The following is a 111877-nucleotide window of genomic DNA, read 5'->3' on the forward strand; positions in this document are numbered from 1 at the left end:
TGACCCAGGGACACACGGACACACACACACCAGCCTGACCCAGGGACGGACACACACACACACGCACACGCACACACTCCATCCTGACCCAGGGACACACACACACACACACCAGCCTGACCCAGGGACACGGACACACACACACACACACACAGCAGCCTGACCCAGGGACACACACACACACAGAGCAGCCTGACCCAGGGACACACACGCAAACACACCAGCCTGACCCAGGGACACACGGACACACACACACACACACTCCATCCTGACCCAGGGACACACACACACACACACAGCAGCCTGTCCCAGGGACGGACACACACACACACACACACACACACACACACACACACACCCCAGCCTGACCCAGGGACGGACGGACGGACACACACACAGCAGCCTGACCCAGGGACACACACACACACAGAGCAGCCTGACCCAGGGACACACACGCAAACACACCAGCCTGACCCAGGGACACGGACACGGACACACACACACACACACACACACACACACACACACACACCAGCCTGACCCAGGGTCACGGACACACACACACACACACACACACACACCAGCCTGACCCAGGGACACACACGCGCACACATATCAGCCTGACCCAGGGACACACGGACACACACACACACACACACACACACACCAGCCTGACCCAGGGACGGACATGCACACACACCAGCCTGACCCAGGGACACACGGACACACACACACACACACCAGCCTGACCCAGGGACGGACACACACACACACGCACACGCACACACTCCATCCTGACCCAGGGACACACACACACACACACCAGCCTGACCCAGGGACACGGACACACACACACACACACACACACCAGCCTGACCCAGGGACACGGACACACACGCAAACACACACACCAGCCTGACTCAGGAACAGACATACACACACACACACACACACACACACACACACACACACACACACACACAGCAGCCTGACCCAGGGACAGACAGACACACACACACCAGCCTGACTCAGGAACAGACACACACACACACACACACACACACACACACACACACACACACACACACACACCAGCCTGACTCAGGAACAGACACACACACACACACACACACACACACACACACACAGCAGCCTGACCCAGGGACAGACAGACACACACACACCAGCCTGACTCAGGAACAGACACACACACACACACACACACACACACACACACACACACCAGCCTGACTCAGGAACAGACACACACACACACACACACACACACACACAGCAGCCTGACCCAGGGACAGACAGACACACACACACCAGCCTGACTCAGGAACAGACACACACACACACACACACACACCAGCCTGACTCAGGAACAGACACACACACACACACACACACACACACCAGCCTGACCCAGGGACGGACACACACACACACACACACATACACAGCCTGACACACAGAAGGGGGGAAGTTTCCTCCTGACTCTCAGATCTCTCTCTGCTCCTTCATTAAGACACTTCTTAAAGCATTTCCTGACTCCACCCGGTCTCAGCTCATCCACTGCTGAAAACCTCACCCCTTTGTTTACTTCTAGATTTGACTATTCCAATATCTTTGCATAGTCTCCCTCCAGCCACCCATTAACTCATCCAAACTCTGCTGCCTTTATCCTAACCCACACAAAGACCCAGTTAACCCCCCCTACCCCCGCCGTCCCCCAATCCTTCCATAGCCCTTCCTTCCCAATCTGTGTACACTCCTACAGCCTCTTGGGTGTTTGTGCTCCTCCAGTCCTCGCACATCCCTAATTTTAATCAGTTGGTTGGCCACACTTTCAGCTACCTGGTCTCTGAAATTCTTTCCCTTCCCCTTTGAGTTCACTCCTCGAAACCTTAGCTGGTAAATCGGATACAAGATGCAAAACTGGCTTGGGCATAGAAGATGATGTGGAGATGCCGGCGTTGGACTGGGGTGGGCACAGTAAGAAGTCTCTCAACACCAGGTTCAAGTCCAACAGGTTTATTTGGTAGCATAAGCTCATGCTACCAAGTAAACCTATTGGACTTTAACCTGGTATTGTGAGATTTCTTACTGGGCATTGAAAGCAGAGAGTAGCAATGGAAGGATACTTTTTTATCTGGAGGTCTGTGACAAGCGGTGTTACACAAGGATCAGTGCTGGGCCTCTGTTGTTTGTAATATATATAAATATATGATTTGGAGAAAAATATAAGTAGTCTGATTAGTAAATTTGCAGGTGATACAAAAATTGGGAGAATAGCGAATAGTGAGGAGGATTGTCAGAGGATACAGCAGGATATAAATCAGCTGGAGACCTGGGCCGAAAGATGGCAGATGGAGTTTAACCCAGACAAATGAAAGATCATGTGATTTGGAAGGTCTGCAGCAGAAGGAAAGTATACAGTAAATGGTAAAGCCCTTAGAAATATTACAGAGGGATCTGAGGGTGCAGATCCACAGTTCCCTGAAGGTGGCAACTCAGGTGGACAAGGTGGTGAAGAAGGTGTAAGGCATGCTGGCCTTCATCGGTCAGGGCATTGAGTATAGGAATTGGAAAATCATGTTGCAGCTGTATAAGAACATAAGAACATAAGAACATAAGAAATAGGAGCAGGAGTAGGCCATCTGGCCCTTCGAGCCTGCCCCGCCATTCAATAAGATCATGGCTGATCTGTCGTGGCTCAGTTCCACTTTCCCGCCCTCTCCCCATAACCCTTAATCCCCTCTCTTATCAAAAACCCATCAACCCGCTTCTTAAAAATATTTAGCGAGGCAGCCTCCACCACTTCAACGGGCAGAGAATTCCAGAGATTCACCACCCTTTGAGTGAAGAAGTTCCTCCTCAACTCCGTTCTGAACTGCCCCCCCTTTATCTTGAGGCTGTGCCCCCTAGTCCTACTGTCTTTTTTGAGCGGGAAGAGTCTTTCCACCTCTATCCTATCCATCCCATTCATCATCTTATACGTCTCAATGAGATCTCCCCTCATTCTTCTAAACTCTAACGAGTACAAGCCTAGTTTATTCAGCCTCTCCTCATAGCTCAACCCCCTCAACTCCGGTATCAGCCTAGTAAACCTCCTCTGCACTCCCTCCAAGGCCAAAATATCCTTGCGCAGGTGCGGCGCCCAAAACTGCACACAGTACTCCAGCTGCGGCCTCACCAATGCCCTATACAGCTGCAGCAAGACCTCCCTACTTTTATATTCAATCCCCCTCGCTATGAAGGCCAGCATCCCATTCGCCTTCCTGACCACCTGCTGCACCTGCAGGCTGGGTTTTTGCGACTCATGCACAAGGACCCCGAGGTCCCTCTGCACCGTCGCCTGCTGCAGTTTTTCGCCACGTAAGTAATAGTCCTTCCTACCATTCTTCCTACCAAAGTGGACCACCTCACACTTGCCAACATTAAATTCCATTTGCCATTTCCTGGCCCATTCACCCAGCCTATCTAGATCCTTCTGCAGACTCTCCACACCCTCCGCACAATTTGCCTTTCCCCCAAGCTTGGTGTCATCAGCAAATTTCGACACCCTACACTCGGTTCCCTCCTCCAGATCATCTATATAAATGGTAAATAGCTGAGGCCCCAGCACCGACCCCTGGGGCACCCCACTAGTCACCAACCGCCAATCCGAATAGCACCCATTGACCCCCACTCTCTGCCTCCTATTTGACAACCAATCCTCTATCCACGCTAACACCCTACCCCCAACTCCATGTCCTCTGACCTTCTGCAGTAACCTCTTGTGAGGTACCTTATCAAACGCCTTCTGAAAATCCAGAAAGACCACATCCACCGGCTCTCCTCTATCCACCGCCCTAGACACATCCTCATAGAACTCCAGTAAATTTGTCAGACACGACTTCCCTTTAATGAAACCGTGTTGCGTCTGCCCTATCAAGCAATTCCCTTCAAGATGCCTCGCAATTTCCTCCTTAATGACGGATTCTAACATTTTACCTACCACAGACGTTAAACTAACCGGCCTGTAATTCCCCGCCTTTTGCCTGGCACCCTTCTTAAACAACGGCGTAACATTAGCCGTTTTCCAATCCTCCGGCACTTCCCCGGAATCCAGCGACGTCTGGAAAATAACCACCAAGGCATCCACTATCACCTCCGCCATTTCTTTCAGAACCCTCGGATGCATTCCATCCGGTCCTGGGGACTTGTCCACAATCAGCCCCTCCAGTCTGTCGCGCACCACCTCTCTAGTAACAGTAATGTCATTAAGACCCTCCAGTCCTACCACCTTTCCATCGCTAACACCCGGCAAATTATTCACGTCCTCCTCCGTGAAGACAGAAACAAAAAAGTTATTCAAGACCTTAGCCATATCCCCATCCCCTACCACTAGGTCCCCTTTCTCATCCGCTAAGGGACCAACGTTCACCCTAGCCAGCCTCTTCCTTTTTATATATTTATAAAAACTCTTGCTATCCTTTTTTATATTAAGTGCTAGCCCAGCTTCATAGCTTCTTCTACCCTCCTTTATCAACTTTTTTGTCAATCTTTGTTGACATTTAAACCTTTCCCAATCCTCTTCTCGCCCACTGCTCTTAGCTACTCTAAATTCCTCCGCTTTTAATTTAACACTTTCCTTCACCTCCTTCGTTATCCACGGCTTATTACCTCTCTTCCTACTGTCCTTTTTAACCATCGGAATAAATTTCTGCTGAGCACCAAGAAAGATCTCCTTAAAGATCCTCCACTGCTCCTCAGCAGACCTACCTTCCAACGCGCTCCCCCAGTCCACATTCGCCAATTCTTCTCTCATCCTACCATACTCCCCTCTATTCAAACAAAGGACACGTGTCCGGGAACCCACTTTCTCCTCCTCCATCTGCAACAGAAACTCCACCATACAATGATCACTCTCTCCAAGAGGATCCTTCACCTCAAGGTCCCTAATTCTACCCGCCTCATTACATAGCACCAGATCCAAGATAGCTCGCTCCCTCGTCGGCTCCAACACACACTGTTCCAGGAAACTATCCCGGCAGCATTCCAAGAACTCCTCCTCGAGCCCACCTCGTCCAACATGGGTCGACCAATCAATATGCAGATTGAAATCCCCCATAACTACTGCCGTCCCATTCCTGCACGCCGCACTTATTTGCGCGTTAACAGCCCGCCCCACCTCCAGATCATTATTCGGGGGCCTATAGACGACACCCACCAGCGTCTTCCTCCCTTTGCTGTTCCTAATCTCCACCCACAACGATTCCACTTTCTGCTCTTTGGCTCCGATATCATCCCTTGCTACCACCTTGATGCTGTCCTTAATCAGCAGAGCTACGCCACCCCCTCTTTCCTCCTGCCTATCCTTCCTAAACACTTGATAGCCCTGTACATTCATCTCCCAGTCCCTGTCACCTTGCAGCCACGTCTCTGTAATGGCCACCAGATCGTATCCATTTGTGTCGATCTGCGCCACCAGCTCATCCACTTTATTCCGAATGCTTCGTGCATTCAGATAAAGCGCTTTCATCCCAGCCTTCTTCTGGACCCTATTTGCCGTAACGCCACCACTTGGGACATCCTCAGCCTCTTCCCTTACCTGTACCCTATCCTTAACTGTAGACCTCCTAACATCACCTACCCTCGCACCCTCCCCCCCCCTAATTAGTTTAAAGCCCTGTCTACAGTTCTCTTTACTCGATTCGCCAGCACTCTGGTCCCAGCACGATTCAGACCAACCCCATCCCGCCCGAACAAGTCCCACCTACCCCAATACTGGTGCCAATGCCCCATAAATTCGATCCCATTCCTCCCACACCAATCTCTGAGCCACCCATTCACTTCCTTTATCCTGTCAACCCTACGCCCGTCTGCACTCAGTTCAGGCAGTAGCCCAGAGAAGACCACCTTGTCGGTTCTACTTTTTAATTCCATTCCCAGCTTCTCATACTCCCTCCCCAGATCCTCAGTCCGCACTTTGCCTACGTCGCTGGCACCCACATGTACCACCACAACTGGGTTCTCACCCTCCCACTCCAGATTCCTCTGCAGCCCAGCTGCGACATCCTGTACCCGAGCACCAGGCAGACAACACACCCTTCTGTGCACTTTGTCATTGTGACAAAGGACAGTGTCAATATAAGACTTTGATTAGACTGCATTTGGAGTATTGTGTACAATTCTGGTCACCACACTACCGGAAAGATGGTGATGCATTGGAAAGGGTGCAGAAGAGATTTACCAGGATGTTGCCTGGTTTGGAGGATATGGATTATAGGAAAGGTTGAACAAACTTGGATTGTTTTCATTAGAGTGTCGGAGGATGAGGGGGGACTTGATAGAGGTTTATAAGATTATGACAGGCTTGGATAGAGTGGATAGACAGAGTCTTTTTCCCAGGGTCAAAGGGTCAGTTAATCAGGGGTGTAGGTTGAGAGTGAGAGGGGGAAAGTTTAAAAGAGATGTAAGGGGCGAGTTTTTCACAGAGGGTGGTGAATGCCTGGAACGCGCTGCCGGAGGAGGTGGTGGAAGCAGATTCTATAACGATGTTCAAGAGGCATCTGGATAGATACATGAGCAGGGAATAGAGGGATATGGACCACATAGAAGCAAGAAAATATTAGAGAGGCATCTGTGTCAGCACAGACTTGGTGGGACAAAGGACCTGTTCCTGTGCTGTATTCTTTGTTCACCTAACATTTCCTGATGTACCCAGTGTTGAATCTTGTTTGATGATATTTCTATGAAGTGGTTTACTCTGTTAAAGATGTTATATAAATACAGGTTGTTGTTGTCTCTGGGTTAAACTGCTCCCTGGGTCAGGGGAGTGCAGTGTTTCTTAATCAGTTAGTGGAGAATCTGGCTCATTGCTGCCATCTTCTGACAACCTGCAGTTACTGTCTGTTGCTCATCCAACCCAGTGCTCTTACTCCATTCATTCCAAGCATTTCAAAATCATCCTCACAAATCCTGCTCTGATTCCTACCCTGTTGTTAATGTATAAATTTCTGCTTTGGGATGCCGTGTTTGAGTTATGAGCCCTGTTCTCAATGTTACTCTGATGGGTAACGAGGTTGAGCTGTATTGGTTCATATTTGCAGGCTTGTTGTGTGTATGTAATTATCTGTAATTCTTCCTGGGCCTCTCAGCTTAGATTCAGTGGGTTTGCCTCAATTACTAACTTAAGTGCAGATCCTTAGTTAAAAATGACTCACAGCAGTGATTATTTTGAGCCTTGCCTTGTATTCTGTCTCTCAACAGGGATCTTGGGTTCATGTCGCACTATCTGTAACCCCCGTGACTTGCCTGGGTTTGCAAAACCTCACTTACTGTACTGTCTGGAGACAATACACATCTCTTTAACCTGTGATCAGTGCTCCTTCCACTCATATTATCAGCCACTTCAGGTCTTGAACAGCAGGTTAGGTGTAAGGATTCGCATTCTAATCAGTAATCTCTAAACTGCCTGTGCTTTATATGCTCTGTCTGAGGCCAGAACTCTCCATTCACCTGACGAAGGGGCTAACCCCAAAAGCTTGTGAGTATATTATCAAATAAATAGGTTGGACTAAAACCTGGTGTTGTCAGACTTGTCATTCTGTCTCACACACAGAGCCCATCAGGAGTTTCACACCAGTCAATTACAGCTGCAGCAGAGAGTCCAGCCCCAAACCCCATGGATTTGGCCCTACAACAGGAGTCTGCAGAGAAGACACTGTGCATTGGCCAGTAAATGCACGAGAGTTCAGCAATCCATTGTCTTTGAGTGAGAGGCTGCATCATCGCAATGAGTGAGCAGAAACAGTTATTTGTAGTTGTGTTTCTCATCACACAAGTCCCCACTTTGTTTTTTTGTCCAGAATCTTAAAACCATAGAACTCCTTAATCCCTCACCTTCCCCGTATCCATGTGTTTTTAAAACCAAGCTTGGTCTTGCCACTATGTCCTGATTACCATCTCATTCTGGGCATGGTGTTCCCGTGGAAGCCTACCCTGGGTCCTGTCCCCTGCCCTCAATCTGTCATGATGTGGAGGTGCCGGCATTGGACTGGGGTGGGCACAGTAAGAAGTCTCAACACCAGGTTAAAGTCCAACAGGTTTATTTGGTAGCACAAACCACTTGTGGCTTTTGCTAGCAAATAAACCTGTTGGACTTTAACCTGGTGTTGTGAGACTTCTTACTGTGCTCAATCCATCACAGTGTCTTGAAATCAATATGTGTTTCTCTCACTCTGAGGTGTTGTGAGTATTGTGTTAGCTGGTGTGTGTTAACACTCCCAGTATGCACTCTGAGTGTTTGTTCTTGTCACATTTTCTCCAAATCTGGTTACACCGATCACAGTAACTGGCATCAATTGCCATGACAACACCCACGCCACAACCCACACTCTGAATAAATTGAGTTTTCAGCTTCTCGGGTGTTGCTCTATGTGGGTGGTTTGAGGTTTTTTTCTCATTTGTCATTTCTAGTTCCAGGCATAGCTAAAAATGAGGTGTCAACTTGATGAAACTACAACACAGGATCACTTGTGTGTCAACCAGCGGAAGCAGTATGCAATACACAGAGCCAAGCGATCCCACAACCAATGGATCAGATCCAAACCTCTGCAATCCAACAAGAATCAGTCATGAATGATGGTGGCCAGTTAAACAGCTAACTGGAAGAGGAGGAGGCTCCACAATTATCCAATCCTCAATGATGGAAAGACGAGGCTGAAACATTCACAATAAGTTCAGCCAGAAGTTTATAACTTTATAAACCTTTATAAAACCACAACTTTATAGGATCCTTGTCAGACCCCACTTGGAGTACTATGCGCAGTTCTGGTCACCTCACTACAGGAAGGATGTGGAAGCTATTGAGAGGGTGCAGAGGAGATTTACGAGGATGTTGCCTGCATTGGGAGGCATGCCTTATGAGGATAGATTGAGGGAGTTGGGACTCTTCTCCCTGGAGAGACGAAGGTTGAGAGGCGACCTGATGGAGGTTTATAAAATGTTGAGAGGAATAGATAGGGTGGATTCTCAGAGGCTATTTCCCAGGGCTGAAGTGGTCGCTACAAGAGGACACAGGTTTAAGGTGCTGGGAAGCAAGTACAGAGGAGATGTCAGGGGAAAATTTTTCACTCAGAGGGTGGTGAGTGGAATCGGCTGCCATCGGTGATGGTAGAGGCGAACTCGCTGGGGTCTTTTAAAAGACTTCTGGATGACTACATGGGATTTAATGGGATTGGGAGTTACAGATAGTCCTATGGCCTGGTAGGTATGGATATGATCGGTGCAACTTGTGGGCCAAAGGGCCTGTTTGTGCTGTAGTGTTCGATGTTCTTAAGTACTGAGTGGATGATTCACCTCCATCTCTCCCTGAAGTTCCCCTCTCTCACAGAATCCCTACAGTGGGGTGACACGATGGTTAGCACTGCTGCCTCTCAGTGCCAGGGACCCGGGTTCGATTCCTGGCTTGGGTCACTCTGTGTGGAGTTTGCACGTTCTCCCCGTGTCTGCATGGGTTCCCTCTGGGTGCTCCAATTTCCTCCCACAGTCTGAAAGATGCGCTGGTTAGGTGCAGTGACCCAAACAGGCATCAGAGTGTGGCGACCAGGGGAATTTTACAGTAACTTTATTGCAGTGTTAATGTAAGCCTTACTTGTGACTAATAAATAAACTTTAAAAATGGAAACCATTCAGCCCATTGAGTCTGCACTAACAATAATCCCACCCTATCCCTGTAACCACACAAATTTACCCCTCTAATCTACGCATCATGGGACAAAGCATCTAACCCACAAATCTTTGGACTGTGGGAGGAAACTGGAGCATCCCAAGGAAACCCACACAGACATGGGGAAGAATGTGCAAATTCCACACACACAGTGACCCAAGCTGGGAATTGAACCCAGGTCCTCAGAGCTGTAAGGCAGCGGTGCTAACCACTCTGACACCATGCCACCCGGAAGCCAGTCTCCAACCTATTCAGTTTAGTCCATGTAATAATTAGGGGGAAGGTAGTATTGAGAGGGGGATGTTGATATAGTGGTAATGTCTCTAAACTGATAATCTAGAGGGTCAAATTAATGCTCGGGGACATGTGTTCAAATCTGAAATTGAAAGCTGGTCACAGTAATGGTGAGCACGGAACCATTGTAATTGTTGTAAAAACTAACCTGGTTCATTAATATCCTGAGGGAAGGAAATGTGCCGTCCTTACCCACTCTGGCCTACACGTGTCTCTAGACCCACAGCAATGTGGTGACAATGAGCAAACACTCAGTTCAGGGACAACAAATGATGGCCTTTCCAGCAACATGCACGTTATGTGAAAGGATGCATAAACATCAAGAAACAGCTGAAGGGCCTTGGATGCTGCAAAGTCTATGGGCCTGATAACCTGCTGTGCCCCGAGTTAAAATGTTTCAGTACCTCTACAAGCCTCTATCCGATAATATGGAAAATTGGCCAGTTGTAGCCTGTCCACAAAAGCACAAACAATCCAGACTGGCCAATCATTGCCCCATGGGTTTATTCTTGGCCATCAGTAAAGTGATGGAATGTGCCATTGATAGTGCCACCCTGCAGCACCTACACAGCAATGAGGCAGCTCTCGGATGCGGCCTCGTGGAGCACCGGTGTTGAGGATGATCATGGTTGTTGCCTATCCTCAGTGACTGCGGTCTGTGGGTTAGGAAGTTGAGGATCTGGTTGCAGAGGGAGGAGCTGAGCCCTAGGCCATGGAGTTTGGGGATGAATTTAGTAGGAATAATGGTGTTGAATATTAGTATTGTCAATAAATAGGAGTCTGACATAGATGTCTTTGTTATCTGGGTGTTCCAGGGCAGAGTGCAGGGCCAGGGAGATGTGTCTCCTGTGGACCTGTTGCAGCGATAGGTGAACTGTAGTGGATGCAGGCAGTCGGGGAGGCAGGAATTGATTCGTGCCATGACTAACTTTTCGAAGCACTTCATAATGATGGATGTCAGAGCCTCCGCCCGATAGTCATTAAGGCATTCTATCTGGGCTTTTCTTTGGTACTGGATGTGGATTGCGCATTGAGACGTACACTGATAATTGCATAATACCATTTGTAATTGCTCAGACAATGAAGCAGTCCATATCTATATGCAGCAAAACTTAAACAACATTCAGACTTGGGCTAATAAGTGATAGGAAACATTTGTGTCACCTAGAGACCACCATGACTAACCCTAATGGCCATCTCCAACAAGAGAGAATCAAACCATTTCCCCATGACATTCAATGACATTACATTGCTGAATCCCCCATTATCAACATCCTAGGGGTTACCATTGACCAGAAACTGAACTGGATGAGCTGTATAAATACTGGGGCTACCAGAGCAGATCAGAGGCTGTGGAAATCTGCAGCAAATAACTCCCAGAAACTAGAAGCTTGAGTAGGCCATTCGGCCCTTTGAGCCTGCTCTGCCATTCATTGTGATCACGGCTGATCATTGAATTTCCTGTTTCCCCAAAGTCCATCCACTACCTTATCAGGTACAAGTCACATGGGCAATGTAATACTCTTCACTTACTTGTTTGAGAACAGCTCCAACAGCACTCGAAGCTCGAGATCCAAGACACAGCAGTCCGCTGGATCGCAGTTGGAGATTATCGAACTAAACTTTGTGCAGAGGAACTCCTTGTAACTCCTAGTAAAACTCAACAACAGTATCCATGACCTACACATCTTTGTTGCAATCTCTCCAAGCTCCCTCCAATCACTGACCTTTTACTTTACTCCAGCCATTAAACTCCCTTTTATACAATATATAATCCATCACTCCTCTCTTTAGCTCTGAGGAAGTCAACTCTCTCAAAATATTAACTCTAATTTCTCTCTCCGTACATGCTACCAGTCCTGCCGAGTTTTTCCAGCACTTTTTGTTCTTGTGTCAACAATGGTCAATTCAGCTGTTTATTTAACCCATTAATACCCTCTGCCAAATTGATTAATCTTTTAACTCTACCCTTCCTGGCTTTCTCTTCTTCAAACCTGAATAAAATCTCTATTCACCTTTCAGCTTCAGTTTTGAAGGGTCCACATTCAAAATGTAATCTGCCTTTTATCTTTTCAAATACTGAGACTGGCTTGCTGATTTTGTGAACATCGAATGAGCAGATGATTGAGCTAGTTATGGAGGCTGCCTCTGACACTCAATAGGACAAGAGCAGCAGATACATGGGAAGACCACCCCTCCAAGCCACGCAAGTTCCTGACTTGGGAATACCTTTGCAGTCGCTGGGTCAAAATTCTGGAATTCCCTCCCTAATGGTATTGTGGGTCAACCCACAGCACGTGGACTGCAGCGATTCAAGAAGGCAGCTCACCACCACCTTCTCGGGGGGGGCAACTAGGGATGGGCAATAAATGCTGGCCAGCCAGTGACGCCCATGCCCCGTGACTGAATAATAAAAAGAAATTAGGTTCAGATTTGAGGAGTGGTAGTGAGTTTGTGGTATGAATGTGAATCCACCGACTGGGAATCCAAAGCTCAGCAAATCAGCCTTCCTGGGAGATGAGGTGGGAAAATGTCAAGAGAGCAGGAGATGAGGTAAAACAGGGAGAAAGAAGATGGTTATATTTTAACTGTTCTGTTTATAATGAAGAGAGTAAGAAGCCTCATAACACTTGGTTAAAGTCTAACTGGTTTATTTGATAGTAAACCGACAAGCTTTCGGGGGGGGGCAAACCCCGAAAGCTCGTGCTACCAAATAAACCTGTTGGACTTGAACCTGTTGTTGAGAGACTTCTTACTGTGCCCACCCCAGTCCAACGCCGGCATCTCCACGTTATAATGAAGAGGACAGACTAGTTTTGGTGTCCACTTGTTCTGTTCAGCCCCAGGACAGAGCTTGCAGTTGTAAAGCTGCAATCTGACCAGAGATTAGATGAAGAAGAATTTTCCCTCAGCTCTGATCATGTCGTCCTGTCTATCATTCACAGCTGTTATCTTAAGGATTTAAAGTTATTTCAAGTAAGTGGAGGTGGGATCTGCGATTCACAGGCACCAGGGCTGCGATTCTGTAATTTGTTGTGACGAGAATATCACAGGGACAAGTGTTAAAAATACAGACTTCTCCTAAAGACTAGAGTTCATTAACCCCACACATCAAGGTTTGGAGCTGGGGCCTTTGTTGTCTTGCTGCATCGGACAAGGTAAGATCCTTGCTGGTAATCTCTGAATAGACTAATGAGAGATTTAAATAGAATCTAAATTATAGGGAAGGCTGAAAAGTACACAGGATGTTTTGCAAGGGACTGTCTGGAAACACGTGCTGTTTGGGAAGGGTTGTGTTGGCAGCTTGAACAGATTTATTAACTTGCATGTATAATGCTCCTTTCACAATTCATGTTTCTTCAGTCCCCAACCTCCCAGCAGCTCAGTGAGTGAGTGAGAAACAGACCACAAGGACCTTGGGTTATAGTTTTGTTCAGTGCTGAAGAAGCACTCACACCTCTGGTGATGGTGGATACAGGTAACTTGCATCCCTCTGAGGCTAGAAATCAGGAAATGCAATCAGCCGGGATTCCTGCTTCTCTTTCTTTTCTCATGGCTCAGGGAGGTAGGAATCTCACATAAATCTCAGTGGGTAGCAGTCTCACAGATAAAATGAAAGATTCTGGATTCAACTGCTGAGACTCCCAAAATGTAAACTGAAACTCCTGTCTAGTACTAAGGGCACTGTCAGAGGGTCAGTGCTGAGGGAGTGCCGCACTGTCAGAGGGTCAGTGCTGAAGGAGTGCCGCACTGTCAGGGGGTCGGTGCTGAGGGTGTGCCGTGCTGTCAGAGAGTCAGTGCTGAGGGAGTACCGCGCTGTCAGAGGGTCAGTGCTGAGGGAGTGCCGCACTGTCAGGGGGTCAGTGCTGAAGGAGTGCAGCACTGTCAGGGGGTCGGTGCTGAGGGTGTGCCGCACTGTCAGAGGGTCAGTGCTAAGGGAGTGCCACACTGTCAGGGGGTCAGTGCTGAGGGAGTGCCACACTGTCAGGGGGTCAGTGCTGAGGGAGCGCCGCACTGTCAGGGGGTCAGTGCTGAGGGAGTGCCGCACTGTCAGAGGGTCAGTGCTGAGGGAGCGCCGCTCTGTCAGGGGGTCAGTGCTGAGGGAGCGCTGCACTGTCAGAGGGTCAGTGCTGAGGGAGTGCCGCACTGTCAGAGGGTCAGTGCTGAGGGAGTGCCACACTGTCAGAGGGTCAGTGCTGAGGGAGTGCTGCGCTGTAGGAGGGTCAGTGCTGAGGGAGTGCTGCACTGTAGGAGGGACGGTGCTGAGGGAGTGCCGCACTGTCAGAGGGTCAGTACTGAGGGAGTGCCGCACTGTCAGAGGGTCAGTACTGAGGGAGTGCTGCGCTGTAGGAGGGACGGTGCTGAGGGAGTACTGCATTGGTAAAAGGTCTACCTTTTGGATAAGTTGTTAAACTGAGATCTATCTTCCCTCTTGCGTGGATGTAAAAGTTTGTACATTGCTAATTTGAAGCAGAACTGGGGGCTATCCCTGGTGCCCTGGCCAATGTTTATTATTCAACAACATCCCAAAAGCAGATTATTTGATCATTATTGCATGTCTGCATGTGGCATCTGGCTGTGCTTAAACTGGCAGCCAAGTTTCCTATCTTACAATAGTGACTTCATTTCAAAAGTACTTCATTGGGTGTAAAGTCCTTTGGGAATGTGCTGTGATTATGCATGGTGCTATACAAATGCAAATCCTCCTTTCTTTGTTACCCAGTGACTCCAGATGTAGGGTTGATGCTGGTGAGGGCAGGTTGTGGATCAGCTGGAGTGTCGAGCCCAGATCAGTAATTGGTCAGCACCCACTGGGGGAGGTGATGGGGAGTGGTACATGGGACTCCGAGATGGGGGTAAGGGTGGGTGGGGGGAGTTGTCAGGAATCAAATTATTCATCTACTCAGAACAGATATCTTCATCAAAGTAACACCAGTCTGGATTGTGTGTGGCTCCAGGCATTGTGGTTTTCACATTCTGTTCCTTTCCAGTTGTGTCTGAGTTACTGGAGCGCAGCACACACACAGCAGCTGTCCTATGCCATTAGATTTTGGGGCTTAAAACAAATTTATCCCAATCCTCTTATCTACAAGGTCAAGCAGGATTCCACACGTGAAAATGTTCAGGATCTGTTCTGTTATTGGTCATGCAGTGAGCAGGGGGTAGGAATCTGACAGTGAGGAGGCTTTGGCCAGGAATATGGAGCAGAGATTCTCACTGACCAATCCACATGTCTTCTCATTTGGACAATTTACTGGTTAAAAATCCGATAAAACCTTTTTGATTCCTTCTAATAGACTTCCACTCGCTGGGTTTGGTGAGGTGTAGGTGGAGCTAGTGCAGTGTCAGTGATTTTTCGAGGATTGATGGAATGAAAGGATTGTAATTGCAAATAAAACAGCTTGGATTTTGTAATCTCCAATTAACTCCTAGAACAGCTGGAGGCATAGCGTCAAATTTCAACTTTAATTATTTCATATTTGCGTCTGTTCTGTGTCTACATTTAACCAAAAAAACCCCACACCCTGACTTTACTTTCAGAATGAACTTGGGGTCAATTATCCTCTTCCATATTAAATTTTCTTCCCCCCTCCTTTTCCCCCATTCTCTGGTGATAGAGTCTCACTGGAATGGGGTTGTACAATTCCTGATGCCACGCCATTCGAGACAATTCTTCCTGTATGAACCTGGACAGTCAGCATCAGCACAATATTAGACCACAGGAGACATGGACTATTCACTTTGTCTCACCTGATGCCCCCAACACATGCACTTTCTGTTCGGGGTCACTGGATATAGACCAGGAGCAGGAACCAAGGTTGACTGTTTTCCCTCTCAGCAGTTACGGAGGATTGAGGTCAATCTTTGCAACCTTTCAATCCTCCCTGGTCACAGCTATGCACATGCCCCTCACCCCCACATCATCTGTTTAATTCTTTCCTTTCTGTAACAGTGAACATATGAATTAATAGCAGGAATAGGCCATTCAGGCCCTTCGGCCTGCTTCACCATTCAATACGATACCGTGGTCTCAACTCTACATTCTGCTTAATGTTAAAAAGCTTTGACACTCTTTTTAGTCCAGAATCTATTTACCTCTACCTTGAAAGTTGTTTAGTGACCTTGCCACATGGTGGCACAGTGGTTAGCACTGCTGCCTCATAGCACCAGGGACCTGGGTTCGATTCCTGGCTTGGGTCGTTGTCTGTGTGGAGTTTGCACATTCTCCCTGTGTCTGCATGGGTTTTCTCCGAGTGCTCTGGTTTCCTCCCAGAGTCGGAAAGACGTGCTGGTTGGGTGCATTGGCCATGCTAAATTCATCTTCAGTGTACCTGAACAGGTGCCAGAATGTGGCAGCTAGGGGATTTTCACAGTAACTTCATTGCAGTGTTAATGTAAGCCTACTTGTGACACTAATAAATAAACTTAAACTCTAGGGAAGAGAGTTCCAAAGATTCGCAACCCTTTGAGAGAAAAATTTTGTCCTAATCTCCGTCTTTAATGGGAGACCCCTTTATTTTCAAACGATCTGCCTTAGTTCTAATCTCTCCCCCAAAAGGCAATCATCCTTTCAACATTCACTTTGTCAAACCCCTCAGGATTTTCTATGTTTTAATAAGGTCACCTCTCAATCTTCTAAACTCCAATGACTACAGGCCCAATCTGTTCAGCCTCTCTTCAAAAGATTACCCCTCTCATCCCAGGTATCAGTCAAATAAACCTCTAAATTACTTCTAAAGTATTTATATCCTTTCTTAAATACTGAGACCAATACTGGATGCAGTACTCTAGATGTGGTCTCATCAACCTCCTGTATAAGAACAACTGTAACAAAACATTCCTGATTTAATATTCCATTCTGCATGTAATAAATAATGACATTAATTTGCCTTCTGAATCGCTTGCTGCACTTACGTACTAACATGTCTCAGGACACTCAGATCCCTCTGTACCTCTGAGTTTTGCAATCTTTCTCCATTTAAATAGTATGCTATTTGTCTATTCTTCTTGCCAAAGTGGATAAGTTGACATTTTTTTACTCCATCTGCCAATGTTTGGTCCACTCACTTGAACTACGTGTGTTCTTTTGGAGACTCCTTATGTCCTCTTCACAACTTACTTTTCTATCTATCTTTATGTCATCAGCAAAGTTAGCAACCAGACATTTGATCCTTTCCTCTAAGTGATTCATATAAATTTGTAAACAGTAGAGGCTCTAGCACTGATCCCTGTTGGTACACCACTTGTTACATCTTCTCAATCCAAAAAAAGACCCATTTATCCATACTCTTTATCCCTGTTAGCAAAATCATCCATGGGAATATATTACCCCAATACCATGAGCTCTTATTTTACTCTCCCCCTATTTAGATAATATACTCCAGTATGAAAATCAATCATTCGGAACAACCAGTTGTCCAGACCCAAGTATTCCCTCAATATCTTGCCATCATTTTCTAATCCTACTTTGGGAGTGATGGATGGTATCATGAAACATGGATGGTACAGTATTTGGATAAGTAAAAAACATTTTTATTACTTCTTTATATTGTTTTATTGATATTTTATGCTTCAGGAAAATATTTATATCCAAGGTGTTTTTGGGTTCACATACTTGCAATTAAAGAAACTAACATTCTATAACCCAGAAAATTCCAAAATCCATAAGTGGTTTGGTCCAAAACGTTCTGGACTGGAGAAATTTCTAAAATCTGACCAGAAAATGCATAAAGTAATGATGCAGCTTTACTCTTCAGGGTTGCTGCTGAATCTGTGTTGTATTGTCAGATACAGAGTGCAGCTCCGCAGCACTGAGACAACGAACCCGGCGTGTCCCCCCGGCACTGGGACAACGAACCCAGCACCCCCCGGCACTGAGACAACTAACCCGGCACCCCCCGGCACTGAGACAACTAACCCAGCGTGTCCCCCCGGCACTGAGACAACTAACCCGGAACCCCCCCCCGGCACTGAGACAACGAACCCGGCACCCCCCGGCACTGAGACAACTAACCCGGCACCCCCCCCGGCACTGAGACAACTAACCCGGCACCCCCCCCCGGCACTGAGACAACTAACCCGGCACCCCCCGGCACTGAGACAACTAACCCGGCACCCCCCCCGGCACTGAGACAACTAACCCGGCACCCCCCCCGGCACTGAGACAACTAACCCGGCACCCCCCCCGGCACTGAGACAACTAACCCGGCACCCACCGGCACTGAGACAACAAACCCGGCACCCCCCGGCACTGAGACAACGAACCCGGCACCCCCCGGCACTGAGACAACGAAGCCGGCACCCCCCGGCACTGAGACAACTAACCCGCCCCCCCCCCCCGGCACTGAGACAACGAACCCGGCACCCCCCGGCACTGAGACAACGAACCCGGCACCCCCCGGCACTGAGACAACGAACCCGGCACCCCCCGGCACTGAGACAACGAACCCGGCACCCCCCCCCGGCACTGAGACAACGAACCCAGCGTGTCCCCCCGGCACTGAGACAACGAACCCAGCACCCCCCGGCACTGAGACAACGAACCCGGCACCCCCCGGCACTGAGACAACGAACCCAGCGCGTCCCCCCGGCACTGAGACAACTAACCCGGCACCCCCCCCGGCACTGAGACAACTAACCCGGCAGCCCCCCCGGCACTGAGACAACTAACCCGGCACCCCCCGGCACTGAGACAACAAACCCGGCACCCCCCGGCACTGAGACAACGAACCCGGCACCCCCCGGCACTGAGACAACGAACCCGGCACCCCCCGGCACTGAGACAACTAACCCGCCCCCCCCCCCCGGCACTGAGACAACGAACCCGGCACCCCCCGGCACTGAGACAACTAACCCGCCCCCCCCCCCCCGGCACTGAGACAACGAACCCGGCACCCCCCGGCACTGAGACAACGAACCCGGCACCCCCCGGCACTGAGACAACGAACCCGGCACCCCCCCCCGGCACTGAGACAACGAACCCAGCGTGTCCCCCCGGCACTGAGACAACGAACCCGGCACCCCCCGGCACTGAGACAACGAACCCGGCACCCCCCGGCACTGAGACAACGAACCCAGCGCGTCCCCCCGGCACTGAGACAACTAACCCAGCGTGTCCCCCCCGGCACTGAGACAACTAACCCAGCGTGTCCCCCCGGCACTGAGACAACTAACCCAGCGTGTCCCCCCCGGCACTGAGACAACTAACCCAGCACCCCCCCGGCACTGAGACAACTAACCCAGCACCCCCCGGCACTGAGACAACAAACCTGGTGCCCCCCCCCGGCACTGAGACAACGAACCCGGCGTGTCCCCCCGGCACTGAGACAACTAACCCAGCACCCCCCCGGCACTGAGACAACGAACCCGGCGCCCCCCGGCACTGAGACAACGAACCCGGCACCCCCCGGCACTGAGACAACGAACCCGCCCCCCCCGGCACTGAGACAACTAACCCGGTGCCCCCCCCCCCGGCACTGAGACAACGAACCCGGTGCCCCCCCCCCGGCACTGAGACAACGAACCCGCCCCTCCCGGCACTGAGACAACGAACCCGCCCCCCCCCGGCACTGAGACAACTAACCCGGTGCCCCCCCCCCGGCACTGAGACAACTAACCCGGTGCCCCCCCCCCGGCACTGAGACAACTAACCCGGTGCCCCCCCCCCGGCACTGAGACAACTAACCCGGTGCCCCCCCCGGCACTGAGACAACGAACCCGGTGCCCCCCCCCCGGCACTGAGACAACGAACCCGCCCCCCCCGGCACTGAGACAACTAACCCGGTGCCCCCCCGGCACTGAGACAACGAACCCGGCACCCCCCCCGGCGCTGAGACAACGAACCCAGCGCCCCCCCGGCACTGAGACAACGAACCCGGTGCCCCCCCCCCCGGCACTGAGACAACGAACCCGCCCCCCCCGGCACTGAGACAACGAACCCGGCACCCCCCCGGCACTGAGACAACTAACCCGGCACCCCCCCCGGCGCTGAGACAACGAACCCAGCGCCCCCCCGGCACTGAGACAACGAACCCGGTGCCCCCCCCCCGGCACTGAGACAACGAACCCAGCGCCCCCTCCCGGCACTGAGACAACGAACCCGGCACCCCCCCGGCGCTGAGACAATGAACCCGGTGCCCCCCCCGGCACTGAGACAACGAACCCGCCCCCCCCCGGCGCTGAGACAACGAACCCGGTGCCCCCCCCGGCGCTGAGACAACGAACCCGCCCCCCCGGCACTGAGACAATGAACCCGGTGCCCCCCCCCGGCACTGAGACAACGAACCCAGCGCCCCCCCCGGCACTGAGACAACGAACCCGGCACCCCCCCGGCGCTGAGACAACGAACCCGCCCCCCCGGCACTGAGACAACGAACCCGGTGCCCCCCCCCCCGGCACTGAGACAACGAACCCGGTGCCCCCCCCCCGGCACTGAGACAACTAACCCGCCCCCCCTGGCACTGAGACAACTAACCCGGCACCCCCCGGCACTGAGACAACTAACCCGGTGCCCCCCCCGGCACTGAGACAACGAACCCGGCACCCCCCCGGCACTGAGACAACGAACCCAGCGCCCCCCCCGGCACTGAGACAACGAACCCGGTGCCCCCCCCCGGCACTGAGACAACGAACCCAGCGCCCCCTCCCGGCACTGAGACAACGAACCCGGCACCCCCCCGGCGCTGAGACAATGAACCCGGTGCCCCCCCCGGCACTGAGACAACGAACCCGCCCCCCCCCGGCGCTGAGACAACGAACCCGGTGCCCCCCCCCGGCGCTGAGACAACGAACCCGCCCCCCCGGCACTGAGACAACGAACCTGGTGCCCCCCCCCGGCACTGAGACAACGAACCCGGTGCCCCCCCCCCGGCACTGAGACAACGAACCCAGCGCTCCCCGGCACTGAGACAACGAACCCGGTGCCCCCCCCCGGCACTGAGACAACGAACCCGGTGCCCCCCCCCGGCACTGAGACAACGAACCCGGTGCCCCCCCCCGGCACTGAGACAACGAACCCAGCGCCCCCTCCCGCCACTGATACAACGAACCCGCCCCCCCCCGGCGCTGAGACAATGAACCCGGTGCCCCCCCCGGCACTGAGACAACGAACCCGCCCCCCCCCGGCGCTGAGACAACGAACCCGGTGCCCCCCCCGGCGCTGAGACAACGAACCCGCCCCCCCGGCACTGAGACAACGAACCCGGTGCCCCCCCCCGGCACTGAGACAACGAACCCGGTGCCCCCCCCGGCACTGAGACAACGAACCCGGTGCCCCCCCCGGCACTGAGACAACGAACCCAGCGCCCCCCCCGGCACTGAGACAACGAACCCGGCACCCCCCCGGCGCTGAGACAACGAACCCGCCCCCCCGGCACTGAGACAACGAACCCGGTGCCCCCCCCCCGGCACTGAGACAACGAACCCGGTGCCCCCCCCCCGGCACTGAGACAACTAACCCGCCCCCCCTGGCACTGAGACAACTAACCCGGCACCCCCCGGCACTGAGACAACTAACCCGGTGCCCCCCCCGGCACTGAGACAACGAACCCGGCACCCCCCCGGCACTGAGACAACGAACCCAGCGCCCCCCCCGGCACTGAGACAACGAACCCGGTGCCCCCCCCCGGCACTGAGACAACGAACCCAGCGCCCCCTCCCGGCACTGAGACAACGAACCCGGCACCCCCCCGGCGCTGAGACAATGAACCCGGTGCCCCCCCCGGCACTGAGACAACTAACCTGGCACCCCCCGGCACTGAGACAACTAACCCAGCGTGTCCCCCCGGCACTGAGACAACGAACCCGGCACCCCCCCCGGCGCTGAGACAACGAACCCGCCCCCCCCCCGGCACTGAGACAACGAACCCGGTGCCCCCCCCCGGCGCTGAGACAACGAACCCGGTGCCCCCCCCGGCGCTGAGACAACGAACCCGCCCCCCCCCCGGCACTGAGACAACGAACCCGGTGCCCCCCCCCCGGCACTGAGACAACAAACCCGGTGCCCCCCCCCGGCGCTGAGACAACGAACCCCCCCCCCCCGGCACTGAGACAACGAACCCGGTGCCCCCCCCGGCACTGAGACAACGAACCCAGCGCCCCCCCGGCACTGAGACAACTAACCCGGTGCCCCCCCCGGCACTGAGACAACGAACCCAGCGCCCCCCCCGGCACTGAGACAACTAACCCGGTGCCCCCCCCGGTGCTGAGACAACGAACCCGGTGTCCCCCCCGGCACTGAGACAACGAACCCGCCCCCCCCGGCGCTGAGACAACGAACCCGGTGCCCCCCCCGGCGCTGAGACAACGAACCCGGTGCCCCCCCCGGCGCTGAGACAACGAACCCAGCGTGTCCCCCCCGGCACTGAGACAACGAACCCAGCGTGTCCCCCCCGGCACTGAGACAACGAACCCAGCGTGTCCCCCCCGGCACTGAGACAACGAACCCGGCGTGCCCCCCCGGCACTGAGACAACGAACCCGGCGTGTCCCCCCCGGCACTGAGACAACGAACCCAGCGTGTCCCCCCCGGCACTGAGACAACTAACCCAGCGTGCCCCCCCCGGCGCTGAGACAACGAACCCGGCGTGCCCCCCCGGCACTGAGACAACGAACCCAGCGTGTCCCCCCCGGCACTGAGACAACTAACCCAGCGTGTCTCCCCCGGCACTGAGACAACTAACCCAGCGTGTCCCCCCGGCGCTGAGACAACGAACCCGGTGCCCCCCCCCCGGCACTGAGACAACGAACCCAGCGTGTCCCCCCCGGCGCTGAGACAACGAACCCGCCCCCCCCGGCACTGAGACAACGAACCCGCCCCCCCCCGGCACTGAGACAACAAACCCGGTGCCCCCCCCCGGCGCTGAGACAACGAACCCGCCCCCCCCGGCACTGAGACAACGAACCCGGTGCCCCCCCCGGCGCTGAGACAACGAACCCGGTGCCCCCCCCGGCGCTGAGACAACGAACCCGGTGCCCCCCCCCGGCGCTGAGACAACGAACCCGGTGCCCCCCCCGGCGCTGAGACAACAAACCCAGCGCCCCCCCACGGCGCTGAGACAACGAACCCGGTGCCCCCCCCGGCGCTGAGACAACGAACCCGGTGCCCCCCCCGGCGCTGAGACAACGAACCCGCCCCCTCCGGCGCTGAGACAACAAACCCGGTGCCCCCCCCCGGCGCTGAGACAACGAACCCGGTGCCCCCCCCCCGGCACTGAGACAACGAACCCGGTGCCCCCCCCCGGCACTGAGACAACGAACCCGGTGCCCCCCCCCGGCACTGAGACAACGAACCCGGTGCCCCCCCCCCGGCACTGAGACAACGAACCCAGCGCTCCCCGGCACTGAGACAACGAACCCGGTGCCCCCCCCCGGCACTGAGACAACGAACCCGGTGCCCCCCCCCGGCACTGAGACAACGAACCCGGTGCCCCCCCCCGGCACTGAGACAACGAACCCGGTGCCCCCCCCCCGGCACTGAGACAACGAACCCGGTGCCCCCCCCCGGCACTGAGACAACGAACCCGGTGCCCCCCCGGCGCTGAGACAACGAACCCGGTGCCCCCCCCCCGGCACTGAGACAACGAACCCGGTGCCCCCCCGGCACTGAGACAACGAACCCGGTGCCCCCCCCGGCGCTGAGACAACTGAGGGTGTTGGGAAATAATCAAATCAAATATCTGGCTTTCATTCTCAAATATTCATCAGCACAATGACCTCATTTTCGAGGGATTAATTTAATCGATTAAATGTTATTTTTATAATAATGAAACAAGTTAAATCCATTTGTGTCAAGTGCACATCCTATGCAGTATAGTTATGTGCGTGGTCACACTTGGGGCTTGTTTTCAGACACTACATCAGATCTAGTCCTCAACCAACTTCATGTCAATCAATTTTGCGAAACAATGTTAGATAGTGGGAAGGGTGGGTAGCCCACACGACCCTTTGAATCTGCTCGTTGTTGAATACAATCATGGCTAGACTTGGCTCTAACTCCACTTTCCTTCCATTCTTAATTCCCTGAGAGATTGAAGATCTGTCCAGCTGTAAATGTGTCCAATAATGCAGCATTAACAATCCTCCAATTGTAAACTCAAGCACTTAAAGAAATTGATTGGAGGGCTTCTTCATGTTAATGTGAACAGATATAAATACTGAATGATATTAGGAAGCTTGTTTCATTGCCATGTAGTATTGCTCTGTCTGTTATTGAGGGGTGTTATTATTTATTTCAGATAAGACCCTGAATTAAAAATAATGAGCTGAGGAAAGTAATGGTTTGGTTGAATGGCCAGAGAAGTAACAAGTGAAGAAACAATACTTTTCACTGTGTGCTAATACATGTGACAATAATAAAACAAATCAGATCAAAAATCTGAGGTAATGCATTTGGGAAGGGCCAACAAAGCTAAGGGAATGCTGAATAAATGGGAAGGTATAGACAGAGATTGAGGACGTGTGGAATCTTGGAGTGCATGTCCACAGGTCCCTGAAGGTGGCAGCACAAAGTGGACAAGGTGATCAAGAAAGCGAGTTCCTTGATTGAATAGAAAATCAGGAATGTAATGATGGAAGTGTATAAAATGCTGGTTAGACTGCAGTCGGAATATTGTGTACAGTTTTGGTCACCACATTACAGGAAGGACATAATTGCTGTGGAGAGAGTGCAGAGGAGGTTTACAAGAATGTTGACAGACCTCGAAAATTGTTGCAATGAGGAGAGGTTGGACAGGCTAGGATTGTTTCCCTTGGAATAGAAAAGGCCAAGGAGTGACCTAATTGAGGAGTACAAAATTATGAGAGGCCTAGGTAGAGTGAACAGGACAGAACTGTTTCCCTTAGCTGCCAGGAGACATGGAGTGAAGGTGATTGGTAGAAGGATTAGAGGAGACAGGAGGAAAGGTTTTTTTTACCCAGGGGGTGGTGGGAACTCGCAGTCTAAGCTGGTGATTGAGGCTGAAATGCTTGATTGATTTAAGAGTAACTCTTTCTACATCTGAAATGCTGTACCTGCAAGGTTCCAGATCAGGTGCTGAAAAATGGAATTAAAATGAGTGGCTGGTTTCTTTCTTCTCTTTCATGGCTGGCAACAACATGATGGGCTGAATGGCCTCTTTTTGTATTGTTACTTTCTCTGGCTCACTCCAGCACCAATATGTAATGATGCACTTTCAGAAACTTGTTACTGAACAAAAAGGGCTGCACGATGGCACAGTGGTTAGCACTACTGCCTCACAGTGCCAGGGACATGGCTCTTGGCTCACTGTCTGTGTGGAGTCTGCATGTTCTCTCTGTGTCTGTGTGGGTTTCTTCTGGGTGCTCCGGTTTCCTCCCACACTCCAAAGATGTGTGGGTTAGGTTGATTAGCCATGGTAAATTGCCCCTTCATGTCAAGGGGATTAGCAGGGTGAATAAGTGGGGTTAGGGGAATAGGGCCTGGGTGGGATTGTGGTCAGGCAGGCTCGATGGGCCGAATGGCCTCCTTCTGCACTGTAGGGATTCTATGATCCTATGAAAAAGGCACAATCACCACAAACATTAAATTAGATCACAGCTGAATTGCCTTTCCATTTTTGTTCCATATCCCTAAAACTAACAAAATGCCACATATCTAAGCCTTGACAGCTCTAATTGACACCAGCAGCCATAACGGTTTGGGAGAGAGAATATCAGATTTCTCCAATAATTTTGTGAAAAGGTTTTCATAACCTCAGTCCTGAAAATCCCAGTTTGAAATTTAAGGTGATGCTCCCTTGTTCTCGGTTCCCAGCTCCGCCAGACGAAATAAATTTCTCTGTAACTGCCCCAGTGAACCACTTTATCATTTTAAACATCTCCATGCAATCTCCCTCAATCTTTTAAACTTAAGATAATAAAAACCAAGTTTGTTCAAACTGACCTCGTTATTTAATCGTTTCAGGTCTGGAATCCTTGCTATATTGGTTTTGAGGTGCAGTACCCAGATCTGAAAGCAATACTCAAGATGGGGTCTAATCAGAACTTAGCACAACTAAAATTTAACTTCCTCTCTCTATATTCCATTGTGTTGGAATAAAGACCAATATCTATGGTGTTTGTTTACATTTTGTACCTGCACTATCTTATTCATATTCACCGACATTAGTTCCCCTCTGATTCCTCGTCATTTGCCTTTTTAAGAAAATATTATGATTTGTCTTTCTTAAATCTAAACTTGCAGTTCCCTACATTAAGCTCCATTTGGCCCACTACTTTTCTCTGTTTATGTCCTGTTGTGACATCCTGTTCTCACTTCTGCAACTTACTGTTCCTCCTAATTATTCTTCAAACTTGGATATAAACGTCCTTTTCTTTCATTTGGTTTATTGATAAGCATGGTGGGAAAGTTGAGGTGCCTGAACTGATCCCTATCACCCTGATCCCCCTCATCTCTGGCTCTGACATTCATCATTATGAAGTGCTTTGAAAGGCTGGCATGAATTAATTCCAGCCTCCCGGACTACCTAGATCCACTACAGTTTGTCTATCACTCCACAACAGGTCAGCAGCACACGCCATCTCCCTGGCCCTGCACTTAACTCTGGAACACCTAGATAACAAGGACACCTATGTCAGACTTCTATTTATTGACTACAGTTCAGCCTTCAATACTATTACTCCCACAAAACTCATCTCCAAACTCCGTGGCCTGGGCCTCGGCACCTCCCTCTGCAACTGGACCTTAGACTTCCTAACCCTCAGGCCACAATCAGTAAGGATTGGCAACAACACCTCCTCCACGATCATCCTCAACACCGGTGCCCCACAAGGCTGTGTTCTCAGCCTCCTACTATACTTATACACCTCTGACTGTGTGGCCAAATTCCCCTCCAACTCGATTTTCAAGTTTGCCGACAACACCACTGTAGTGAGTCGGATCTCAAACAATGATGAGACAGAGTACAGGAATGAGATAGAGAATCTGGTGAACTAGTGCAACAACAATAATCTCTCTCTCAATGTCAGCAAAATGAAGGAAATCGTATTGATGTCAGGAAGCGTAAAGGAGAACATGCCTGCATCAATAGGGACGAAGTAGAAAGGGTCGTGAGCTTCAAGTTTTTAGATGTCCAGATTAACCACAACTTGTCCTGGTATCCCCCCATGCTGACACTATAGTTAAGAAAGCCCACCAACGCCTCTACTTTCTCAGAAGACTAAGGAAATTTGCTGCCCAAGACTGCAAGGAACTACAAATTGTAGCCCAATCCGTCACGCAAACCAGCCTCCCATCCGTTGACTCGGTCTACGCTTCCCCACTGCCTCGGCAAAGCAGCCAGGATAATTAAGGACCCCACAGACCCCGGACATTCTCTCTTCCACCTTCTTCCATTGGGAAAAAGATACAAAAGTCTGAGGTCATGTACCAACCAACTCAAGAACGACTTCTTCCCTGCTGCTGTCAGACTTTTGAATGGACTTACCTTGCATTAAGTTGATCTTTCTCTACACCATAGCTATGACTGTAACACTACATTCTGCACTCTTGTTTTCTTCTCTATGAACGGTATGCTTTGTATAGTGCAGAAGAAACAATACTTTTCACTGTATGTTAATACATGTGACAAAAATAAATCAAATCAAATCAAATTGAAGAGTAGACAGAGTGGAACCAATTCTTTAACACAAGGTGTGAGCATGGAATTCTGAGCCACAAACTCCTATACCAACAGAATCCACAAACCTTTGGAAAGCTCATTGTACTATTGGTTTTAAACTGGAATTTTAAAGGGGAATGAGAATGGGAAGAGTGGGTTTGTACAGCCTGTCATGGACTTAGTGGGCCGAATGGCCTCCTTTTATGCTGTAATGAACCTATCACTGAGGAACCAGTTAGTTGAAGCCTGATGGGCTGAATGGCCTATTTCTGTGCTGGGACAATCAAGCTGCAGCAGAGACTATGAGATGGGGATGCTGCTACTGATCTTTCAAAACACTCAATCAAGAGTTGAACTCTCTGCCACAGATGGTTGTGGAGGCCAGGTGATCGCGTGTCTTTAAGACAGAGATAGATAGGTTCTTTATTGATAAAGGGATCAAGGGTTATGAGGAAAAGTCAGGAGAATGGGGATGAGAAAAATATCAGCCATGATTGAATGGCAGAGCAGATTTGATGGGCTGAGTAGCCTCTTTCTGCTCCTACTTCTTATGGTCTAAGGCAGTGAGAGATTACAATATGACTATTATTGTACAGATACAAGGGTGCAATGTCAATGGGAAACATTTTTCCTGTAATACCACATGCTGCATTTTTAAAATTAATGTTCAGTAAATTGTAATTCTTCATTGAAGCCCATCTCTGTTGTGGACTGTGCAATAGTCTGGAGTGTGCTGGTCAGCTCCCAACACTTGCTCCATCATTATACTAACTCTACATTCCAACAAATGGTGACCATCTGCTTCGTTCAGTCACTCTTATCTCGATAATATAAATTATTTCCATCTGACTCCTGCGTGTGTGTAAAATCTCCGCCCTGCAACCTAGATTTATCTCCAATCGCTATTTGCTAAATCTCCATGCTTTCAGAGGCTGTTCTCTAAGCCTGATTATAGAGGGGGCAGAGTGGACCTGATGTTATTGTCCTCTGCTCCCTTGATCCATTCATTCTCTGTATTACTCTAGCACAGCTGTCTGTCAGTCTGCTGCCATCTCTTTTTATTTTCCTCCCTTTATACTGTGTGTCTGCACCCACTGGTTCAGTACAGGTGTAATCTGAACCCACTTTGGGGACATGTGTTCAGCGTGAGCCAGTCGAGGAGGCCACTGAAGAATCAGAATGTTGACGAGTTCCTTGAAGCAAATGAGTGGCTCCATGAAGCGTGCCTCCATTAAACGTACAATATCTGGATCACAAAAGGTGAGTAACAACAATCAAAACTGTAATTTCATCCTCATTGTCCACTGTATAAATGTTGTTGACCCATGTGTCAAGTGTAAACAATGTAAAATCTCCACAGGACACCACAGCAGGAGGTGATGATAAATCCACGCTCCATTCTTTTATAATTCCAGAACAGGTTTTAATTTAAAGAATTAAATGCTCCCTAGTTGGTGTCTGATTGAGGTCTTGCTGTTGTAACTCTTGTCATACTTTCACATTTATTTATCACGTGTAAAAGTGAAAAGTATACTGAGTATAGGTTTATTTTCCAATCTCCTGACCCTCACTGGGGTCAGAGTTCCAGATTACCCAATATGTCACGCAAGTGACATATTTGACAAAAAATGTTACTCCTTTCTTAAAGTTACAAAGTCAGTGCGCAGAATGAACGGGCAAACCCTGAATCCATTTCCTCGCTTGTTCCAAAAAAAAACTCAAATTCGAATTGAATTCAACTCATGATCCCACAAGGAGACAAACTAGATCCAAGTTGACAAGATAAGACATTGCACCCCACCTTGGGCTCGATCTGATGTTTGATCTTAGCTAAAAGGCCAAAAAATGACCTATGTTCTAAGAAAGTGAATGGCAACAGGCCATTTGACTGTGTCACTGACTATCTGATCCTCTCCACACCCAAACTTCAAAACTTTCCACTTTCTATGAGGAAGAGGGGATCAGGATATTCGATGATCAGCCGTGATCAAAGTCAGTGACTGGGCAGGCTCGAAGGGCTGAATGGCCTATGCCTACTTCTAGTCTCTATGTTTCTGAAAGCGTTCCTGATGAGATTGAGAGTATGGATTTCCAGCTGATTGGTTTTGCAGTGGCCTGTTGTTGCTACCTTGGCTCAAATCAACAGAATCTGCTGATGGAACCTGGCTCTTTTATAGATATCACAGCAGCGGTGGTAGAGTGATAATGTTACTGGACTAGTAATTCAGAGATCTAGACTGATTACATTTGAGATATGAGTTCCACCATGGCAGCTAGGGGAATTTAAATTCAATAAATAATCTGTAATTAAAAATCTAGACTTGTCAGTGACCACTAAAGCATTGTGTTGTCATAAAAATTCATCCGGTTCACTCATGCCTTGTAGGGAAGGAAATCTGCCATCCTTACCTGGTCTGGCTGACATGTAACTCCAGAACCACAGCAATCTGGTTGATTCTTAACAGCTCTCTGATAATAGCCAAGCGAGCCAAACAATTCACGGGCAATTGTGAATGGGCAATAAATGCCTGTGACACCCGGATCCTAAAAGTGAATTAAAAAATAAAAATTGAGGGTGAGAGTGGTGGTGCTGGATGAGGGAGATGGTGTTGGTTGGAGGGAGTCCTGTGAAGTTGAAGATTGTTGTGGTTTATAGCCGATGATCGCAAACTCCAACCTTGTGCTATTAGATTTCAATTTCCAGTCTCAACATTGTCTTCTCATGGATACAGTAACAATGAGGGGAATTCCTGGCATTTTAACTTCAAATTCAGGAAGGCTAAGAAATGCTTCAAAAGCTAGATATGAAAAACACTAAGGATGAAAAGAGAGAAATGCTAAAATGAAATATATTTAACACTTACTGTCACCCTTCACAATGGAGGTGATGTGCTGTGACTAGCCATTTTTTTTGATTTTGGTGTGAGTTAATGCGTCAGGTTTAACATTCTCTCTGTCCGGTGATGGCTAATCATAGAATCCCTACAGTGCAGAAGGAGGCCATTCGGCCCATCGAGCCTGCACCAACCACAATCCCACCCAAGCCCTATCCCTGAAATTCCACATATTTAACCTAGCTAAGTCACCCTGACACTGGGGGGCAATTTAGCACGGCCAATGCACTTAACCTGCACATCTTTGGACTGTGGGAGGAAACTGGAGTACCCAGATGAAACCCACACAGACACGGGGAGAACATGCAAACTCCACACAGACAGTGACCCATGTCGGGAATCGAACCTGGGTCCTTGGCGCTGTGAGACAGCAGTGCTAACCACTGTGCCACCGTGCCAGACAATTGTGTGTCTTGATCTGAATACAAGGTTATTTATTGGAACACATTCCTCTCAATGTATTACTAGTACGGTGATTAGAGACGTTAATTAATGTTTGAGCAATTTAATGATTTCCAATCTGAAAGGAGTTGGATTCTGGAAATGGTTTCTGGTATCCATCAGGGAATATTTAACTCTGAGTATGATGAATGGTGATAATGCGAGAATGTGTGGAATGACAGGAATCTGACCCTGTGTTACAGATGTGGGTAATTTTTTACTGATCAGTGCGACATTTAGGGTAGAATATTAAAACCACTTGCAACCTCAAAGTTTTAGAAAGTTCTTGTTCTGCAGTAGTTAAGCTGCATGAGAACTTTACTCTGGGATACTGAGGGTTGGGATCTAACCTGTGCTCACCCACCTGCTGAACTGTTGCTCTTAGTGCTGCTGCTTTGTGAGGCACGGAGACATTTCCACTAGGACAGGGCTTGAAAGGTTCAGTCACCACTCAGTAATTTTGGCAGTAGGTGAGAACAGACTAGCAATCAATTGAAAATAGTCATTGATGTAGCATTCTGTGTGTAGTTAATGTGTGACTTGGAGATTGGTGAGGGGGGAGAATGTCTTGACACATATATTCCAGAATTGGAACTCATATATTTATAGCAAGTAAAATTTAAGAGTGATTAATTGATCAGGTGGACATTTGATATGAATTTATTCAAAATTCCTTCCTGAGCTAAGATTGATCCATATAGCCTTACAGAATGATGTAGGATTGATAGAGATAATTGACTCGTTCATATCCATGCTGGCTCTTAGAGTTATTTAATTAGTCTCAGTTTCCTGCTTTCTTCCCGTAGTCCTGCAAATTTTTGCCTTTTAAAGTTGTTATTGAATTACCTGGTGATTCATAATCTGCTTTAGCATCTTTTCTGATTAATTCCTGAACAGAAACACATATTGTGTAAATATTTTATCCTCATCTTCCCTGTAGTTCTTATATCAAATATGTTAAATCTGTATCCACAACACCTTCAGGAACTGTCCCCCAGTGAGAGTCAGCACCTTCAGGAACTGTATCCCAGTGAGAGTCAGCACCTTCAGGAACTGTCCCCCAGTGAGAGTCAGCACCTTCAGGAACTGGATCCCAGTGAGAGTCAGCACCTTCAGGAACTGGATCCCAGCGAGAGTCAGCACCTTCAGGAACTGGATCCCAGTGAGAGTCATCACCTTCAGGAACTGGATCCCAGTGAGAGTCAGCACCTTCAGGAACTGGATCCCAGTGAGAGTCAGCACCTTCAGGAACTGGATCCCAGTGAGAGTCAGCACCTTCAGGAACTGGATCCCAGTGAGAGTCAGCACCTTCAGGAAATGTACCCCAGTGAGAGTCAGCACCTTCAGGAACTGGATCCCAGTGAGAGTCAGCACCTTCAGGAACTGGATCCCAGTGAGAGTCAGCACCTTCAGGAACTGGATCCCAGTGAGAGTCAGCACCTTCAGGAACTGGATCCCAGTGAGAGTCAGCACCTTCAGGAACTGGATCCCAGTGAGAGTCAGCACCTTCAGGAACTGGATCCCAGTGAGAGTCAGCACCTTCAGGAACTGGATCCCAGTGAGAGTCAGCACCTTCAGGAACTGGATCCCAGTGAGAGTCAGCACCTTCAGGAACTGGATCCCAGTGAGAGTCAGCACCTTCAGGAACTGTATCCCAGTGAGAGTCAGCACCTTCAGGAACTGGATCCCAGTGAGAGTCAGCACCTTCAGGAACTGTATCCCAGTGAGAGTCAGCACCTTCAGGAACTGGATCCCAGTGAGAGTCAGCACCTTCAGGAACTGTATCCCAGTGAGAGTCAGCACCTTCAGGAACTGGATCCCAGTGAGAGTCAGCACCTTCAGGAACTGTATCCCAGTGAGAGTCAGCACCTTCAGGAACTGTATCCCAGTGAGAGTCAGCACCTTCAGGAACTGGATCCCAGTGAGAGTCAGCACCTTCAGGAACTGTATCCCAGTGAGAGTCAGCACCTTCAGGAACTGGATCCCAGTGAGAGTCAGCACCTTCAGGAACTGGATCCCAGTGAGAGTCAGCACCTTCAGGAACTGGATCCCAGTGAGAGTCAGCACCTTCAGGAACTGGATCCCAGTGAGAGTCAGCACCTTCAGGAACTGGATCCCAGTGAGAGTCAGCACCTTCAGGAACTGTCTCCCCGTGAGAGTCAGCACCTTCAGGAACTGGATCCCAGTGAGAGTCAGCACCTTCAGGAACTGGATCCCAGTGAGAGTCAGCACCTTCAGGAACTGGATCCCAGCGAGAGTCAGCACCTTCAGGAACTGGATCCCAGTGAGAGTCAGCACCTTCAGGAACTGGATCCCAGTGAGAGTCAGCACCTTCAGGAACTGGATCCCAGTGAGAGTCAGCACCTTCAGGAACTGGATCCCAGTGAGAGTCAGCACCTTCAGGAACTGGATCCCAGTGAGAGTCAGCACCTTCAGGAACTGGATCCCAGTGAGAGTCAGCACCTTCAGGAACTGGATCCCAGTGAGAGTCAGCACCTTCAGGAACTGGATCCCAGTGATAGTCAGCACCTTCAGGAACTGGATCCCAGTGAGAGTCAGCACCTTTAAGAGAGAGGACTAAAGAGGCAAAATCCAAATGAAATATTTACCTATAAATCTTTGGTGTTGACTGTACATTAATGAAAAGTGACATTTATTCCATGCACAATTTGGTAAATCTTATGTGAATTAAGTCATTTGACTAGAATCACGGTCTATTAATAGAGTAGTATTATTTGTAGATTTCCAGTTGTTTGCACTGTGTAAATTAATAATGAGTCTTACTTTTCAAAATTCCTTACTGTGTTTATGCGAGTGAACCTTTTAATCCTGGATTTGATTAGTGGGCATTGGGCAGATTAACTCTGATTACTGTTGTGTGAACTCTCTTTGGCAGCCTGTTAATCTTTCCCCATCTCGAGAATGTAGAACTCTAACTTTAATGTGGGATTTTTGAGTACTTGCAGCTCCCAGTTCCAGCTTTGGAAAAGCAGCTGAATGTGGGTCCTGAGGGTTGAAGCAGAGAGTTTGGGTTCAGGGTTTATCTGCCTCGGCTGCTCAGTTATTGACACGGATCAAGGAGGAGATGGGGTGGGAGTGGGTGAATGGATCATTTAGCAATAGGCTGTGGGTTCTGATCAACACAGACTTAATGTGCCTTCTCTCATGTGTGAAGTAAAATCCTCAGGCTGGTACGAAGAATCATGCAACCACAGGAGGATTTACCTTGCAGCTCAAGTGATGAGCCAAAGAAATCAGCCCCCTTCATTCCTGGCCACGTGAGCTGTTCCTTAAGTGGCCGCACTTGGCTCATAATATCCAAAAGTCTTCCTCGCAGGCACTGGGAATCTCAGAAAAGCAACAGATCATGAGAGTGGATTGACAAAAGGAACAAGGTATTTCATTGCATTATTAGTGAGCTGAAGAAACCTCCAGCAATAAAAAGGTGAGAGAGCACAAGAAAGGGAGCACTTGGTTCAGTTAATAACAGAGAGAGTTTCCCTATTTGGTATAATTGTAAATTCAGCAACATTTCGTTATCAAGGTCGAATTAAGACATGCGTTGAAATCTTACTTTCTGATTTTGAGTGTCTGTTCTTGGAATATGTATTGCTTATATTTTTCTGCATTATATTCTTTGTTTTTTGAATTTAAATGAATTGAACATGGCTAGAAGCTAATTGCATTTCAGGGCCAGACTCCTTTTTGAGTTCTAAAGTTTATGATTAAGTTCCTTTGAATATAAAACACTACAGTCCCGAGGAGTGTTTCTAGTAGTATTGAGTCTGCTGGGTGTAGGGGCAGGGGGACCTTGTTGCAAAGGAAACATTTTCAGTTTCAAAAAAACTCAGACCCTGGTGTGAGTTTAGGGAGAGATTGTGGCTGGAATGGTCAGTGGCAGAACAGAGAAGCTAAGCTTGACAAGGGGCCCAGTTTTGAGTGATTTCCTTGCAGTCTGGAAAGTAGGAAATGTCTCTCCTTCTGATCCTCACAAAAACCTTGGACATCCCCTGCCTCATCTGCAATTGTGATGTGGATGTGCCGGCGTTGGACTGGGGTAAACACAGTTAAAAAGTCTGACAACACCAGGTTTAAGTCCAACCGATTTATTTGATAGTAAACTCACAAGCTTTCGGGGTTCGGGACTAACCCCAAAAGCTAGTGAGTTTACTATCAAATAAATCGGTTGGACTTAAACCTGGTGTTGTCAGACTTTTTACCATCTGCAATTCCCATCAGATTCTCTGTCTCCCTTACTGCTGAGATATTTGCTCTGGGGTCAAGTGGGGAGAGAACAGCAGAGTAAAATTCTATTTTCAATTTAAATAAAAGTTACCGTTTGAATTTAATTGGAACATTTTTATTTATAAATGAACGTGTTATAAGTTGGTATCTATTTATCTGTGTGTCTCATGCCCTGAGCTAAAGGATTCAAATTAAAGGAATGGCTAGATGCAGCACCAGAGAAGTAAAATTCTCCCAAATTTCACCTTCTGTAAACTTCAGCTGCACAAAACTTTACTGCTCATTTCTCCACTTACCCAAAGCCCCATTTCTGTACCATCCCTGTGGCCGCTCCAGCAATGAAACCATTTAAAAATTCTCATGTTCAAATCCCTCAATAGCCTTGCTCCATTCTCGACCTCTCCTCCAGCCCCTTGACCGTTGCAAGATCTTTCTTCTCTGTGGGTTCAGGCCTCTTGTTTATCTTGAATTTTAATTCTTCCACCATTGGTGAATGTGCTTTCAGCTTCCTGGGCTGAAATTCCCTCCCTAAATTCCCTCTTAACATAAGAACATAAGAAATAGGAGCAGGAGTAGGCCATCTAGCCCTTCGAGCCTGCCCCGCCATTCAATAAGATCATGGCTGATCTGTCGTGTCTCAGTTCCACATTCCCACCCTCTCCCCATAACCCTTAATCCCCTCGCTTCTCAAAAACCCATCAACCCGCGTCTTAAAAATATTTAGCGAGGCAGCCTCCACCACTTCAACGGGCAGAGAATTCCAGAGATTCACCACCCTTTGAGTGAAGAAGTTCCTCCTCAACTCCGTTCTAAACCGCCTCCGCTTTATCTTGAGGCTGTGCCCCCTAGTCCTACTGTCTTTTTTGAGCGGGAAGAGTCTCTCCACCTCTATCCTATCCATCCCATTCATCATCTTATACATCTCAATGAGATCTCCCCTCTTTCTTCTAAACTCTAACGAGTACAAGCCTAGTTTATTCAGCCTCTCCTCATAGCTCAACCCCCTCAACTCCGGTATCAGCCTAGTAAACCTCCTCTGCACTCCCTCCAGGGCCAAAATATCTTTGCGTAGGTGCGGCGCCCAAAACTGCACACAGTACTCCAGCTGCGGCCTCACCAATGCCCTATACAGCTGCAGCAAGACCTCCCTACTTTTATATTCAATCCCCCTCGCTATGAAGGCCAGCATCCCATTCGCCTTCCTGACCACCTGCTGCACCTGCAAGCTGGGTTTTTGTGACTCATGCACAAGGACCCCGAGGTCCCTCTGCACCGTCGCCTGCTGCAGTTTTTCGCCACGTAAGTAATAGTCCTTCCTACCATTATTCCATCAAAGTGGACCACCTCACACTTGCCAACATTAAATTCCATTTGCCATTTCCTGGCCCATTCGCCCAGCCTGTCTAGATCCTTCTGCAGACTTTTCCTCTCTCTTGTCCTTTAAGAAGCTCCTTAAAGCGCGTGCCTTTGATTAAGCTATTGGCCACCTCTCCTCCTGCAGCTGAGTGTCAGTTGGTCTGATAATGATATTCACCGGAGCAATGGAGGTTGAGGGGCTGATAGAAGTCTGCAAGATTATGAGAGGCATGGACAGAGTGGATAGTCAGAAGCTTTTTCCCAGGATGGAAGAGTCAATTACTAGGAGGCACAGGTGCGAGGGGCAAGGTTTAAAGGAGATGTATGAGGCAAGTTTTTTACACAGAGGCTGATGGGTGACTGGAACTCGTAGGTGGGGGAGGTAGTGGAAGCAGATATGGTAGTGACTTTTAAGGGTTGACTTGACAAATACATGAATAAGACGGGAATAGAGGGATATGGTCCCCGGAAGGGGAGGGTTTTTTTGTTTAGTCAGGCAGCAAGGTCGGTGCAGGAATGGAGGGCTGGAGGGCCTGTTCCTGTGCTGTAATTTTCTTTGTTATTCACCTTGAGATGTTTAATAACATTGCCATATAAATGAAAGGTGTTGTCAATGAGTGTTCAAGTCAACACAGATACCATTTTCAGTCAATAGCAGAGCTATGCTGATGATGGTGGAACATAAGGGCAGATGTTCCTTCACCACTTTTTTCAGTATTCACACATTTGCTTTTGACCTCTCTATTATGTCCATGCCATTTGAATTTTTTAAAATGTTTCTTTCTAACCCCAGGGTCACAAAGCTTGGATTGAGAAACACTTTCAGAAACGCGATTGTATTTATATTATCCCAAACTCAAAAGACCCACAAAGGTAATGAGAGTTTTGAAGAAGCTATTCAGTTTGTTGATGTTTCATATTAAATTACTATTGGACTGGTAACTTTGTGTTCTCTTGTGTTACTGTCCCTGCTTTTCCAAGGTGCTGCTGTGGTCAGCTCATTGGTCAGCATGTTTCCATTAGTCCCACTGCCTCGTCCAGTGAAGGAGGAGAAGATGACAGGCAACTGGTTCAGCCTGAGAAGTGGACGCCCAGTAAGCACACTCAGACCAGTCCTACTGATGCTTTTGGAACTATGGAATTTCAAGGTGGAGGCCACGCCAGCAAAGCCATGGTGAGGACAGATACTGAATCGTGCGTTATACACTGTGTGTGATATTTGGCCAAATCAACATCAAAGCCTTTCTCATCATGTTTTCTTGGAGAAGTTTTACCTTCTCCAATTCTTCTGTCCAAATGTTAGAACCGGAACACTGTAAATGAAAATTCCCCAACCTAATTACCTGTATAACTCTGACCACAAGCATTCCAGACCCATGATTAAATGAATGGCTATAAATGATTGAGGAAATAGCTTTGGGTATTGAGTGAGCGGAACTGATGGCTTGATCGTGAGTTGGTCTGATGATACAGGGGAGGGGGTAGAGGTGGGGCCTGAGGTGATGGAGTGGGTTTGGGTGAGGTGGATTGATGTTAGGAGTGGTGTTGGGGAATGAGGAATTCTATTGCCTGCACCAAGTGAGATTTTCATCTTTCTAAACATGAGTTGTTTTATATTATCAACTTAAATTGTGAGCAAACGGACTGGGTTTGTGCTGCATCCTCCTCTTGCTGTGGGAACATTTCCTCTTCATTGCTCTGAATGTTTATTACTGGAATTCTGCAATGAGAAAGTGATTTCATCAGCTAATCCCATTTCGACCTAGATTCGATGTTTCACTCAATTAGAGTGCAGTTAAATAAAAACCCGGGCTGTATAAAATCAGCTTTCTATGTAATTTGTGTGGTGTTGATCAGTGCCCATCTGGCCAGCTGCTGCACTACCCAACACATACAGAGACAGAACAATTTTACTCTTTAAATGGAAAGGAAATGGAGAGGGGAAAAGAGGGGGAAGAGACAGAGAACAAAATGTTATTTTCTAATGAACCCCAGTGAGAGTCAGCACCTTCAGGAACTGGATCCCAGTGAGAGTCAGCACCTTCAGGAACTGGATCCCAGTGAGAGTCAGCACCTTCAGGAACTGTCCCCCAGTGAGAGTCAGCACCTTCAGGAACTGGATCCCAGTGAGAGTCAGCACCTTCAGGAACTGTATCCCAGTGAGAGTCAGCACCTTCAGGAACTGGATCCCAGTGAGAGTCAGCACCTTCAGGAACTGGATCCCAGTGAGAGTCAGCACCTTCAGGAACTGGATCCCAGTGAGAGTCAGCACCTTCAGGAACTGGATCCCAGTGAGAGTCAGCACCTTCAGGAACTGTATCCCAGTGAGAGTCAGCACCTTCAGGAACTGTATCCCAGTGAGAGTCAGCACCTTCAGGAACTGTATCCCAGTGAGAGTCAGCACCTTCAGGAACTGGATCCCAGCAAGAGTCAGTACCTTCAGGAACTGTATCCCGGTGAGAGTCAGCACCTTCAGGAACTGGATCCCAGTGAGAGTCAGCACCTTCAGGAACTGGATCCCAGTGAGAGTCAGCACCTTCAGGAACTGGATCCCAGTGAGAGTCAGCACCTTCAGGAACTGTATCCCAGTGAGAGTCAGCACCTTCAGGAACTGTATCCCAGTGAGAGTCAGCACCTTCAGGAACTGTATCCCAGTGAGAGTCAGCACCTTCAGGAACTGGATCCCAGTGAGAGTCAGCACCTTCAGGAACTGTATCCCAGTGAGAGACAGCACCTTCAGGAACTGGATCCCAGTGAGAGTCAGCACCTTCAGGAACTGGATCCCAGTGAGAGTCAGCACCTTCAGGAACTGGATCCCAGTGAGAGTCAGCACCTTCAGGAACTGGATCCCAGTGAGAGTCAGCACCTTCAGGAACTGGATCCCAGTGAGAGTCAGCACCTTCAGGAACTGGATCCCAGTGAGAGTCAGCACCTTCAGGAACTGGATCCCAGTGAGAGTCAGCACCTTCAGGAACTGGATCCCAGTGAGAGTCAGCACCTTCAGGAACTGGATCCCAGTGAGAGTCAGCACCTTCAGGAACTGTATCCCAGTGAGAGTCAGCACCTTCAGGAACCGTATCCCAGTGAGAGTCAGCACCTTCAGGAACCGTATCCCAGTGAGAGTCAGCACCTTCAGGAACTGGATCCCAGTGAGAGTCAGCACCTTCAGGAACTGGATCCCAGTGAGAGTCAGCACCTTCAGGAACTGGATCCCAGTGAGAGTCAGCACCTTCAGGAACTGTATCCCAGTGAGAGTCAGCACCTTCAGGAACTGGATCCCAGTGAGAGTCAGCACCTTCAGGAACTGTATCCCAGTGAGAGTCAGCACCTTCAGGAACTGGATCCCAGTGAGAGTCAGCACCTTCAGGGACTGGATCCCAGTGAGAGTCAGCACCTTCAGGAACTGTATCCCAGTGAGAGTCAGCACCTTCAGGGACTGGATCCCAGTGAGAGTCAGCACCTTCAGGAACTGTATCCCAGTGAGAGTCAGCACCTTCAGGAACTGGATCCCAGTGAGAGTCAGCACCTTCAGGGACTGGATCCCAGTGAGAGTCAGCACCTTCAGGAACTGTATCCCAGTGAGAGTCAGCACCTTCAGGAACTGGATCCCAGTGAGAGTCAGCACCTTCAGGAACTGGATCCCAGTGAGAGTCAGCACCTTCAGGAACTGTCCCCCATTGAGAGTCAGCACCTTCAGGAACTGGATCCCAGTGAGAGTCAGCACCTTCAGGAACTGGATCCCAGTGAGAGTCAGCACCTTCAGGAACTGGATCCCAGTGAGAGTCAGCACCTTCAGGAACTGGATCCCAGTGGGAGTCAGCACCTTCAGGAACTGGATCCCACTGAGAGTCAGCCCCTTCAGGAACTGGATCCCACTGAGAGTCAGCCCCTTCAGGAACTGGATCCCAGTGAGAGTCAGCACCTTCAGGATCTGTATCCCAGTGAGAGTCAGCACCTTCAGGATCTGTATCCCAGTGAGAGTCAGCACCTTCAGGATCTGTATCCCAGTAAGAGTCAGCACCTTCAGGAACTGGATCCCAGTGAGAGTCAGCACCTTCACGAACTGGATCCCAGTGAGAGTCAGCACCACGAACTGGATCCCAGTGAGAGTCAGCACCTTCACGAACTGGATCCCAGTGAGAGTCAGCACCTTCAGGAACTGGATCCCAGTGAGAGTCAGCACCTTCACGAACTGGATCCCAGTGAGAGTCAGCACCTTCAGGAACTGGATCCCAGTGAGAGTCAGCACCTTCACGAACTGGATCCCAGTGAGAGTCAGCACCTTCAGGAACTGTATCCCAGTGAGAGTCAGCACCTTCAGGAACTGGATCCCAGTGAGAGTCAGCACCTTCAGGAACTGGATCCCAGTGAGAGTCAGCGCCTTCACGAACTGGATCCCAGTGAGAGTCAGCACCTTCAGGAACTGGATCCCAGTGAGAGTCAGCACCTTCAGGAACCGTATCCCAGTGAGAGTCAGCACCTTCAGGAACTGGATCCCAGTGAGAGTCAGCACCTTCAGGAACTGGATCCCAGTGAGAGTCAGCACCTTCAGGAACTGGATCCCAGTGGGAGTCAGCACCTTCAGGAACTGTCCCCCAGTGAGAGTCAGCACCTTCAGGAACTGGATCCCAGTGAGAGTCAGCACCTTCAGGAACTGGATCCCAGTGAGAGTCAGCACCTTCAGGAACTGGATCCCAGTGAGAGTCAGCACCTTCAGGAACTGGATCCCAGTGAGAGTCAGCCCCTTCAGGAACTGTATCCCAGTGAGAGTCAGCACCTTCAGGAACTGGATCCCAGTGAGAGTCAGCACCTTCAGGAACTGGATCCCAGTGAGAGTCAGCACCTTCAGGAACTGGATCCCAGTGAGAGTCAGCACCTTCACGAACTGGATCCCAGTGAGAGTCAGCACCTTCAGGAACTGGATCCCAGTGAGAGTCAGCACCTTCACGAACTGGATCCCAGTGAGAGTCAGCACCGTCAGGAACTGGATCCCAGTGAGAGTCAGCACCTTCACAAACTGGATCCCAGTGAGAGTCAGCACTGTCAGGAACTGGATCCCAGTGAGAGTCAGCACCTTCAGGAACTGGATCCCAGTGAGAGTCAGCACCTTCAGGAATTGGATCCCAGTGAGAGTCAGCACATTCAGGAACTGGATCCCAGTGAGAGTCAGCACCTTCAGGAACCGGATCCCAGTGAGAGTCAGCACCTTCAGGAACTGGATCCCAGTGAGAGTCAGCACCTTCAGGAACTGGATCCCAGTGAGAGTCAGCACCTTCAGGAACTGGATCCCAGTGAGAGTCAGCACCTTCAGGAACTGGATCCCAGTGAGAGTCAGCACCTTCAGGAACTGGATCCCAGTGAGAGTCAGCACCTTCAGGAACTGGATCCCAGTGAGAGTCAGCACCTTCAGGAACTGGATCCCAGTGAGAGTCAGCACCTTCAGGAACTGGATCCCAGTGAGAGTCAGCACCTTCAGGAACTGGATCCCAGTGAGAGTCAGCACCGTCAGGAACTGGATCCCAGTGAGAGTCAGCACCTTCACGAACTGGATCCCAGTGAGAGTCAGCACCTTCACGAACTGGATCCCAGTGAGAGTCAGCACCTTCGGGAACTGGATCCCAGTGAGAGTCAGCACCTTCAGGGACTGGATCCCAGTGAGAGTCAGCACCTTCAGGGACTGGATCCCAGTGAGAGTCAGCACCTTCAGGGACTGGATCCCAGTGAGAGTCAGCACCTTCAGGGACTGGATCCCAGTGAGAGTCAGCACCTTCAGGAACTGGATCCCAGTGAGAGTCAGCACCTTCAGGAACTGGATCCCAGTGAGAGTCACACCTTCAGGAACTGGATCCCAGTGAGAGTCAGCACCTTCAGGAACTGGATCCCAGTGAGAGTCAGCACCTTCAGGGACTGGATCCCAGTGAGAGTCAGCACCTTCAGGTTCCTGGTCAAATTCAAGCAGAGCAGGAGAACCCGTTTCAGGAGGAATAAGACATTGAGTGGTGAGGCAGGTATTGGGATGATTTGTGATAAAGGGTTTATTTGTCCAGATTTCTACCTCAGTCTGCCCTTCTGATTTTGCAGTATATCCGAGTGTCTTACGACACCAAGCCAGAACTCCTCCTCCAGCTCATGACCACGGAGTGGGAACTGGAGCTTCCTAAGCTCCTCGTCTCCGTTCATGGTGGACTTCAGAATTTTGAACTTCAGCCTAAACTGAAGCAGGTGTTTGGTAAAGGTCTGATCAAAGCAGCGATGACAACCGGAGCCTGGATATTCACAGCAGGAGTCGACACAGGTGAGGAACCAAAGCAAGAACAGAGGAAGAGTTTAATAATGATAGCCAATCAACAACTCTGACCCACGAAAATAATAGCTTGAAACTAAAGTGCAAGGGAGTTGAGTTCAGCGCACAAACATTTACAGTGAGCTAGATGAGCTAACAGCACAAATTGAGAGAAATTGTGTCGTGATGGTAATATCGCTGTAATGCAGAGGCCTAGACTAATGCTGTATAGGACGTTTGCTCAAATCCCATGTTAGCTGGTGGAATTTGAATTTCCCTAATAAAATCTGGAATAAAAAGTTGGCCGCAGTAATGGTAACCATTGAAACTATCATTTATTGTTATTCAAATCTCATCTAATTCACTCATGTCCTTTAGGGAAGGAAATCTGCCATCCTGACCCCGTCTGGCCTACATGTGATTCCAGATCCACAGCAGTGTGGTTGTCTCCTAACTGCCCTCTGAAATGGCCGAGTGAGAGGCTCAGTTCAAGGGCAATCATGGTGGGTAATAAACGCTGGTCCAACCAGCGATACCTACACTCCCTGAAAGAGTAAAAGGAAAAAACAAATGGTTTAGATTGACTAGCCAATGTACAGACATGATTAAAAAGTAATCAAGCCTGAGAAATAAATATTTCAGAGTAAACAATATTTAGAAAAGATGGACAGAATAGAACAGATGGAAGAATCATTCTGCTAGGAAAGGATGACATAAGGACAGCGGTGAGAAAGAATCTTGGCTCAGAAGATCAGTAAATCAAAACAGTGCGAGTGAAGATTGGGAATAGCAAGGGTCAGGAAATTTGTCAGCATAATTGAAAGGTCCTCTAACTGTCATTATGCAAGAAATAATTGGTACTTTTAAAAAAGACAATGTATTATGGAGCTTTAATTTTAAATAGCCTGGAAATATTAAATTGATAAAGATGTTCTGGGAATGAGTTTGTAAATGCTTTTGTGATTACTTCCTGGAGTAATACTTTGTAGGACCAACCAGTGATAAATCTGTCGCACATCTAGCATGGCCAGCACCAGTGCTTAGCACCAGGGACCCAGGTTCGATTCCTGGCTTGGGTGACTATTTGTGTGGAGTTTGCACGTTCTCTCTGTGTCGGCGTGGGTTTCCTCCAGGTGCTCCGGTTTCCTCCCACAGTCTGAAAGGTATGCTGTTTAGGGTGTATTGGCCGTGCTAAATTCTCCCTCAATGTACTTGAACAGGTGCCGGAGTGTGACGACTAGGGGATTTTCACAGTTAACTTCATTGCAGTGTTAATGTAAGCCTAATTGTGACACTGATAAACTTTAAAGTATTGTACGATGAGGCAGGTTTAATTAGCAATCTCATAGTAAAGATCTCTCTAGGGAAAATGTAATCAGAATACATTTGAATTCTAGGTTAAGTTTGAAAGTGACAAACTCTAGACAAGATCCATAAATTTAAAACCAAAATTCATCAACTTAAACAAATTGAATTCCAGAGGAGAGCTCATTAAAGTGGGTAAATATATTAACAGTACGATGGTAGATAAACTGTGGGGAACATTTTAAATAAATGATTCAACAAAAAATTCCATTGAGAAATGAAAACTGAAAGAAAGGTCTGGATGTGATTTACTGAGGAAGATGAGGATGGCATTGGATCAAAAGAAGAAGCTGTAATGTCACAAAGAATAGTGGGCCTGAGAAATGGGAGTGTTTCAGAAAACAGCAAAGAGCAACCAAACATTTGATAAAAATGGGAAAAAAAGAGTAAACTAACCAGTAATGTAAAAGCCGATTGTTAGAACTTTTGCTCGTATATAAAAAGAGGAGCTAAAGTAAATAGAATCATAGGGGTTTACAGCACGGAAATAGGCCCTTCAGCCCAACTTGTCCATGCTGCCCTTTTTTTAAACCCCTACACCAATCCCAATTGCCAATATCGGTCCCTTAGATACAGAAACAGGAGACGTTATCATTGGGTTTAGCAGATAGCAGGGGCATTAAACAAACATATTGTATCAATTGCCACATTAGAAGATACACATTACACACCAGAAATAGAGGGTAACCAAGAGGCTAATAAAAATGAGAAACTTACAATAATTAATATCTGTAGAGAAAAAGGTTTGGGGAGTTGAGGAACTAAAAGCTGACAGATCTCCAGAACCTTCTGGCCAACATCAAAGCATTCTTAAGGGATTGGCTGCAGAGACAATGGCCAGAATTCTACTGCCTCACCCACCCCAGAATCAGTGAGGCTCGAGAACAGCATTCCCCATCAGCCGCGGGCAGGATCTTACAAGCCTTGGTTGGGTGAGGTTGTAAAATACTGGCCTATGGATGCATTGTTATTATTTTTCAACTTGCAGGGACTGTTCTAGAAGCTAGGGAATTTTGGAACTTAGCAAATGTAACTACTATTCAAGAAAGAAGGAAGAGAGAGAACAGGGAATTCTCAAAGAGTTAACCTGACATCAGTCATTTGAAAAATGTTGGAATCTTTTTTAAAGAAGTTTTAACAATGGACCTAGAAAACAGTATGACTAAACAGAGTCTTATAGTTTTATAAAAGGGAAATCATGCTTGACAAACTTATTAGCATTTTTTTGAGCATGTGATTGTACAATAGATAAAGGGGAACCATTAGATGTAGTTAATATATCAGAATTTCCATTTCAGCGGAGTGTGGCGACTAGGGGATTCTCACAGTAATTTCATTGCAGTGTTAATATAAGCCCACTTGTGACACTAATAAAGAAAGTTTAAACTTACCGTTATATGTTCATATAGACTTGTATAAGGAAAGCAAATATTTCCAGCAAGTAAATAGGAAGACAAATGACATATTGATTTTTATTGCGAAGAGATTGTAATACAAGAATAAGGAAGTCTTACTACAATTGTATAGGGTTTTGGTGAGACTATACCTGGAGTGCTCTGTGCAGATTTGGACTCCATATAGGAAGGGTATACCTGACTTGGAGGCGGTTCGGTGAAGATTCACTAGCTTCATTTCTGGGATGAGAGGGTTGTCCGATGAGTAAATTGGACTTCTGTCTCTGAAATTTAGAAGAATGAGAGTTGATTGCCTTGAAACATCCGAGACTGTGATCATGTTTGACAGAGTAACACTGAAAAGCTGTGTCCTTTGGTCAGGGAATCTCGAACTTGGGGGCAAAGACAGGAAGTGTTGGAAAATCTCAACAGGGCTGATAATATCTGTAGAGACAGAACAGAGCTAACATTTCAAGTCTGGATAATTCTGACAAACAGGTGGCTGGGAGGATGGTACAGGGGAACTGGGAGAATCTGACACCATCCGGAGATTTCCCATCCCCATTCTCCTAGCCTCCTTATTTCCCTGCTCCCATTCTCCCCACCGTCCCTCTTCCCCTCCCCCGCCCTTGTTTCCCCCCGTGCATCACTAACATCTTTTGTAGCTGACAGTTCCTTCTTGTTGATTTGAAGGAGTAATACGTCATGTAGGAGATGCCTTGAAAGATCATTCCTCCAAGTCCTGTGGAAGGATCTGTGCAATTGGATTTGCTCCCTGGGGAATTGTCGAAAACAAGATGGATTTAATTGGGAAAGATGTAAGTATGAAAATTTCAAATTGGTGTCAGAAAAATGTGATTGGGATTAGATACTTCTCAAACTTTACAAATTCTCAAAATGTAACTGAGATGTGAAGCAGAGGGCCGGGAACCCCAGTCAGGGAATGAGTTGTTTCCATGTTTTGTGAAATTATTCTTCAGAGACAGCTCTTCATTCCAAGTGTTACCCAGTGAGTTAGTGGTTAGTGGGGTGTAAGCAGATCACTAACAGGCAGGGGTATAACACTAATAAGGGGGGGGTGGTTTAAATTGCCGTCAGAGGGACAGGGTTAGTTGGTAGTGGGGGGCATGAGGAACTATTAGCTGGTGGAGGAGAACAGGACACTAATAGTCAGTGGGAGGGCAGATCATAGAATCAGGTCACTGAGGGGTCAGGTGACAGGTCAGTGAGGGTTGGAGAGAAGCGTAGGTTACTGAGGGGTTGTGGGGGGGGGGCAGGTCAGTGAGAGTCCTGAAGAGGGACAGGTCACTGAGAGTCAAGGAGAGGTGAAGGTCACTGAGGGGTCGGGGGCAGGTCAGTGAGTCCTGAAGAGGGACAAGTCACTGAGTCAAGGAGAGGTGAAGGTCACTGAGGGGTCAGGTGACAGGTCAGTGAGGGCTGGAGAGAGGGATAGGTCACTGAGGGGTTGGGGGGGCAGGTCAGTGAGTCCTGAAGAGGGACAAGTCACTGAGAGTCAAGGAGAGGTGAAGGTCACTGAGGGGTCGGGGGCAGGTCACTGAGGCTCGGGGAGAGGGTGAAGGTCACTGAGGCTCGGGGAGAGGGTGAAGGTCACTGAGGCTCAGGGAGAGGGTGAAGGTCACTGAGGGGTCGGGGGGCAGGTCACTGAGACTCGGGGAGAGGGTGAAGGTCACTGAGGCTCGGGGAGAGGGTGAAGGTCACTGAGGGGTCGGGGGGCAGGTCACTGAGGCTCGGGGAGAGGGTGAAGGTCACTGAGGCTCAGGGAGAGGGTGAAGGTCACTGAGGGGTCGGGGGGCAGGTCACTGAGGCTCGGGGAGAGGGTGAAGGTCACTGAGGCTCAGGGAGAGGGTGAAGGTCACTGAGGGGTCGGGGGGCAGGTCACTGAGGCTCGGGGAGAGGGTGAAGGTCACTGAGGGGTCGGGGGGCAGGTCACTGAGGCTCGGGGAGAGGGTGAAGGTCACTGAGGCTCGGGGAGAGGGTGAAGGTCACTGAGGCTCGGGGAGAGGGTGAAGGTCACTGAGGGGTCAGGGGGCAGGTCACTGAGGCTCGGGGAGAGGGTGAAGGTCACTGAGGGGTCGGGGGCAGGTCACTGAGGCTCGGGGAGAGGGTGAAGGTCACTGAGGGGTCGGGGGCAGGTCACTGAGGCTCGGGGAGAGGGTGAAGGTCACTGAGGGGTCGGGGAGAGGGTGAAGGTCACTGAGGCTCGGGGAGAGGGTGAAGGTCACTGAGGCTCGGGGAGAGGGTGAAGGTCACTGAGGCTCGGGGAGAGGGTGAAGGTCACTGAGGCTCGGGGAGAGGGTGAAGGTCACTGAGGCTCGGGGAGAGGGTGAAGGTCACTGAGGCTCGGGGAGAGGGTGAAGGTCACTGAGGCTCGGGGAGAGGGTGAAGGTCACTGAGGCTCGGGGAGAGGGTGAAGGTCACTGAGGCTCGGGGAGAGGGTGAAGGTCACTGAGGCTCGGGGAGAGGGTGAAGGTCACTGAGGCTCGGGGAGAGGGTGAAGGTCACTGAGGGGTCAGGGGGCAGGTCACTGAGGCTCGGGGAGAGGGTGAAGGTCACTGAGGCTCGGGGAGAGGTGAAGGTCACTGAGGGGTCGGGGGCAGGTCACTGAGGCTCGGGGAGAGGGTGAAGGTCACTGAGGGGTCGGGGGCAGGTCACTGAGGCTCGGGGAGAGGGTGAAGGTCACTGAGGGGTCGGGGGGGCAGGTCACTGAGGCTCGGGGAGAGGGTGAAGGTCACTGAGGGGTCGGGGGGCAGGTCACTGAGGCTCGGGGAGAGGGTGAAGGTCACTGAGGGGTCGGGGGGCAGGTCACTGAGGCTCGGGGAGAGGGTGAAGGTCACTGAGGGGTCGGGGGGCAGGTCACTGAGGCTCGGGGAGAGGGTGAAGGTCACTGAGGCTCGGGGAGAGGGTGAAGGTCACTGAGGGGTCAGGGGGCAGGTCACTGAGGCTCGGGGAGAGGGTGAAGGTCACTGAGGCTCGGGGAGAGGGTGAAGGTCACTGAGGCTCGGGGAGAGGGTGAAGGTCACTGAGGCTCGGGGAGAGGGTGAAGGTCACTGAGGCTCGGGGAGAGGTGAAGGTCACTGAGGGGTCAGGGGGCAGGTCACTGAGGCTCGGGGAGAGGGTGAAGGTCACTGAGGCTCGGGGAGAGGGTGAAGGTCACTGAGGGGTCGGGGGGCAGGTCACTGAGGCTCGGGGAGAGGGTGAAGGTCACTGAGGGGTCGGGGGGCAGGTCACTGAGGCTCGGGGAGAGGGTGAAGGTCACTGAGGGGTCGGGGGGCAGGTCACTGAGGCTCGGGGAGAGGGTGAAGGTCACTGAGGGGTCAGGGGGCAGGTCACTGAGGCTCGGGGAGAGGGTGAAGGTCACTGAGGCTTGGGGAGCGGTGAAGGTCACTGAGGGGTCGGGGGCAGGTCACAGGCTCGGGGAGAGGGTGAAGGTCACTGAGGGGTCAGGGGGCAGGTCACTGAGGCTCGGGGAGAGGGTGAAGGTCACTGAGGGGTCGGGGGCAGGTCACTGAGGCTCGGGGAGAGGGTGAAGGTCACTGAGGGGTTGGGGGGCAGGTCACTGAGGCTCGGGGAGAGGGTGAAGGTCACTGAGGGGTCGGGGGGCAGGTCACTGAGGCTCGGGGAGAGGGTGAAGGTCACTGAGGGGTCGGGGGGCAGGTCACTGAGGCTCGGGGAGAGGGTGAAGGTCACTGAGGGGTCGGGGGGCAGGTCACTGAGGCTCGGGGAGAGGGTGAAGGTCACTGAGGGGTCAGGGGGCAGGTCACTGAGGCTTGGGGAGCGGTGAAGGTCACTGAGGGGTCGGGGGCAGGTCACAGGCTCGGGGAGAGGGTGAAGGTCACTGAGGGGTCAGGGGGCAGGTCACTGAGGCTCGGGGAGAGGGTGAAGGTCACTGAGGGGTCGGGGGGCAGGTCACTGAGGCTTGGGGAGAGGGTGAAGGTCACTGAGGCTCGGGGAGAGGGTGAAGGTCACTGAGGGGTCGGGGGGCAGGTCACAGGCTCGGGGAGAGGGTGAAGGTCACTGAGGCTCGGGGAGAGGGTGAAGGTCACTGAGGGGTCGGGGGGCAGGTCACTGAGGCTCGGGGAGAGGGTGAAGGTCACTGAGGGGTCGGGGGGCAGGTCACTGAGGCTCGGGGAGAGGGTGAAGGTCACTGAGGGGTCGGGGAGAGGGTGAAGGTCACTGAGGCTCGGGGAGAGGGTGAAGGTCACTGAGGCTCGGGGAGAGGGTGAAGGTCACTGAGGGGTCGGGGGGCAGGTCACTGAGGCTCGGGGAGGGGGTGAAGGTCACTGAGGGGTTGGGGGCAGGTCACTGAGGCTCAGGGAGAGGGTGAAGGTCACTGAGGGGTCGGGGGGCAGGTCACTGAGGCTCGGGGAGAGGGTGAAGGTCACTGAGGGGTCGGGGGGCAGGTCACTGAGGCTCGGGGAGAGGGTGAAGGTCACTGAGGGGTCGGGGGCAGGTCACTGAGGCTCGGGGAGAGGGTGAAGGTCACTGAGGGGTCAGGGGCAGGTCACTGAGACTCGGGGAGAGGTGAAGGTCACTGAGGGGTCGGGGGCAGGTCACAGGCTCGGGGAGAGGGTGAAGGTCTGAGGGGTCAGGGGCAAGGTCACAGGCTCGGGGAGAGGGTGAAGGTCACTGAGGGGTCAGGGGGCAGGTCACTGAGGCTCCGGGAGAGGGTGAAGGTCACTGAGGGGTCAGGGGACAGGTCACTGAGGCTCGGGGAGAGGGTGAAGGTCACTGAGGGATCGGGGGCAGGTCACTGAGGGGTCAGGGGGCAGGTCACAGGCTCAGGGAGAGGGTGAAGGTCACTGAGGCTCGGGGAGAGGTGAAGGTCACTGAGGGGTCGGGGGCAGGTCACTGAGGCTCGGGGAGAGGGTGAAGGTCACTGAGGGGTCAGGGGGCAGGTCACTGAGGCTCGGGGAGAGGGTGAAGGTCACTGAGGGGTCGGGGGGCAGGTCACTGAGGCTCGGGGAGAGGGTGAAGGTCACTGAGGGGTCGGGGAGAGGTGAAGGTCACTGAGGGGTCAGGGGCAGGTCACTGAGGCTCGGGAGAGGGTGAAGGTCACTGAGGCTTGGGGAGAGGGTGAAGGTCACTGAGGGGTCGGGGAGAGGGTGAAGGTCACTGAGACTCGGGGGCAGGTCACTGAGGCTAAGGGAGAGGGATAGGGATAGGTCACTCGGACAGTTGTGGGATGACAGTCACTGATTTCCTTTTGGTTACAGGTCACCAAACCTTATCAAACAATGTCCAATCCTCTGAGCAAACTGACTGTGCTCAGCAGCACACACTCGCACTTCATCCTGTCTGATAACGGCAGCCTGGGAAAGTATGGAGCTGAGGTTAGACTCCGGCGACAGCTCGAGAGACACATTTCCCTGCAGAAAATCAACACACGTAAGGAAACTTTCAGCACAAAGTGTAAGCGAGTTGTGCAGCTCCAATGTGTCCTCCTGTGACACTGACATCAGAAGGCAATTCACAATGATCAGTGACGAGTGGGTTTCCCTTTCTCATCCTATGCCTGGGAATATTGATGAGGCAGGGGGGAGAAAGGATCACTCAACTGTCTCCAGTTCACACTCTCACCTTTCAGTCCTGTTCTCTATCATAGAGTCGCTGTGACATTCAGCAGAAGATAAAGACAAGCAATTTATTTGAAGTTTAGAATTTAGTCTGACACTCATGATGTTGCTTCTTTAGAGACTTTAGATCCACTAAGTTCAGTTTCAAAATGGCAATGTATATGATCCTTGTAGCAGTTAATGATGAAATTGTCTGAATTCTGCACTTTGAAAAGATGTCATCCTTTCCTTACATACAAAGTAAAACTCTCTCTTAACTGTCCCCATCAAACACTCCCAAGACAGGTACAGCATGGGGTTCGATACAGAGTAAAGCTCCCTCTACACTGTCCCCCCATCAAACACTCCCAGGACAGGTACAGCACGGGGTTAGATACAGAGTAAAGCTCCCTCTACACTGTCCCCCCATCAAACACTCCCAGGACAGGTACAGCACAGGGTTAGATACAGAGTAAAGCTCCCTCTACACTGTCCCCATCAAACACTCCCAGGACAGGTACAGCACGGGGTTAGATACAGAGTAAAGCTCCCTCTACACTGTCCCCATCAAACACTCCCAGGACAGGGACAGCACGGGGTTAGATACAGAGTAAAGCTCCCTCTACACTGTCCCCCCATCAAACACTCCCAGGACAGGTACAGCACGGGGTTAGATACAGAGTAAAGCTCCCTCTACACTGTCCCCATCAAACACTCCCAGGACAGGTACAGCACGGGGTTAGATACAGAGTAAAGCTCCCTCTACCCTGTCCCCCCATCAAACACTCCCAGGACAGGTACAGCACGGGGTTAGATACAGAGTAAAGCTCCCTCTACACTGTCCCCATCAAACACTCCCAGGACAGGTACAGCACGGGGTTAGATACAGAGTAAAGCTCCCTCTACACTGTCCCCCCATCAAACACTCCCAGGACAGGTACAGCACAGGGTTAGATACAGAGTAAAGCTCCCTCTACACTGTCCCCATCAAACACTCCCAGGACAGGTACAGCACGGGGTTAGATACAGAGTAAAGCTCCCTCTACACTGTCCCCCCATCAAACACTCCCAGGACAGGTACAGCACAGGGTTAGATACAGAGTAAAGCTCCCTCTACACTGTCCCCATCAAACACTCCCAGGACAGGTACAGCACGGGGTTAGATACAGAGTAAAGCTCCCTCTACACTGTCCCCATCAAACACTCCCAGGACAGGTACAGCACGGGGTTAGATACAGAGTAAAGCTCCCTCTACACTGTCCCCATCAAACACTCCCAGGACAGGTACAGCACGGGGTTAGATACAGAGTAAAGCTCCCTCTACACTGTCCCCCCATCAAACACTCCCAGGACAGGTACAGCACGGGGTTAGATACAGAGTAAAGCTCCCTCTACACTGTCCCCATCAAACACTCCCAGGACAGGTACAGCACAGGGTTAGAATCCCAACAGTGCAGAACAAGGCCACTCTGCCATCGAGTCCCCTCCAACAGAGCATCTTATCCAGGGTCCATCCATCCCCATTGTAATTTGATGTAACCCCTCAAATTTACTGCTAATCTCCCTAACCTACACACCTTAGAACACTAAGGGGCAATTTAGCGTGGTCAATCCACCTAACCCAGACATCTTTGGACTGTGGGAGGAAACCTGAGGAAACCCACACAGACACGGGGAGAATGTGCAAACTCCGCACAGGCAGTGACCTAAGGCAGGAATCAAACCTGGGTCCCTGGCACTGAGAGGCAGCAGTGTTAACCACTGTGCCACTGGTACAGAGTAAATCTCCCTTTGTCCAATGAATGTGCCTCAACTCCAACTTCAGAAGCTTTCTTTTGACCACACACAAGTGTTGCTTGGGGTTAACTTTGAGACTGGACAAACTTGCCCTGTAAACCCAGTCCTGCAGGAACAGGAGGAGTCTCGAGCTGCAGTCCCCTTACAGCCAGCAGATGGCAGAGGTTTTCATGGTATTGGTCTAGGCTGTTTGAAACCTTGTTGAAGGGTGTGGCAGTCATTGTGTGACCTTTCTCATTGTCAGGCTGTATGTTGTTATTCTAAATTTACTATTAATTACTATTTGAATACAGGAGTTGGGACGTCTTGTTGAAGTTGTATGAGACATTGGTAAGGCCACATTTGGAATACTGTGTGCAATTCTGGTCACCCTATTTTAGAAAGGATATTATTAAACTAGAAAGAGTGCAGAAAAGATTTACTAGGATGTTACCGGGACTTGATGGATTGAGTTATAAGGAGAGGCTGGATAGACTGCAACTTTTTTCCCTAGAGTGTAGGAGGCTGAGGGGTGATCTTATAGAGGTCTATAAAATAATGAGGGGCACAGATCAGCTAAATAGTCAATATCTTTTCCCAAAGGTAGGGGAGTCTAAAACTAGAGGGCAGAGGTTTAAGGTGAGAGGGGAGAGATACAAAAGTGTCGTGAGAGGGGAGAGATACAAAAGTGTCCAGAGGGGCAATTTTTTCACCCAGAGGGTGGTGAGTGTCTGGAACAAGCTGCCAGAGGAGTAGAGACTGGTACAATTTTGTCTTTTAAAAAGCATTTAGAAAGTTACATGGATAAAATGGGTATAGAGGGATATGGGCCAAATGCGGGCAATTGGGATTAGCTTTGGGGTTTTAAAAAAGAAAGGTTGGCATGGACAGGTTGGGCCTCAGGGCCTGTTTCCATGCTGTAAACCTCTGTGACTTTATGACTATATTTTGGAAAAGGCAGTGTGTTTTTTTGTTTGTGATTTCCAGGCTTTCTGTATGGTTGTTTTGTGTCTAGGACTTGGCCAGGGCGTGCCAGTCGTTTGTTTGATCGTTGAAGGTGGTCCCAATGTAATATCGATCGTGCTGGAGAGTCTCCGTGAAGATCCGCCTGTGCCCGTGGTGGTCTGTGACGGCAGCGGAAGAGCTTCTGACATTCTGGCATTCGCACATAAGTACTCGGCAGAAGGAGGGTACGGCTTTAATTCACTCACTGCCTCAAAATGTGCCAGAGCGTCCCAGTATCATCTGACCCAGAGATCGTGTGTCAGCCTAACAGCATTGAGGGGCATTTCTAACTCACAAATTCCCCAATTTCTTCACAACTAATTTGACCCAGGCTTTGATCTGAATTTTGGAGAAATATGATTTGTTAAATCAGCTACAGCGAGCCCCTCATCTCTCAAACTCATGGCAAAACTCAAACTCATCCAAGCTTTTCTTGTCCTTTCCTAACTCACTCCAAACCATGTCCACTGATCACCCTGTTTCTTCTGAGCTGCACTGGATCCCTAACTCCTTTTAAAATCCTTATCTGGATGTGTCTGGGGGTGGCACGGTGGCACAGTGGTTAGCATTGCTGTCTCACAGCGCCAGGGACCTGATTCCTGACTTGAGTCGCTGTCAGTGTGGAGTTTGCATGTTCTCCTTATGTCTACGTGGGTTTCCTCCAAATGCTCGGGTTTTCTCCCACAGTTTGAAAGACGTGCTGATTAGGTGAATTGGCTGTGCTAAATTCTCCCTCAGTGTACCCGAACAGGTACTGGAGTGTGGTGACTAGGGGATTTTCACAGTAGCTTCATTGCAGTGTTAATGTAAGCCTACTTGTGACTAATAAATAATCTTCCTATTTAGCCGCCTCTCTGGTCTCAACCCCTATCTCTGGAATCTCTTAGAGATCTCCAACTTTCCAAGGTCTCTGGATTTCTCTCAGATCCACCAGTCGTGACTGTGACTTCAGCTGCCTGGAGCCTGATCCATAAAATTCCCTCCTTTAATCACCTCCCTATTTTCAGTTGGTTGACTTGCCTCATTGACCAAGATTTTTGTTACCTGTTCCCATATTTCTCCATGAGGCTCCGTATCGCATTTTGTTTGAGAATTTGACCGGGAAGAGCCTTGGTATGTTAAAGGAGCTATATAAATGCAAGTTGTTGTAGATTTTCCAGGGGACTGACACACAGGCCCATCGTTTTCACTTGTTTGGTGCAGGATCATCAGTGAATCGGTGAGAGATCAACTCATGGTCACAGTACAGAAAACCTTCAATTACAGTCGACACCAGGCACAACAACTGTTTGTCAGCATCATGGAGTGTATGAAGAAGAAAGCTTTAGTGAGTCTCGTGTGTTTCCAGCACATTTATGATATTGAATATTTGCAATATACTGTTTAATATTTATTTTACATTTAGTTTACATTCTTTCTAATTTGAACAAAAGAGAGTTTGACTGATCAGTGTGTGTGTAAACACTGGGCTGTTTTGTGTGTGTGTGTGTGTAAACACTGGGCTGTTTTGTGTGTGTGTGTGTGTAAACACTGGGCTGTTTTGTGTGTGTGTGTGTGTAAACACTGGGCTGTTTTGTGTGTGTGTGTGTGTGTGTAAACACTGGGCTGTTTTGTGTGTGTGTGTGTGTGTGTAAACACTGGGCTGTTTTGTGTGTGTGTGTGTAAACACTGGGCTGTTTTGTGTGTGTGTGTGTGTGTGTAAACACTGGGCTGTTTTGTGTGTGTGTGTGTAAACACTGGGCTGTTTTGTGTGTGTGTGTGTGTGTGTAAACACTGGGCTGTTTTGTGTGTGTGTGTAAACACTGGGCTGTTTTGTGTGTGTGTGTGTGTAAACACTGGGCTGTTTTGTGTGTGTGTGTGTGTGTGTGTAAACACTGGGCTGTTTTGTGTGTGTGTGTGTGTAAACACTGGGCTGTTTTGTGTGTGTGTGTGTAAACACTGGGCTGTTTTGTGTGTGTGTAAACACTGGGCTGTTTTGTGTGTGTGTAAACACTGGGCTGTTTTGTGTGTGTGTAAACACTGGGCTGTTTTGTGTGTGTGTAAACACTGGGCTGTTTTGTGTGTGTGTGTGTAAACACTGGGCTGTTTTGTGTGTGTGTGTGTAAACACTGGGCTGTTTTGTGTGTGTGTAAACACTGGGCTGTTTTGTGTGTGTGTAAACACTGGGCTGTTTTGTGTGTGTGTAAACACTGGGCTGTTTTGTGTGTGTGTAAACACTGGGCTGTTTTGTGTGTGTGTAAACACTGGGCTGTTTTGTGTGTGTGTGTGTAAACACTGGGCTGTTTTGTGTGTGTGTAAACACTGGGCTGTTTTGTGTGTGTGTAAACACTGGGCTGTTTTGTGTGTGTGTAAACACTGGGCTGTTTTGTGTGTGTGTAAACACTGGGCTGTTTTGTGTGTGTGTGTGTAAACACTGGGCTGTTTTGTGTGTGTGTGTGTAAACACTGGGCTGTTTTGTGTGTGTGTAAACACTGGGCTGTTTTGTGTGTGTGTAAACACTGGGCTGTTTTGTGTGTGTGTAAACACTGGGCTGTTTTGTGTGTGTGTAAACACTGGGCTGTTTTGTGTGTGTGTGTGTAAACACTGGGCTGTTTTGTGTGTGTGTAAACACTGGGCTGTTTTGTGTGTGTGTAAACACTGGGCTGTTTTGTGTGTGTGTAAACACTGGGCTGTTTTGTGTGTGTGTAAACACTGGGCTGTTTTGTGTGTGTGTAAACACTGGGCTGTTTTGTGTGTGTGTAAACACTGGGCTGTTTTGTGTGTGTGTGTGTGTGTGTAAACACTGGGCTGTTTTGTGTGTGTGTGTGTGTAAACACTGGGCTGTTTTGTGTGTGTGTGTGTGTGTAAACACTGGGCTGTTTTGTGTGTGTGTGTGTAAACACTGGGCTGTTTTCTGTGTGTGTAAACACTGGGCTGTTTTGTGTGTGTGTGTGTGTAAACACTGGGCTGTTTTGTGTGTGTGTGTGTGTAAACACTGGGCTGTTTTCTGTGTGTGTAAACACTGGGCTGTTTTGTGTGTGTGTGTGTGTGTGTAAACACTGGGCTGTTTTGTGTGTGTGTGTGTGTAAACACTGGGCTGTTTTGTGTGTGTGTGTGTGTGTAAACACTGGGCTGTTTTGTGTGTGTGTGTGTAAACACTGGGCTGTTTTCTGTGTGTGTAAACACTGGGCTGTTTTGTGTGTGTGTGTGTGTAAACACTGGGCTGTTTTGTGTGTGTGTGTGTGTAAACACTGGGCTGTTTTCTGTGTGTGTAAACACTGGGCTGTTTTGTGTGTGTGTGTGTAAACACTGGGCTGTTTTGTGTGTGTGTGTGTGTAAACACTGGGCTGTTTTGTGTGTGTGTGTGTAAACACTGGGCTGTTTTGTGTGTGTGTGTAAACACTGGGCTGTTTTGTGTGTGTGTAAACACTGGGCTGTTTTGTGTGTGTGTGTGTAAACACTGGGCTGTTTTGTGTGTGTGTGTGTGTAAACACTGGGCTGTTTTGTGTGTGTGTGTGTGTGTAAACACTGGGCTGTTTTGTGTGTGTGTGTGTAAACACTGGGCTGTTTTGTGTGTGTGTGTGTGTAAACACTGGGCTGTTTTGTGTGTGTGTGTGTGTGTGTAAACACTGGGCTGTTTTGTGTGTGTGTGTGTGTAAACACTGGGCTGTTTTGTGTGTGTGTGTGTAAACACTGGGCTGTTTTGTGTGTGTGTGTGTGTGTAAACACTGGGCTGTTTTGTGTGTGTGTGTGTGTAAACACTGGGCTGTTTTGTGTGTGTGTGTGTGTAAACACTGGGCTGTTTTGTGTGTGTGTGTGTGTAAACACTGGGCTGTTTTGTGTGTGTGTGTGTGTAAACACTGGGCTGTTTTCTGTGTGTGTAAACACTGGGCTGTTTTGTGTGTGTGTGTGTAAACACTGGGCTGTTTTGTGTGTGTGTGTGTAAACACTGGGCTGTTTTGTGTGTGTGTGTGTGTAAACACTGGGCTGTTTTGTGTGTGTGTGTGTGTAAACACTGGGCTGTTTTGTGTGTGTGTGTGTAAACACTGGGCTGTTTTGTGTGTGTGTGTGTAAACACTGGGCTGTTTTGTGTGTGTGTGTAAACACTGGGCTGTTTTGTGTGTGTGTGTGTGTAAACACTGGGCTGTTTTGTGTGTGTGTGTGTGTAAACACTGGGCTGTTTTGTGTGTGTGTGTGTGTAAACACTGGGCTGTTTTGTGTGTGTGTAAACACTGGGCTGTTTTGTGTGTGTGTGTGTGTAAACACTGGGCTGTTTTGTGTGTGTGTAAACACTGGGCTGTTTTGTGTGTGTGTAAACACTGGGCTGTTTTGTGTGTGTGTGTGTAAACACTGGGCTGTTTTGTGTGTGTGTGTGTAAACACTGGGCTGTTTTGTGTGTGTGTGTGTGTAAACACTGGGCTGTTTTGTGTGTGTGTGTGTAAACACTGGGCTGTTTTGTGTGTGTGTGTGTGTGTAAACACTGGGCTGTTTTGTGTGTGTGTGTAAACACTGGGCTGTTTTGTTTGTGTGTGTGTGTGTGTGTGTAAACACTGGGCTGTTTTGTGTGTGTGTGTGTAAACACTGGGCTGTTTTGTGTGTGTGTGTGTGTAAACACTGGGCTGTTTTGTGTGTGTGTGTGTGTAAACACTGGGCTGTTTTGTGTGTGTGTAAACACTGGGCTGTTTTGTGTGTGTGTGTGTGTAAACACTGGGCTGTTTTGTGTGTGTGTAAACACTGGGCTGTTTTGTGTGTGTGTGTGTGTAAACACTGGGCTGTTTTGTGTGTGTGTGTGTAAACACTGGGCTGTTTTGTGTGTGTGTGTGTGTAAACACTGGGCTGTTTTGTGTGTGTGTGTAAACACTGGGCTGTTTTCTGTGTGTGTAAACACTGGGCTGTTTTGTGTGTGTGTGTGTAAACACTGGGCTGTTTTGTGTGTGTGTGTGTGTAAACACTGGGCTGTTTTGTGTGTGTGTGTGTGTAAACACTGGGCTGTTTTGTGTGTGTGTGTGTGTAAACACTGGGCTGTTTTGTGTGTGTGTGTGTGTAAACACTGGGCTGTTTTCTGTGTGTGTAAACACTGGGCTGTTTTGTGTGTGTGTGTGTAAACACTGGGCTGTTTTGTGTGTGTGTGTGTGTAAACACTGGGCTGTTTTGTGTGTGTGTGTGTGTAAACACTGGGCTGTTTTGTGTGTGTGTGTGTAAACACTGGGCTGTTTTGTGTGTGTGTGTGTGTAAACACTGGGCTGTTTTGTGTGTGTGTGTGTGTAAACACTGGGCTGTTTTGTGTGTGTGTGTGTAAACACTGGGCTGTTTTCTGTGTGTGTAAACACTGGGCTGTTTTGTGTGTGTGTGTGTGTAAACACTGGGCTGTTTTGTGTGTGTGTGTGTGTAAACACTGGGCTGTTTTCTGTGTGTGTAAACACTGGGCTGTTTTCTGTGTGTGTAAACACTGGGCTGTTTTGTGTGTGTGTGTGTGTAAACACTGGGCTGTTTTGTGTGTGTGTGTGTGTAAACACTGGGCTGTTTTCTGTGTGTGTAAACACTGGGCTGTTTTGTGTGTGTGTGTGTAAACACTGGGCTGTTTTGTGTGTGTGTGTGTAAACACTGGGCTGTTTTGTGTGTGTGTGTGTGTAAACACTGGGCTGTTTTGTGTGTGTGTGTGTGTAAACACTGGGCTGTTTTGTGTGTGTGTGTGTGTAAACACTGGGCTGTTTTGTGTGTGTGTAAACACTGGGCTGTTTTGTGTGTGTGTAAACACTGGGCTGTTTTGTGTGTGTGTGTAAACACTGGGCTGTTTTGTGTGTGTGTGTGTGTGTGTGTGTGTGTGTGTGTGTAAACACTGGGCTGTTTTGTGTGTGTGTGTAAACACTGGGCTGTTTTGTTTGTGTGTGTGTGTGTGTGTGTAAACACTGGGCTGTTTTGTTTGTGTGTGTGTGTGTGTGTAAACACTGGGCTGTTTTGTGTGTGTGTGTGTGTGTGTAAACACTGGGCTGTTTTGTGTGTGTGTGTGTGTAAACACTGGGCTGTTTTGTGTGTGTGTAAACACTGGGCTGTTTTGTGTGTGTGTAAACACTGGGCTGTTTTGTGTGTGTGTGTAAACACTGGGCTGTTTTGTGTGTGTGTAAACACTGGGCTGTTTTGTGTGTGTGTGTAAACACTGGGCTGTTTTGTGTGTGTGTAAACACTGGGCTGTTTTGTGTGTGTGTGTAAACACTGGGCTGTTTTGTGTGTGTGTGTAAACACTGGGCTGTTTTGTGTGTGTGTGTAAACACTGGGCTGTTTTGTGTGTGTGTGTGTAAACACTGGGCTGTTTTGTGTGTGTGTGTGTGTAAACACTGGGCTGTTTTGTGTGTGTGTGTGTGTAAACACTGGGCTGTTTTGTGTGTGTGTGTGTAAACACTGGGCTGTTTTGTGTGTGTGTGTGTAAACACTGGGCTGTTTTGTGTGTGTGTAAACACTGGGCTGTTTTGTGTGTGTGTGTGTAAACACTGGGCTGTTTTGTGTGTGTGTGTAAACACTGGGCTGTTTTGTGTGTGTGTGTGTGTAAACACTGGGCTGTTTTGTGTGTGTGTGTGTAAACACTGGGCTGTTTTGTGTGTGTGTAAACACTGGGCTGTTTTGTGTGTGTGTAAACACTGGGCTGTTTTGTGTGTGTGTGTGTGTGTGTGTGTAAACACTGGGCTGTTTTGTGTGTGTGTAAACACTGGGCTGTTTTGTGTGTGTGTAAACACTGGGCTGTTTTGTGTGTGTGTAAACACTGGGCTGTTTTGTGTGTGTGTAAACACTGGGCTGTTTTGTGTGTGTGTAAACACTGGGCTGTTTTGTGTGTGTGTGTGTGTAAACACTGGGCTGTTTTGTGTGTGTGTGTGTGTAAACACTGGGCTGTTTTGTGTGTGTGTAAACACTGGGCTGTTTTGTGTGTGTGTAAACACTGGGCTGTTTTGTGTGTGTGTGTGTGTAAACACTGGGCTGTTTTGTGTGTGTGTGTGTGTAAACACTGGGCTGTTTTGTGTGTGTGTGTAAACACTGGGCTGTTTTGTGTGTGTGTGTAAACACTGGGCTGTTTTGTGTGTGTGTGTGTGTAAACACTGGGCTGTTTTGTGTGTGTGTGTGTGTAAACACTGGGCTGTTTTGTGTGTGTGTAAACACTGGGCTGTTTTGTGTGTGTGTGTGTAAACACTGGGCTGTTTTGTGTGTGTGTGTAAACACTGGGCTGTTTTGTGTGTGTGTGTAAACACTGGGCTGTTTTGTGTGTGTGTGTGTAAACACTGGGCTGTTTTGTGTGTGTGTGTGTGTAAACACTGGGCTGTTTTGTGTGTGTGTGTGTGTAAACACTGGGCTGTTTTGTGTGTGTGTGTGTGTAAACACTGGGCTGTTTTGTGTGTGTGTGTGTGTAAACACTGGGCTGTTTTGTGTGTGTGTAAACACTGGGCTGTTTTGTGTGTGTGTGTGTAAACACTGGGCTGTTTTGTGTGTGTGTGTGTGTAAACACTGGGCTGTTTTGTGTGTGTGTGTGTGTAAACACTGGGCTGTTTTGTGTGTGTGTGTGTAAACACTGGGCTGTTTTGTGTGTGTGTAAACACTGGGCTGTTTTGTGTGTGTGTAAACACTGGGCTGTTTTGTGTGTGTGTGTGTGTAAACACTGGGCTGTTTTGTGTGTGTGTGTGTGTAAACACTGGGCTGTTTTGTGTGTGTGTAAACACTGGGCTGTTTTGTGTGTGTGTAAACACTGGGCTGTTTTGTTTGTGTGTGTGTAAACACTGGGCTGTTTTGTGTGTGTGTGTGTGTAAACACTGGGCTGTTTTGTGTGTGTGTAAACACTGGGCTGTTTTGTGTGTGTGTAAACACTGGGCTGTTTTGTTTGTGTGTGTGTAAACACTGGGCTGTTTTGTTTGTGTGTGTGTAAACACTGGGCTGTTTTGTGTGTGTGTGTGTAAACACTGGGCTGTTTTGTGTGTGTGTAAACACTGGGCTGTTTTGTGTGTGTGTGTGTGTAAACACTGGGCTGTTTTGTGTGTGTGTGTGTGTAAACACTGGGCTGTTTTGTGTGTGTGTGTGTGTAAACACTGGGCTGTTTTGTGTGTGTGTGTGTGTAAACACTGGGCTGTTTTGTGTGTGTGTGTGTGTAAACACTGGGCTGTTTTGTGTGTGTGTGTGTAAACACTGGGCTGTTTTGTGTGTGTGTGTGTGTAAACACTGGGCTGTTTTGTGTGTGTGTAAACACTGGGCTGTTTTGTGTGTGTGTGTGTGTAAACACTGGGCTGTTTTGTGTGTGTGTGTGTGTAAACACTGGGCTGTTTTGTGTGTGTGTAAACACTGGGCTGTTTTGTGTGTGTGTAAACACTGGGCTGTTTTGTGTGTGTGTGTGTGTAAACACTGGGCTGTTTTGTGTGTGTGTGTGTGTAAACACTGGGCTGTTTTGTGTGTGTGTGTGTAAACACTGGGCTGTTTTGTGTGTGTGTGTGTGTAAACACTGGGCTGTTTTGTGTGTGTGTGTGTGTGTGTAAACACTGGGCTGTTTGTGTGTGTGTGTAAACACTGGGCTGTTTTGTGTGTGTGTGTGTGTAAACACTGGGCTGTTTTGTGTGTGTGTGTGTGTAAACACTGGGCTGTTTTGTGTGTGTGTGTGTGTAAACACTGGGCTGTTTTGTGTGTGTGTGTGTGTAAACACTGGGCTGTTTTGTGTGTGTGTGTGTAAACACTGGGCTGTTTTGTGTGTGTGTGTGTGTAAACACTGGGCTGTTTTGTGTGTGTGTAAACACTGGGCTGTTTTGTGTGTGTGTGTGTGTAAACACTGGGCTGTTTTGTGTGTGTGTAAACACTGGGCTGTTTTGTGTGTGTGTAAACACTGGGCTGTTTTGTGTGTGTGTAAACACTGGGCTGTTTTGTGTGTGTGTAAACACTGGGCTGTTTTGTGTGTGTGTGTGTAAACACTGGGCTGTTTTGTGTGTGTGTGTGTGTAAACACTGGGCTGTTTTGTGTGTGTGTAAACACTGGGCTGTTTTGTGTGTGTGTGTGTGTAAACACTGGGCTGTTTTGTGTGTGTGTAAACACTGGGCTGTTTTGTGTGTGTGTAAACACTGGGCTGTTTTGTGTGTGTGTAAACACTGGGCTGTTTTGTGTGTGTGTAAACACTGGGCTGTTTTGTGTGTGTGTGTGTGTGTGTGTGTGTGTGTAAACACTGGGCTGTTTTGTGTGTGTGTGTGTGTAAACACTGGGCTGTTTTGTGTGTGTGTGTGTGTAAACACTGGGCTGTTTTGTGTGTGTGTGTGTAAACACTGGGCTGTTTTGTGTGTGTGTGTGTGTAAACACTGGGCTGTTTTGTGTGTGTGTAAACACTGGGCTGTTTTGTGTGTGTGTGTGTGTGTAAACACTGGGCTGTTTTGTGTGTGTGTGTAAACACTGGGCTGTTTTGTGTGTGTGTGTGTGTAAACACTGGGCTGTTTTGTGTGTGTGTAAACACTGGGCTGTTTTGTGTGTGTGTAAACACTGGGCTGTTTTGTGTGTGTGTGTGTGTATAAACACTGGGCTGTTTTGTGTGTGTGTGTAAACACTGGGCTGTTTTGTGTGTGTGTGTGTGTAAACACTGGGCTGTTTGTGTGTGTGTGTAAACACTGGGCTGTTTTGTGTGTGTGTGTGTAAACACTGGGCTGTTTTGTGTGTGTGTGTAAACACTGGGCTGTTTTGTGTGTGTGTAAACACTGGGCTGTTTGTGTGTGTGTGTGTGTAAACACTGGGCTGTTTTGTGTGTGTGTGTGTGTGTGTGTAAACACTGGGCTGTTTTGTGTGTGTGTAAACACTGGGCTGTTTTGTGTGTGTGTGTGTGTAAACACTGGGCTGTTTTGTGTGTGTGTGTGTGTAAACACTGGGCTGTTTTGTGTGTGTGTGTGTAAACACTGGGCTGTTTTGTGTGTGTGTGTGTGTAAACACTGGGCTGTTTTGTGTGTGTGTGTGTGTAAACACTGGGCTGTTTTGTGTGTGTGTGTGTGTGTGTGTAAACACTGGGCTGTTTTGTGTGTGTGTAAACACTGGGCTGTTTTGTGTGTGTGTAAACACTGGGCTGTTTTGTGTGTGTGTAAACACTGGGCTGTTTTGTGTGTGTGTAAACACTGGGCTGTTTTGTGTGTGTGTAAACACTGGGCTGTTTTGTGTGTGTGTAAACACTGGGCTGTTTTGTGTGTGTGTGTGTGTGTGTGTGTGTAAACACTGGGCTGTTTTGTGTGTGTGTGTGTGTAAACACTGGGCTGTTTTGTGTGTGTGTGTGTGTAAACACTGGGCTGTTTTGTGTGTGTGTGTGTAAACACTGGGCTGTTTTGTGTGTGTGTGTAAACACTGGGCTGTTTTGTGTGTGTGTGTGTGTAAACACTGGGCTGTTTTGTGTGTGTGTAAACACTGGGCTGTTTTGTGTGTGTGTGTGTGTGTATAAACACTGGGCTGTTTTGTGTGTGTGTGTAAACACTGGGCTGTTTTGTGTGTGTGTGTGTAAACACTGGGCTGTTTTGTGTGTGTGTAAACACTGGGCTGTTTTGTGTGTGTGTAAACACTGGGCTGTTTTGTGTGTGTGTGTGTGTATAAACACTGGGCTGTTTTGTGTGTGTGTGTAAACACTGGGCTGTTTTGTGTGTGTGTGTGTGTAAACACTGGGCTGTTTGTGTGTGTGTGTAAACACTGGGCTGTTTTGTGTGTGTGTGTGTAAACACTGGGCTGTTTTGTGTGTGTGTGTAAACACTGGGCTGTTTTGTGTGTGTGTAAACACTGGGCTGTTTGTGTGTGTGTGTGTGTAAACACTGGGCTGTTTTGTGTGTGTGTGTAAACACTGGGCTGTTTTGTGTGTGTGTGTGTGTGTGTGTGTGTGTGTATGTGTAAACACTGGGCTGTTTGTGTGTGTGTGTAAACACTGGGCTGTTTTGTGTGTGTGTGTGTGTAAACACTGGGCTGTTTTGTGTGTGTGTGTGTGTAAACACTGGGCTGTTTTGTGTGTGTGTGTGTGTAAACACTGGGCTGTTTTGTGTGTGTGTGTGTGTAAACACTGGGCTGTTTTGTGTGTGTGTGTGTGTAAACACTGGGCTGTTTTGTGTGTGTGTAAACACTGGGCTGTTTTGTGTGTGTGTGTAAACACTGGGCTGTTTTGTGTGTGTGTGTAAACACTGGGCTGTTTTGTGTGTGTGTGTAAACACTGGGCTGTTTTGTGTGTGTGTGTAAACACTGGGCTGTTTTGTGTGTGTGTGTAAACACTGGGCTGTTTTGTGTGTGTGTGTAAACACTGGGCTGTTTTGTGTGTGTGTGTAAACACTGGGCTGTTTTGTGTGTGTGTGTGTGTGTGTGTGTAAACACTGGGCTGTTTGTGTGTGTGTGTAAACACTGGGCTGTTTTGTGTGTGTGTGTGTGTGTGTGTGTAAACACTGGGCTGTTTGTGTGTGTGTGTGTGTAAACACTGGGCTGGTGTTTGTGAGTGTGTGTGTGTGTAAACACTGGGCTGTTTTGTGTGTGTGTGTGTGTAAACACTGGGCTGTTTTGTGTGTGTGTGTGTGTAAACACTGGGCTGGTGTTTGTGAGTGTGTGTGTGTGTAAACACTGGGCTGTTTTGTGTGTGTGTGTGTGTAAACACTGGGCTGTTTTGTGTGTGTGTGTGTGTAAACACTGGGCTGTTTTGTGTGTGTGTAAACACTGGGTTGTTTTGTGTGTGTGTGTGTAAACACTGGGCTGTTTTGTGTGTGTGTGTAAACACTGGGCTGGTGTTTGTGTTTGTGTGTGTGTGTGTGTGTGTAAACACTGGGCTGGTGTTTGTGTTTGTGTGTGTGTGTGTGTGTGTAAACACTGGGCTGTTTTGTGTGTGTGTGTAAACACTGGGCTGGTGTTTGTGTTTGTGTGTGTGAGTGTGTGTGTGTGTGTAAACACTGGGCTGGTGTTTGTGTTTGTGTGTGTGTGTGTGTGTGTGTGTGTGTGTGTGTAAACACTGGGCTGTTTTGTGTGTGTGTGTAAACACTGGGCTGTTTTGTGTGTGAGTGTGTGTGTGTGTAAACACTGGGCTGGTGTTTGTGAGTGTGTGTGTGTGTGTGTGTGTGTGTGTGTGTGTAAACACTGGGCTGTTTTGTGTGTGTGTGTGTGTAAACACTGGGCTGGTGTTTGTGAGTGTGTGTGTGTGAGTGTGTGTGTGTGTAAACACTGGGCTGTTTTGTGTGTGAGTGTGTGTGTGTGTAAACACTGGGCTGTTTTGTGTGTGAGTGTGTGTGTGTGTAAACACTGGGCTGGTGTTTGTGAGTGTGTGTGTGTGTGTGTGTGTGTGTGTGTGTGTGTGTGTAAACACTGGGCTGTTTTGTGTGTGTGTGTGTGTGTGTGTAAACACTGGGCTGGTGTTTGTGAGTGTGTGTGTGTGTGTGTGTGTGTGTGTGTGTGTGTGTGTGTGTGTGTAAACACTGGGCTGGTGTTTGTGAGTGTGTGTGTGTGAGTGTGTGTGTGTGTAAACACTGGGCTGTTTTGTGTGTGAGTGTGTGTGTGTGTAAACACTGGGCTGTTTTGTGTGTGTGTGTGTGTGTGTGTAAACACTGGGCTGGTGTTTGTGAGTGTGTGTGTGTGTGTGTGTGTGTGTGTGTGTGTGTGTGTGTAAACACTGGGCTGGTGTTTGTGAGTGTGTGTGTGTGAGTGTGTGTGTGTGTAAACACTGGGCTGTTTTGTGTGTGAGTGTGTGTGTGTGTAAACACTGGGCTGTTTTGTGTGTGAGTGTGTGTGTGTGTAAACACTGGGCTGGTGTTTGTGAGTGTGTGTGTGTGTGTGTGTGTGTGTGTGTGTGTGTGTGTGTAAACACTGGGCTGTTTTGTGTGTGTGTGTGTGTGTGTGTAAACACTGGGCTGGTGTTTGTGAGTGTGTGTGTGTGTGTGTGTGTGTGTGTGTGTGTGTGTGTGTGTGTGTAAACACTGGGCTGGTGTTTGTGAGTGTGTGTGTGTGAGTGTGTGTGTGTGTAAACACTGGGCTGTTTTGTGTGTGAGTGTGTGAGTGTGTAAACACTGGGTTGTTGAGTCTATGTGAATGCTGGGCTGATTATGCAGAAGACTGCAGTGTTATGGAGAAAGACACAAGGTGAATTGCTTATTTGGAGTGCCAGATCAGACAAAATAGGCCGAATGGCCTTCTCTGCGCTGTAACCATTCTGTGATTCATTTATATTGTGCCATAAACCGTTGTGCCTTTACTGCTGCAAATTCTCTCTATATTTGTCTCCAAGTTGGTTTGGCCTCAGCAGGGCAATTCTATAACCAAACTCCCCTTCAGCACGGGTAATCAGCTTAGCTGTGAGGCCATCTGTGACCAAACAGCCGGTTGTTAATGTGTCGGGTGACAGATGGATGACTTGTGGGAAGCTGGGTGAGGAAAATGGAAAGATATTTAATGGCCTCATATCCTTATGGGTTGGTGCAATTATACCAGCTGATCCTTCTACTGATTAATTAATGTTTAGGCTAACCCATTAACTCTTCCCTGGGCTCAGGCTAACCCATTAACTCTTCCCTGGGCTCAGGCTAACCCACTAACTCTTCCCTGGGCTCAGGTTAACCCCCTAACTCTTCCCTGGGCTCAGGCTAACCCACTAACTCTTCCCTGGGCTCAGGCTAACCCACTAACTCTTCCCTGGGCTGAGGTTAACCCACTGACTCTTCCCTGGGCTCAGGTTAACCCCCTAACTCTTCCCTGGGCTCAGGTTAACCCCCTAACTCTTCCCTGGGCTCAGGTTAACCCACTAACTCTTCCCTGGGCTCAGGTTAACCCACTAACTCTTCCCTGGGCTCAGGTTAACCCCCTAACTCTTCCCTGGGCTCAGGTTAACCCCCTAACTCTTCCCTGGGCTCAGGTTAACCCCCTAACTCTTCCCTGGGCTCAGGTTAACCCACTAACTCTTCCCTGGGCTCAGGCTAACCCACTAACTCTTCCCTGGGCTCAGGCTAACCCACTAACTCTTCCCTGGGCTCAGGCTAACCCATTAACTCTTCCCTGGGCTGAGGTTAACCCACTAACTCTTCCCTGGGCTCAGGTTAACCCATTAGCTTGTCGCTGCAGTTACATAAGAACATAAGAAATAGGAGCAGGAGTAGGCCATCTAGCCCTTCGAGCCTGCCCCGCCATTCAATAAGATCATGGCTGATCTGTCGTGGCTCAGTTCCACTTTCCCACTTTCTCCCCATAACCCTTAATCCCCTTGCCTACCAAAAACCTATCTACCCGCGTCTTAAATATATTTAGCGAGGCAGCCTCCACCACTTCAACGGGCAGAGAATTCCAGAGATTCACCACCCTTTGAGTGAAGAAGTTCCTCCCCAACTCTGTTCTAAACCGCCCCCCCCCCTTATCTTGAGGCTGTGCCCTCTAGTCCTGCTGTCCTTTCTGAGCGGGAAGAGTCTCTCCACCTCTATCCTATCCATCCCATTCATCATCTTATACGTCTCAATGAGATCTCCCCTCATTCTTCTAAACTCTAACGAGTACAAGCCTAGTTTATTCAGCCTCTCCTCATAGCTCAACCCCCTCAACTCCGGTATCAGCCTAGTAAACCTCCTCTGCACTCCCTCCAAGGCCAAAATATCCTTGCGCAAGTGCAGCGACCAAAACTACACACAGTACTCCAGCTGCGGCCTCACCAGTGCCCTATACAGCTGCAGCAAGACCTCCCTACTTTTATATTCAATCCCCCTCGCTATGAAGGCCAGCATCCCATTTGCCTTCCTGACCACCTGCTGCACCTGCAAGCTGGGTTTTTGCGATTCGTGCACAAGGACCCCGAGGTCCCTCTGCACCGTCACCTGCTGCAGTTTTTCGCCACGTAAGTAATAGTCCTTCCTACCATTATTCCTACCAAAGTGGATAACCTCACACTTGCCAACATTGTATTCCATCTGCCAGTTGTGGTGACAGTGGTCAAATCTTGAGGTTGTTTTCTCTCTCACAGATCACAGTTTTTCGAATGGGTTCAGAAGGACAACAAGACATTGATCTTGCCATTTTAACGGCATTGCTGAAAGGTAAGATGTCTCCTCCGTTTCTCTATTTACATTCCTCATCCTCAATCCTCCCATTGTTTCCCTCAACGGGGTTAAAATATCTTTCATCAGAATCTCCCCAAGCGAAATGCTTAATATTGTGAAATAATCCCCAAGAGCATTGGCTCAGTTCCCTTCCATCTTCCACCTGGGCTTCAGGAGTTACTCCCAGTTTCTCCTTGATTAATTATTTAAGTAATTAGACACACTCTCTCCCTCTCTCTCTCTCTCTCTCTCTCTCTCTCTCTCGGTCTCTGTTTCTTGGGGTTTGGTGCACTGGGAGCAAAGGGCGAGTGTGGGTGAATGTTTAAAATGCTTTGGAAAGTTGGATTGGTTAAAAATCAGCTGGTACCATCACAATAGAGACCATCAACCCTTTAAAGAAAGAAATTAACATCCAGTTAATTACTGAAAGGTGTATGACAAAAATTTAATGTTTTAAGACTTTTACTGTAATAAATTAATAGAAGCACTGTGGCTAACTGCTGCTTTTTAGGCAGTTTATACTTTTGAACCAAATTCTCCCTTTTACTTTTAACACAACCAAAGATGCTCTTTTGCAGAGTTGATGCAGAGTTAATAGGCTGAATGGCCTCCTTCTGCACTGTTGGGATTCTATAATTCTATGATATATTTTACACTGCCCTTTAATTTTGAAATTAAATTTTTCTAGACTCAGTCCCAAGCGATTATCAGCTTCTTTTGAGTTTACTTGCATTATTTTCCTTTCCACTCTTGGTAACTTATAACCCCAGAACTGTGCTTCACAATGAAGGTTTTCCCTGCAGATTCCTCCTTTTATCTAAAGCAAGGTGAATCTTCCGGTCTTGTTTAAATCCTTAAGAATTTGGTCTTTTCCATCCAAATGTGAGCTCCTACCTATCTTTCTGCAGGATGAACCTTTTGATCTCTGGCTGTACTTTTTCCTCCTGGATTCTGGCAGACCAGCTGTGCCTGAGAGTTTCAAAGCAATCTTGGAAAATCTCCCTTCTCAAAGCCCATCTCCCTGGCAACATGAATTACACGGGCCTTGTATCCAGTAAAATGCTGATTAACAATCTTTCGAGCCCAATTCTCTTTTACCTTGGAACTAAATGGACAGTTTAAAGCACAACTGTTTACAACTTGACATTCTTCACGCCTTCCTGGAACTTTAAAAAGTAGCAGCCTAAACACTGTAAGCACAGATGCTGCTGCCAATGTCTCCACCTTGCACCTTTTTTTCAGCAATCTGTTCCTCCTATTTATCTTAAACAGCCATTTCACCCAGACCCATTGTCAGGCCTGTTTCAGAACAGGCACATGGCCACCTTAACGTAAAGAGATAGTCCAAAATATTGCATAGAAACTTAAGAACCAGGAGCAGGAGTGGGCCATCTGGCCCCTCGAGCCTGCTCTGCCATTCAGTAAGATCATGGCTGATCTTTTTGTGGACTCAGCTCCATTTACCCACCTGCTCACCTGCCCTTAATTTCTTTACTGGTCAAAAATCCATCTATTCTTGCCTTAAAAACAGCCTCAACTGCTTCACTGGGCAGGGAATTCCACAGATTCATAACCCTTTGTGTGAAGAAGTGAAACATTAGCTGAGTTTTTGGATTAATAATGTGCTGATAATAACACCACTTGCAATCTCATTAACTTCATATTTCTGACTCAGTTCTGAATATTTTGGATAGATTTGTGATTTCTGAACTGTTAGCAGATCGCCCCCTGCGTCCCCACCCCTCACATTCCCCCCCCCCCACCCCTCACATTCCCCCCCCGCCCCTCACATTCCCCCCCCCCCCCCACCCCTCACATTCCCCCCCCCGCCCCTCACATTCCCCCCCCCTCGCCCCTCACATTCCCCCCCCCACCCCTCACATTCCCCCCCCCCCACCCCTCACATTCCCCCCCCCCCACCCCTCACATTCCCCCCCCCCCACCCCTCACATTCCCCCCCCCCACCCCTCACATTCCCCCCCCCCACCCCTCACATTCCCCCCCCCGCCCCTCACATTCCCCCCCCCTCGCCCCTCACATTCCCCCCCCCACCCCTCACATTCCCCCCCCCACCCCTCACATTCCCCCCCCACCCCTCACATTCCCCCCCCTCGCCCCTCACATTCCCCACCCCCCGCCCCTCACATTCCCCCCCCCCTCGCCCCTCACATTCCCCCCCCCACCCCTCACATTCCCCACCCCCCGCCCCTCACATTCCCCCCCCCTCACATTCCCCCCCCCACCCCTCACATTCCCCCCCCCCGCCCCTCACATTCCCCCCCCCCTCGCCCCTCACATTCCCCCCCCCACCCCTCACATTCCCCACCCCCCGCCCCTCACATTCCCCCCCCCCACCCCTCACATTCCCCCCCTCGCCCCTCACATTCCCCCCCCCTCACATTCCCCCCCCCTCGCCCCTCACATTCCCCCCCCCTCGCCCCTCACATTCCCCCCCCGCCCCTCACATTCCCCCCCCCTCGCCCCTCACATTCCCCCCCCCTCACCCCTCACATTCCCCCCCCCCACCCCCACCGCCCATATCCGGATTTTCCTGCTTTAATCCATGATGTTTCTCTGTTCTAGGTACGAATGCATCTGCTCCGGACCAGCTGAGTCTGGCAATGGCCTGGAACAGGGTGGATATTGCCCGCAATCAGATCTTTGTCTTTGGAAACCACTGGCCGGTAAAACTGCTAGAAAACTCTTTGGTCTTCTGAGATGTTTCAGAGTTTAGAGTTTTAATGCCTGTTACAGAAAACAGCAGCATCGCATTGACAAAACAATCTGATGTGGAGATACCATTCACTGGAATACGAGCCACAGCCTCACCATGGCCCCAGGTTCTCTCTCAGGCCAGGCTGTGATTTCCCACAGGGGATTTGGTGGGTAGATTTGGGATGGAGTTTGGGGAACAGAGTTTGTGATCTCCATTGGAAGGTTTAGGAGAGGGAGCATAAAATACAGAAATAGATTTGCAGTGATACCACCAATCGTAACCTTACCCATCCTCAACTGCTTTACAGCCAAGTTTGAAATGTAGTTCCTGTTGCATCATGGGAATTGTGCCAGTCAGTTTGTGCACAGCAAGATCCCAGTGTGATCATAATGAGAAAATCTGCTTCAGTGAAGTTGGTTGAGGAATAAATATTGTCTCAGACACTGGGGGAAACTTTCAAAATGGTGCCATAGAATCCTTTACATTCAACTGAGAGGGCACACAGAGCTTTAGTTTAATGTCTCATTTGAAAAAAAGATATAGAAACAAAAAAAATAGGAGGAGGAGGTCATACAGCCCTTTGAGCCTGATCGTTAAATTCAACATCCTGATTCCCACCTCCCACCACTGCCAGATCCCTCTAGTCCCTGGAGCTACATCTGATTCCTTCTTGAAGTAATCTCCCAACTGTCTAGTGCTCCTCAGTACTGCAGTGAGTTATTTCTGGAGTAGAACTGGGATACACGATGAGAGTGTTACCCACTGAGACACAGCTGATATCTTGTAGAATTCAAATTGCCCAAACTCTCTCCTGAGCTAAATGAAATGTTTGTACAGTTTGATGTGTAAATTGCCGCTCCCAATCCCTTCAATATTCACGTTGCTGTCTGCTTCTGTCTTTCAGCCAATGGGCAGTAGTTCTGCGGCCGTTACTCAGGAATCAAAAAAATCTGTAAAACAGCGGGTGACAAAATCAAAGGGAAAAGGGAAAAGGAAAGGGAAAGATGAGGTGAAAGAGGAAACTGACCCCCGGAAAATTGAGCTGCTGAACTGGGTGAGAGTGGCGGTGTTGTGGCTTTATGTCCTGATTGCTAACGCGTTAGTTACCTGTGTACTAACTGGTTTGTGCTGGTGCTGCAGGTGAACTCACTGGAACAGGCCGAACAGGCCATGATAGATGCACTGGTTCTGGACCGCGTCGACTTTGTGAAGCTGCTGATTGAGAACGGAGTAAATATTCACAACTTCTTAACCATCCCTCGGTTAGAGGAGCTGTACAACACGGTGAGTCTCCATACCTCACATCACACTGTTGTCTGGGGCCAGAATGCTGGAATAACAATTCATTGGATAGATATGGTCACTTTCACAATAAGCCAAGCTCTCCTTATTTCTCTCTTGCTTCCTCACCTGAGTTCCCAGCCTGTCCAAAGTATGGAAGCTATAGTTCCACTCACCCTCTAACACTGAGATAGTCACTGAGAATCTGAGCGGGAAGGGGACTCCTGACATCAGTTCACTCAGAATGGCTGGCTGCTAACAGCTACAGGCTTGGCCATTCTGATAATCTTTTGAAAAGTTAAAATAATAAATGACTTGGACCAAAATGTTTATAATTTTCCAGAAATGAGGCTGGGTGGGGATGGGGGTTATTGCCTGATGTAATGTATCACAGACCGGGAAAGTCCTTGATTCCACTCCCAGTTAATCTCGGGCCTCTCTCCAATTAGCTTATGGCCCTTTGGGTTAGGGAAGGGAATCCAGAAAGGGTACCCAATCCTGATCACCATCCCAGCAAGATCTCCAGTAAAAGATCTGTGTGTTTGGTGTGTGTGTGTGTGTGTGTGTGTCTGTGTCTGTGTCTGTGTGTGTGTGTGTGTGTGGGGGTGTGTGTGTGGTATGTGTGGGGGTGTGTGTGTGTGTGTTTGGGGTGTGTGTGTTTGGGGTGTGTGTGTTTGGGGTGTGTGTGTTTGGGGTGTGTGTGTTTGTGTGTGTGTGTGTTTGGGGGGTGTGTGTGTGTGTGTGTGTGTTTGGGGGGGGTGTGTGTGTGTGTGTTGGGGGTGTGTGTGTGTGTGTGTGTGTGTGTTTGGGGGGTGTGTGTGTGTGTGTGTTTGGGGGGTGTGTGTGTGTGTGTGTGGGGGGTGTGTGTGTGTGTGTGTTGGGGGTGTGTGTGTGTGTGTGTGTGTTTGGGGGGGGTGTGTGTGTGTGTGTGTTTGGGGGGGGTGTGTGTGTGTGTGTGTTTGGGGGGGGGTGTGTGTGTGTGTGTGTTTGGGGTGTGTGTGTGGTATGTGTGTGTGTGTGTTTGGGGGGGGGGGTGTGTGTGTGTGTGTGTGTTTGGGGTGTGTATGCATGCACCAGTTTCATCATTGACCATGGAGACACTGATTTAAGTTTGGCTCTCCTGTCTGGGCTGACACAGGGCTTTGGCCGTTTGGGTCAGATGCAGGAGTTAAAGCCGGGAAGTCTGGTATCTGTGGAAAGAGGCAGCTGAAGGGACATTGAAACACAAGTGAGTAATGACTTTGGTTTTGTTCCAGAGGCTGGGCCCCCCAAACACGTTGCATTACCTGGTCAGAGATGTCAAAAAGGTAAGAGCGGCTGGAATGAATGCTGATGACACCTGATTGTGCTGCAGGTTTCTCTCAACCCTAACAAACAACATGAGTTAAATATCAGCAATCAGGAGAGAGGTCAGAGGACACGACAAGGTCGAGGGTGAAAGTGAGGACCTGTGCAGTTCTGAGCTTGGTTATCGATAAGGTTATTCAAACAATGTGGGATTGGGAAGATTGGAGCGAGCGTGAGTTTAGGACAAGAGGAATGTGTTCATGTGGGACTGGGAAGTGGGTATCAGTGTGTGGGTGGAGGACAGATCATTGTGTGGACAGGGGGAGCTGTGGGGGAATGGGGCATGATTGAGTAGGCTGGGGAGGGAGGGATCAGCGTGGATGGGGGGGGGCAGAGTGTGGACAGGGAAGTGGATGTGGCTGGTGAGGGAGGGGAAGACTGGGCAGTGCAGGGGAGATGTCAGTTAGCTGAGGAGGGGTGTGAGCAAAGAGGTACACTGTGCAGGGAAGGATCAGTGTCACATGTGGCATCATTCAGGTCAACTTTCCTTCAGGAGATGAAGGGGGGAAAAGGGTTCATTTCACTGGCTAGTTACCAGCATACCTAGCACAGGACCCTGTACTGTGATTGGTGGAGAATGCCAAGGATAAAGGTTCCCTGCCTGGATACTGGTGTTGCCACCATGATTAATTATATTCCTGGAGGTTTTTATTAGAGAATTACTCCCACACTCCAGCCAAATCACCCATCCTTATGACGTGCTGTCTTCCTACACCAATCAGAAATTAAAAACATTCATTATCCAATTGGATGATGCTTAACTTTCTGTAGAATAACAACAGTGCAGAAGGAGTCTGCTCTGTCTCTCTGAAAGAGCATCCCACCCAGGGCCTTCTCTTTGCCCCAGGGCTTTCCCTCTGCCCTCTTCCTGTAACCCCACTTATTTCACCATGCTTAATCCCCCCTAACCTACACATCTTTGGACATTAAGGGGCAATTTAGTGTTGCCTACGACCTAGTCTGCATATCTTTGGACTGTGCAAGGAAACCAGAGCATGTGGAGGAAACCCATGCAGATACGGGGAGAATGTGCAAACTCCGCACAGGGAATCGAACCCGGGTCCCTGGTGCTGTGAGACAGCAGTTCCAGCCACTGTGCTGGCCCCCTCAACCAAATGTCCTCTCCTCCCTATTTTCAATATTTTTATATCTGGGCAAGAGAATTGCTCAAAGGAAATGAGAAAAGAATATTTTTAACATCCCAATTATTTTTATCCAGGATTGCACAAAGTTATGTCCTGGAGACTCCAGGCCAATCCTGGAGGCTTAACAACCCTTTGGATGAACCCTAATGCCTGGCTTTGACCTTGTGTTCTGATGGCTCTTCAAGATGCCTGTCTGGGGAATTTAGTCTGACAGATTCAGTGAGCTTGTTAACTGACTCCAGATGATGCACATTCTGACTGTGATGAGTTCAAATCTAACTGTCTTCCTGTAGGAGAACACTTCAAACATGCAAAACACTTCACTTGTGCCTTGGATATTTTTCTCATTCTGATTAAATCTGTGTAAGAAATGCATCAAAATCTTCATCTGCAGATTACATATCCCATCATCTCTGTGCATTTTGGACACCTCAGCAGCCAGATAATACAGTGAAATCTGTATTATCCAGCACGTGCAGAGAATGGGTGATGCTGGATAATAAAAACTGCCACACTAGAACACAGTGCAGCATGAACTAATATACAAGTACTCAGAGTAAAGAATGGTATTCTATTTGCTTCTAATCTTCAACAGTACATTAACACGTGAAGTATTAAATAATACAGTATCCAGATATGGGTTTCCGATAACTTTGCAACTGATTCTGATTGGTAATGTAATGATTAGCATTGGGAGAACATTGGGAGGGGGGAGGGTGTTACTGAGCCCCATCAAGAGCAGACTTAATGCCCACAGAATAGGATGCTCATTCACTGCAGCCTCAGTTCAGGGAGTGAACAATGAGCCAAGACTCTCAGTGCCCTGGCTCCCCCCTCCCTGGGTCTGTAACAAGAAGCTGTCCTGTTGCTTTGGGCGTGTTTCTGGGGTGTGACGCATGTTGATCTATTTCTGTTCTCTCTCTCACAGGGGAACCTGCCCCCTGATTACCACATCAGTTTGATTGACATTGGGTTGGTCATCGAGTACCTGATGGGAGGAGCCTATCGCTGTACTTACACAAGAAAAACATTCCGCACACTCTACAATAATTTATTTGGGCCAAAGCGGGTAACTTTAAAGCTTATTCTTTGTGTGGAATTGCTGACTGAACCCAAAATTAGAATGAAAAGTGTTCAAAGCAGTTGTTTTGTAATCCCATGTGTTTCACTTTAGTCAGTGGTCACTCACTGGCCACAGCAAGACCTAATCCAAAGGACATGACCCTAGTGACCTTCTGTCTCTCCACCTGTTATTCTCTAATGTGGATCTGCTGGGAGTGCCTCCTGTGTAAATCGTTCACACTGAGTCCAGCATGACTATGTGATTAAAGAGATGGTAACTAGAACCTGTCCTCAGTTGTGTTCGGCTAGGCACTTTGGGTGGAATGGGAGAGAGTTTTCATTTACTTTTGAGATGTGAGTGTGGCTGGTAAGCCCAGCATTGCTTGCCCTTCTCTAAGAGGTGGCGGAGTTAGTGTGCCACCTTCTGAAGGTTTGGTTCCACTAGGTAGTTAGTTACTTTGGAGGGCAGTTGACCCATGCAGCTGTGGACTGGTATTACATAAACCACCAGACTTTCCAGTCCTTCCTGCCACTGGAATCATCAGCTCCCTCTGAAGTCGACCTGCCATCCCCTGATGGTGGGATGAGCAAACTGTGCAAATTACCACTGACTCTGATGGGACCAGAAGGTTTCACCAGCAGCCAATGCTGAGCCATCTCAGCTGTGGGAAAACCTGGTATGGAAAGGCTGGCAAATTGTGGTCCTGGATTCAGACTGCGAAAGGAAGGACATCAGTGAAGCAACTGGATTTTTATGACAATCTGAAACTTTCGCTGTCACTTTTACTGGGACCAGCATTTTATCCCCAGAGTTTTCAGAAATAATTCAAATTTCAAAACTCTGCATTGAAAATGGAACTGATTGGATGGGGCTCTGGGTCCCTGGCTGGAGAGCTGGCGGGAGCCTTGTGTTCGTAAAGTGAAGGCCCATTGACAATCAAACACGTAGGTGACCAGAGGCAGGTCTTTCCAGTCCCTGGAGCAGTGAGGGAGCTAGGCCACCAGTGAGTGAGGACAGAATGGGGGTCACTGAGGGAGGTTATTGGCTATGGAAGGGTAGGGAAATCAGTGGAAAGATCAGAGGGTGGTTTTCAGTGGCTCTCATTGATAAAAGGGACCTGCTCTGGATTCAAGGGCTAAATATCTGCAGCGGCAAGGTGAGGCCCTTAGCAGATTTAATCAGGCAGAAGTGGGAAAGTGCAGGATCCACCACACCTCTGGGGAGGGCATTCCATCCCACCCTCTGTTTTAGTAATCCAGTGACAATCACTACAATCGCATAGCTCTTTAAAGCGTCAATATCCTGTATCTGATCAGTGACTCCTCATCCCCTCCTGATACTCCTTTATTGGTGATCTCACTGAATATGAAATTGCTGCTCACTTCACCCCACATTCACCGCTCAGTCTAACATTGTCGATGAGGCACTCAGGTTAACTAACAAAAAAGCAAAGAGTGGGGGTAAATGGGTGTTTTACTGGTTGGCAATCAGTGACTAGTGATGTGCCTCAGGGATTAGTGTCAGGGCTGCATTTGTTTACGATGTGCACAGATGATTTGGTGTTGGGGACCAAGTGTAATGTGTCAAAATTCACAGATGACACTGAGATGGGTGGAAGCGCAAAGTATGCAGAGGATGTTGAAAGTCTGCAAAGGGATCTAGATAATCTAAATGAGTGGGTGAGGGTCTGGCAGATGGAGTACAATGTTGGTAAATGTGAGGTCGTCCATTTTGGTAGGAATAACAGCAAAATGGACTATTATTTAAATGGTAAAAAATTGCAGCATGCTGCTGTACAGAGGGACCTGGGTGTCCTTGTGTGTAAATCACAAGGAGTTGGTTTGCATATGCAGCAGATAATTAAGAAGGCAAATGGAATTTTGTCCTTCATTGCTAGAGGGATGGAGTTTAAAAACAGGGAGGTTATGTTGCAGCTGTATAAGGTACCGGTGAGACCACACCTGGAGTACTGTGTACAGTTTTGGTCTCCAAAACTGCAGAGGAGATTCACTCGGTTGATTCCGGAGTTGAGAGGGTTGGCTTATGAGGAGAGACTGAGTAGACTGGGGCTATACTCATTGGAATTCAGAAGAATGAGGGGAGATCTTACAGAAATGTATAAGATTATGGAGGGAATAGATTAGATAGAAGCAGGGAAGTTGTTTCCACTGGCAGGTGAAGTTAGAACTAGAGGTCATAACCTCAAAATAAGGGAAAGCAGATTTAGGACTGAATTGTGGAGGAACTTCTTCACACAAAGGGATGTGAATCTGTGGAATTCCCTGCCCAGTGAAGCAGTTGAGGCTATCTCGTTGAATGATTTTAAGGCAAGGATAGATAGATTTTTGAACAGTAAAGGAATTAAGGGTTATGGTGAGCAAGTGGGTAAGTGGAGCTGAGTCCACAAAAAGATCAGCCATGATCTTATTGAATGGCGGAGCAGGCTTGAGGGGCCAGATGGCCCACTCCTGCTCCTGGTTCTTATGTTCTTATGTTCCTGATGCAGTGAGAAGAGCCTGTGTGTAGATATTAGTCATTCCTCTCCTTCACTGACCAATGCCTTGTTAAAGGACCCAGCCTCTGTTCTCCATCTTTCATCTATTTCATTTTGTCTCTCCACAGCCAAAAGCTCTTAAACTTCTGGGAATGGAGGTGAGTAATGTTTGAAGTGTTCTTGTGTAATGTTTCTGATTAGATTTGGTACTTGGTTCCTTTTGATCCTTGGTGTGCCTCCTTTGTCCCTCTCATACCTTGGCTTCTCCCAGAGCTGGATCTCACTCCAGCCTAATCCACCAACCCCTGGGGTTTGACTTCTGTTCCTGCAGTCTGCTCCCCTTCACACTGAGAACAAGTCTTCGCTATCTTATGTGCACAAGACTGGCCCTTAAACAAAGATGATATTTTCACAAGGTTTCCTATGAATGGAATCCTCCGACGACTCTTAAATGGAAGGTAAACAATGTAATGATTTGGGGTAATCAGATAATTCTGCGTATAACAGGACAATGGGTAATAGAGCAATTAACCCTGTAATCAAGTAACTACATGGATAGTAGGGAAGTTATATGTGTAATATGGTAACTACACATAATGTACTTACACATGGTAACTGTTGGATAAGGGTTTGGCACCTGTAGGGTTAATGTGGGACTGAATACAGCACCGCCTACACAATGACGTAAGAGAACACATGACCTGCACCTCGGGGGGCCAGTCTAGGGCTGGAGAGAGCCATGTGTACAAACAAGCATGGAGACAGTTCCTCGCTTGAGCCATTTACTATCAATATAATGTGTAGATAATGCTTGTAATTAATAAATGCATTCAGTTAACTTATTTTGTAAAAATATGCTTTATTCATAAAATATCTGAAAGAACATTACAAACATTTCAAAATGTCTGTCATACAAGGTGCAATAATATTGAGGTTCTCTACGTACATTCTGTTGTAATCTTGAGGTGCTTCAATGCAGTCAAAGAAACATCACAGATATTTCAAAGTGGTTTTTACAAATGGTGCAAAGGTAGTTAAGCTGTCCAGCTAGAACAAGTTGCACCCTGAGTGCTTCCATACAAGAGTGATATGAATAATATTCACTGTATACGTTCAGTGGCTCATACAGTTTGAGAAGGTTCTGTACAATTGCACTCCCCTCGATTCACTGTGGCTGAAAGGTTTTAGACAGCGGCCTTCCCCATTGCTCCTCTGAGTACAGTTAACTTACTCAGACCACAAAGACTTCATTAGGATTTACCGAACAGTATCCAACACCCTATAATAGTAGCTCTGTGTATGACAGTAATCACATTTGTGACAGGATTGCTACATGTGTAACAGGGAAGGGACACGCATGGTAAATAGGTCAGTGACCAGTTATCCACACACGTGACAGTAAAATGAAAGCTGCCACTTTAAATCCATGCTCCAATAGCTTTGTGTTTACATTGCGCCCCCTATGAGGCAGGCAGAGGAACAACCGTCAGAGTAAAAATCTCAAATTAAACCTTCTTGCTTTGTATTCTCAATACTGATTTTCCAATTAGCTTAGGACAATCTCTACCAGCTCCCAGTTCTTTAACCTTTCCTCAGTACCCGTGTTACCCCCCGGACACTCTCGGTATAATAATCTCCTTCCTGTGAATGAGTGTTCAGGATGTTCCTGGTTCTCTTTATGGGAAAACACAGTGAAAAGTCTGACAACACCAGGTTTTAGTCCAACCTATTTATTTGATAATATACTCACAAGCTTTCGAGGGGACTGCCTCTTCGTCAGGTGAATGGAGAGTTCTGGCCTCAGACAGAGCATATAAAGCACAGACAGTTTAGAGATTACTGATTAAAATGCGAATCCTTACACCTAACCTGCTGTTCAAGACCTGAAGTGGCCGACAATGTGAGTGGAAGGAGCACTGATCACAGTTTAAAGAGATGTGTATTAATACACATCTCTTTATTAATACACATCTCTTTAACCTGTGATCAGTGCTCCTTCCACTCACATTATCAGCCACTTCAGGTCTTGAACAGCAGGTTAGGTGTAAGGATTCGCATTTTAATCAGTAATCTCTAAACTGTCTGTGCTTTATATGCTCTGTCTGAGGCCAGAACTCTCCATTCACCTGACGAAGAGGCAGTCCCCTCGAAAGCTTGTGAGTATATTATCAAATAAATAGGTTGGACTAAAACCTGGTGTTGTCAGACTTTTTACTGTGTTTACGCCAGTCCAACGCCGGCATATCCACATCATCTCTTTATGGGATCAGACTGACCCTTACAGCAGCAGTAGCACCTTGTTCAGCTGCTCCATTCTGTGACTCTCAGTTAGTGAAACTCAATGTCTAACTCATGGTGTTACTGTGACTAAAACCTGTACTGGATTTTATGGAGTTTTTAAATATACACCATAAAAACTTGATTTCTCCTGAATCTGTACTTTGCTGCCAAAATAAAAGTATGGAATTTTCAGATTAAAGAAATATATAGATCCTTTGAGATGAGCCACGTTCCTCTCAATCCTGATACCTTGGTTTCTGCCCTGGCTGCAGCTGAGTGATGTTTGAACTCCTGGTAAGTGAAGGGATGTTCTGCTCACTCTGCTTGTTGGCTTTTCCCAGGATGATGAACCACCCTCTAAATCCAAGAGGAAGAAAAAGAAGAAGAAGAAGAAGGAAGAAGAGATTGACATTGATGAGGATGACCCAGCCATCGGCCGTTTCACTTACCCCTTCCACGAGCTGTTGGTGTGGGCAGTGCTGATGAAGCGGCAGAAAATGGCATTATTCTTCTGGCAGCACGGAGAAGAGGCTCTGGCCAAGGCTCTGGTTGCCTGCAAGCTTTACAAAGCCATGTCAAATGAATGCTCTGGCAGTGAGCTTGTGGATGACATCTCACAGGACCTGGACAACAACTCAAAGTCAGTCACCCTTCTTTTGTTATTGCTCCTATTTTCTCTCCGATTTTTAAAATGTTGCTCCTTTTCTTCTCATCAATTTGATTATCTGTTCAGACTTGCATTCCAACCATTATCTTGCAATTGTGTCAATGCTGATATATGTCCTATTTGTGGAACCTACCTCTCCACTCACCTGATGAAGGAGCATCGCTCCGAAAACTCGTGATTCCAAATAAACCTGTTGGACTTTAACCTGGTGTTGTGAGACTTCTTACTGTGTCCACCCCAGTCCAACACCAGCATCTCCACACCTTTTCTCCTCCAGCAGGAAGCTGCTTTGTGCAACACCTGAATGTGATGATAACATTCTGGGTCAATTCCACACATGGTGATATTGGTCTCAGGCCTGTTGCACACAGGGTGGTCTTACCCAGGTAATCATAAAAATCATCAGAACTAGGAGTAGGTAATTCAGCCCCTGAAACCTGCTGCACCATTCACCACGAACACAGCTTATCTCATGGGGGTTAAGGCTGGTTTCACGTGTGCTGGGTGTCAGACTCAAACTGGTCCCCACACGTTCAGCTTCCATGGCAAGTTCATAAACCTGCAGCACATACCCCAGGGAATGGATGTACGAGGCAGATTTTTTACACAGATGGTGGTGGGTGCCTGGAACTCATTGCTGGGGAGAGGTAGTGGAAGTGTCTTGACAAATACATGAATAGGATGGGAATAGAGGGATACGGTCCCCGGAAGGGTAGAGGCTTTTAGTTTAGTCGGGTAGCATGGTTGGTGCAGGCTTGGAGGGCCGAAGGGCCTGTTCCTGTGCTGTAATTTTCTTTGTTTTTTGGATGGATCTGACATAGGATTCAGGCCCCAAGTCCTCTCATCTCCCAAGTTACTGCACAGTTTCACTTTGTCACAAGATTAAACATTCCTTGTATTGGATCTAGGAATCTGGATGCAGGACCAATAGCCTGGAGTTTTCTCAAACACAGATCCATTATTACTGATTCTATCAGACAGAAAGTTTAAAGCTAGAATTGGACAGGAACCTGTGAGCAGCTCAGTTGTGTCTCTGTGTTAACCTCTCTCCACTTTCCATCTCTCCCATTTCTCTGTCTCTCTGTTTGAAGGGATTTTGGCCAGTTGGCTGTCGACTTGCTGGATCAATCGTACAAACATGACGAGCAGGTGGCTATGAAACTCCTGACGTATGAGCTGAAGAACTGGAGCGACTCGACCTGCCTGAAGCTGGCAGTGACAGCCAAACACCGTGACTTTATCGCACACACCTGCAGCCAGATGCTGCTAACAGACATGTGGATGGGACGGCTTCACATGTGCAAAAACCCTGGGCTGAAGGTGCCGTCTTCCAGATCCATCACAGACTATAAATGCAGACCAATTCATTGTGCTCTGTTGTAATGAAACACCTTTAACAATCTTCTATGAAAGTGCTATATAAAAATGCAAATAGCTGCTGCTGTTTTGTGGGAGCTTGCTCTGTACAAATTGGTTATGGTGTTTCTTCCATTATAACCAATAACTACTCTTCGCAAATACATAACTGACTATAAGATGCATAACTGAGACACCTTGGCAGTGTGGAAAGTGTTATATAGAAAGAACTTGCATTTATGTAGCACCTTACAAACATGAACATGTTTGTAGTGAATTGCTAACATATAATTAATCTGCAATTTTATATATTATCACAGTTTAGTCATTTCTACAGTCTGTCTCGTGTTCTAATTCAGATCCAACAATTCCCATCTTAAACCGAACCCTATATAACCTGTAGCAGGTTAGCCCCGTGATTCCACTGCTTTACTAACACCTTGCTTTGCTCTCCTATCAGATTATGCTGGGAATTGTATTCCCACCAGCCATTCTCTTCATGGATTTCAAAGGCAGTGATGATCTGTCGTATGAGGCATCTGGAGACAATGAGCAGGCAAAGGAAAAAGAGGAGGACAATGTAAGTGGGGTAGAGGGGTGGGGGTGGGGAGACAGTGGGATGAGGTGGGGGTGGCAGGGGAGTGGAGGAGGGGGATGGGCAGTCAGTGGGGTGATGGTAGGAGTGGAAGGGTACTTGGGATGAGGGGACAGTCCATGAAATTTAGCATTAAAGAATGAAAACAGAAAATCCAGAATATCAACTATGAATAATCTGCTGAGTGTGGGACTGAGCTATACTGACTGGGGGGGGGGGGGGGGTGCAGCATGTTACCCAGTACTGAGTGGGGGTGGGGGATGGGGGGGGGGACGTTACCCAGTACTGAGTGGGGGTGGGGGATGGGGGGGGACGTTACCCAGTACTGAGCGGGGGTGGGGGATGGGGGGGGGGACGTTACCCAGTACTGAGCGGGGGTGGGGGATGGGGGGGACGTTACCCAGTACTGAGCGGGGGTGGGGGATGGGGGGGGGGGACGTTACCCAGTACTGAGCGGGGTGGGGGGGGGGGATTGGGGGGGGGGGACACGTTACCCAGTACTGAGCGGGGGTGGGACGTTACCCAGTACTGAACGGGGGTGGGGGATGGGGGGGGGGGGGGGAACGTTACCCAGTACTGAGCGGGGGTGGGGGATGGGGGGGGGACGTTACCCAGTACTGAGCGGGGTGGGGGGGGGATCGGGGGGGGGGCACGTTACCCAGTACTGAGCGGGGGTGGGGGGTGGGGGATGGGGGGGGGGGGACGTTACCCAGTACTGAGCGGGGGGGACGGGGGGACGGACGTTACCCAGTACTGAGCGTATTACACTAACCAGGGCTATAAGACAGTTGTGTGTAAAACACTGCTCCTTTATTTCAGGACGCAAATGCTGAGGCAGTTTCCAGAAAAGGGGATGAAGAAGATGGGATGGAAAATCACAGAAGTATTCCAATTGGAAGAAAGATTTATGAGTTTTATAATGCACCGATTGTTAAATTCTGGTTTCACACTGTAAGTTCCACAGTAAATATGGATGCTTATAGCCTGGCAATGAAAGGCTGGTAATTACACCCAGGAGAAGGGGAATAGCGTACTCACTGGCTGGAATTTTATAGCTCCTCCCAGCGGTGGGATTTTCTAGTCCTGTATTTGAACAGCTTGCCACATTAACCAGTCCAGCTCTGTCCTATAAAATTGCAGCATCAATATTGTACAGTGTGATGGAATTAAAGGACCATGGGAATATGTTTCAATAGGGAATTAGATAACTATTAGAAAAGGAGAATGTCCGAGGAAAGATGAGGAAATGGGACTAATTGTTGACTCTTGCCGTGTGGGTGAAGTGGAGCCCTGTTTACAGATTATCTTTGTATGCTCTGTCTGAGGCCAGAACTCTCCATTCACCTGACGAAGAGGGAAACCCCTCGAAAGCTAGTGAGTTTACTATCAAATAAATTGGTTGGACTAAAACCTGGTGTTGTCAGACTTTTTACTGTGTACACATAATCGACCAGTGCAAAAAGAGTCCATTCTATCCACTGTGCATGTGTTGGCTTTTTGATGGAGTCATCAATTAGTCCCACTCCTCTGACCTTGCATTGTAAATACACTTCATCTCCTTATTGATCCTGACATACCCTGTGAAATTACAGATCTCTCTTATGTCTTCATAAATATTTAAGAGAGTGTGCTAATCTTACAGAAGGTGCTTGTGTCCGTTCTTTCGCAGATGGCATATCTTGCATACTTGTTGCTCTACAACTATGTAATTCTGGTAAAGATGGAGGGTTTGCCCTCAATTGCAGAATGGGTTCTCATCTCGTACATTTTAATGTTGGCTGTTGAGAAAATCCGAGAGGTGAGCAAGTCACAAAAGTTTTATCATTTTCAAACCAAAATGGAAATCTTTGTTCCTCTGTGTATGAGAAACCTTAACATGAGCGAATGCAAAGCGAGGGGGTAGACCACCATGGAAAAAGGTCACCGACTGTGAAGAAAGATTACTGACTGTGGAGAAAGGTCACTGGCCACATGGGAAGGTCGCTGATGTGGGGAAGGTCAGCATCTGTGGGGGAAGGTCACTGGCGCGTAAGTTAATTGGCCTTTTGGGGAGGGAGGTGACCACCTTTTAGGAGAGAGCCACTGGCTACAGGGGTAGGTACAATGTCCTAATGTTATGGGTTGTGGTTTTAAACAAAAAGAAACTATGTGATTTGTATATGTTGATTCAGAGCAACATGCAACAGGTTTATTGAAGGAGCTGTTGCCTGTATAGAGGACAAACTGAAACTAAAAGCAGGAGCTTCTGAAACACCCCAATAACATCATCATCAAATCCTGTGACCTGCTCTTAAAGCAATCATGCAACTATTTAAATATGAGTAGGTGACTGATTATGGGGAAGGTCTCTGACTGTTGGTTTCATTCACTTTGCTCTCTGTGAAACCTTTGGCCTGTATATTAATTGTCTTTTATCTGAACAAATCTATCCCCCTTTCAATAAACCTGTTGCGTGTTGCTCTGAATCAACATATACAAATCACATTGTTTCTTTTTGTTTAAAACCTCAACCCATAACATTAGGACATTGTACCTACCCCTGTAGCCAGTGGCCTTCTCCTAAAAGGTGGTCACCTCCCTCCCCAAAAGGCCAATTAACTAACGCGCCAGTGACCTTCCCCCACAGATGCTGATCTTCCCCCACAGACGCTGACCTTCCCATGTGGCCAGTGACCTTTTTCCACATTTGGTAACCTTTCTTCACAGTTGGTGACCTTTTTCCATGGTGGTCTACCTCCATTGTGTACTTTTTGGGATCCACATTCTCCTTGTTTACATTGACTTGTCAAAGCAAACGCTCCATAAATTACTGGAGGAGAACAATTTGGAGACTGTAGATTTGTTCCTATTGAATTATAACAAACTCAATCTTGTTCATTTGATTTTTAAATGCAGATCCTAATGTCGGAACCAAGTAAACTCAGGCAGAAGGTGAAGGTGTGGATGCAGGAGTACTGGAATGTCACTGACATGGTGGCAATTGCTATCTTCAGCTTTGGTGTATTACTGAGGCTCCAGAATCAGCCCTACATGAGCTACGGTCGTGTCATCTACTGTGTGGACATTATCATCTGGTATATCCGTGTCCTTGACATCTTTGGTGTGAACAAATACCTGGGACCGTACGTGATGATGATTGGAAAGATGGTGAGTGAGGCCATGCACCTAAATCATAAACCCTTGGGATTTGTGTTTTGATCTGGAGCTAGGTCTCACTTCTTACCTGCCCTACATTCTAATGAACACTCTAATAAAATCAGAATTAAAGGGATTGAATCTTAACATGGGATAGGGAGGAAGGGGCAGAGTATTTCCATCGAAACCTGGAACAGACCTTTTCCAGGCCATTTTAATACCCTCAAGAAATGACTTGCACGTTTTTGCTTGGCTACGTGCTGATAGAATGTTGTGTTTGGATTTCCTCTACACAAACTCCAGCACAGCCACTACTGACTCTCATGCAGTTCCTCAAATCAAGCTCCACATCCTCATTTTCAGATCTTGTTCTGGTTTCGTTCAGCGTAACCTTCATAACTTTTATAGAATCCCTACATTGCAGAGGGAAGCCACTCAGTCCATTGAGCCTGCACTGACCACAATCCCACCCAGGTTCTATCCCCGTAGTCCCATGTATCTCCCTGCTAATCTCCCAGACACTAAGGGGGAATTTAGCATGGCCATGTCGCCTAACCGGCATGTCATTGGACTATGGGAGGAAACTAGAACACCTGGAGGAAACCCACACAGACACGGGGAGAACGTGCAAACTCCACACAGAGTGACTCAAACTGAGAGTAGAGGCTGTGAGGCAGTAGTGCTAACCACTGTGCCACTGTACAGCTGTTTTTCTGCAGTTGAATTCCTAACTTATGCCCTTAAAACCCTGTAAATCCTGTTTTAGCCTCAGTTGCTGGGCTTCTCCAAGCCTGTGTTTTTGGACTCTCTATAGACCAAAAGATGCCTTAAATTTCTGGACCGTGTCTTTGTCTCCCAGCCTTCGCTTCCTTCCTGTCCCTACTCATTCTTTTCCTCGACCCTTGTGAATTCTCTAGAAATATTTCTCTGTTGGACTGTGACTGAGTGTAGAGAAGCAGATAGTATCAGGAGTTTAAATCTCTAATGCAGGATTTGTAGATCATGGGGTTGTGGAGAAATGGTGGCACAGTGGTAATGTCACTGGATTAGTAATCCAGTTAGAGGTCCAAGCTAGTGTTCTGGGGCATGGGTTCAAATCCCACAATAGCAGCTGATGGAATTTAAATTCAATTAATAAATCTGGAATATGAAGTAATAAGGAACAAAGAAAATTACAGCACAGGAACAGGCCCTTTGGCCCTCCAAGCCTGCACCGACCATACTGCCCGACTGAACTAAAACCCCCTGCCCTTCCAGGGACCATATCCCTCTATTCCCATCCTATTCATGTATTTGTCAAGACCACCCTTAAAAGTCACTACCATTTGGAGGCCTCATTTGGAGTATTGTGCGCAGTTCTGGTCGCCTCACTATAGGAAAGATGTAGAAGCTATTGAAAGGGTGCAGAGGAGATTTACAAGGATGTTGCCTGGACTGGGAGGCATGCCTTATGAAGTTAGGTTGAGGGAGCTGGGACTCTTTTCCCTGGAGAGACGAAGGTTGAGAGGCGACCTGATAGAAGTTTACAAAATGTTGAGAGGAATAGATAGGGTGGACTCTCAGAGGCTATTTCCCCGGTTTGAAATGGTCGCTACGAGAGGACACAGATTTAAGGTGCGGGGAGGGAGGTTCAGAAGTGATGTTAGGGGTAAGTTTTTCACTCAGAGGGTGGTGAGTGAATGGAATCGGCTGCCGTCAGTGGTGGTGGAGGCGAACTCGCTGGGGTCTTTTAAAAGACTTCTGGATGAGTATATGGGGTTTAATGAGATTGAGGGTTATAGATAGGTCTGTAGGTTGGTAGGTGATGTGGTCGGCGCAACTTGTGGGCCGAAGGGCCTGTTTGTGCTGTAGTGTTCTATGTTCTATGTTCTATGTTCTATATCTGCTTCCACTACCTTCCCTGGCAACGAGTTCCAGGTACCCACTACTTTGTGTAAAAAATCTGCCTCGTACATCTTCTTTAAACCTTGCCCCTCGCACTTTAAACATATGCCCCCTAGTAATTGACTCTTCCACCCTGGAAAATAGTTTCTGACTATCCACTCTGTCCATACCTCTCATAATCTTGCAGACTTCTATCAGGTCTCCCCTCAACCTCTGTCATTCCAGTGAGAACAAACCAAATTTCTCCAACCTCTCCTCATAGCTAATGCCCTCCATACCAGGGCAACATCCTGGTAAATCTTTTCTGTACCCTCTTCAAAGTCTCCACATCCGTCTGGTAGTGTGGTGACCAGAATTGAACACTAAATTCCTCGTGTGGCCTAACTAGGGTTCTATAAAGCTGCAATATGATTTGCCAATTTTTAAACTCAGTGCCCCGGCCGATGAAGGTAAGCATGCCGTATGCCTTCTTGACTACCTTCTCCACCTGCATTGCCACTTTCAGTGACCTGTGTACCTGTACGCCCAGATCCCTCTGCCTATTAATACTTCTAAGGGTTCTGCCATTTACTGTATATTTCCTATCTGTATTAGACCTTCCAAAATGCATTACCTCACATTTGTCCAGATCAAACTCCATCTGCCATCTCTCCGCCCAAGACGCCAACTGATCTATATCCTGCTGTATCCGCAAATCCACCAACCTTTGTGTCATCCGCAAACTTACTAATCAAACATTTTTTCTCCAAATCTGTCGTCTTTGACCAAGCCAGTTTTGTATCCACCTTGGCAGCTCGTCTCTGATCCCATGTGACCATGGTAACCATAACCTTAATGGTAACCATAAAACTATCAGTTGTTGTAAAAGCCCATCTGGTTCACTAATGCCCTTTAGGAAAGGAAATCTGCTGTTTTCATCTGGTCTGGCCTCCATGTGATACTTCTGAGCCACAACAGTGTGGTTCACCCTTAATTGGCCAGCAAAACACTTAGTTCCAGGGCAATTAGGGATGGACAATAAATGCTGGCATTGTCGGTGACACCCACATCCACCTGGAAAGAATTCCCAGTGCTCGGGAATAAGGGGCTGTCCACCACCAATTGGTTTTATTTGGTGGTCAGCAAAGGGAGGCAGTAGCCAGCAGATTTAGGATATGTATAAAGAGGACTGTGCTGGAGATGGAAAGTACTGAAATAATCTGGAGGAGATTGTGTGACAATGGGAGGGATGAAAATGCTGGTTAGGCGGTGTCCATTTTGCGGTGATTTTGGCTCCAATTTCCTGTGCCTTCTGTGAGTTTCCAACAGTCTGGTATTCTCAGGATGGAATAGACAATGAATACATCAAACACAGATAAAACCCAAGAGACACAATGACTGTCTCTGAACATAAAGAGCAGAGAAAATTACAGCACAGGAACAGGCCCTTCGGCCTTCCAAGCCTACACCGACCATGCTGCCCGACTGAACTAAAACTCCCTACCCTTTGGTGACCATATCCCTCTATTCCCATCCTATTCATATATTTGTCAAGATGCCCCTTAAAAGTCATTATCGTATCTGTGAGTTTCAGGCACCCACTACCCCCTGTGTAAAAATACTTGTCTTGTACATCTCCTTTAAACCTTGCCCCTCGCACCTTAGACCTGTGCCCCCCGAGTAATTGACTCTTCCACCCTGGGGAAAACTTCTGACTTCTGACCATCTATTGAAAATTTCAAACCATCAGGCAAAATAATTCTCTGAATAATATCCAAACATTTCTTGGAGGAATTTTATGGATATGATTTTAATTCTGTGAATTCTAAAAGAATTGCTGCTCCATCTGGTCCTTCTTAAAGGGAACCTGCTTTATGTTTCATATAAAAAAGATCTTTGAAGTGTTTTTGAATTATTGTTTTTGGCCCTCTATGTGTAGAAATGAGTTCTGATAAAGTATTTAATTGTAGAAGCTTTTATGCCATCGACAGATTGTTATTCTCATATTCATGACAGAGTTTCTATAAACAGATTGAGGCTCCAATGGGACAAAACCTGTGTGACACAAGGAGGTTAGCATACCATAGGATTAACAATTACCCTTTAACTATATATTAAACAGCAGAGCTTGCATCGAAAGTCCATCACATTCTCCAATCTCCTCTGGAACATACTATCTTCAGGCTGAAAGCATGAGTCACTTACAACCAAGGTAATTGCACAGTGAGCCAACAAGAATTTGAGAATATAATGCATAAAACAGCTAGAATTGATCCATCAGGTTTTTGACTTGGAACATGTTTAATATTCAACCCCACCAGGAGCAAGATTTCCAGATGAAACAATCACTTGCAGACTTCCCAATGATTTTTATTTTGTCCCTAACAGTGTCCAACTTTGCCAGTTTATTGTCGTGAACTGAAGGATTGAAGTTTCCACAACTTTGATTTGGATGATCAGTTTGCTTAATCTGAATAACCACACACACATGTTTCAAAAACAGATTGCCCAGAATAAATTCTGTACTGACAAGAGGAAGTGACCTGATTAAAAAAAACTACTGAAGCTCACTGAGTCTGTGGATGCATCTCGGCAGTTTTGTGCTGTAGCTTCTGCCACACACATTCCTCCTCCCCCCGCAACCCTCGCCCCACGCTTTCTCCTCCCTACCCCAGCTCCATCCCAGCTCTCTCTCCCCCATCCCAGTTCCATCTTCAAGAGAAATAGATTTCTTTAAATGTAGAGACAATTAATTGGATTATGAAATTAGTTTCATTTATCTCAAACCATGCGGACATGCAATTTAGAAAGAATACACATCATTACACACCCATTTTGTCAAAATGAAGGGATCGGGTTTCAGAATGGGATCCAGTCAATAGAAATAAATAGGCACAGTTGATAAAAATTGTGATAACAGAAAGTGCCTCCCCCCACCCCCCCAATCATAAGTATATCTGAGTGGAATTGCGCGGAGGGTGTGGAGAGTCTGCAGAAGGATCTAGATAGGCTGGGCGAATGGGCCAGGAACTGGCAAATGGAATTTAATGTTGGCAAGTGTGAGGTGGTCCACTTTGATGGAATAATGGTAGGAAGGACTATTACTTACGTGGCGAAAAACTGCAGCAGGCGACGGTGCAGAGGGCCCTCGGGGTCCTTGTGCATGAGTCGCAAAAACCCAGCCTGCAGGTGCAGCAGGTGGTCAGGAAGGCGAATGGGATGCTGGCCTTCATAGCGAGGGGGATTGAATATAAAAGTAGGGAGATCTTGCTGCAGCTGTATAGGGCACTGGTGAGGCCGCAGCTGGAGTACTGTGTGCAGTTTTGGGCGCCACACTTACGCAAGGATATTTTGGCCTTGGAGGGAGTGCAGAGGAGGTTTACTAGGCTGATACCGGAGTTGAGGGGGTTGAGCTATGAGGAGAGGCTGAATAAACTAGGCTTGTACTCGTTGGAGTTTAGAAGAATGAGGGGAGATCTCACTGAGACATATAAGATGATGAATGGGATGGATAGGATAAAGGTGGAGAGACTCTTCCCGCTCAGAAAGGACAGTAGGACTAGGGGGCACAGCCTCAAGATAAAGGGGGGGCGGTTTAGAACGGAGTTGAGGAGGAACTTCTTCACTCAAGGGTGGTGAATCTCTGGAATTCTCTGCCCGTTGAAGTGGTGGAGGCTGCCTCGCTGAATATATTTAAGACGCGGGTTGATGGGTTTTTGATAAGCGAGGGGATTAAGGGTTATGGGGAGAGGGTGGGAAAGTGGAACTGAGACATGACAGATCAGCCATGATCTTATTGAATGGCGGGGCAGGCTCGAAGGGCTAGATGGCCTACTCCTGCTCCTATTTCTTATGTTCTTATGATGTCTGTGTTTTAGCATCAAAACAGAAGACACTGGACAAACACAGCAGGTCCGGCAGCCTCTGTGGAGAGAAAAGCAGAGTTAACATTTTGATGACCTTCTCAGGAAGTGAGAAGGGAAGCTGTGTGATGAAACATTATCTTTGTCTATGATGGACTCACTATTCAGCTGCTCTGTTACAGATGGTCGACATGTTGTACTTTGTTGTCATCATGCTGGTAGTCTTGATGAGTTTTGGAGTGTCGAGACAGGCGATTCTACACCCAGACGAGGAGCCTTCCTGGAGACTGGCCCGGAACATTTTCTACATGCCGTACTGGATGATCTATGGAGAGGTGTTTGCGGATCAGATAGACCGTAAGACTAGAATTTATAGTAAGACTCTGCTACCTGTTTCTTGAGCAGATGATTAGTACTAAAACAGCCAAGTTGATTCCAAGGATTGCTGTCACCATTATTGTCTGAAGCAGTAACATCCTGATCATGTGGCACACTGCCCCATTAATATCTCTATTTTCTTCCCATCTTCTATGAAGGTGCTTACCTCTGTCAGGGTACAGTTCCATAGGCACAATTGCATTCTACTAATTAACTAGAATATTTACCCATGGTAAACCTGATCATGTCCTCATTCACATCTGCAGAGTTTACTGGGCTAACCCGTAACTGAACAGATCTCAAACTGATCCTTTCCTGACCTGAACTGAGCCATAAAATCCAATCAATGAAGCACTGAGGAATTAAATAAAAATGATCAGACTGTTTAAATCCAACTGGTTACTAATTTCAGGAAATGAGCCTATAGAAGAGCAAGAAACAACTTGTAATAAATAATAAAAAAAATACGCATTGAGAGATTTTTAACCTAAAACCAAATTAGAACAATAGAACCCTTACTGTGCAGAAAGAGGCCACTCAACCCATCGAGTTTCTGCCAACTCTCTGAAAGAGCATCCCATCCCATATTGTACTACTTCACTGGGAAAAGGGATAATGCAGTTTAAAGTTTTTATCAGAGTCACAAGTAAGCTTACATTAACACTGCAATGAAGTTACTGTGAAAGTGCCCTAGTTGCCACACTCCGACATCTGTCTGTGTACACTAAGGGAGAAATTAGCATGGCCAGTGCACCCTAACCAGCATGTCTTTTGGACTGTTGGGGGAAACTGGAGCACCTGGAGGAAACCCATGCAGATACGGAGAGAATGTGCAGACTCCATTACAGATAGTGACCCAAGCAGGGAATGGAACCCGGGTCCCTGGCGCTGTGAGACTGCCGTGCTAACCCACTGTGTCAACCAGATCTTCAGTTTCAGAAATCACTACCACTCTCTAGCAATTGGAGTAATATTGATGGAAATATTGACAGTTGATAAACAGCGATTGGCAAACACAACTTGGATTATTCCGATTTAAAAGTTGAATTAAGTTTTATCTGACAATTTCACAGCAAAAAGGGGAAAATGCCACATAATTGAATGACTCATGGAAATCTGATGGAAGGTTTTACGTTAGCTGTAAATAGTTGTGAAGAATTGTCTACAATATCTAATCTTTGTATTCACAGTGAGTGAGAGCATGTTCCCAACTCCTCTGTACACACTGTCAATATCAGCGTCTTTGTCCCAAAGAGCTGGTTGGGATTTGATTCAGTTTACACTGGGTGAAACTCTCCAAAAAATTACATTAGTGTCATTTTGGATGAGAAAATGCACTGTGAATCCGATTACAATTTTCCCAAATGTAGTCAGTGAGATTTACATTGGGTCAGAGAGGGATGGGACTGACACATGCCAATAAGCTGGGCTTCACACAGATTGGGACACATTTATAAAGGGTGCCCTGATTTCAAATCAAAATTGAGGACCACCCTCCCTACCCACATGGACACGGGGACCCCTCCCCCACCCTCCCTACCCACATGGACACAGGGACCCCTCCCCCTCCCCCACCCCCACCCCCCCTGCCCACACGGACACGGGGACCCCTCCCCCTCCCCCACCCACCCCCACCCTCCCTACCCACATGGACATGGGGACCCCTCCCCCTCCCCCACCCCCACCCTCCCTACCCACACGGACACGGGGACCCCTCCCCCGCCCCCACCCTCTCTACCCACACGGACATGGGGACCCCTCCCCCGCCCCCACCCTCCTTAGCCCCACGGACACGGGGACCCCTCCCCCACCCCCACCCTCCTTAGCCCCACGGACACGGGGAATCCTCCTCTCCCGCCCTTCCCCACAGCCATGGGGACTCCTCCCCCATCCTCCCTGACAAATATCGCCAGTATTGGGGACGTCCCAATGGGACCAACTTCATGATCCATCCCTCTATCCCACCCCCCCAGCCCCTTCGTGCCCCCCCCTCCCCCCCACTCCCCCGCAAGATGGATAATACCCAGACATGTGCCTGACTCCAGGACCCCAGGCATGGCCATCCCACTTGGTCTCCATTTGTGGGCTCCTGCTGTGCCCAAGGGTTGGAGAATCCCGGGAGTTGTGAGAATCAGACTCTGCATATTTAAATACTCATTTAAATATGCTGATTGGTTCCCATGAGAATGTCCAGCAGCGCTGGGTAATACCATACCGCCAATGCAAAACGTGCTAAATCACTAAGTGGTGATTCTCCAGCCCCGCTGCGCTGTAACGCGTTCTGCGCCAGGGATGATGCAGCTGGAAATGTGCAGCCAGTCTGTTTTTCCCTGCCTGAATTGTCCAGACTTTGTTCTTCAGCATTGCTGCATTATTTTTGTTTTAATTATGTATGATTTTGATTTTGTAGAGATCTGCTCTCATTTCCTGTTTTGCTTTATTCATTTTTGTGCGACGTGATGGGATTTTGCACTAGTATACGCCATGGAAATTAATCGTAAGTGTGAAACGTGTATCTGCTGTTAGTTTGTATTGTGGGTATAATTTGATGATGAAATGCGATATTTGCATTTGTGATTCTGTTTTCTGGCCACAAAGGACAGATAGAAAGCTGCCAGCCTTTCACTGAGATTTTCCTGTTATTAAGTTAATTTGACCTTAAAGGGTGTCAGTTTTTACGCTCGCTGTCGTAAAGGCAGTGGCACAGATGATGTTATTGCCTCATTGATTATTAGCCTTGGTTTCCTGTGTCACAAAGTTTTACTCATTTCACAGTGCTATCCATGCAGGCAGATTAACTCTCATGTGCAGGGATGAAGCTGTGGACTTGTCTCTACATGTCAATGTTTGCTCACAACAGTCTCATAAGAACTTAAGAAATAGGAGCAGGAGTCGGCCATCCAGCCTGCCCCGCCATTCAATAAGATCATGGCTGATCTGAAGTGGATCAGTTCCACTTTCCCGCTTTCTGCTCCTCTTAGCTCCACAAAAACATGCTACAATTCTACTCTGCACAAGCGTGCCCCCGCGGTGTGGGCAGGTGATGGTGTGGGTGGATGTGCCCCCCGTGGTGTGGACGGGTGTGCGGTGTTCCCGTGTTCTGATTATCCTCTTTTTCAGTCCACATGACAGCTGGATATGAGGTCACCCTCTCTGTTCCCTTAGTGATGAGGGACAAACAAAAGGAGAGAAGTTACTCTTTGCTGAAGTAATTGTCAATGAAACAGAGCGTTTGGTTAATCCTATGTCATTCCCTGTTTTGACCAAACTGAGGAATTTCTTTTGCTGTAGCGCCATGTGGAGAGAATCTATTTGATGATGATGGGAAGCGTCTCCCTCCCTGTATCCCAGGAGCCTGGATTATTCCCGCGATCATGGCTTGTTACCTGTTGGTCGCTAATGTCCTCCTGGTAAATCTGCTGATTGCTGTCTTCAAGTAAGTTTCTGAGTTGAGGCCTTATTTTAACTGACAGTTTAAACAAACTGCAGATTGTAATCAGTCTCACACCAGTCCATCATTTCTCACATTTCTTCAGAGCTCCAGTACTGATTGTCCTCCCCACCATCCTCTCTGGATAAAACCAAGGTTCAATACATTGTTTCTGGCCTCATTTCTGTTTTACTTTGAGTCACCACTCTGCACCATCCTGCCCCTGCCTCCCCCTCCCCACACACACACAACACACCCCCTCCCTCTCCCCTGTGCCGCTTCCATTCCTTGCTCTCTCCTTCAACCCCCTCCCCTGCCCCTCTCCTTCAACCCCCTCCCCTGCCCCTCTCCTTCAACCCCCTCTCCTTCAACCCCCTCCCCTGCCCCGGACTATAGACCGTGCTCCTTGTTTGGTTTTCTGCTTGCGGTTTGTTGATTGAGATGTCCTCTGTTCTGCAGCAACACTTTTCTGGAGGTGATTTCCATCTCGAACCAGGTGTGGAAGTTCCAGCGCTATCAGCTGATCTTAACATTCCATGAAAGGCCAGTCTTCCCTCCGCCGCTCATCATCTTCAGTTACCTGTCTATGATCGCACACTATTTCTGTCGCAGGAAGGGCAAGGAGGTGGAAGAACGAGATCGGGGGTTGAGTGTGTACATTACCATACCAATAATTACCATGCCTTACACTCCCATTACAATCCCAACAGCTATTGCAACCGAATCTCTGCTGCAAACTCCTTCATTCCCTCCCGATCCCTGGAATTCAGTGTTATAATCCCTGGGATCATTACCTGGACCATGTGCAAATAGCCAGCAACAAGCAAGTTAGGGAGATAAAAACATGACTGAAGGAGTGATGTGAGAAAGAGGGACTCCATTTCACCAAACCAGTATTCACATGGGAAGGAAATGTACCATTGAAATAGACAGCATCTGGACTGGACAATGACCAGAATCCTGGAGAAAGAGAGATAGGGCAGTCACAGGACTTTTAATTAGTAAACGGCTGAGGACTTTGGTCAGAAAATAGAACAGATAATAGTTCAAAACAAAGGGGAATAGAGTGTAGTAACACTTCAAAATTGTGCTTTTAGTATCCCTGGGGCAGAGAAAACAAAAATATGAAAATTAATTTCAACAGAAAAGAGAAATAATGTTAGAAGTAAAACATTGCAGCAGAATGGGCTGCATTGCCCAAAAATTCTTTATCAAAATGCACGCAGATAAAAAACAAATTGAATGGATTATCGACACAAATTCAGTTTGGAAGGTGTGACGTAATCACCATTACTGAGGCATGGCTGCAAGGGGATTTGATTTGGGAACTATATACACCAGGATATAAATCCTACAGGACATTTGGGAAAATGGTAAATGCGACAGAGTAGCCACAATGATTACGGGATGAAATCACATCCATGGCAAAGGTCAAAAAAAAGTTAGTTTCTTTACAGTGCAGACGGCCATTCAGCCCAGTGAGTCTGTACTGGCTCTCTGAAAGAGCTTTCTATCTAGTTTTACCACCTCCCTACCTTATCCCTATAACATTGCACATAACAAAGGGTAGGCAGGCACTGGGGACTTTATAGATCGATGGGGGTGGGCGTTATTGTAACAAAAAATGGCAATGTTATTTTGGTGAGAGAACCATTGTGTTTCTCTCCAGAGAAATTTGCCAATTTTCTCTTCAGCTTTTTATGACACTCTGTCAAAAAAAAATCAAGGAGGCGTGTTTCAGGCTGTCATGGGGCGTGGGGGGGGGGTCAACATATGGGCAAAAGCCAGTTGCACAGAGACTGGGGTGCCATGCCACTGCCTCTTGGTACAGGTTGATACTGATGTGGAGATGCCAGCATTGGACTGGGGTAAACACAGGTTGATACTGCCGGGTTGGCACCAGACCCATACCAGTCTAGCAGTGTTAACCTGGGCCAATGATTGGTGGGGTTGGGGTGGGGTACGGAGAAGAGGTGATCTTGTCGGCTAGAACAGTGACTTCTGGATCTTGAGGCCCTGATGTGGATGTGCCGGCGTTGGACTGGGATAAACACAGTAAAAAGTCTGACAACACCAGGTTTTAGTCCAACCAATTTATTTGATAGTAAACTCACAAGCTTTCGAGGTTTCCCTCTTCGTCAGGTGAATGGAGAGTTCTGGCGTCAGACAGAGCATATAAAGCACAGACAGTTTACAGATTACTGATTAGAATGCGAATCCTTACACCTAACCTGCTGTTCAAGTCCTCAAGTGGCTGACAATGTGAGTGGAAGGAGCACTGATCACAGTTTAAAGAGATGTGTATTGTCTCCAGACAGTACAGTGAGTGAGGTTTTGCAAACCCAGGCAAGTCATGGGGGTTACAGATAGTGCGACATGAACCCAAGATCCCTGTTGAGACCGTCCTCATGTGTGCGGAACTTGGCTATCAGTCTCTGCTCAGCGACTCTGCGCTGTCGTGTGTCGTGAAGGCCGCCTTGGAGAATGCTTACCCGAAGGTCAGAGGCTGAATGCCCGTGACCACTGAAGTGTTCGCCAACAGGAAGGGAACAGTCTTGCCTGGTGATTGTCGAGCGATGTAGGAAACTCGGGATCAAGATTGCCCGCAGAATTAAGAAATGGAAAGGATTTAAGACGGTGGTGGGAGTTGTGCATTGGACTCTAGGTAGCAGTCGTGGAGTGGTAGATTGTTTAAATATGGAGGTTAAACAAACACGAAGTAAAGGCAGAATGGTCTTAATGCAGGATCTTCATAGGCACCTGACTCATATCAGAACGATAGTGAATTTTTAAACTGTTTCTGGGATAGTTCTCTGCAATAATATGAGCTAAAAACAATAAGGGGACAGTCCATTTAGTACTGAGTAATAAGCCAGGTTTACCTAACCATTTAACACTGCATTAACATGAATCTAATATAGATCACAAAATGATCAAATGTGAAATGGTTACTAACATTTTAGATTTGGGTTGGGCTGACTTCATTGAGATGAGGCAATAAACCAGACACATCTGTTCATGGGTAAAATGACAGAAGATCTATGGAAGTGTTTAAAAAAATAATTTAAAGTGATACATACCAGTTTATATCCCAAAGGGACAAGAAGTCTACCTGCCAAAAGAGAGAGCCAAAGACAACCAGAGATTAAGGGATAACATTAGAGAATGCATTCAAAAATGCAAAATACCAATGATCCTGGCAACTGGGAAAGATAAAAGAAGAACAAAATCAACAAAAGAGATTAAGAATGATAAAAAGAAACAAAAGAATTTACAAAGCAAATCAGAATCAACATGAAAAGTTTTTACGATGGTCAGGAGCAATGTCTCTGAAATAAGAAGGTTCTGAATGTGCTAATTATCTTGCTTCAGTATTTGCAGTTGAGATAGAGGTTAGTTGGCCAGATATGGTGACTAGTAGAGTGCCCCAGGGGTCGGTGCTGGGGCCTCAGCTATTTACCATTTATATAGATGATCTGGAGGAGGGGGCTGAGTGTAGGGTGTCGAAATTTGCTGATGACACAAAGATTGGGGGAAAGGCAAATTGTGCGGCGGGTGTGGAGAGTCTGCAGAGGGATCTAGATAGGCTGGGCGAATGGGCCAGGAAATGGCAAATGGAATTTAATGTTGGCAAGTGTGAGGTGGTCCACTTTGGTAGGAATAATGTTAGGAAGGACTATTACTTACGTGGCGAAAAACTGCAGCAGGCGACGGTGCAGAGGGACCTCGGGGTCCTTGTGCATGAGTCGCAAAAACCCAGCTTGCAGGTGCAGCAGGTGGTCAGGAAGGCGAATGGGATGCTGGCCTTCATAGCGAGGGGGATTGAATATAAAAGTAGGGAGGTCTTGCTGCAACTGTACAGGGCATTGGTGAGGCCGCAGCTGGAGTACTGTGTGCAGTTTTGGGCGCCGCACCTGCGCAAAGATATTTTGGCCTTGGAGGGAGTGCAGAGGAGGTTTACTAGGCTGATACCGGAGTTGAGGGGGTTGAGCTATGAGGAGAGGCTGAATAAACTAGGCTTGTACTCGTTGGAGTTTAGAAGAATGAGGGGAGATCTCATTGAGACGTATAAGATGATGAATGGGATGGATAGGATAGAGGTGGAGAGACTCTTCCCGCTCAAAAAAGACAGTAGGACTGGGGGCACAGCCTCAAGATAAAGGGGTGGCGGTTTAGAACGGAGTTGAGGAACTTCTTCACTCAAGGGGGGTGAATCTCTGGAATTCTCTGCCCGTTGAAGTGGTGGAGGCTGCCTCGCTAAATATTTTTAAGACGCGGGTTGATGGGTTTTTGATAAGAGAGGGGATTAAGGGTTATGAGGAGAGGGCGGGAAATGTGGAACTGAGCCACAACAGATCAGCCATGATCTTATTGAATGGCGGGGCAGGCTCGAAGGGCTAGATGGCCTACTCCTGCTCCTATTTCTTATGTTCTTATATCCAAGAGAAACCAATATCTGAAAGGCCTTGCCAAATTAATGTGTTTCAGACAGGGAAGATAGGCTAAACTCAGCTTAGTTTTTCTTGTCCTCTGTCTGTCAGCAGATGTTTTAATTTTTTGAAGTCAATTTTAAAGTGACTCACAGCAAACTTTAGCGTTCAAAGAATCCTACAATGCAGAAGGAGGCCATTCGGCCCATTGAGTCTGCGTGACTACAATCCCACCCAGGCCCTATCGCCATCACCCTAGCTAGTCCCCCTGACACTAAGGGGCAATTTAGCATGTCCAGTCCACCTAACCTGCACATCAATGGACTGTTGGAGGAGACCAGTGCACCAGGAGGAAACCCACGCAGACACAGGGAGAATGTGCAAACTCCACACAGACAGTGACCCGAAGCTGGAATCGAACCCAGGGTTCCTGGCTCTGAGGCGGCAGTGCTAACTGCTGTGCCACCATGCTGCCCTCAATCAGAAGTTTTGTTTATTCATACATTCAAACCTACAGGATGGTTGTTATAATTATGTACACGCAATCACACAGAAGGAGGTAGGAAAGAAAATAGTTTTACAACTAGGACTAACTTGAAACAAAAAATACCAGATGTTGATATTAATTCAGGTGAGTCCAGAATGTCAGAGTCCAGTGAGGCTTCCTTCACATAGGAGATAAAGTTTGAGTGGGTTCAGCTAAATGAAAGCAGGAGTTGTCAAATGCAAAGTTGGTTGATAATGCAGTGAGAAGACGTTGGCATACAGAGACTTGGTATGTTCGACAGGCGGTGCAAGAATCTTGCAGGGAACCCGACTTCGAGGAAGTTTAGACTTGAGGTGAGCTTTGTTATCAGCCTAGAGTTCTGCTTTGGTGTTGACAGGCTGAATGTTAACAGCAGATTGCCCTGGGAATCCAGGAATGTAACATTCAAACTTTCCAAAGGCCAAAGGAGCTTAGGTCAAGTAGTGTTGCCCATTGATGAGTCTGTTTCAGACTAACAATTACTGTATATGTCTCTGGTTAACTTTAGCAGATAGAGCCTCTCCACAGGTGTAACAAGTTTTTTTTGTTCTAAGGCCAGGCTGAGCAGACAGATCGAGCTCCTTTGTTTTCCTGATTTATAATGTGTCCACATGATGATAGGTATGACATTCCACAAGGATAAGAGTTGAGTTTTGTCCTATAATTACTGTTGGAAATTTCCAGAATTGTAGCTAACTTGATCCAGCAATGTCCATTTTTGAAAAAAAAACAGAGTATGGTTTGATTTAAATTATCCTTCCTGTCTTCTGGATATGACATGAGCAAAATTATAGGAAAAAATAACAGCACCAAACAGCCACAGACCCCAGAAGCAGAGACCCTACATCTTCAGATTTTGAAGGAAGTGGTTGAGAGCATTGTAGATGCCCTAATTATAATCCAAAGTTCTCTTGATTCACAGCCATTCCTTTAAATAGGAAAATTGTCCATGTTATTTAAGAATGGTGAGGGAAACGAGGGACTTATTGGCCAGTTAGTCCAACTGATTGGTAAATTACAAGCCTATAGTTAAGGATAGGGCGACTGAGCACTCTGAATATTTGTGAAAAATGTATTGGAGCGGAAGATGCCTGTGGATTTCTTTTTGGACTTCCACAAGGCATGTGATAAAGTCTGTCAGAAGAGACAATATGTTATAGATCATGGAATTAAAGACAAATTATTGACGAGTTAGTAAATTGGCTGACTGTACCTGAAGTATTGTGAGCAATGCTGGGTACCACCTCTCTGGCCTTGGAGGGAGTACAGCATAACTTTATCATATTTATACCAACTCCAAGGGTTAATTTACAAGGGAGAGATTACATAAACTAGGATTATATTCCCTGGAATTTAGAAGGTTAAGAGTTAATTTAATCAAAGTTCTCATGGTGTTTAGCGGATTGAGAAATAGAAAAACTATTTCTGCTAGTTGATGAGGTTAGAAATTGGGGCATAGTCTAAAAATTGGAACAAGGTCTTTGAGAAGTGAAATTCGGAAACACTCCTATACACAAAGGGAAGTAGAAATTTGGAACTCTCTTCTGCAAATGGTCATTGATACTAGATCAATCAGCGGTAGACAGAGGGGAACTGGTGGATGTGGTGTTTCTAGATTTTCAAAAGGCGTTTGATAAGGTGCCTCATAAAAGGTTGCTATAGAAGGTTAGGGTGCATGGAGTTGGCGGTAGGGTGTTAGCGTGGATAGAGGATTGGTTGTCTAATAGGAAGCAGAGAGTTGGTATCAATGGGTGTTATTCTGATTGGCGGTTGGTGACTAGTGGAGTGCCACAGGGATCGGTGCTGGGGCCTCGGCTATTTACCATTTATATAGATGATCTGGAGGAGGGGGCTGAATGTAGGGTGACAAAATTTGCTGATGACACGAAGATGAGTGGAAAAGCAAATTGCATGGAGGGTGTGGAAAGTCTGCAGAGGGATCTGGATAGGCTGAGCGAGTGGGCGAGGACCTGGCAGATGGAGTACAATGTTAACAAGTGTGAGGTTATCCACTTTGGCAGAAATAATAGTAGGAGGGATTATTATTTAAAGGGCGAAAAGCTGCAGCATGCTACGGTGCAGAGGGACCTGGGGGTCCTTGTGCATGAGTTGCAAAAACCCAGTCTGCAGATGCAGCAGGTGGTCAGGAAGGCAAATGGGATGCTGGCCTTCATAGCGTGGGGGATAGAATATAAAAGCAGGGAGGTCTTGCTGCGGCTGTATAGGGCATTGGTGAGGCTGCAGCTGGAGTACTGTGTGCAGTTTTGGTCGCCGCACTTACGCAAAGATATTTTGGCCTTGGAGGGAGTGCAGAGGAGGTTCACTAGGCTGATACCAGAGATGAGGGGGTTGGACTATAAAGAGAGACTAAATAGACTGGGTCTGTACTCGTTGGAGTTTAGAAGGATGAGGGGGGGAATCTTATAGAGTCGTATAAGATAATGAAGGGGATGGATAGGGTAGAGGTAGAGAGATTCTTCCCGCTTAGAAAGGACAGCAGGACTGGAGGGCACAGCCTCAAGATAAGGGGGGCACAGTTTAGATCAGAGTTGAGGAGGAACTTCTTCACTCAAAGGGTGGTGAATCTCTGGAATTCTCTGCCCGTTGAAGTGGTGGAGGCTGCCTCGCTGAATAGATTTAAGTCACGGGTAGATAGGTTTCTGATAGACAAGGGAATTAAGGGTTATGGGGAGAAAGCGGGAAAGTGGAACTGATCCACGACAGATCAGCCATGATCTTATTGAATGGCGGGGCAAGCTTGAAGGGCTAGATGGCCTACTCCTGCTCCTATTTCTTATGTTCTTATGTATTAATTATTAATTTTAAATCTGATCGACAGAACCTTGTTAGCCAAAGGTATTTAAAGGATATGGGACAAAGGTGGGTGTATAGAGTGAGGTCACAGATCAACCATGATCTCGTTGAATGTTGGAGCAGGCTTGAAGATTTAAAAGGCCTCCTGAAGTAGCTGTTCCATCCATCCCTCACTCCCCATTCCCATTCCCAGCAACATGTCACGACGCTTTCATCTTTGCCTCGTCAGACACATTCACTTGCATTACCTTACCGTGTGTGTATGAATAATGTTCTTTGTCCCCCTTCCTTGTGACAGAGCTAATCCTCAGTGAGGAAGAATTGAAGAAACTACAGGAATTTGAGGAGCAGTGTGTTGAACAATACTTCACACAGAAAGAGGATAGAGAGCAGTCATCGAATGATGAGCGCATTCGGATCACAGCTGAAAGGTGGGTTGTTTGCTTTGATGGATTTGCCTTTCATTCCGAGAATAAATCCTGTCAGCTGTAACTTCTCATTATTGTGACATGTTCTGTTCTGGGTTTTCTGGTGAGAGTTTCCTGCCTCTACCCATGGTTCTTCCTCTATACATAGAATGAGAGGATAGGAACAGAAGGCGACAGTTCTGCCCTCAAACCTGTTCTGCTATTTAGTTAGATCACAGTTAATCTGTAATCTCAACCTAATCTACTCATGTGTTCTGTATCCTTAGTATCTAGTGATCTCAGTTTATAAATTTCGAATGAATCCCAGCCTCAGAGTTTGGGGGAAGGAAGGTCCAGATTTGCATGAGTCTTAGTGTGAAGAAATGCTTCCTGGCGTCACTCTGGAAATCCTGGCTCAATGTTCTGTCCCCTTGTTCTGGGCTTCCCCACTGGAGCAAATAAATTCTCTTGTCTATCCTGTCAAATCCATTCATCACCTTGGAACTTCAATTAGAAAAGCTTCAATCTTTTATATTTGCTGGAATATTAATGCCAGTATAAGATTCTCTCATCCTGCTGCGCTGTTTTTGGAGAGCAGTGGTTTGGGAGACTCGAGCAGAGGCCGTTTTGTGGGTTTCCTGCCAGGCTCACTGCCTGTGCGATTCTGAGTGCCGGATTTCCAGTGCCATCAGCTCCACACCAGAAATAGGTGCAAAGCTGAATAATTTATGTAAATTTGAATGCAATTTAAATGTCATTATTGGGCCCAGGACTGAAGTCTCTGGGCCTGCTTGTGTCTTCCTCCCTTGTCAGCAGTTGTTCACTCCAGTGGAGTGTAACTCCCCACTTGCGGGGAGCTGGTGACCTGTCCCCGCTGGAGTGAAGGGGGGCCATCGAGGTATGGGGGAGTTGCCCCCTGGGATCTAATGGTCCTGTTCATTGTGGGTGCAAATCCTGTAATGGGCAGTAAATCTTTTGAGAGGCCAAAATGCAATTTACGTTGCTGAGATCTCAGAATGACATCTTCCCCGTCCCCTACCCAAGAAGGATATGACCCTGATTTGCATAAATTAACTTCACATTATCTTGTCGCTGTTATTCCTGCTCATCCTAACGAGCCAGCCAGTGTCAATCACTACCAACTTTCAAAACCAAAAACCAGTTGAGGTGGCCACACCGGGGCACACCCAGGCATTGCCCCTGGCATTCTGGCACTGCCCCTGGGAGGGTACTTTTATTTAAATTGGAGGTTGCAATGCCCTTTAGGCCCTGCCCCTCCAGTGACTATACGGGTCTCGGTTGTCCTTTGAAATTACAGGGAGCTGCTCAATGTGGCCAGGGAGGCCTGCGAGCTTTTGGAAATATTCCGGCCAATGTTCTACATCAATATCATTTCAGTAGAACTAAAATGTTGGACCCAATTTTTAATTGGTGATGGGGTCAGGAATGGGTGCGGATGTTATTTAAAAATTGGGTTCTTGGGAATGTCTCGATCTAACCTCTCTAGGATATGCTCCAATTCTCAAAGTGAGTGGGGATCCCATTCACCTCCAATGAATGGTCTATTAAGCTCAGGTCAGGAGGGCAAGAATGCAAATTTTAATGGTGCATTTGGCGAACCTGGACAGTCTGGCACTTGCCTATGTGGGGCATGTAGATGTTAAAGTTATTTTGATAAGATGAAGGATCTCAGCACCTGGGGGTCTTGTGTTGAATCATGTGGATTACCTCTCACTAGGCTATGTGGCCACTTTGTGCTTGTTCAGGCTTCTGGCTCTCCCAGCAGCTGCCTGCTCTCTTCTGAAAGGCGGAAGGCCTCATTCTAGCTTTCATCTGCCTTATTCTAGCTTTCATCTGCCTTTGCTAGTTGTGGTCTATAGGCAGCTCCCACCACCCGGTTATGTAGCACCACTAATCAGATGCAAAGCTCACCTGTGGCCTGATTTCAGGATTGTGCTACATGAGTGATACAGCTATGGAAATTATCCAAGCATTGGGTTCCTAACACCAAATTGCAAATCAAGCCCTGAAATCAGACCCGTTCTTTACTCGTGCTCTCTGACTTGCTGAGTATTTCAGATTTTCAGAATACACCAAGTGTAATTTCTGTTTGGGACTTCACTCAGAAACTCAATCTCATTAACTTGACAAATGCTTCCCTCTGTATTACAGGGTGGAAAACATGGCGATGCGTTTGGAGGAAGTGAATGAGAGGGAACATTTCATGAAAGCTTCACTTCAAACTGTTGATATTCGACTGGCCCAGCTGGAGGAATTCTCTGGTCGTATGGTCAATGCGATGGAAAAACTGGCCGGAATAGACAAGGCAGAGTTAACCCACACTCGGTCTCGATGCCCTTCAGAATGTGATGCCTCCTATCTGATCAGGCAAAACAGCACTGAGGCAACGAGTATGTATCGCTTCCACATGGATGGGGATGACAATTTTGAAGACAGCACGGGCCTAATGTCTCCTTTAATGGGTTCTCAGAGGAAGAGTTATTCTACAGTTGCACCGAGGGATGAAAAGGAACTTGTCGAGCAGAAAATGAACATGACACCCAAGCATCGGTTTGGCCTACACCAGTCCTCCAGCTCCCGGAGGATGAAGAAGAGCAGCCTGAGGCTGGGAATTGCACAGGAACCTAGGAATTTCAACTCCTGTGTTGATATCTTTGTTTCCTCTGATGGCTATCCTAGTTCCTTGACAACAAAAGAGGAAGCTAATTACCAAAGATTCATGCAGGCAGTTGGAGCCGGGTTTAACGGACAATTAGTGAAAGAAGCTGGGTCAGCAGCACGAACAAGATTGAAGGCTTGTTTCTCGTTTCCCTTAGAGAAGTCCAAAACAGCTAACTACTTGCCTTCACAAACCTATGGTGCATGCCAGACCACAGTGGTAAAGGCTAGAAGCATCATCTTTGGACTGGAAGGTATGGTATCTGGTCCAGAAGAAAGCTGGCGATCAGACTGTGGCTATATTATAGACCATGTGTGTTCTGCTAGCACCTCTTCTACAAAGACTCCTGAATGGGTCACTCAGTGCGAGCGCAAGTTTTATAAAAATCTTCCTGAAGAACGAGGGATGGGAGAAGACATCAATCGCAAACCATTGCCATCCTCTCCTGAGACACTGGCTGAACAGAAACAGGAGCTGACAGACACAGAGGATGATATTGACACTGGCAGCTGTACCATGGATCTCTCCCTACCCAGAGCTGAGGTGCCAAGAACAGTCCCAAAGTCCACAAACTTCTTAACAGTCACACCAGATAGATTCATCTCCTCAAGGTCAAAGAGTCTTCACGGACACAGCAGGAAAACAACACCCATGATGGAAGAAAACTTCAAACCAAAACAAGCATTCAGCACAAAAGACCTGCGACAAGTCTGTGGAGAACCCCCATGGGTCTGTGGAGACCCTCGGCAGGTCTGCGGGGACCCTCGGCAAGTGTACAAAGACCCCCAGCAGGTGTATAGAGACCCCAGGCGAACAGGCAGTAGTCGAACAGGTCCGAAGAAGAAATCCACTGAGACCTTTTGCTAAAAGATTTCCTTCAACTTTCTGTTCCCTGAAATCCCAATTATTATCAGATGAATCATCCTCCACAGATTTAAAACACCCTTAGTCTATTTTTCTCATCAATTTCTCTCCTTCCTCCCTTAAACACATTGATCCTTGCCGTGGGCCAGATAGACCTCTGGAACATCCTCAAATGACCATTCTTTTGTGAGTCCAGACAATGAATAAAAACATTCATAGGATGTTGGGAAAACTGACAAGAACAGTATTTATTACCATTCCTGAGTTCTGCTGACAGGATGGTGAGCCGTCATCTTGAACTGCATTCCTTGTGCTGTTAGGGAAGGAGTTTTAATCCAGCAACAGAGATGGAACGGTGATATATCTCCAAGTCACAAAGGCACATGGCTTGGAGCTGGACTTGCAGGTTATGATGGTCCAATGCCTTGTCTTCCTAGGTGTTGAAATTGTAGCTTTGGAAAGAGCCTTTGGGAGTTGCTGCTGTATATTTCATAGATAGTACACACATAGTACACACTGCAGCCATCGTGTACGAGTGGTGGAGGGAGCGAATGTTTAAGGTGGTGGATGGAAACAGATTGCCTTATCCTGAATAGCATTGAGATTGGAAAGGTCCAGGACCTTTCCTGCATCCCCCAGCTCAGTCACATTGTAAATTTACCCACAGATATTCTAGCTCCCGGGGTGGTGATGAGGGTACATTGTCCATCTTAGATCAGAGAAATTAGATCAATCTTGTTGACATGAACTGTGTAAAAACCCACAAGAATTGAATGAAGCTTAATCTCATTACAGCAAATACTGGACAGCCTGATCGGTAAATATATCATTTGATTGAAGCAGATGCAAAATAAAATAGGTTTTTTGCAAATTGAATGGTTTTTATCAATGGATTCCATCCTTCAGGATGTAAATTACACTGCTGAAGCTGTTTTTGATTTGAGAATTGCACTGATGATGGCATTTTTACTTGCTTCTGAAACCTTGATTCCAGCACTGCAGATATTGAATGTTAACTAACAACGTGCTGTAACTGTTCACACTCTGACATTATTTGATCAAATTAACTTTATTTGATCAAATAAACCTGTTGGATTTTAACCTGATGTTGTGAGACTTCTTACTGTGTTTACCCCAGTCCAACGCCGGCATCTCCGCATCATTTCACCCTTTCAGTCAGTGGACCCTGCTGTCTGGATGTGGACACCCAAGTTTGTTTCTTTATACACATTGAATTTGCTGATGCCAAATCTGTAGGTTTAAATTGTTATAGAGGTTTACAGCATGGAAGCAGGCCCTTTGGCCCAACTTGTCTATACCCCCCAGTTTTTACCACTAAGCTAGTTCCAATTGCCCATGTTTGCCCCATATCCCTCTATACCCATCTTACTCATGTAACTGTCTAAATGCTTTTTAAAAGACAAAATTGTACCCGCCTCTACTACTACCTCTGACACTCATTACCCTCTGTGTGAAAATATTGCCCCTCTGGACCCTTTTGTGTCTCTCCCCTCTCACCTTAAACCTATGCCCTCTAGTTTTAGACTCCCCTACCTTTGGGAAAAGATCTTGACTAATTAGCTGATCTGTGCCCCTCATTATTTTATAGACCTCTATTAGATCACCCCTCAGCCTCCTACGCTCCAGAGGAAAAAAATCCCAATCTATCCAGTCTCTCCTTATAAGTCAAACCATCAAGTCTGATAACTTATGGCAATGTGCAGAGTGGCTCAAAGTACTTGTTTTTCTCATGTTTAAGATTCTGGTTTACATAAAAATACACCTTTTGGTTTTGGATGGTATCTTTCTGGTGCAGATGGAGGAGGAGAAAGTGGGTTCCCGGACACGCGTCCTTTGTTTGAACAGAGGGGAGTATGGTAGGATGAGAGAAGAATTGGCGAATGTTGACTGGGGGAGTGCGTTGGAAGGTAGGTCTGCTGAGGAGCAGTGGAGGATCTTTAAGGAGATCTTTCTTGGTGCTCAGCAGAAATTTATTCCGATGGTCAAAAAGGACCGTAGGAGGAGAGGTAATAAGCCGTGGATAACGAAGGAGGTAAAGGAAAGTGTTAAATCAAAAGCAGAGGCGTTTAGAGTAGCTAAGAGTAGTGGGCGAGAAGAGGATTGGGAGAGGTTTAAATGTCAACAAAGATTGACAAAGAAGTTGATAAAGAAGGGTAGGAGAAACTATGAAGCTGGGCTAGCGCTTAATATAAAAAAGGATAGCAAGAGTTTTTATAAATATATAAAAAGGAAGAGGCTGGTTAGGGTGAACGTTGGACCCTTAGAGGATGAGAGGGGGACTTAGTGGTAGGGGATGGGGAAATGGCTGAGGCCTTGAATAACTTTTTTGTTTCTGTCTTCACGGAGGAGGACGTGAATAATTTGCCGGGTGTTAGCGACGAAAAGGTGGTAGGACTGGAGGGTCTCAATGACATTATTGTTACTAGAGAGGCGATGCTCGACAGACTGGAGGGACTGATTGTGGGCAAGTCCCCAGGACCGGATGGAATGCATCCGAGGGTTCTGAAAGAAATGGCAGAGGTGATAGTGGATGCCTTGGTGGTTATTTTCCAGATGTCGCTGGATTCCGGGGAAGTGCCGGAAGATTGGAAAGCGGCTAATGTTACGCCGTTGTTTAAGAAAGGAGCCAGGCAAAAGGCAGGGAATTATAGGCCGGTTAGTTTAACGTCTGTTGTAGGTAAAATATTAGAATCCGTCATCAAGGAGGAAATAGCGAGGCATCTTGAGGGGAATTGCTTGATAGAGCAGACGCAGCACGGTTTCGTTAAGGGGAAGTCGTGTCTGACAAATTTATTGGAGTTTTATGAGGATGTGTCTAGGGCAGTGGATAGAGGAGAGCCGGTGGATGTGGTCTGTCTTGATTTTCAGAAGGTGTTTGACAAGGTACCTCACAAGAGGTTATTGCAGAAGGTAAGGGGGCATGGAGTTGGGGGTAGGGTGTTAGCGTGGATAGAGGATTGGTCCTCAAATAGGAGGCAGAGAGTGGGGGTCAATGGGTGTTATTTGGATTGGCGGTTGGTGACTAGTGGAGTGCCCCAGGGGTCGGTGCTGGGGCCTCAGCTATTTACCATTTATATAGATGATCTGGAGGAGGGAACCGAGTGTATGGTGTCGAAATTTGCTGATGACACCAAGATTGGTGGAACGGCAAATTGCGCGGAGGGTGTGGAAAGTCTGCAGAAGGATCTAGATAGGTTGGGCGAATGGGCCAGGAACTGGCAAATGGAATTTAATGTTGGCAAGTGCGAGGTGGTCCACTTTGGTAGGAATAATGGTAGGAAGGACTATTACTTACATGGCGAAAAACTGCAGCAGGCGACGGTGCAGAGGGACCTCGGGGTCCTTGTGCATGAGTCGCAAAAACCCAGCCTGCAGGTGCAGCAGGTGGTCAGGAAGGCGAATGGGATGCTGGCCTTCATAGCGAGGGGGATTGAATATAAAAGTAGGGAGGTCTTGCTGCAGCTGTATAGGGCATTGGTGAGGCCGCAGCTGGAGTACTGTGTGCCGTTTTGGTCGCCATACTTACGCAAGGATATTTTGGCCATGGAGGGAGTGCAGAGGAGGTTTT

General features: G+C 47.9%; 1 protein-coding gene across 8 annotated transcripts; it reads left to right on the top strand.

The window, feature by feature from the left end:
* Window positions 1-12978: 12978 nt before the first annotated feature.
* On the top strand, window positions 12979-110391 carry trpm1a (transient receptor potential cation channel, subfamily M, member 1a). Of its 8 annotated transcripts, none has more exons than XM_080216143.1 (28): window positions 12979-13173; window positions 28733-28889; window positions 37359-37438; window positions 37547-37739; window positions 42647-42860; window positions 46301-46425; window positions 50842-51013; window positions 53972-54146; window positions 55165-55288; window positions 68879-68951; window positions 71538-71638; window positions 72575-72724; window positions 72811-72954; window positions 74208-74258; window positions 76372-76512; window positions 79129-79158; window positions 81622-81920; window positions 83039-83267; window positions 83764-83883; window positions 84718-84849; window positions 85568-85696; window positions 86794-87045; window positions 92942-93134; window positions 95614-95634; window positions 96429-96573; window positions 97027-97217; window positions 104636-104768; window positions 106917-110391. In XM_080216143.1, exons 2-28 carry the CDS (start codon window positions 28809-28811, stop codon window positions 108289-108291), a joined length of 5073 nt encoding a protein of 1690 aa, XP_080072269.1. In that variant the 5' UTR covers window positions 12979-13173; window positions 28733-28808; the 3' UTR covers window positions 108292-110391. The 8 variants fall into 8 exon arrangements, with proteins under 8 accessions (XP_080072269.1, XP_080072270.1, XP_080072275.1 ...); XM_080216144.1 differs by having other exon boundaries at window positions 28738-28889; XM_080216145.1 differs by lacking the exon at window positions 12979-13173 and having other exon boundaries at window positions 28415-28889; window positions 92942-93116.
* The last annotated feature ends 1486 nt before the right edge of the window (window positions 110392-111877 follow it).

This window comes from Carcharhinus amblyrhynchos, chromosome 32 (assembly GCF_965287045.1).
Source record: "Carcharhinus amblyrhynchos chromosome 32, sCarAmb.v2.hapA, whole genome shotgun sequence".
NCBI lineage: Eukaryota > Metazoa > Chordata > Chondrichthyes > Carcharhiniformes > Carcharhinidae > Carcharhinus > Carcharhinus amblyrhynchos.

Coding starts and splice junctions, on each gene's coding strand:
- trpm1a (XM_080216143.1), top strand. CDS start 28,809: ATGTTGACGAGTTCCTTGAAGCAAATGAGTGGCTCCATGAAGCGTGCC. Junction 28,890..37,358: donor CAATATCTGGATCACAAAAG/GTGAGTAACAAC, acceptor TTCTAACCCCAG/GGTCACAAAGCTTGGATTGA. Junction 55,289..68,878: donor GTATGAAGAAGAAAGCTTTA/GTGAGTCTCGTG, acceptor TCTCTCTCACAG/ATCACAGTTTTTCGAATGGG.